Source organism: Amblyomma mixtum, chromosome 10 (assembly GCF_055824585.1).
Source record: "Amblyomma mixtum isolate Tamu chromosome 10, ASM5582458v1, whole genome shotgun sequence".
In the NCBI taxonomy this organism is placed as follows: Eukaryota; Metazoa; Arthropoda; class Arachnida; order Ixodida; family Ixodidae; genus Amblyomma; species Amblyomma mixtum.
This window is the reverse complement of record NC_143021.1, coordinates 26,072,931-26,215,242: the sequence shown is the minus strand read 5'-3', so window position 1 is coordinate 26,215,242 and position 142,312 is coordinate 26,072,931. Positions and strand designations below refer to the sequence as shown.

Genomic DNA, 142,312 nt, shown 5'->3' with positions numbered 1-142,312 from the left:
CATCAACCCTCGTTCGACATCAACCCGGCATTACCCCGGAGCAGACAAGACCAAATACGCAGTCTTCTTCAAAGGTACACCGATTGCTTCTCATCAGCATCTAATGTGCGACGAACCCGGCTTGCCAAGCACCGCATTGTCACAGACGAACACGCGCGACCACTGCGACAGAGCCCCTACCGCGTATCGCCGCTAGAACGCCAAGCTATCCGCAAGCAAGTTGAGGAAATGCTTCGTGACGACGTCATACAGCCATCGAGGAGCCCCTGGGCAGCACCGGTCGTCCTAGTGAAAAAGAAAGACGGCACCCTTCGCTTTTGCGTCGATTACCGCCGCCTGAACAACATTACGAAGAAGGATGTCTACCCCCTCCCCCGCATCGACGATACACTGGACCGGCTGTGCAACGCTAAGTACTTCTCATCGATGGACCTGAAGAGCGGCTACTGGCAAATTGAAGTCGACGAAAGAGATCGCGAGAAGACTGCGTTCATCACGCCAGACGGACTCTTCGAGTTCAAGGTGATGCCATTCGGCCTCTGCTCTGCCCCAGCGACGTTCCAGCGAGTAATGGATACGGTGCTCGCAGGCTTGAAGTGGCAGATTTGCCTAGTCTACTTAGATGACGTTGTTGTCTTCTCCTCAAACTTTGAAGACCACCTCAGAAGGCTTCGGATAGTGCTGGAAACAATCAAGTCTTCAGGCCTGACACTGAAACCAGAGAAGTGCCACTTCGCCTACGAGGAGCTGCTGTTCCTTGGTCACGTCGTAAGCAAGGATGGAGTTCGCCCAGACCCCCAGAAGACGGCTGCGATCGCAGAGTTTCCACAGCCTAATGACAAGAAGGCTATACGCAGATTCCTTGGATTGTGCGCTTATTACCGAAGATTCGTCAAGAACTTTTCGCGCATCGCTGAACCTTTGACTCAACTTACCAAGGCTGACGTGCCTTTTAAATGGGAAAGGCCACAAGAGGAAGCTTTCAACGAGCTGAAGCGCCGCTTACTGTCCCCTCCTGTGCTCGGGCACTTTGATGAAAACGCCGAAACCGAAGTTCATACCGATGCAAGCGGGGTGGGCTTAGGAGCGGTCCTCGTTCAGAAAAATGGCAGACAGGAGAAAGTTATCGCGTACGCTAGCCGTTCACTGTCGAGAGCCGAAGCCAACTATTCCACGACAGAGAAAGAATGTCTCGCCATTATTTGGGCCACGTCCAAATTTCGCCCCTACCTATACGGACGACCATTCAAAGTTGTGAGCGATCACCATGCTCTGTGCTGGCTGGCCAATTTGAAAGATCCCTCCGGCCGCCTTGCTCGTTGGAGCCTGCGTCTTCAAGAATTCGACATAACTGTAGTCTACAAATCTGGCCGCAAGCACTCCGATGCAGATTGCTTGTCACGAGCTCCTGTCGACGCAGCACCCGAAGAGGAAGACGACGACGCTTTCTTAGGACCGGTAAGCGCCAGCAGTTTCGCGCAGCAGCAGCACTCGGATCCTGACTTGCAAAGCCTAGTCGATTATCTGAAAGGCAAGACCACATCGCCTCCCCGAGGTTTCAAGCGGCAACTGTCGTCCTTCGTCCTTCACAATAATGTCCTCCTGAAGAAGAACTTCGCGCCGAACAGGACAGTGCATCTTCTTGTCGTGCCCAAAAATCTCAGGCAAGAAATTATGCAGGCATGCCATGATGAGCCGACTGCAGGACATCTCGGGATTGCTCGCACGTTGCACCGCATCCAGGAGAAGTACTATTGGCCACGGCTAGCTACCGACGTTTCCCATTACGTGAAAACGTGCCGTGAGTGTCAGCGACGCAAAACGCCTCCGACTAGACCAGCCGGACTCCTGAACCCCATACCACCGCCAACTAAGCCCTTTCAGCAAATAGGGATGGACCTCCTCGGCCCCTTTCCGACCTCTTCATCAGGAAACAAGTGGATCATCGTGGCCACCGACTACATGACCCGCTACGCCGAAGCAAAAGCGTTGCCTAGTGGTACCGCAACAGAAGTCGCAAAATTTTTTGTCGGACAAATTCTCCTGCGACACGGCGCCCCGGAAGTGCTCATCACAGACAGAGGAACGGCGTTTACAGCGGAGCTGACGCAAGCCATTTTAAACTACAGCCAGACAAGCCATCGGAGGACCACTGCCTATCATCCACAAACCAACGGACTCACAGAGCGTCTGAATAAGACCATCGCAGACATGCTCTCCATGTACATCGACGCCGAACACAAGACGTGGGACTCCATTCTGCCCTACGTGATCTTCGCTTATAATACTGCCGTCCAGGAGACAACCAGGTTTACCCCATTCCAGCTGGTATACGGCAGGAAGCCCACGACAACACTCGACGCAATGCTCCCGCACGTTCCCGACGAAGACAACCTCGACGTCGCCGCCTACCTTCATCGCGCCGAGGAAGCCCGAAGACTTGCGCGGCTTCGCATTCAAGACCAGCAGCACACCGACGCCCGACGCTACAATCTGCGCCGACGTGACACGCATTACAAGCCAGGTGATCGGGTTTGGATATGGACGCCAGTTCGCCGCCGTGGATTGAGCGAAAAGTTGCTGCGACGCTACTTTGGCCCGTACAGGGTTCTCCGTCGCATCGGTGACCTCGACTATGAAGTCATCCCCGACGGCACAACAGCATCTCAGCGACGCCGCCCACGCCCGGAAGTCGTACATGTCGTACGCCTGAAGCCATATTATGAACGCTAAAGGACTCGAAGTTTCATTCTCCGTGTTTATTTTCATTTTAAAGCATCGAGACGATGCTTCTTTGGAAGGGGGGTAATGCCACGTATCATTGTAGTGTTTGTTCGTTCACGCTCAAGGCTGCAGGAAAGGGTTGTTATCACTTTTGTTCGTGACGCGAGAAGCGACCACACTAATCTCGATTGATCGCAGCCATGAAAGGCTGCATCTAGGTTTTTCCAGATTTCTGTAGATGATCTAGTCTTGTTATCTGGAAGTTTCCTTGCCGGCTTTAAATTGAGCGATGCCGCGAGCGGCGGACATTCGTAGTTCGACGACCGAAGAGCACGCTTGCTGCTTTACGCCGCCGCCGAGTGATTCAGTTCTTTTGCGGGCGCAAGTCAGCCCAAATAAAGAGCTTCGTTTCCAAGACTGGCTGGTGTCTTCCTGACCGCTATACTGCCGTCACTACAACGTGACAATATATTCGCTTTAGCCTTACCTCCTGCTTGCCGTCGCGGCAAGCTCAGTTGGTAAGCTCAGTTTTGTTCTCTACAAATTATTTAGCTCGTACTTGTTTCTAATCTAATCATCTTATTGGCATGCATAGAAATTAGTAACTTTAGTTTGCTGTAAAAGATATCCGAGTTCTGCGATGAGGAAGGCAGCCATCAAGCTCATCAGTAGCCCTGCCGCAGGCTCATAACAAAATTTCTTCTCTTTCTGAGGGCATGCATAGGCCTAGCAGGTCTCCACAGCATCGTCCATTTGCATGAAGAGTCTCTGTTCAGGTTTTGGAAGAAACGACCGAAAAATGTCCTTCAATTTTCCCTTTCTGTTCATTATCATTTTTAACATTCAGTTCCCTATCATTTCCTACCTCTATGCACCTTCATAGCCTTAAAGTAATCTTGCAGTGAGCGCAGTGTAAACAAACAAATTTTTGCTACCCCTTGTAAAAAAAAAAGTTGTTCTATCTTCCTCTTTTCTTTGCCAATAATAAAATATTAGGACACATGAATAAAAAAATAAATACTGAAAATTGTTTTTTGAGGAAAGCAAATGGCGCACTGTCTGTCTCACATCTCGGTGAACACCTTAACCGTGCCGTAAGAGAACAATTAAAGGAGGGAGTTAGCGAAGAAAGGGAGAAAAAAGTGAAAAGTGCCCTAGTCGAGGGCTCCGGAATAATTTCGAATATCTGGCGATCTTTTCATCGCACAGCACACGGGCTCCGCAAACCCACCAAAGAGGGCTGGGACGCGGCCATGCTCGCCTGTGAGGACCTTGTTGGAGTTGAGGGTTCAGGACAGGAGTGCCGCTGAGGGAAGAGGTTCGTAAATGGCGAAAGGAGAATAGCTTTATTTACATTTTTACATTGGTGGTTAGAAGTGAGACCATTCTGCCGCATTCGTTGTCGAGTTTTATACTGTTCTCGTTCCCTCAATTCCCTAGGTTGAGGACGCCCTTGCCGTAGTGGGAGGGGCCTAGAGCTTTCAGCTGTTGGCACAAACACGACACTGCACTCATGGTCACGCCAACTTCACATGTAGAGTCTGAGGGAAAGATGGTTTTCGTCGAGGTAGCGTCGACTGCGGTAGGTGATGGCCTCCGGTAAGCCGAAGGTTTCTGCGGGTCACCGACATCTGTTGATCATCAAATGCCACCCGCCACTCGAAGCCGGACGCCAGGTCACGAAAAAGCCGAAAGTGGTTTCTCGTGCTTGGAGATGTTCGCGAGGATCGGAGAAGATGCCCGCCAGCTTGTCGCGGTGCTTGGCACGCCTAAGAACAACAGGAAACGAGGCCCTTTGTTCCCTGGCACGGTCAGGGCAAATGGGGAAGATAACGTTCGTCTCCCCGAGTCGACCGCAGCGGCGTTCTACACGTGCAGACCTTTCGGAAAGGGGGTCCGTTTTGGTCCTGCACTCCAACCGGGCAAACTCCGTAATTGAAGTCAGGTGGCACCTGGGTCCTCTCCGTGCGTGCGGTCCATGGCGGCAGGCCCGAAAGCAATCACACTCAAGTTGCTCGCAGCCATACACAGTAGAAGCAAGCGTGCTGGCGGCCACCCGGCGAGACTTGTTGTCGTTCCTAATAACTCCTCCGCGGCCAGGAAAATCTCGATCGGCCAGTGGTAGCAATCCCTTGCCGAGGCGAGATTGGCTTGACTTGGGAATGGGAAGTCCTGCTCTTTTCTGCGAGCACCAAATAAACCCCCCAAACATCTCACAATGGCAAACAGTGGCCGTTCCGGCCCCAGCAACAAAGCCCCACACGACGCGCAAGCACTCAGACTCTGCCCATGACCCACCAGGCTTATCACAACAAACATGGCTACCTAACAAATTTTTGATTCCAAGTGATTTGGCCACTTAAGTCATAGCATCATTGACCCTTGGGCAACAACCAAGTCAGAGCCGTGCATGAAATGGAAAGAGTAAACATACATAAAAAAACATACATAGGTCCGCTACTAATACCCAGATACTTATAAAAACTGGAGGACCTTCTTTTACTTTGGCACTTCAGAATAGCCTGCTTAACCCATCGGCATTGCCATTCATTTTTCCTCTCTTATACCTCACAGAGAAGTTGTATTCCTGAAGGATGAGGCTCCACCGCAGCAAGCGTAAGCTGTAAGCTTCCTCCCGCAGCGTCAGTTTCCAGCTTGCGTACAGGATGGGATGCTCTTTATTGTGTTTCCCGACCTGACTCAATACAACACCCATCCCCCTATCAGTAGCGTCGAACTGAACTACAAACTCTTTAGTGTAGTCAGGCGTCCGTACTACGGGCCGTGAAATGGGCACTTTTTTTTAGCTCCTGAAAGGCGCTCTCTTTCGGCTCATCCCAAAAAACCTTTTCGGGCTCTCCCTTCCGCAGTGCATCTGTCAGTGCGCTTGCTCGTTGAGAATAGCGAGGAATGTACCTCTGATAATACCCAACCAGCCAAAGAAAAGAGCGGATGTCTTTCTTTGTCCGAGGCGTTGGAAAGTCAGCTATGGGCTTAATCTTTAGTTCTGAAGGCTGCCGCGTTCCTCGTCCTGCAATGTGTCCAAGGTAGGTCACTTGGGAACAACAAAAGCTACTAAGGGAGTAATTACTCATTGACGTCCACCCGAGCGCAGCCATACGGCCACAAAGGAAAGCTATACAGCTTTCACAGAAATTTCGTAGTTAAAGAAAAATTCGTCCTGGTCCGGGGTTCGAACCCGGGACCACCGCTACACCGGAGCAGTCGCTCTACCAATTGAGCTAACCGGGACGGCAAGCTTATGGTAGGGCGAGAGCGAATTGATCAATAACTCGAAGTGGGAACAGTGTTGACCAAATATTTAGGGGAACCCCCAAGGTGGAGTAGATTTCTAATAAGGGAGTAATTACTCATTGACGTCCACCCGAGCGCAGCCATACGGCCACAAAGGAAAGCTATACAGCTTTCACAGAAACTTCGTAGTTAAAGAAAAATTCGTCCTGGTCCGGGGTTCGAACCCGGGACCACCGCTACACCGGAGCAGTCGCTCTACCAATTGAGCTAACCGGGACGGCAAGCTTATGGTAGGGCGAGAGCGAATTGATCAATAACTCGAAGTGGGAACAGTGTTGACCAAATATTTAGGGGAACCCCCAAGGTGGAGTAGAGTTACTCCACCTTGGGGGTTCCCCTAAATATTTGGTCAACAAAAGCTACATTTCTCAGCCTTCAGTGTAAGGCCAGCGTCCCGCAACCTGACCAACACGCTCCCCAGGTGCGAGATATGCTCCTCCCAGCTGTCAGAAAATATCGCTACATCGTCTAAGTATTGGACCGCATAGCTTTCCATGTTTTTAAGCACCATATCCATAAATTTCGAGAAGCTATACGGCGCGTTCTTGAGGCCGAAACTTAAAACGAGAGGTCTGAAAGTCCCAATCGGCGAAATGAAGGCGGCGTAGCGGCTCAAGACATCTGAGAGAGGGACCTGCCAATATCCCCTCACAAGATCCAACGTAGAGATGAACTGGGCCCCACTTACGCGCTCCACTCTCTCCTCAATATTAGGAATCGGATAGAGCTGGTCTCTGATGATTCCATTCAGTTTTCTATAGTCCACGCATGGACGAGACTCTTTACCTGGTACTTCAACGAGGATCATGGGGGAAGTGTAATCACTTTCAGTTGGTTCGATGACCCCTATCTCAAGCATTCGCTTAATTTCTGCCCCCATGATCTGACGTTGACGTGGTGACATTCGATAAAGTTTTGACCGGATTTGTTCAGTGGAGGTAAGCTCAATCTCATGAGTTATCAGGTGAGTTTTTCCTGGCCGACTGCTAAACATTGCCTTGAATTCACTTAAAAGTCCCTTAAGGTTATTTAGCTGCCCCTCTTTCAGCACATCGGTCCTCGCGGAACGCGCAAGAATCTCCTCGACGACACATTCCGCATCGCTGTCTTTCCCTATCTCAGGTAGATCAGCCTGCACTTCGTCGGGCATGTTTAACATCATATTTACAACCTCCTCCATGCCTACATAAGGTTTCATCAAATTACAGTGATAGATGGTGACCTCATTTCTCTTTCCGGGCTTTTTCAGGGCGTAGTTGGTTTCCGACAGCCTGTGCTGAACTTCCACCGGCCCCTCCCACTGGACTTCCATCTTGTTTTTCCTGGAAGTGTCGCAAAATCATGACCTTATCGCCCTCCTGAAATATTCGTTGCCTTGCGTTTCGGTCATAATATAGCTTTGCCCCCTGCTGCGTCGCTTTCAGGTTTTCTTCTACGAGAGCACGCGTAGAACTAAGTCGGTCGAGCAATTCCAACACGTAACTCACGACTGTTTGGCTTTCGCCCGTTCCCTCCCAGAATTCTCGCAAAATCCGGAGAGGAGAACGTAGGGCTCTCCCATACACAAGTTCAGCGGGTGTGAACCCGGTCGCCTCATGGGGAACTGTTCTAAGCGCGAACAGCGTTGCAGGCAAACAGCTCTCCCAGTCTATTTTCCGTTCATAGCACAACGCGCGCAGAACCCTTTTGAGCACGGAGTGCATTTTTTCGACACTGTTCGACTGGGGATGGTATACCGAACTGTGTATAAGCTTGATACCGCACCTATTTAAAAAGGTGGTCGTTAAGGCGCTGGTGAACACGGTTCCCTGATCAGCCTGAATTTCCGCGGGAAAACCGATTCGTGCAAAGGTACTGAGCAAAGCGTCCACTATTTCGGAAGAGCTTTGTTCTTTGAGGGGGACTGCTTCGGGAAATTTTGTTGCTGGACACAGCATAGTAAGGATATACTTGTATCCTGACTTCGTTTGGGGTAGGGGCCCTACCATGTCGATTACTAACCGCCGAAATGGTTCAGTGATCAGTGGAACCAATTTGAGTGGAGCTTTCCATTTGTCCCCTGGTTTTTCCGACTCGTTGACATGCGTCACACGACTTCACGCACTTCTCAACGTCTTTGAAGCACCCTGGCGAGTAGCACTCCATTAAAAGTCGCTCTTTCGTTTTTTTGATCCCCAAATGTCCCGACCAGCTGTTCCCATGACACAAACTCAGAAGGTCAGCCCGGTATTTTTCGGGAATTACTAGCTGATCAAAAGTCCTGCCTTTGCGATCTCTGTAGTGCCTGTAAAGCAGACCACCTTTCTCGAGTAACGTGATGTTACGTCTAGCCACGCCCGCTTCCGCAGTAGCATGCAGGGGCCCCAAACTAGGATCGCTCTTTTGCTCTGCCTTTAGCATCTTTTTTTTTCTATTCAAATACCCTAAAGACCCTTTACAGCCATCACATAGGGGGTTAAAGAAAAACAATAAAGCAATCGTATTACATAACACAGTGAAAAATATCACAAAGCATAAACAAACATGAGCTCAGATAAATAGGGAAGACAACAGGATAAATAAAGTATTTTAAAACACGCACACACGTGGACCACATTGTTCGAGACAATCTAAAAAGCAGCGAGGATTATGCGGAGTTTGCGTACACATTGAAAAGCTATTTAGTGGAGTGGCTTAAGAGGGCAGGCGTGCACGAAAGTAAGGACAAGGTGGTCGAGTGCGTCTGCCTGTAACAGTCTTTCCGCAGCATCCCGCCGTCCGTAAAATTCTGGGTGCAGGACAAGGAAAAGGTAGAGACTGTTTAGCGAGCAGCTCAACTCGCAGACGAATTCTCGATACGGAGAAAGGCGAGTGCGGAGGAAGGGCAGTAGGAAAAAGGAAGTACCTCGAGAAAGTATTTTTCCTCAAGAAGGCCGGCTCTAAATGGAAACGCGGGGCAGGGTGCAACTCAAAGAAAGGTGGCCGAAAAGACCCTGTCAACTTCAAGTTCTGTCAACTTTCAACAGCCGCTCAAAGCCGCGCGAAGTAGGGGACAATACCGACGCCCCGGCGGACTCTGTTTCCTGCGGTTCCCTTGGCGCTGCAGCTGCGCTTATGTTGCCCGATCTAGGGACAACCTCGTCCACTTGTTCAGCCATTAACCTTGGCTCGTGGATTTCAGGTTGTGCTCCGATTTCCGCCCCGCTCTGTCCCAGGTCCTGTGTTAACTGAGCTGCGAGCTGGCGGGTTTTCGAGCGCGTTAGTGCCTGTACTCTTCCTTCTCCAAAGAGCTGTCCTCTCTCACGCAACAGTCGGTCAGACCGATTTGAGAAGAGATAAGGATATTCCAGCGGAAGAGTACTTGAGACGGCTGCCTCCGTCACCAGTTTCCCAAACGGACCTGAAATCTCAACCCTTGCCATAGGCAAGCAAACACTGTACTCCTCCAACACCTGTTTAATCCACGTTACTTCTCCCGTGAAATCTTCAGGCGCAACATAGGATGGGTGCACTACATCCATCGTAGCTGCGCTATCCCTGAGCACCTTACATGGTTTGCCGTTTACCTCTAACTCATGAAGGTAGGGGCGATGAAGTTCAAGGTTTTCATCGCTACCGTTTATGTAGGAAAACACCACTCGCGTGTTTCTACATCTCGCGGCAATATGCCCTGGTTCTTGGCAGTTGTAGCACCGCAACGGTTGCCTGGCCTCAAACTCCCTTTTCCGCGCCTTTTCTACCCCATCGTCCTTCGTTTGACTACAGCTCTTCTCTGGGGCCTTTTCGGCCACCTTTCTTTGACTTGCACCCTGCCCCGCGTTTCCATTCAGAGCCGGCCTTCTTGAGGAAAAATACTTTCTCGAGGTAATTCCTTTTTCCTACTGCCCTTCCTCCGCACTCGCCTTTCTCCGTATCGAGAATTCGTCTGCGAGTTGAGCTGCTCGCTAAACAGTCTCTACCTTTTCCTTGTCCTGCACCCAAAATTTTACGGACGGCGGGATGCTGCGGAAAGACTGTTCCAGGCAGACGCACTCGACCACCTTGTCCTTACTTTCGTACACGCCTGCCCCCTTAAGCCACTCCACTAAATAGCTTTTCAATGTGTACGCAAACTCCGCATAGTCCTCGCTGCTTTTTTTTGTTGCTTCCCTAAAGCGCTGCCGAAACGCCTCCTCTGAAAGGCGCTATTTCTTCGGTAGAGCCGATTTCACTTTTTCATAGCTTTCCGCATCCTGTTCGCTTAGCCTGGCGATCACATTAGCCGCCTCGAAAAGGTAAAAGGCCTAGCAGGCGCTGTGACCACAAGTTCTCGGCGATTTTGCTCTTTTGGCAAGCCCTTTCATAGTTAACTAGGTACAGACCGATGTCTACGCCCATTTTGTAGGGATACATCCAATTGTCTGTACGGTGAGACTCCACCCTGTTTAATCGATCAACAATGCCTGCTCCCCCATTTTGAGCTGCTGACGCTGGCTTTCGATTTGGAGCTCCATCATTTTCAGCTGTCTCTGTTCTACGGCTTCCTTTTCTTTTCTTTCATCCTCCGATTTCTTTTTTTTCTACGGCTTCCTTTTCTTTTTTTTTTCATCCTCTGATTTCTTTTTTCTGCTTGTTGCCTTTCTAACTCTTTTTTGACCATTTCCCACGCAATTTGGATATCTTCTTCGTCCGCCTCACAATTTTTGATTGTTTTTATGATTTCTACTTTCCTCATTCCTTCCTCCACTTCCAATCCCAACAGCAGCAGCTCGTCCTTGACTACGTTCCTGAGGTCCACGATCGCTGCCCTAAATGGTGGCCCTGTCTGCTCACTAATGGTTCTGTGCAAACTACCACTGTGCTACAGACACCCGATTACCAGCAGTTCAAACTTTTAACCCAGAGTTTAAAGCCTGCTGAATCTTAGAGCAAAGACAAAGCGCTCACCCATACACGCACAGCGATGTCACCCGGTCCATCCCAAGCGCTGCCAGCCAGTTGTTGGTGTTGAGGGTTCAGGACAGGAGTGCCGCTGAGCGAAGAGGTGAGTAGATGGCGAAAGGAGAATAGGTTTATTTACATTTTTACATTGGTGGTTAGAAGTGAGACCATTCTGCCGCATTCGTTGTCGAGTTTTATACTGTTCTCGTTCCCTAAATTCCCTAGGTTGAGGACGCCCTTGCCGTAGTGGGAAGGGCCTAGAGCTTTCACCTGTGCGCACAAACACGACACTGCACTCATGGTCACGCCCCCTTCACATGTGGAGTCTGAGGGAAAGAAGGTTGTCGTCGAGGTAGCGTCGACTGCGGTAGGTGATGGCCTCCGGCCAGCCGAAGGTTTCTGCGGGTCACCGACATCTGTTGATCATCAAATGCCACCCGCCGCTCGAAGCCGGACGCGAGGTCACGAAAAGGCCGAAAGTGGTTCCTCGTGCTTGGAGATGTTCGCGAGGGTCGGAGATGATGCCTGCCAGCTTGTCGCGGTGCTTGGCACGCCTAAGAGCAACAGGAAACGAGGCCCTTTGTTCCCTGGCACGGTCACGGCAAATGGGGAAGATAACGTTCGTCTCCCCGAGGCGACGGCGGCGGCGTTCTACACGTGCAGACGTTTCGGAAAGGAGGTCCGTTTTGGTCCTGCACTCCAACCGGGCAAACTCCGTAATTGAAGTCAGCTGGCACCTGGGTCCTCTCCGTGCGTGCGGTCCATGGCGGCAGGCCCGAAAGCAATCACACTCAAGTTGCTCGCAGCCATACACAGTAGAAGCAAGCGTGCTGGCGGCCACCCGGCGAGACTTGTTGTCGTCGTTCCTAATAACCTCAAGACCCAACAGGCATTGGTTCAACGTACGCGGGTGGTGTTGCTTGCCAATGGGGCCCCGGAATAGGGGCTGCACCTTGTATTGCGAGGGGAAGGGGCCAATAGGGCCGTACCCCAATCACCTCTCTGCAAATATTTATTGGATGAACGTTTTTCACAACCAACTCTTTCATTTCGCCTCCGTCAAACTCAATTTTTAATATGCTGGACAGTGTATCTTTCTTGTAATCATTTTTTTCCTACCTGCCTATGTGTTTGTGGAAAACATTATCTGATCTTTAATTTCGGTCACTTTAAAATGATTGAAATGATATTGCCACGCGTCTAATGCGCCGCGCGGCCTCCGCGCTGAGTCGAAGACGACGACGAAGCGGCGCTGGGCTCTCGAGGCGCGCTTGTTCTGTTCGTTGTCCTGGAACCTGGCGCTGTAATTAAAAGAAGGCTCCCAGTCTTGGGTTCTTTCCGACGCCTATCTCCACGGCCCCTCTGGTCGTGACAATATTACCAAATAGATACATTGTGACTTCTGCCGCATCCGACCATGTACTGCCTCCTTTAGGGTGAAAAAGGAAATGTTCAACTGAACAAATCCGCTGAAATACTGCAAAGAATTTGGTAATATTTAGCAGGAAAATAGCAATGAAGCCTGTCTGTATCTTGCTCGCAGTTAGATTCGTGCTAAAGTTCTATTTTTGAAACACTGACGTTTAGGAGCCAAGCTCAACTAGTGGGGGTGGCTCCATCTCTCAGTTTCCAGCATTACACAGAATGCCGTGAGCGTTCCAAATTATTCGCTTTAAAATGCACGTGACCAGCCCTGTGGATGCGTTCACGGTTTATGGTGGTTTAATGTCCCAAAGCGACTCACGATATGAGGGACGACGTAGTGAAGGGTTCAGAAACTTTTCACCTCCTAGGGGTCTCTAACGTGCACTGACAACGCACAATAGACGCGCCTGTAGAATTTGACCTCCATCAAAATTCGACCACCGCGGCCGGGATCGAACCCGTGTCTTTCGGGTCAGCAGCCGAGCGCCATAACCACTAAGCCACCGCGGTAGTCTGTGGATGTGTTCAGGCAGTTCGTTTGCGTGTAGTTTTAATTTCAGGTTCTTAGAGTGTTCAACCCGTCAGATGTTTCCGGCGATCAACTCTCGGCTACTTTACAGCATCCGAGAGGTATTTCGAAGCATTGAGCGGCCTCTTGCAACTCTGCGTCCCCTCGATGACAATATTAACATTAATATTGACCTTCGCGTGCTGCGCAGGGGAAGGTCACGGGATTAAGCCTGACCTTCATGCAGCGTTGTGTATGTCGTAAGACACATACTTATGACCACTAGCGCTTGTAAAAGGCATTACAAAAGACAATGACTTACAGCCTGACACACCCCTTCGAGCGCTTAGTGCCATCTAGTCTGTGCGGTGTAATATAATTTTCAGGAATTGTGGTTTTCAAGGACATACCAGGTAGCAATAAGCTTCTTATTCGAACTACAGGAAGCAGTTATTTTCTAACAGGATGGATGAATGAAAAACTATTATAAAAAATTCAGGGGGCACTTTGACTGTCTAAAGTGGGTAGAGGCGGAAGCGCTTTCCGCACCACCTTCGCTGTTTCTCTGGCACTGGTGGTGTCACATATAATTGAGTACTAATTACTAAGTGATGGCAAATCACTAATTACTTGTTAATTATTGATTATTCTCTGAATACTAATTATCTGCTAATTAATGACGCTTAAGCTCCGCCTTTAGGAGTGGAACGCGACAGCGCGTTGTAGCGCTGCCAGGGAGTCCACGGAACGCCACCACCCGTTCGGCGCGATGTCTTGCCCTTTGAACGCAACGCTTTTTGAGGAAAGGAAATGGCGCAGTAATTCTCTGTCATCTCGGTGGACACCTGAACCACACCGTAGAGGAAGGGAGGAAGTGGGAGTGAAAGAAGATAGATAAAGAGGAGCCGTAATGAAGAAAATGAAAATTGTATTTGAGGAAAGGAAAATACGCAGTAACTGTCTCACATATCTCGGTGGACACCCGTCAAAATTCAGGGGGGGGGCGGGCACTTTTTTGAACTAAAGTGTGGTCACTGATGTGTGGTTAATTAAGCAATTATTAACTAAGCTGAGTCCCACTTACTTGGAGCATCACTATACGATCCCTTCAATTGGTTGCATGGTTACTAGCCAAAGTGCAATTGGCCCCGTTTGAAATTCGCGCACTGTGACGTCACGACCGTTTCCACCAATTGAAAAGCGTGACATTTTCTGTCGACAACTGCTGCTTACAACGATGAGACATTAAAGGCTTCCGCCTTAAAAGCAAGTTTGGACCGTGCAAGGTCTCAGGGCCACCGCACAGCCCTTACATTACGCGCATGTCTCCAGGCCAAGCAGGGCCATGACACTGGAGGCCCACAGGTTCATGCAGCGAAATTGCGTGTCCGGTTCTGCGACGCAAGGAGGGCCTCCCATGTTCTGATCGCGGGCTGTTCCTGAGGGTGAGGATAAGCAGGGCAGCCGAAGAGGATGTGGTCCGAGGTGGCGTGGTTATTCTCCACAGAGACTGCACTCTGGGGAAAGGAGGAGGAAGTAGGATAGAAGCTGAAGGGTAGGAAGAGTTCGGTTCTGCAGTCGCCTCCAGAGCATTTGTTGAGAGTGGGATAGGCGGGAATGGGAAGGGGGGCAGAGTCGACGGGCAAAGCGTGCTTGTTGAGTCAGTTCTGAGAACGCGTGTGCCCGCTTCCTCGAGAAATCCCGGCAGGGGTAGCCATTTGCCCGGCAAATGAGTCCTCGGGCGGTGTTATCAGCGGCCTCATTGCCGGGATTTCCAGAGTAAACCGGCACCCACACGAGCTCAATACGCAGATCGAAATTTAGGTAAATTGGTAAATTGGTTTTTTGAGGAAAGGAAATGGCGCAGTATCTGTCTCACATATATCGGCGGACACCTGAACCGCGCCGTAAGGGAAGGGAGGAAGGTAGGAGTGAAAGAAGAAAGAGAGGCAGAGGTGCGGTAGCGGAGGTCCCCGGAATAATTTCGACGACCTGGGGATCCTTAACGTGCACTGACATCGCAGAGTCACTGGAAAAAATTTCAGAGTACCGCATTTCTTTTCCCCGCGCCGCCGACGCGGTCATTGGCCCAACCGTACCACGTGATCTTGGGGTGCCATATACCTTCCAAGCGCCCATCGGGCCGGCTGAGAAGAGCGCAGGTTCCCGACGTTTCTCGTGTTGCAACTGTCGCTCTCGTGTTTGATACCAAAGAAATCATGCCTGCCTGCTGCGCCTTCGTATGCAGCAACCGAACCGAGTCCGGAAAGACTTTTTTCTCGATTCCTACCGGGAAAAATCACCGAGAGCGTCGTTCTGCGTAGTTGCACAGAATCGGGCGGGAGAGGTTCAAGCCTTCAAAAAACACACGCTTGTGCGAGGTAAGTGCACTTTGCTTGTGCTTTTTGGTGCTGTTTTAGAAGCTATGTAAGCGCAGTGCACGCGGTGTTAGCGATAGGATGCAAAGAAAATAGGAGTTCACAGCAAGACCGTCACGCATGTCACGCAGGGATCGTTCGCGGCTTGCCCGCTTGACGCGGATACAGGTGTACGCGCTTGTTACTCAACACACGCGGCTCTTCCGACTATTCCGTGCTTGTGGCACGCGAAGGCACAAATTTGTCGCGCGAGAATTCCGCGTCCTAACGTGCACCAAGCACTCGCACGATCTTTCCGCCCCTCGAGTCATTCGACCCATGGCACATGTTTTTCGCGGACCGTGACGATCGCAGTCAATAAAAACATGGTCGGGCATGTCTTACGTTCACATAACGGCCGCTTTCTGTTCAGTTGTGTTGGGACTATTAGAAAAATAGAAATCGGTCGAATGTTTGCAATCCTTCAAGCTGCGTGTTGGCGGCGAGATGCGCGTTTACATCCCAAATGAGCTATTTTAAGTGTCACTGCGTAAACTTTACCACTTTTATAACGTATTCTTTTTCTTCGCCTTTTTATTTGGTTGTATCAGCTTATTATTACAGCCATCTTCCATGTTTTTCTTGTTGCACATATTTGAAACAGGGCTTCACTCGAAAAGGGCCTGGGAGCCTCCTTGGGCAGCCCAGCATTCGGGTGACCAGCATCACTCTTCTAACTGTACAACAAACATTTGCAGGACCACTTTTGTGCTGAAGACTTCGAGAAGCCTAGAGTGGACGGGAAGAAGATAATATCAGGTAGTTTCGTCCTGCTTGAACGAGACGGCGGTCCCATGGCGGTCCACGATGCTCACTGCCCAAAAGCACGAGCTTGTCTCTTTGCTGCTCGGAGTGGCGAAATGTTTCCTTCGTAGCTTGCTTCGCGGAAAGGGAAAAAAGGACTGCACAAGCAGCCGATAGCAGCGCTAAGATGCTGCTCACAGTCATAGCACAGTTCCTGCAGTAAACGCAATCGCAGAGCAAAACAACCGCCGGCTGCATTACTTCGTACAAAGTAACAATATTTTTTTTCTTCTGAGTAACCATTGTCTCCGAGCACGAAGTATTTGCGCGTCAGTGAACACTCCACCCGATATGTCACCGAATATCAAGCTCTTGCAACACGGCGACCTTCCTGCGACGCAGTCGGCTTGGAAGGTAAATGGCAGTGGCCGCTCAGTGTTGCAGTCAAATTCCGACCTTTGCGGTACTCTGAAATTTTTTCCAGTGACTCTAACAACGCACAGCACACGGGCGCCTCTTGCGTTTCGCCTCCATCGAAACGCGGCCGCCGCGGTTGGGTTCGAACCAGGGTACTACGGCTCGGTAGACGGGCGCCTTACCACTGAGCCACCGCGGCGGGTCGGAATTTAGGGTGCACATTCTCCATATCTGCCACGCGGGAGGATGAACGCGTCAGCGGGCGAAGTTAAAAATTTCTGTTTTATAATCGCTAACTATATGAACCGCACTGGTTTGGGCAATGGCTATTGCTATAGCTGCTTCCTCTGCTTCTTCCGGGGTACAGGGCGGGTTACACTTGACACAACAAGAATGAAGTTTCAGACTGAATTTGAATTCTGCATGTGTCAAGCGCGTATGTTTTAAAATGAGACCGTTCAAGAGACATGCCCACTAACTCCTAGTTTTGCCTACACTTTATTCCGTTAATTTAGGAAGCATATACTAATTTTAAACTAGAATTTTAGTTTTTGAAACAGTGCCAGGCAGTTCGGAGTACTAAAGGTTAAAGACCTGCTTAGAAAGTTGACCTTCATCATGCCGCTGTTCACCGGTGTTTCTCCTGTAGGTGAAAACTCAACCATCCCTGTGTCTTGGTGCAGGAATCGACCGCTGTAAACCAGCTCCGTTTCAGTGAATCCGAGGCCGGGGCAGACGTAGAGCAAGGCTAGGACGTGCTCGCTCCTCTGGCCCTCCGGGTGCAAGCTAATCCGTGCGGCGGCGCTATTACGCTCAACACTGTTATTCCGCCGGTCGCCAACACGATCGCTCGCGTGCCTCCAAGCGCGACAGTGACGAAAGGAATGTGCGTGATCTCGGGTGAGAACGTAACCATGGACGTCAGCCGTCCCAACAATCAGTGCAAAGTCTAACTGCAGCTACTGGACGATTGGAATCGGTAAGAAAAATTATTGGCTTCGTCGGTAGGAGAAGACACAAGTATAATTGACTCCTCGATCTCGTAAATGTGTTGCCGATTTCTTCTAATTAATTTACCCCCTTTTTCAGAAGGCAACGCCAATAAAGGAACTTTCCTAGCTATCCTCGGTCCCCTATTTGACTCTTGTGCGTGGAGAGCTGAAGCAAGAATTTATAAGCAGGGAACCTTTGTCATATACTAAAACCTACCTATGGCCTCAGAAACAACAGCATTTCGACTAGTACGACCAGTTAGCTGCCAGTTAGAAGGGCATCTTCATAGCTTCCTCTAGTTTGAGTGCGGGCTAGGCAACCTAAATAATTTTTCATTCAACCTATCCGCCTTCTTTTCCACCTTAGTAAACCTCCCTCGGTAAATAGGAAGATAGGCGCCGTGCTTCTGCCAAGGAGCAAGACGCATATTTGGTTTTCCGTTTGCTTTTTTTAGCTTGAATTGATTTTTGCTCTCACAGTCGCCCATCTTATTATTACATCGTCCGATATCGTGGCAAAATTTACATTTAACTGAGATGCGAATAAAAGCGAATAATCACTATTACAGAAGATAATCCCGTCAGATTTATGCAGCTATTAACTGATCACTTCAACTCTACAATAGTTGGTTTTCCTGGTGCTCCTCTCCCAGCTATCTGAACTGCACGCAGTCTTGCATTATGTTCTATTCTTCTGAATTTCTACATGTTTTTATATTACTCTCCTCTGCAGTCTTTTTGCTTGCATCACTGCATTAACTTGGATTTTTATATACTGACACGTTTTCTGCCTTACTTTCTATATATAAAATTTGACTTGTACATGACTTTTAGTGCCCTTTTTGTCAATCTTTTCGCGCAAGTATTTATTTCTCCTTCTGTATGCATGACTGCTTGACAACCCTGTCTGCCACACCCTGTATAACGTACATGAAGGAACGTTTAAGGAACAAAAATAATGATGATGATGAAGTGTGTGCATATACGCGGAAAGGCAGTTCTCTGCATGACTGCTGAATATTTCGACTGACTTAAGTGCTTTCCTGCAATTTTTGAAGGCTGTATAGCGGGATTATTTATACTGTGCGCATTTATCACCCGACTAATATTGTGAATGTGGTCTGCTGTCGAGTATTCTTTATGGAAGTCTGCCTGCTCATTTGGTTTGTAGAGGTCATAGGTTGTCCTGAATCTATTATCGAGCCTTAGTAAATAATTTATAGGCAGCTGACAGTCAGTAAATCCGTCTGTATCTTTCAAGTCCTTGACGTCTCCTTTCTTACAGATTAAGACTATACTAGCGTTCTTTCAAGCTTGTGGCATGCTCTAGGTCATAAGGGATTGCGTTTAGAGGGTGGTTATATTTTAGCAGAATCCCCCCAGCGTCCTTGGGAAGATCTGCTGTTACCACATGATCACCAGCTCCTTTTCCCCTCCGCATTGTTCCTAATGGTGTCTTTGCCTACTCTGTGGTTACTGACGTGATGTCCCATTGCTGTGTAATACTTACAATCTCATTTATGTCACTGTTATCATGGCTTATATATAGATTTGTCCCTAATCTAGTGTTGGTTACCTTGTGTTTATTTTTAGTTTTTATAGCTGTGGCAGTTATGTAATATATGTTGTGTTAGAAGCTCTCATTTTTTGACGTTTCTTGATGGGATCTTTTGACTGCTGAGAGAACTTGCCGAACCATCTAATACCGCCTGCTTTTACTGTGCATCCGTTCATAGCGTGATAATTAAGATCGTCGCACTCAGTTAAAGCCGAATACCTATTCTGAAGCGATATCCTGAGTTCCTTCCGGAGATGAGTTCAAAAAATGCGAGAGCTCTGACGTCTAATTCTATTTAATGGAAAAATCGTCCGCACTTTTTAAATCTACAATGCTAACACTGAAAAACCTACACATTCCGTCCTTCCTTGTAAAATCCGATTGTAACAACGAATGGTTCAATAGAGACTTGAAAAGAATTCTTAATCGGAAAAAGCGTCTTTACCGTAAAGCTAACTTGCATAACCTGCCTGAAACATGGGAACGATACCATCTATGCGCAAAAGAATATAATGAAAAATTGGTCTCCGCTAAACTGAAGTTTTTTTCTTCCGACTTACATTCTATCCTTCAAACAAACCCTAATAAATTCTGGCGTATTCTCTCCCCTAAACTCCGATCCTCTAGAATTGAGCTTCTTGACGCTGACCGTGAGCCCATAGACAGCAATGAGTGCGCGGAAATTCTAAATAAATACTTCTGTTCAGTGTTCTCCTCAGCAACTAGCAGTCCAAGTTTTTTGCCAGCCACCTCAGCATTACCCATGTCCCAAATCACAATCACACCGGCAGGAATAGCAACCTTAATCAGTTCTCTCAAAACTTCATCATCGGCTGGCTGTGACAATATCAACAGCAAACTCCTGAAAAATACTAGTTCAGTCTCAAGCTTAATCCTGCATCTAATTTTTACCCAATCGTTGGAATCCGGCGAAGTCCCCGACGACTGGAAGATAGCTGAAATCATTCCGATATTCAAGAAAGGTGACCGCACAAATCCGTCCAACTATCGCCCCATTTCCTTGACCAGCATTCCTTCAAAATTACTCGAACATGTTATATCGTCTAACTTAATGAGCCATCTAGACTCAATTAACTTCTTTTATCCCCACCAACACGGTTTTCGAAAACACTATTCCTGTGAAACCCAATTGGCCGAATTCACTCATGACATCCTACACTTTATGGACAATAACCTTCAAATAGACGCCGTTTTTTTAGATTTTTCGAAAGCATTCGACCGTGTTCCTCACTCGCACCTGCTCGCAAAACTCTCCTCCCTAGGCATTCCTGGTAACCTAATAACCTGGATCGATTATTTCTTAAATGGGCGCATGCAATTCACTTCATGCAATGGTTACCGCTCACCCCTTACCGATGTATCATCAGGTGTCCCCCAGGGCGCTGGATTATCACCACTGCTATTCCTCATTTACATCAACGATCTTTCAGTAAACACAAACGCCAAATTAAGACTGTTCGCGGACGACTGCGTAATTTACAGCCCCATTCGTGATCCCACCGATTGTCACCTACTACAAAAAGATATTGACATAATAGCCACATGGTGCGACCGATGGCTCATGCCTTTAAACCTAGATAAATGCCAACTGTTGTCATTCTCTCGCAAACGCGCAGTTATTCATCATTCATACAATATTAACTCAGTCCCGATTGCCTCAACAACGTCATATAAGTATCTTGGATTACATCTGACATCTTCACTATCTTGGGTGAACCATGTCCAAAGAATATGTTCTGATGCCTCCCGTGTCTTGGGTTATCTCCGACGTAACCTCAAGTCAGCATCTCCCGAAGTAAAAAAGCTTGCTTACCTAACATTTGTTCGTCCCAAACTTGAATTTGCATCATCCATCTGGCATCCCTCTCAAGCGTACCTTAGCACCGAACTTGAGGCCATCCAAAACCGCGCGACCCGTTTTATCACCTCTGAATACTCAAAAGAAAGTAGCATCACTGCACTCAAACATTCTATCTCCCTCCCCACACTTGAATCACGCCGCATCATCTCACGCCTTTGCCTACTACACAGCTTTTTCTACCATCCGATATCAAAACATCCCCTGCTGAAACCACCGATCCGAACTTCCAGTCGCCTCAGCCACAGCCACCCCATAGCCAGCATCAAGAGTCGTACTTTAGCAATGAGCAGTTCCTTTTTTCCTGACGCAATAAACCATTGGAATGCCCTGCCCAACGACATAGTATCATGCAACGATCGCAAATCATTTCGCGCGAAACTCACCAGTCATTTTCAGAACACGTGAATCATTTGCTGGCCTTTACTTTTTTTCTGTATTTTCCCTGAGTTTTTATTGTATTTTTCTGTGCTTTCTTGGCTTCTCTTGTTTTTTTTTTATATAACCACTTGATACTTTTTATCTTTATTTTTAGTGTTTGCAGTTGCAGTGTTTCTTTTATTGTCTATGTTTTCATCATGAGTGCGTTCACACAAAACAATTTGTAACCCCCTCCTTATGTAATGCCCTCGGGCCTTTAAGGACGAAATAAATGAAATGAAATGAAACAAGACAATAATTCGAAGTTTCTGTGAATACTTGGAGCAGATCGAGTTCCCGTTGTAAAAAGATCGGCTCAGAATCCTCTTTAGTGCACCTTTAAGTCTGCTTAAAAGCAGAAATGCGAAAGCCTTTCCATTCCGTCTTTCTTCCTGCATTTTTCATTTTCGGGATTTTATTGTTATTTTATTTTTGATATTTAGCTTTTTATTTTTATTTAGTTCTTACTTTTATCTTTCATATTTTTTCCTTTTCCAACCGCTTTCATCATAACTATCATCATCAGTGCTATCACCGTCTATCACTATAGCTACCATCATCACTGCCATCATCACTATATCTCTAACAGTATCTGTCTCTAACATTTCACTATCCCTATCAGTAGCTATCATTATCACTACCACAACTATTAAACTGTTTGAATGATTAAGAGTTTTAGAGGGAAAGGAGTATTAATAGGGTATAGGCTGACAGATTGGACGACGCAACGAAAGGGGACCTGTTAGCAGGGAGATCGAAGATGGGAGGACGGCATTATGTGCAAATTTGAATGCAACATATGGAATGGTTCAATTTTGTATTGACTGAAAGAGAGACAGAAAAAAAAAAAAATAATAATAATAATAATAATAATAATAATAATAATAAATTAAAAGTTTGATAATCAGAAAAATGAAAACAAATAGAAAAAAAATAATATTAGCATGGGAGTCGCTATGTTTCTAAAAGAAATTTTTGAACTGCACAGCGCGCACTCCTGTTGCTTCGTCCAAGCGAAGTAGCGCCAAAGGAAAGAACAACCTCAGTGGACACAGGCAGACCCAGCTGGTGAAACGGATTTTCTAATAGGCGCCTCCTCAAAGAAGATAATCGGCGGCAGAACAGCAGGAAGTGATCCACTGTCTCAGGCTCGGCACAAAATGGACACAGTGGAGAAACCGCCAGACCAGATCTGTGAAGGTAGAAATTAAGCAGAGGAACTCGGCATCGCAAACGCGTGAAAGAGACCTCCAGTCTGCGCGAACTCCAGTCTTTGCTGCTCCAAGGGTGCACTCTTGGCCACTCCCCCGTAGTGGGTATGTGCCATTCTACTTGAGGCGAACCAACCAACCAACCACAACTATTACTATCACTGTCTATCTCTACCGGTACCACTATCGGCAGGTATCATCAATATCACTACCATCACTACTACTATTTATATCTAGCACTGACTGCCACTATTGGAACTATCACTATTTTTGCTAACTAGTAACTATCGCTACTATCATTACATATACGTTGGTTATCACCTCTTCCACAATGAACTTTTAGATTTTATTTTAATTACCATACAACTTATGACTGAAAATTCTTGTGGACACTTTGGAGACAACTTCCATCTACCACGTTGTGCTTTCCTGCCTAGTGTTTTGATATAGGTCTGTAGTTCGTGCGCTAATTTACTGAGCAAGGCGATGTCGTCAGCGAGTTGTAGGCTACTAAGGTACTCACCAGTAACTTATAAAACAACGTTAAGGATCCCGTTAGGCTGGGAATCCGACGTCGTCGTCGTCATCAGCGTCGTGAGAGAAAAATCCTCACACAAGGGTCCTAGGTGGACTACCAAGATCAGGAAAACCTTCTTGCGTGATCGGTACCTTTCCACCGGAATGTGAGCAAACAGACCACTGTGGAAGATTGCAGTTAAAAGAATGGTCGCGAGATGTTTCTCGCGATGACCAACTCGGGTTGCACCAGCCCAACTGGTGGGAGCAACTACCATCGCAAGACTGTAGCGCATGGCTTAACCTCTGCATGCCTGAGCCAGGATGGTACGAAGACTCCAATGATCTACGCATGTAAAGTAGAGACTGAACAATTCCTCATTTATTGGCACTAGGCCATCAGTGCTCTCCAGTCATACACTGAAATCTGAGCGTAATTGTACCCTCAAGCTTTTATCCCCATTCCTTACCCTCATTTCTTGCAATTCAGGTTCTTTCAGTGCCTCTGTAAATATTCTGTGAATAGCATCTGAGAGATAGCGTTTCCTTGCCTGATACTCTGCGTGATGTGTGTATTATCAATGTGAAGCACATTGGTCCGTGTTGCAATCGTTATCGATATTTTTCCAGAGCCTTTAATACGCTTGCATGACTGCTGGGTTCGACTGAGTCAAATTCCTTCTCATAATCTATAGTTATCACGTGCAATACACTTTCGCGCGCCTTTAACTCTAACCTTTAATAATGGTGCGAATATGGTCTGTCGTCCAGTAGCCTTTCCGAAAACCACCCTGCTTCTTTGGTTAATGAATTGTAAAGTTGATCTCACTCGATTAGCGACTGCCTTAGTAACTAGCTTCTAAACGGAGAGCAAGCTGGTCTGTCTCTAATTTTGCAAGTACCTCGCGGCCTCCTTGTTAAGAAATGCCAGCGTTCTTTCAAGAACGTCATGCAAGCTTCACCCGGGCAATGCTCCAGCTGGCGCCTTCCTACAACTAGCCCCGATTAGTTGCGTCACACTTCCGGCATGGACAGAGCAGATGGCAGTGCTCTGCGAAGGGTTGCAATGTTTCATTGAATGGTTTACCCGAGGTATCCACAACCTTCCCTCTTCTCCTACGGACCGATAGATGTGGCACTAATATACACTGCCGTCTCATTAAGAGACAACAAGGATATCGTCAGACAGCTGTGGCTGAGTCGATTCCCCTATACTACACCCCTCCCACTGGTTTTGCGCTGAAAGCATATACAGGCAAGGTTAAAAGATTATTCCCTCCTCATTAACCGCTCCATTCATTGCACACAGCGGTATGCAATCCAGCGGTACAGTACTGCTTTAATACGGTGACTCTATTCTTGCACTCTGACTTTTCAGACGTTTAAGCAGTTATGAACCACTCTGATACCCAGATTTTCAAAACCTGTATGTATCAGGCCACATTGCAAGCTTTTCTCATATATCACGAATGTTTGGTTATTCTGGTCAGGGTCACGCTGCTATCTTGAAAGCCGACCGACTCTCAGAAAAATCGGGTCCCGCTTGTAAAGCCGGCGTGGCGCAGAAGGCATATCGCCCGCGCGCGCCGTATACGAATCGAGAGCGTCAGAGAGAAACGAGCTCCGGCCACCGATGGACAGTGAGTTACGTCACGTGTTTTGAGGGGTGCTGTCTCCACTTCGCTCGCAAGAGGCGGCGTTGGTTCGGAAAGAAGCCATTCGAACTCTCAGGAACCCACTCTACACGCCTGAACAATGGAGACACGTGCTCGGCGGGATGATGAGAGAGCAGCTGTACGGTTAATACTGTGTCATGTGCCCGCCTGTTTTCGCGCGAAGAAACGAACAGTCATGGCGCCCTCTATATTGGAAGGACGTTGAGCACTGTCAGTCAGCCGGTGCCTTAGTTGAAGCTTCGGAGAAGTTAGCCCGCACGACTCGCGGGCCACACAGCTCTCGTCCAGCCATGCACTAGAGATGGAACGCGTGCCAGTCTGCGGTTGTAGGTGTGGTTGTAGTTGTAGGACTGTGTTAGTGCCCGGTGAACAAAATGAGTTCTGTTTTGTTTGACACTGTTGTATTAGGGCACTTTAGGTGCAAGACCTTTCCTATTGTAGCTTCTCTCTAGTTTTAGTTTGCATGTGTTGCATTGTTTGGTAGATAACTTTGCATGCGCTAATGCGAGTGTTTAGAAATTCCTGTGTATCTTGTCTTTGTCGTATAAAGTTTTTGTTTGTGTACGTTCGGCTCCTACCTATTCCCTGGCTTGTGATCGCCAAAAGCTGGGAACAAACGACCACACCCTTTGTGATTTGGCAGCTTGTTTTTGACTGAGCTTGTCACTCTGTGTCGAGGACATCTCCTTGGAGTCGGAAGAGCTACCCCCACACTATCTAACAGTGTCTGGGAGTGCGCTGAACAAGTGCGCATATGTGACATCGACTTCGTTTTAATTTAATGACGTTGTCTCTCTTTCATAGATGGTGTAACGAGGTGCAGGATCATGCAGTTAGTGTGATAACTTATCACAGCTTAGGGTACGGTTGTGCACTTGTTTACGACATTTATTTCAGATCAGGGGCTTAAAATGCCTCGGTAATGAGGTAAAATTTATTTGCTGAAAACTTAATGGATTTCATTAAACAAGTTATGGCCTTAGCACCTTTGTTTCATCTTCGTCCCTCTGCAAACGTATATTTTTAAATTGAGGTCTCCCATTTTTGTGACAGAAGACTTTCGTCCTCTATGTAACAGTTACCTGTCGTTTCCTTGGCCTGTGCGACAGTCGCAACCTGAAAAGAATACGATTTTGAGAAATCTGGCATTCAAATGACAGAATAGCGCCGGTGGAGACTCTTACCTTAGAGCTTTCTTCATAAGAACAGAGCTTGGTCTTCCGCCAAAACCGAAGTGCTAAGTCACTGCACAGACGATGCTGCTGCGGATTTTTGTACTTGATTTCGCCTATGAGAAGAGAACGTTTTTGGTTGTTAACTGTTACCGAAATATTCTTTCTACCTTATCGTATTGGTTAACCCCCTCCAAAACCTTTCCTTGCAAATCCTCTTACAAAGTCAAATGTTGAGGCCGGAACCCAGAAACGCTCTTCTAATTATCGCAATGTGTCTGCTTCACAAATCTGAGTAAAACGATGAGGTTAGAATTCACTTTTGCTCACTATTATCAGCACTCAATTCATAGTTTTCAACACTGCATCTAAGTTAAAAAGAATGTAGTGAAAAGGTCGGATATTTAGTACATGCCTAAGTTTTTTCAGGTTTGTCTGATTCCGCATCTTCCAATGAGTAAGGATGTTGAGACAAAGAAAACTTGCCAGAGCAGCTGTTTCACGCACTATGCGATGCAGCGGCAGACCTCTACGAAACAGCTCAGTTCCCTCGTATGCATACCAAGCACGGTTGTCCTTACAACACAATTCTGTCGCGGTCATGCCATGCAGCCTACAACCAAAGAAGGGCCTCTCCAGAGAGCCATGAAAAAAAATCCAAACTGCCACTTTCCATTTTAGAAAGGCATTGGCTGCAAAAAAAAAAAAACGAAGTTTTCTTTTCTGCGCCCAGAAGTGCTAAATGCGGGGAGAAACCTTAACGGGCAATTGTTAAGCACACGCTTTGCGTCATGTTCTAGCCGTGTATCTCGCAGTGAGGACAAATTTTCGGCAGTAGTGAATTTAGATCCTTCCTCCCAAGGGGCTGTTCATCAGAGCTATTTTAATGTGGATGAACCAATTTGAGTAAATATGCTATGTTTGCGCAAGAAAAAATCAAATACCAACGAAAGGTAAAAAAATCTTCCAGCCGTGAATGCTTGCGACATCACAGTAGTGTAAAAAAGAGATTTCACTTCTGAACAACGCACGGTTATAAGACGATGTCCAAAAGACGCTGTTGCGCCATGTTTGCCTGGTAAATTACTGAATAACTATTCGCAAATATGACCATACTACCAAGCAAACCAACCTTCTACGGCAGTAATTCTGCGGCCAGGCTCTGGCCGCGACTGCTCGACGGATCTGAAAACAACCACAGGGCGGCAATAGAAGAGAGACTAAGAGACTAAAGTAGCGCAGAAAACCCACTCCATTCCCGGTCACTGCAGTTCTCTCGCAGCTTCACTCGTAGTCTAAGCCAATATTCCGTTTAAGGCGAAAGCCAGGCGTTTTGCCTACGCTCTAAAATTTTACTGAAACTTTCACGGCACAATGTGGGGAGTTTTCTAGTCCTTTGTGCCTACTTTCGCTACGGTCCGACGTTTTGTTGAAGCGCAAAGGAATATTAAAATTTCCTGTTTCTCGACCTAAATCAGGAAGATTTCTATAGGCCTTTCGTGCGTGACGTCACTGGACGCCCGGCCGTCATTATTTTTTCTGCGTTTGCTGATTATCCAGCTTGCTTTTGGTGATTTCAAACCAGAAATGACCCAGGCTCTCCTATATAGCCGCAAGTTTACCTAATCAATGCGTACACGATAGCTTTTGCGAAATTATCCGCGACGTCTTGGGTTCTTCTGTCCCGACGTGATAGTTTTATCGAAATACAATTTCGGTTTCGGTTCCTTGGTTTTTCCTGTTTTCAAATACTCCTACTCAAGATTTAAGAACAAAACTTTTTTTCGTATCGGAGAGAAAGGACATTGAGGAATGGTATGCTATTATCAACGGAAAAAATTGAAAAAACCCCGAAGCTCCTCTTCAAGGGCACACCGTAAGCCCTATCATTCTAATCTAATTTAAGGCATATATAAACCCGCGTTCTCAGCAGCTGCAGCGGAGGACTCATTCGGGTTTGTGTTGTTTTGTTTCTCATCCTGTCCGCTTTTAGGTTAACTGAAATTGCAGTTTTCTTGCAAGTATTCACTAATTGAAAATTTTTATTTGATAATATTTTACATGTTTTCAGAAAATAAAAGAAAAATGTTACTGTGGCGGTACCTTCAATCATATAGTAGTAGCGTTAAATCTCTGCGCAAAAAGATCGGAAAATCTAACTTTTCATTCATTTTTAAATAACTTCCCCGATTTAAGAAAAAATGAGAATTTTAGTTGTCATATATGCTTCGAGATAATTGAGTTGAATAGCTTTATTTCGCTACACTATATAGAAGAGGAAGCGGCAAAAGGCTACCTTGGAGCAGCTTGAGCAGCTATATTACATAATTCAATCTTTTGACCGGAAGAACTCGCTCTGGAACACCTGAAACGGACCCTTTTCTTATAATCGGTATTAGTGTTTATTTCACGTTTTTGTGCTTGTCAAAATGTTCTGCGAGGTCCATTTTGTACTCTGTTCAAATTTCGTAGTAAAGTAATTTGGCAACTTTATACTACACATGTCTATTATGCTAACGTACCTCGAAGCAGTGCCCCGTTGTTATCCAAAATCCTATGGAATATCCCCGAGGATATCGCAGGACTTAAACTTGGACCTTACTGCAACTGCTGGCTGTGAGTGATACACCTAAAATATTGATAGGAGGAAGTTGAGAGTAAGTAAGGCATTCTCAGCCCGCGCCTGAAGATGACATGGATAACCAGTCGTTGTCGTTTTGGGTTCGAACTTAGACACACAATTTAGGAAGTTCTCGAAGAGAAAATGCAGAAAAAAAATAGACTTTGAAATATGAACAACTCAGGGCCGAATATCTGCGGATAAGAAGACTGTTCCTTACCTCGTTATTGTTCTCATCATGTATCGCAGTGTTTCGAACAGACCCCATAGCAGGTATTGCTATGGGTAGCGAACTAAGCAAATGCGTGCTTTAATCGCTTTTACACAAGTTTCCGGCCCCCAAACAAAAACGTAAGAAAAACTTTGAAGCCAACACCACAGCCGCGAAAAAATTGTCCCTCCGTCCGTCCGTCCATTCACGATGGCCGAAGACGAAAAATGCAGGGGGCACATTGGCTCTCTAATGTGCTGCAAGGCGAAAGCGTTTCCTGGCGTACTGTTTCTTCTTTTTTTGTGTGTTTCATAATTCATCTTATTTTTTTTATTTTCTTTCCTTCCTTATTTCTATTTATTTTTCATTTATTTTTGTTTTCTTATTTTTATTTGTTTATTTTATGTCATTTATGAAACCTATGCATTCACCAGATGCGCCTTTATTCATGCTCAAGCCCTGAGCCTTCGTGGCGGAGTGAAAGCGTCTCCACCTCAAATGCCAAAGGCCCTGGTTCGATTCCCAGTCTTGGTTCGTGTTCACGACACAGTGTTTTTTTAAGTAGTGACGCCGAAACGCGGACACACTTGCTAACATTCCTTGGTCACGACAGTATGAGGCATTAAAGGCTTTTGCCTAAATATATATGCACTACATTCCTCGGCCGGCGCCCAGCTTTCTTAAGCGAGTGCACTTCGAACAGGGTCTACAAACGCTGCTGCATCTTTTCACAGCCAAATCCAGTTTCGAGCACCTCGTTAGTGTAACCGTGTTCACATTGGGGTTCAAGTTCATACCTTCTAACCAGCGGGTATCAAGAGACGTACAGATAAATATACCTGCTATAGGCACCCTTTGGAAATAACTTTACTTCAAAGTATTCCTCTAGTTCTGAGTAAGTCCGGATTCATTTCAGGCTGTTTGGCCTTGCGAAAAAAAAAAAGATTATAGCGTTCTCTGGGGCCAGGAGGCAAAAAAATTGTTGACAGACATGTTCTGTTTTGTCCAGGCTTTCTTCTGTTGGTTTAACACCCTGTATAAGCGACCATGAGTCATGCTATGCAATGTGTGGCCGAAACCCACTACCTTAAAGCAAGCGGATTAGGCTTCATAATCACATGAGGTTGATACATTCCTGCCTGACTTCAGACAACACACCTTTACCCTTCATGTATATTCTGCATGGCAACTACTGAAAACGAAAGGTTCGACACTAACACAGTAATATATTCCGTCCCGAGTCGTTTCTTCGAAATGTCGAACCGATAAATCACGGATCAGCCGAGGCCTTCTGGACTTGATCAGTATTAGAGACCATTTGTATCGCTCTTACTGTACATCGCTAGAAGCTGAGCTGCATTGCAAGATACAATTATTAAAGAGGTAGAAAAAAATTCACGCAGCTGAAAGTGTGTGTCTAGATGTTCTAGGCGAAAAATTAAAAATGAACCCGAAAAAAGCTTAGAAGTCCGTCAGAAGCAACCAGAGAGGAAATGATAATATTTCTGATGTTGTATATGACAGTAATCACGGCAAAGCTGATCAGTTTATTAACTATTTCAAATCTGTATTCTCACAGTCCAATCCATAAGCTACTGCCATACAAACTGTCAAGGATTTTTCACAAATGACTGACATATCCTTTGTATAGTAGATAACAGTAACACTACCCCGGAAATTGAACTCCTTGCCCGATCACACCTCTAATTGCATGCTAAACAACTTCGCTGCATCTATTGCCCCATTTATGGTGACTCTTTTGCAGAAATCACTCGAACTCGGCGCCTTATCCGAGTAGTGGAAAACCATAAATGTGGTCCCGGTTTGCAGAAGCGGTGAAAAAACAAAAACCATCAATTATAGACCACTATTTCTCATCGGCGTTTCATGAAAAGCACCAGAGCACTCTTTATGCTCTAATTTTATCTCACACTTTAAGAAAATTCTTTCTGCCCAAAAAAGCATGCTTTCCGAGGGGGACTTTCCTGCGATACCTAATGAGTTGAGTTTTTCCACGATATAGCTGCGTAATTAATAATGGTAAATTAATTGTTTCTACCTTTTTAGATTTACGGAAGGAGTTTGACTCTCAATTAATCAATAAAGACTGCAATAACATTCTGAAGTGAACTTCTTTCGATGGCTCGCTTAGTGCAGCGATATATAAGTGTACGTCTGTTGAGACTCACTAGTTACAGAGTAAGGACTTCAACCACCGTCTGGCAACACAAATGGGGTGTTCGAAACTTAGTTAGCCCCTTAGTTAGCAGTGTTTGGGGAGTCCCTTTCAAGAGCACAGGCCTAAAAGCTGGGCGCCGGATCAGTAGATGCCTGCTCTCATCCTTGTGCGGTGTTGGGTTTCGAACGAAAAATCTACATCAGCCGAAACGGATGCCCAAGTAGCTAAGCCGCCAGAAGCGCCCTGCTCTCTTGGCTCTGACTAGCATCGCACGTGCACTGACGTGCACTGACACCGCACAGTACACGGGCCTCTAGAATTTCGTTCCAGTGGTGCAAAACTGGTTCAACGCTGTTTTGAACAAAGGATGTGATGTACGCGACGACCGTGGTGCCGCGCAGTGTAGAGACATGCGGCTAAAGTGAGGTTTAAATGGGCGTTAACGCATGCAATAACCATGTGGACTCTCTCAACCGTCAAAAAATGGCCTTACGGAGCTGGAGCATTGTTGAAAGGCGGAAAGGATAAAACAAGCGATGCTAATGCGCTCCAAAACAATTTGATATTGCGTTGACAGACTACACACTTCTCTCTTTTATTTACCCGGAAGTCATGGCCAAGGGCTCGAGTAATTACAAGTCACATTTGGCGGGATAGAAGGCTGCACGCAGACGGTGACCATGGCGAGCCCCTTTCCGGTCGAGCCGCAGATAAAGCGCCGCGTGCGTGTGACGTGTCCAGCTCTGAGTAACGTCAACACGGGGGCGTGACTATGCGGCGCTCAGTTGCCGCAAGGAGCCTGTTGCACTATTCTGGAGAGAGGAGATTCTAAGCGCTGCAGTTCTGCGCCCAATTACATTTTCGCAAATTTAAACGGGCGTACGTAATTACTAGAATTCGTCACACGACGCCCTACTTAGACATCAAAGCCAGTCAGAGCGAGAAAATAGCGGGCCTCATTCGGAAATGTCTCAAAAAGGCACTAGAGCTACCCAAGGATACCTTGAAGCAGGGACTGCTTGGGTTATGGGTACATAGCACGTGTAAACAACTAGTCGAGGTGGTGTCCCCCTCCCAAATTGAGAGACAAAACACAGCGAAACACGCAGGGTAACACTAGCAAAAGTTGGAATAAATCCCGAAATAGGGTACCAAATCAAAGTTGCAATCGAGAGGGAACAAAGGAACGCCTTGGTGGGCCCCCTTTCCTGAAAAATATGTACTCGGAATTCAACGTAGAACGCGTGGCCAAGCGAGCCGAGGCTCTAGAGCTGAGGTTCGGTAATATGGAGAAAGCAGGCGCGGTGTATGTTGACTCGGCGGGTAGCAGAACGGGAGCGGCAGTAGCTTCGGTCGTCAATAGCCGAGGGGAGCCAGTCCCTGCGGCAGCCATGCAGGGTGCGCAACGTAGCGACTGCGGAGCAAGTTGCGATAGAGCTCATCTGCGTAGGAACAAAAGTAAAATTCGTAGAAAGCGGCAGTAAGACTGCCATTCCAAATTTCGGACGTGGCAGGATCTCGCGGACGCGGCGAAGATCCTTAGCCGACAACTGCTGAATAGGAAAAAATTTGTTAATTTGGACACCCGCACACGCTGCCTTCCCCGGAACGAGGCAGCTCACGACCTAGCCCAAATTCTCTACTTCCGGGAAGCAGTACAGCGTCCCGAGCATTGGGGGAAAGAGGAGCGCCTGGGAAGTTACGGGAAAATTATATACCATTAGAAACTGGGACGTAGGTTGGTACCCCAAAGAGACCCGAAATTAAATAATAGATAAGCTTTAGCGTGGAGGCGGCTATAATTTAATGCATTTATGGATCCGGTATGGGCGTACCACGTGTACCCAGACCCAAGATCGCATGTTAGATGCGCTCACTGTCGGGCGAGAGGGACCCTATGCCACATCATTTGGGTGCGCGCAAATTGTCCCGGGGAGGGCAGGGGGGCAAAGATATTGGTTGTAGAGAAGCCTGGGAGACCCTGCTAAGAAGCCTGGACACCGAGCTCCAGCGCACCACTATCGATCTGGGGGAAGAGGCCGTACGATGTGCCAACACACGTACGATGTGCCAGAGAACAGCCGCGTGCATTTGATTATGCCAGCGCTGACCGAGCGCGTGCGGTACTTGCTTCGTGCATTAGGGACGATGAGTGCGGTGACTACGATTCAGTTAAGAAAGCCGTACTAAACGAGCTGAAACTCACCCCCGCCGACTACCTAGACCGGTTCGAGCGCGCCGCAAAGCGCAAGGATGAAACATGGGCGCAGTTTGCATCTCGCGTGAAGACTTACTTCCATTACTACCTGCGGTCGAGGGAAGCAGACACTAAGGAAGATTTCGTGGCTCTCGTCGTGGCCGACCGGAAGAAGGCTAGCCTAAGCTCCGAGGGCTTAGAATACGTGCGCCTCCGCGAGGGAGAGAAATGGGTGAAACCTGACGAGATGTCACGGATACTGCAGACATTCGAGCAGGCTAAGGGAAAGGGGCGTGCAGTGCGACAAACGGTCACACAATAGGAGAAAGAAAAGACCCCTCCACAACCTGCGAACACCGACAACAAACGACAAATGCAGTGTTATGTGTGCAGCGCAGTTGGTCATCGCGCAAAGGACTGCCCAAGAGCGGCTCAGAATGCGCACAAAACCGATAAACGTGTTCGGACGCAGAGGGTAGCAGTGGCCAGCATAGAAACAGCTGAAACCGTAGTGTCAGCCCGCCCGCACAGGACTTTGCTGGCAGAAATCAATGTTCCACGGTCGACTGAAGAAGTACGGCAATCAAAGCTACAGCAGGTAGGAATCGAATGCGCTGCAGTGCCGGCAACGGCTATCATAGACACCGGCAGTGAGATTACTGTAGTCAGAGAAAGCCTCGTGCCGAGCGTGTCCCAGCAGCCTTTCGCAAGATTAAGCTTGTGTCAGCTTTTGGCGATACAATAGAGGCAAAGCTGGTTGCCCTCACGGTAAGTCTGAAGCGGCGCCCCACACTTGTAGCGCGACCAGAGGCCGTACATATCGTCTGCGCGCTCACGGGCAAGCTCGCAGAAGGAGTAGACTGCTTGTTGTCGCGGGAGGACTGGAAGCTGCTAACGCAGACCGACAGCCATGGCGAAACGCTTGTCCCCAGCAAGAACCACGTTGCGGCTGACACAGTTAGCGTGTCCTTCTCCGCGGCCGAGAAGGCCCACGAGCCGACCCCAACGACGGGCGAGGCTCACGGGAACCAATCCCAAGCAAACGAACAGTCAGATGATGAGTCGATCCCGATGTCGGGCGAGCAGCACAAAACAGGCAGCGACGAGTATCCGACCGAAGACCAGTGCTCAATGCATGACGAGGAGGACGAGTCCTCAAAGCAGTGAGAGAAGTTCCGTTCGGCCCAGCTGTCAGATCAAAGCCTTAGGAAAGCTTGGGAGGACGCAACAACGGGAAAAGGGGGCATGTTCGTCTCGAACGGTCTTTTATACCACCGGGACTCCGTGGCAGGCACAAAAGTCAAGCAGCTCGTCCTACCCCTCAGCAGACGGGAAGAAGTGCTTTCTCTGGCCCATGAATCTCTGTGGGGAGGATATTTGGGCCCAGGAAAGACGAGGGCGAGAATTAAGTATAGTTTTTTTTTTTGGAACGGTTTAGAGACAGATGTGGCACAACGGTGGAAGACGAGTCACGCTTGCAAGATGAGGTCAGATAGGCGGCTTAAAGACAGAGTGCCTATCACGCCCCTCACCAGACCCGACCACCCGTATCAAGTAGTAAACGTCGACATTATCGGGCCGATTGACGTACCCTGAGGCCGGGGCCATAGGTACGCTCTTTGTCTGGTTGATTTGTGCAAGCGGTGGCCCGAAGTGGTTTGTCTGCGTTCCCTGACCGCGAGAGCAACATGCGACGCCCTGCTCGCAATATTTAGCCGCACCGGCATCCCGGAAGTTGTATGTTCAGACCAGGGAACCAACTTCACTGCACAGCTGACGAGAGAAATGTTGGCAAGGTTGGGATGCGCACCCCGTTTTTCAACTCCAGAACACCCCGAGAGCAACGGGACGGTAGAACGGTGGAACCGTGTCCTGAAAAACATGCTGTTCCATGTAATTGAGAAAGACCCGAGAAACTGGGACAGACTCATCCCATTCGTGCTATGGGCGTATAGGGAGGTACCCCATGACACCACAGGGGTTGCCCCATTCCGGCTCCTTTACGGCAGGAATCCTACGGGGCCACTGGCCATTTTGCAGAGCACGTGGACGGGGGAGCAGCCGCTCCCAAACACACTAAGGGACGAGCCTGCGAAATATTTGAGGCAGCTTCGCGAACAGCTAGAAATCGCCGCGGCAGTAGCAGGGTTAACTGCAAGCGCACGGCAACGGAGCTACGTGCAGGCGTACAATAGACAAGCCCGGAACAAAGTTTTCAACGTCGGAGATCAAGTTCTCGTGTTTGACACCGACCGTGACAGTAAACTAGCTCCTAAATGGCTCGGTCCATATGCCATAACCGCACAGGAAAGGCAGAACTCCTACAGGATCGATACCGGAGCGCGAGTCGCGCCACTTGTGCATGCAAAAGGCTTCGGCCTTACTACGCGCGGGTTAGCCACTTTGGAGTCGTCTCCAACGAAGACATGGATTTCGGGGAGATTGAGTGCACACCTCGCCTTACACCCGCACAGTCGGGTCCCTTTTCCATCGAGCCGGTGAAACTGGCACATTTGGACTGTCAGCAGCGCGCCGAAATCGCGAAATTTTTCACTGGTTACGCGGACCTGTTCAATGAAACACCGGGAGCGACGGAAGTGGGACTGCACAAATTCGAGTTACAAGACGGGTACCGGCCCAAACGCGCCTTCCCTTATCGAGTGCCCGAGCTCCTTAGGAGGGAGGATGGCCGCCAAGTGGACGAATTTTTAGAACTGGGTCTCATATACCCTGTTGAGAGCGACTACGCTCATCCCGTGGTGTGTGTGGGGAAGAAGGACGGCTCAGTGCGCATGTGTATCGATTACCGCGCGCTGAACACAGCCATACGCACTGATGTATTTCCGATGACACCCCCACAGGAGTTAATCATGAGGGTAGGCCGCGCGAAGTTTATTACACTAGTAGACCTACGGCGAGGTTACTGGCAAGTACCGGTGGCCCCCGAAAGCCAACATTTGACTGCCTTCGTAACCCACGAAGGGCAGTACGCTTGGCGCGTCATGCCATTTGGGCTGAAAAATGCGGCTGCCAACTTCCAGCGAATGATGAACACGTTGCTGTCCAGGCATCAGGCCTACGCCGCGGCGTATCTCGATGACATCGCCATTTTCTCGGCTTCGTGACAGCAACACCTGAACCATTTGAACATTGTGTTTTCCTTACTCCGGGAAGCAAAGCTTAAGGTGAGCCCGGAGAAGTGTCAAGTCGCGCAGGCGCAGGCCAGGTACTTAGGTCACATAGTGGGAGGTGGTACCCACGGGCCGGACCCCGAGAAGCTAGCCGCTATTCAGGACCTCGCGCCGCCTGCCACGAAAAAGCAGCTCCGAAGCCTGCTGGGGCTATGCGGCTACTACCGTGAATACGTCCAGAATTATGCTGAGGTCGCCGCGCCACTCACGTCCTTAACGAAGCGAGGGGTACCAAATGCGATTCCTTGGACTCGGGAAGCACAGCTGGCTTTTGATACGCTAAAGAATTCGCTCTGCGAAGCGGCAGTGCTAAACACCCCTGATATCAGCAAGCCATATTGGCTGTTCACGGATGCATGTGAAGTCGCGGCTGGAGCTTGCCTGGCAGAGATGGGAGATGTAGGGCGAGAGGAGCCGATCGCCTTCGCTAGCCATAGATTCACGCCAACTCAGACCCGCTGGTCAACGATCGAGCGCGAGGCATTCGCCATAATTTGGGCTCTTAAGAAATTTGACCATTGGGTGTTTGGGGCACAGATTAACGTGGTCTCCGATCACAATCCTTTGGCTTATCTGACGACGAGCACGCCTCATGGGGCAAAACTAGCAAGGAGGGCGCTGGCCTTGCAGCGCTACAATGTGGTTGTAACGCACAGGAAAGGCGTCTGCAACGGCAACGCCAACGCGTTCTCTCGCGTCCCCAGCATCAGCTGGGGAAAAGAGCAAAGCGATAATTGAGCCATGACCCCTCAGGCAGGCGTGAATGTTCCCGTTCACTCGCCGGACTTTGTGATGTGAACAGTGGTGTGCGATGGATCCCTGTGCAAGGACGCTGGAACGCCGACGCTCGTACTCTCATGAACATTTATGAACAGTTTATGACCAAGTGTGTCGTTCTTGTGTAGTGTTGCGAATCTTTTTCGTTTCGCTAGAACTGGTTATTTCTGGCTGCATGTGCACCCAAGTTTGATGTTCATGTCGCTGCGGCATTTGTTTACTAAGCTTAAATGAGCGGACTCCAAGCTCATTTCGCATCTTAGGGGGGACGTGTAAGGCCGCACTTCATTGACGCCCCCATCTTTCTTTCCCATGAGGCCGCCGCGCCTCCGGTCTACGCTAAGATTTCTCTGTAAAGCCACGCGCTTCGCACCCACGTGTCCCCTGCAAACACACACAAAAGCCCGGAAGTGACTGCACGCTTAGCAGCGTCGCCATGACTGCTGACTGCTAGCATTGTCGACCGCGGGCGGGGTGTCCACCGGTACCACCGGGGCACCAAGAAATCGTGCCAGCGGATTCCTGTACCATTCCGCAGAAACTTGCGAGGCTTTAGTTCCGCGAAGGACCCTTTAGTTTGCTGGCATTACTGCCAGCACCAAATCATGGCGGGGCTCGTTTCCTTCCTTTGGAACGAGTCACTCCCAAGATGATTCATGCAAGTGACTCGCCCTGTTGTTCACCTAGAACTCGTCATCCCTGGAAAAGCGTCATGTGGGTGCGGCGGCGAGAGTGGAAAGGGGAGAGAGTGCGGATAGTGTTAGGAGTCCCGCGTGGAGAGGGTCTCCTGAATGTTCTTTTTATGTTTTTTTTTTTGTTTTGTCAAGCCCTGGGTTCGAGGTTGTGCCCAACCTTCCAGGGCTGTGGTTACTGTATGTTAAGACTTTCATTGGTTAGGGAAGTCTAGGGCGGGCCTTGAAACTTGACCGCCCTAAGTCTTTTGTTTGTAAAGCATATAAAAATGCATGCAAAAGCACTGGAGAGCAGTCCTAGATGAGCCCTAGACTTGTGTAGTCTCGGGAAGGACTCCGTGCTTGGCACCTGCTTCTACAAGCACCTAGGCTTTAACCGGAACCCTCCGGTCAATAAGTAAGGTCAGGTAGAGAGTTTTCTCTGTGTGAGAATTTCTCATTAAGTTGCAGTGCATTTGTTACTTTGCTTCTGTAACCCAGTTTGCCTCTGTACATACTTGTAAATATAATCCTTCCTTTGACCTTCTACACCTGGCCATCTTGCTTATTGATCGCCGAATCGTCAACGATTGGAAGGGTCTGAGCCCTTCCGAAGAACTCAACGGACCATCAAGAAATTACTCCCAGCCACCGATCAGCGAAGGCGCGTGCGCCTGTCTTCGGGAAGACTCCGTCGTGATCCTCCTTTCGTCAGACTGCCGTACTGCCTGGCAAACAAATTTTGTTTTGTTTATTCGGCTCTCTCCTGTGCCCTCTATCATCTCCTGTGTTACTTTGCATATGCTCCGTTGTTTTGTGGAATCAGGTGGTATATGCTATTACAAGTGATTAGAAACTTCTTTGTATCGTCTACTTGCTGTATAAAGTTATTTTGTTTCTCTCTTTCTTGCGGCCAGCGAAAGCTTTTCACCAAACAAACACCCTTCATCCCACCCTCCTTGTCACTTGGTAACTACTGGTTTCTGGTTGAGCTTGCCACGCTGAGTCGCGGGCATCTTCTTTGAGACCGAGACTGCTACCCCCACAGGAACTAAGTGTGTCTGGAAGTACACATTACAATTGCGCGGAAAGTGACAGTAGACTTGTTTTCCTGAAGACCTTTTCTCTTCTACTAATAAGGATCATTCTCGGTGCGGCACCGACATAAGAGTCAAGAAGTTTACTCCACATGTTCGCGCGTTACGAAAGACAAGAGCTGCACTCACCTGTGAGAGTGCTCACGATAACTCCAATCAGAACACAGGCGAATATGGAAAAGAAGCTCGCCCACATGTGCGACACACGAAATATGAGGGGAGGTCCTTCCGAGCTGGAAGGAAAAATAAGAAGCAGTACAAATTTTTCCTCAATTCTGGGGTAAAATCTTGCAGGTATCGTTATCACGTTCGCACTGCAATAGTAGTTTTCATAACTTCTACCAGAGGTCTCATAAGGGGCACTCACTCCAAAGATAGGGGGATTTAGCTTGCTCTTAAGAGTTACCAGTATAACAGGGCTGCGAACGGTGGACGTAATTTTTGAAGCGCATTAGAAGAAACGGATCATTAAGCCGCCAGTGAGTGCCTAGCGTGGTAGCGATGTCAGGAGCATTGTCCCGCTACAACCAAAAATTTTCACGTCGTTTGGTCAACTTAGGAGAACCTCGTTTTACTGAGTCATCCTTCGCAGTATAAACCAGGCCATCATAATTCGAAAGATGAATATGTTGAACATCGCAGACCATGTGAAGGTAATACTCAGGATCTTTCTGAACACCCACACGTTTCCACAGGTCTTGAAATTGGTCTTGTGATTGGTCTCGGCGACAACAATGACCTGCAGGGGCATCAGCTCGCAACGAAAAAACAAATGAGTATAACCGAAATAAAATCAGTACATTAAACCGGCCCTGAACTTCGTGCTGTGCTGCTTAGAGATATCAATTTCTGATTTAGATTTCATACTTCGTAATGTTCAGCGCAGGTTATAGGCATGACGATCTGTCATTGCCATCAGTAAGACTGAACGAAGCATCATAGCCCATATATAAACTTAAAACAATATCGTTGCGTAGCAGTGACAAAGAAAGGATTCAAGGATACTGAGTCAACATTTTCAGCAGATTGGGCTCGGTGCAACGCGAAAACTTTTTTTATTTTATTATTTCTTTCCTATATTCTGTGATTGGCTAAACTTCTGCCTTATCCTCGCCATCACTGCGCTTCAGTCTTGCGTAGGAGAGCACGGAGCGTGGGGTCACTTGAGCGAGTCATAAAGGACCGAAATAAACCAAAGAGAGAAAAATGCCATTACAATTTTGGTCTAACATTTTCTCTCATAAGCAGCGTTAAAGCTTCTGCGCCATAACCACGAGGAAGGACGTCCTAATACGGCATCTTGTACCAGTGTACAAAATCTTGTTACGCCATCTTGGGAAGTGGAATTTTATAAATTTAGCCGCATAGTTCAAAGAACATCCTGCCAAAAAGCAAAGAAAGTTGGGTATGTTAAATGAAGACTGTTTTATTTTTAACTGCAACTCGCTCAGTAATTCTGTAGCAGCCGACCGCGCTGCTGTAGGCAGGTGATCCCCAAATGGAGGGACTTGCGTAGGCAGTGAACTTTCGGTATGTGCTTTTCTTGTCGCCATTGAGTCGCTTGGCTCACTTGGTTCCTGTTGTGCGGTCAAAAACTAATTTTTGTCGAGACAAAAAGCTCGTGCCGCAAAAGAAGAGAGAGAATTTACATGCCTGCTTGTGGTAGAGGCTCGGTATTTTGGTGATAAAGACTCTCTGAATCATCTCGATCAACAAGAAGCATTGCTGTTCTTCATCCATCGGAGGAACACTGAGAAGGTGCAGTTTCTATTCGTCTTTTCTAGTGATGCCTTCTTTCAGATTCGGAACTTAAGTTATAAGCAAAATTTACACTTTATGGCTTTTCAGTGCTGGATGAATCGCTCCTCAAGAATCTTGATTAGGGGCCCGTGCTTCTTTTGTCTCTAGGTTACTTTGAGAAACTCTGACCTTAATGTCTGAGCCAAATGGATACGAGAATCTCTTAGATTGCAAGAAATACCAGCCGCTGAATGCATTTTCTAATAACGAAACTCATTTCGTATGCTGATTGCAATTTAGAAGTGGTCTTACTCTGTGCGCGCGGCAGGAAGGGTGGCGTTTCCTCCAGAAATGACGATGCTTTGGTTCACAGGGCAGAACTCCAGCGTTGTTTCCATCCTTCGAGGTTTTCTTCCGTTTCGAATCGTATCTGCGATGTGTGCTAGCTGATAGGCAACCACTGCGAGCGTAGCCACACCTGCTCCCTGTGAAAGTATCCGCGTCTCTGAATACTGCCTAGCTTTTGCGAAACAATAATTCATAAAACTGAGGAAATCGTGCACACCTCAACATTTTTGTTATCCTAATAGTGTTAAGCTAAATTTCTCTTGCATACTTGACATGAACGCTAAGTTAGGTTTTTGGCGTTTTTAGTTGGCAGGTGACCAGAAATATGAGCGGAGAACGATTCGGATGAGTTCTTATGCTAGACAATACTTTTAAAATAAGCTGGCGCGCACAAAATGTGCGTTCTCTTATTAGCGTTTGCATGTACTTAACAATTGTTTAAATATTGACATATTTTAACGAAAAGGGTACAACGTCAGACTTGTTTTGATGAAAACTGTGTTATGTTATATTTTAGGGCATCAGGAGCTCAAAAACGAGCAGTGCAGCAAAATGCCGGAAAATTAAACTGAAGCAGCCATAAAGAGGCTCTCAATAGTCGATTCCTGTTCGTTAGTTTTGAATAGATGGTGTCATTGCTGCAGCTCCTACTCCTTTGAAAAAAGATGAAGTGAAAAAGTATAACACTGCCAGCACTCAATGCTTCACTAGTGAATAAGGCTTTGAATAAGTGGAAGCAAGATGGAGTGGGACAGTTAATATAGTGCATGTGCAAGAATAACCTTCAAAAAAGATGACAGAAGCCAACAGCCACAGAAACCAAGGGCACAGGGGATTTTTTTTTAATTAATTTATTTATTTTGTGGTGTTGATAAATTTAGAATATTACTGAATATGTTATCGCTTAAATGCTAATTGATTAGAAAAGCAGAAGAAAAAACAACCACATGCCGCCGGTGGGATCCGAACCCACGACCTCCGAGAAGGTCAGTCTTCGATGAGAGGTCACCTGACTTAATTTTCAAGTGACCTGTATGCCTTCGGTCTCACATACTGATTCTTACAAGGTCGTAGCAAGTGTTCAGAAGGGTTTGTTCTTTCCGGCAGCGCAATGATATCTACAGCAACCTTATGGCTAGTACAGAAGAGGGGACATGAGCAAAGAGTAAAGCAATGTCAGCCTTACTATTTTCCAATTTGAAATGTGCACGATTGCAAAGCAGCTAATACACAACATCATTTGAATCACGAAAGTGGGAAATCATCTAAGGAGATATTACAGTTGTTGTTTTCTCGTTGTGCTTTTGTTTGAATCTTTGAAATCTTCTCCCATGAATCACCTTGCCGCACTTGTATTCAAATTCAACTTAGTAGACAGCAAATTAGAGGAGGCTTTTGTTTAAAAGCAAGTTCGCTACTGCAGTTGCTAGATAGGCTTTGCAATCTTATGTTGAGAAAGAAAGAGAGCAATAGATTGCAGAGGTTGACATGCGGTTTATGGGGACTAACGTCCCAAAGCGACTCAGGCTATTAGAGACGCCGTAAAGAAGGGCTCCGGAAATTTCGACCACCTGGAGTTCTTTAACGTGTGCTGAAATCGCACAGTACACTGGCCTCTAGAGTTTCGCCTCCATCAAAATTAATTCATCGCGGCCGGGATCAAAGCCGCGTCTTTCGGGCAGCAGCCGAACGCCGTAACCACTGAGCCATTGTTGCGGCAGAGCTTGACATACCTTCGAATGGACGAAAGGGAATAATACAGCTAAAAGGCAGAGGCCTACAAATGCCGCCGTGATGCCGTTGTACACCATCATAAAGATCTGTAAAATAAATAATTGTAAAGCACTAAAAAAGAGCGCGTATGAGAGCAAAAATATCTGCAGTCCCAGAATGAGCGCCAAAAGCACAAAGTGGCAAGTAGAGAAGGCTGGAAAGCAAAGCACAGAGGTTTTCATTATGGCTTAAATCTTCTATCTCTTCTGCATGGATAAAATATAACGTGACTATGTATGGGTGGCGATGTCGTCAAATGGAAGAATCAAACATAAGCAATATAGGTCTGCACTGACACAATCGTATGCCGCTGCTTTAGGATCAGAACTTGTTACGAACTTTGTTACATCCAGACTTTGAGCGCTAGATTTTGTTTCAGAGTAGTTACAGTTTGGAGCTCTTGCTCTCGTCTTTAGTGATAGAAAGTAAGACGTGAACATTTTTTTTGACATTCTGAGCAACGGCACTCATCAGCTTTTTGACAATGCACACAATCTATTATGCTAGCATCGTGATTGGCGGTCGTTGAATGGCGTGAACAGGTGTTGCTACTCACTGCAAATTCGGGTGCGGGCCAAATGCACTAAGACACATGACGAATCTCGCAAGTTTTACTATTAGTATTGTTAAATGCTATATTTTCGTTGTCAGCTCCGATGAGCATAAGATAATCACTCTCAGCATTTTTCAGAATAGCAGAAATGTTCCGTGTACAAGACACGTTGCCTAGATCGGGAACAAATAAAGAGGAAATCGTACTCACTCTAGTCAGTGAGCCCATGTGTACGCACATTGTGCTATATACTGTCACTAAGATACCCAAAAGCAGAGCTGAAAGATGTTGGCAAAAAGAAGAACATATTATCGATCGGAAAAGTAAAGTGACTGCATGAGACTCTTTTTAACACTTTGTTACCACTGCGGTAAACATGAATACAATTAGCTTTACGGCGCAGTTTCTATGCTACGCAATCACTAGGCATATGTAGGCCAGTTACAGTAACTCATTCACCACAACCACCATCATCATCATTATATCAGACTGTCGATAGTAAGCAAAAAAAATTAGCAGCTGATATGCAACTATTGCTGTCCTGTGACAGCTGCGGCCACCACACTGAAAGAAAAATTTTATTATCATTCCCTCACTCGACTTTCTCGCTCACGCGACAATCCCCACCAATTGCAATCAACTATTTGATTTCTAAACGTTTCCGAAAGTTAGTTTTCGTGAAATGCCCTACCCAAGTACATTTCCTCGTATTTCTCTCCACTAAGCCATAATTAAGCCACAACAAGGCGCACTTCCCGTCGGCGGGACGAACCCGTCTTTTAACCCTTCTCCAAGGTTGCGCCGCGCGACCGTCAAGGCTGCCCCGGTCACTGCTCCGAGGTTCCTGTCAGAACATACCTGTCGTGAGGGTGGCTCTCCCGTGAATTTTGTTATTTAGGAGGCGGCCTGTAACACTCATATTGTGCGGATTTCTCTTATGACGTGATTATTAATGTAAATATGTTCTATTCTCCAGTAGCCTTTACGAAAGACTATCTGGCGCTTTGTTATCTTGAAGTTTAAGGTTCTGATTCCGATCGGTCTGTAATTTTTCATGTCCTCGACGTCTGCTTCTTTATAAATTATAATATTATTGGTGTTTTTCCATGATTACGGCATGATCGAGGTCTTGAGGCATTGTGCACGCAGGGAGGTGAGTCCATGGCAATTTCAACACCGTCCTTCAACAGATCTGCTCATACCTGATCATCACCAGCTGCTTTTCCACCTGCATCGCTTGTAAGGTTTTTTTTTTACTTCATATTACATTACACCAGCATTATGTCCGATTGCTCTGGACTGCTGGCTCTCATCGTTTCCTCACTGTTTTGATGACTCTATAGATCTGTTCAGAAAACACCAGCTTCTTTGAGCATCTTACCACACAAGTACTGACATTGCTCTCTTTTTCTCTTAGGGCATATATCTGATTTTTGCGCATGTCTAATTTCCCCTTCACCTCTCCTAGTTAACCTCTCTATATTATATGAATGTCGATTCTCTTCATATTAAACATCTTTATATCGGTTACGTTACGCTTGCTGACTTTTATGTTTGATACGTTCAATTCCCTGAGTTGAGTTAGTGCACCCTCCAAGACGACACGTGCACCCTCCAAGAAGACCTAAACGCTCTCTCCCGTTGGTGTGAAACATGGCTCATGCCTTTAAACGCGATCAAATGTAAAGTCATGACATTTTCTCGCCTTCGCAACCAGATTAAGACCACCTACTACCTCAACTCTACACCCGTTGCCTACACATCATCATACAAATACCTTGGCCTGCACATGACACCATCACTGTCATGGATTACACATATTGACACCATTTGCTCCGAAGCCTCACGCGTTCTCGGCTACATGCGGCGTAGTCTCCCCGACTCATCCTCACACATTAAAAAACTAGCATATCTCACATTCGTCAGACCAAAGCTTGAATACGCATCAGCCATCTGGAACCCATCACAATCATACCTCGCCGCAAACCTCGAAGCCATTCAAAACCGCGCCGCACGATCTATCACCTCGGACCATTCCAGAAATTCCAGCGTCACCTCAATGAAAAAAGATCTCGACTTGCCGTCCCTTGCATCACGCCGCATCATATCTCGTTTGTGCCTTCTTCACACATTCTATTATCACCCAGGGTCCAGGCATGAGCTACTAACAACACCACTAAGATCTTCCCGATTAAGCCAGAGCTAGTCTCTGGCACGAATTTCCACCCGCACCTTTGCAATGGGTAGCTCATTTTCCCCTCATGCAATAGTCTTATGCAAATCGTTACCCGAAAACATAGCCGAATGCACAGACAGAAAACAATTCCGTAATAAGCTAAAACTTCCGCTATCCTGAATAGACTGTCCCCTTTGTACTCTTTTGTTACTTAGTTTAGTTGCATTTCTGCACCTTAGTGTAATTTTGTTTCTCTTGCGCTTGCTTGTTTGCTGTTATTTCACTTAGATGTATGTCTGCATTCTTTACTGTATTTTTCTTGCTTTTGTTTTTGCTTGCCTTCGTTGTATTTTGTATCTTGCTCTTTACATTTTTCCACGTTCAAGATATGTACATTATGTTAATTCGCCCCCCCCCTTATGTAATGCCCTCGGGTCCTTGAGGAGAAAAAAATGAAAAAATGAAATTTCATGCTACGGTGTTTCTTCAGTTGCAGTTTGTAATGGAATTTCACACGTAAATACACTATGTAAGATTTTTCGAGCCCTGAGATAACTTACGGGTAAGCAGTATAATTTATTACCTACTTCTTAAGCGCAGTCCGCAATAATTGCAAGTAAGTGTTGAGAGATGACGTCGAGGAAAAGCATCCTCCTTCCGTGCAAGATGACCACGGTTCGATTCCGGTGCCGCACAATTCAGCACCAGATAAAAAAAAAATTCCGATTGTGAATGTAATTGAATAACCAGTTCAGGGGTGACGGCTTATCCCAATGACCGCCAACCACAACGCACTACCTCACCGCCTCACCAGAACACGATAGGGCCACTCCGGAGTAATGCTTGGCCGCAACCTCTTGTATGGCTACACTAATTAACTCCCGGCACTTGCACAGCGACTGACCAAGGTGGCTGTCAGACCTGTTATTCAGCGGAGGACGCCAAGAAACTGTGACTCCGATCAGGCCGCCATTGCTAACATAGTCCTCGCAATGTTTAACGCTAGAAGCTTATTAAGTCTTACTAACGTAACAGTGCTCATCACGGAACTAGCGGGCAATAAATTGGTTCGTAGGACGGATGAAGAACAGGTCTGGTACGCACTACGATCTCATGATTTAGTGCACAGACGAAAAATACGCTTGCGATTCCTGATTAATAAAGATATAGCTGGCAACATGGACACAATGAATACCATTATTGGGATGGTGGATGTTATCGTAATTAAGAATACAAACGGGTAAACATCTTGGTTAGTACAGTCCAATATACCTATATCGAACTATGATGACCAAATAGTCGAAAGCTTCTATGAACACGCGAATCGGTAATGATTAAAGGGAAACGCGCTACAGTGTGCTGATCGGAAATTCAGTACTAAAGTACGCAAAAAGCAGGCTGTAGACCATGCATATGGAGACTTGGCATTCGTTATAGGAATGGCAGGGAGAAATCAGTAGAGTAGGCGAGACTACCTTACGGATTACAGAACCTTATTATTAATTATTAAATAACTTACGGATTCGAGACCATAACTTATGGATTGAGCACGCATTCTTCCAAATACGGGAGTGCTGGAAACTGACGCTGACCAACCCAAAAGTTGAGACTCAAAATAGAGTGGACCCTTTTTTTTAGCTAAGCTAACCCTGGCATCGTGCAGGATGTGGATGTGCTTGGCGAGGGGCGATTCAGTGATCCTAGGATATAGCAGTCTCGAATTAAAGACAGAACGCCGGTTAACGCCATTGAAGGAGCCCAGCAACCAGTTAGCGATAGGAAGGAAAGGCGAGGAATCCAGAATCTTTCTCCAGAACAGGCATTCCGCTTTAACCGAGGACGATTACCTTAGTGTGCCTATCTTAGGTTGTCACCAGGTGTATCAAAGGACGCCAACTAGGGTCACGCTATGAAAGGACGCCAACTCGGGTCAACCGCATATCAACCGGTCATGCAGACGCCTTTCCTTCTACTGCAGGCTATCTTATCCTGGACCATCCCCACCACACCTTTCAACGTTTTCCGTTTGCGGCCCTCGGCTGTGCGCGGCGCCGAAGAATCCGCCTGGCTGCCAGTTGAGACTTCGAGCTACCACGCATACGACGAATTTCACCTGCATCCGTTGCTTCCGGCGGTGAACAGGACCATCATCTGGCAACGTGGTGCCAGTACCAGCGCGGAAGTTCCCCGACTACAAAAGCCGCTGCGCCGCTGGAGCCATTTGGGGCACGACACCGCATATCAACCGGTCATGCAGACGCCTTTCCTTCTACTGCAGGTTAGTTACCTACCCTGTGCCACATGTTTTCGCACTAGTGATCGCTTCCTGCTAGCGGTGTCGTGCCCCAAAGACGCCATTCTCTTTTGCCATAGATTGTTATTGCCTCCTCCTTTTGTCTTAACGCCCATTTTGCTTCTCTTTTGCTCATTTTATCTGGAGATATCGAACTAAACCCAGGCCCTACCGAAAACGATGCCCCTCCAACCCTCGAATCTATCTCACAGGCCATATTACGCATAGAATCGAGCCAGAACACTATACGTTCAGAGCTCGCCTTGATCAGGTCGACACAAACAACCATTGAAGACTCTGTGCGTCGACTTTCATCACGCGTCGAAGTACTTGAAAAAATTGTTGAAAACAACCCTGAAAATGATGCCGCATCTAAAGCTACCCCGGACTTGACTAAACTTTCTTCTGACGTCAAACTGCTGACGACCAAGTACGATGACGCCGAAAATCGCTTACGCCGCTCGAACTTTTTGTTCTTTGGAATTACAGACGAACTCGGTGAAACTTGGGCACAATCTGAAGAACGCGTTGTTTCTTTTTGCTCGGACAAGCTTGACATTTCAATTTAAAATCATCAGATCGAACGTGCGTATCGATTGGGTCGATTCGAGGTAGGAAAAAACCGCCCAATCATTGTAAAGCTAATGCATTTCAAAGACAAATCATGGACATTGCTTGCTGGTCCGAAGCTGAAGGATACATCGTTTTCTATCCGCGAGGATTATTCAGCCAAGGTACGCGTGGCTAGAAAGAAACTTTTCACTTATGGTCAACAGAACAACGCCTCTTTCAAGATTCATTTTGACAAGCTGCTGATTGGCAAAAAGGTTTTCACTTATAATGCAGATACGGATTCTGTTGTCGAACTAAAACCATAGCGATTACAGAAAACACCGAGACCCCCACAATCGCCTCATTCCAATCCTTCACAGAGCAGCCGCTCAATCGATACCTACAATAATGTTTCGCTTTTGCTGACAAATATTAGGAGTTACCTGCCCAAAAAAGAATCTGTTGAGGCGCTTCTCGACGACCACAGCACTGACATCGCATTATTCACTGAATCCTGGCTCGCATCCGATATAGATGATATCGAACTTTTGCGCGACAATCAATCTTTCACTCCTACCGACGAGACAGAGTTGGTCGTCGGGGAGGCGGCATTCTTGCTCTGGTGAAAACAAGCCTTTCAGGTCATCCACCGGAAAGTCATCAAGCGGGCTCTCGACCTCCCGGTCACCACGTCCAACCAGCGACTTCTGGCCTTGGGCGTGGTAAACACATTCCGGGAGCTTCGAGAAGCCCACTTAGTCAACCAATACACGCGTTTTGCACAGACCACGTCCGGTCGCCGCCTCTTGGACCGGCTACACATCAAACATGACTACCATATTGAGGACAGGGAGAGAGTGCCAGAACCCTGGAGACGCGCCCTCCGGGTCCGACCCCTTCCCCGCAACATGTCCAGAGAAGACCATAGCGGTCGTCGCCAGGCGCGCGAGGAAGCGTTGGCGCGATACTATGGTAACCAAGAACATGTGTATTACGTGGACGTTGCCGGCCCACACCACGGGGTGTGGTACACGGCCGCAGTCGTACACAACACAAGCACAGTTAACGGGCTCACTTTCAAAGCCTACAGCGCAACACACGCGGATGAGATTGCCATTGCTCTGGCTCTCACTACTCCCAAGTCGAAACACATCATCACCGACTCGCGAGGGGCTTGTCGGAACTATGAGTTGGGCTGGGCTCCCCCGCTTGCCTGGCGCATATTCGAATATAGCTGCCGATGCGAAGATCCAACTCCACGCAACCTGATTTGGGCCCCCGGTCACCAGGGCCTCCAGGGAAAAGAACAGGCCGATCAGGCCGCCCGCGCACTCTCTCCCCGGGCTATCTCCCTGTCCTTGGACGCCTACTCCCAATCAGACAATCTGGCCCTTACATTCAAACACATCACCGATTACTACAAGGAGGAGCACCGGCGCTACCCGGACCCTTGTAAGGGACTGGATCGCGCTGACGAGCGCCTCCTCATCAAAATTCTTACTAACACTGTACTGTCCCCGGCGGTACTTAAACATTTCAACGCATCCTTTGATGGCTCGTGCCAGTTCCGTGGGGAGGTGGCTGACACCTTCCACATGGTTTGGGCGTGTCAATCAAACCCATCTATCCCCCCCCAACCTCAACCCCACCAGAGAGGACTGGGAGGCGGCCCTGCTCGGCTGTCAGGACCTAAAGACCCAAAAGGCCTTGATTCACCGGACGCGGGCGGCGTTGCTTGCCAATGGGGCCCCGGAATAGGGGCTCCACCTGGTATTGTTAGGGGAAAGGGCCAATAGGGCCTACCCCAATCACCTGTCTGTAAATATTTATTGCACTATAAATGTTTTTCACCACCACCACCCCAGTTGATATCAATTGCCATAGCGAAATGCTGTGCATCAAATTGAATTTTCCCTCTTGCACCAACAATCTAATTGCATGCTATCGAGCCCCCGACACGGATCCTTCTTTCATTAGCGACCTTCACTCTGTTCTTGAAGACTTTCAGTCTCGATTCTCTCATGCCAACTTCATACTCTGCGGCGACTTCAATTTCCCATACATCGATTGGGATGACTTGACTGCGTTATCTCGTCCATCAAAACATTTCTTAGATCTGGTCCTTACATTTAACCTTACCCAAACAGTGTGTGCACCAACTCGAGGCTCAAACATACTAGACCTCGTCCTTGTATCCAATCCAGAATTACTTCAATCGCTTTCGTGTACTAGTGGTCTAAGTGATCACTGTATCATAACTTTCAACCTGTCAACTGAAATTCCTATACGGCAACCGTCTGTTAAATACATCCGTGATTATTCTAAGACCGATTTCCCAAGCATTAACTCCCACCCTGAAGAATTTCTTCATACGTTTCAAATTTCCATACATAGCAGATCCGTGAATAACAACTGGTGTCTTTTTAAAGAGAAAATGTTATCGCTTAGAAGCTTACGTCCCGCTCATCTGCATTCGAGGGGATGCCAATAAACCATGGTACTCAAATGCGCTGAGGAAGTTGTTGCGAAAGAAAAAACGCCTATTCCGTAACGCAAAGAAATCAGGATGCGCTAGGAAGTGGGACAAATACTTTGCAAGTCTGCACGAATACACACAGTTATTACGATCTTCAAAACGAAACTTCTACTGTCACGATCTCATAGAGATAATGCGGGTAAACCCCAAGGAGTTTTGGAACTTGCTCACGCCCAATAAAAACACTTCGCACAATATTTCCCTGAAGCCACGTGACGGCTCCGATGTTCCAATTTCCGAGCGCTCCGACGTCATGAATTCCTATTTCACGTCTGTATTTACCCAGGAGCCAACAGCAAGCATTGTTTCCGTGCCAAGTCTAAATTATGCACCTATGCCACCTGTTACCATTACAGCAGAGGGAATTTTAAATCTCATAGATAATCTAAATATATCCACTTCCCCTGGACCAGACAACCTCCCTGCTATGATTTTTAAAGCAACTAAATATTTCACGAGCCAAATCTTGCAACTCATTTTTTCCCAGTCTCGTAGCACTAGTCAGATTCCAGACGACTGGAAATTAAGCAAAGTTGTCCCAGTGTTCAAAGCTGCAGATCGCTCCGACCCCTCAAATTATCGACGAATTTCACTGACATGTATCTCTTGTAAACTCTTCGAACATATAATATACTCGCACATCGCATCTCACCTTGACCACAACCGTTTCTTCTTTCCCAATCAGCATGGTTTCAGGGCAGGTTTTCCGTGCGAAACTCAGCTGTTCGAACTTACAACTGATCTTCACTTAAATCTAGACTCTGCCTTCCAAACCGATATAATTTATTTAGATTTCCCCAAGGCATTCGATCGCGTCCCTCACCAGCGTCTCTTTTCCAAACTCTCAGCTCTGTCACTTGACCCGCTTGTCTTAGCCTGGATCCACTGTTTCTTAACCAACCGCTTGCAATTCACCGTCATCGCCAGTCATGCATCATCTCAAACTACTAGAGTAATCTCCGGGGTTCCCCAAGGATCGGTTCTTGCTCCATTACTCTTTTTAATCTTCATCAACGATTTGCCATGTGGTATTTTATCATCTGTCCGTCTCTTTGCTGATGACTGCGTCATTTATCGCCGCATCAACAATAGCAGTGATCAGGAATTATTACAGGATGACCTAAGCCGAATTCAGAAGTGGTGTTCCGACTGGCTAATGCAGCTCAACGTTTCTAAATGTAAGTTCATGCACATCTCACGTAAACGTTCGATTCTTCATTTTTCGTACTCCCTGAACTCCGTAGCGCTGTCTCAAACTAATTCATACCGGTACCTCGGCATCGAGATAACAACCAACCTAACCTGGGCTAATCACATCACGACACTATGTGCTAATGCCTCCAGATCACTCGGATTCATCAGGCGATCACTTTCCATGTCCACCGCAGCCACCAGACAACTAGCATATGAAACGTACATTCGAACTAAACTAGAATACGCCTCAACAATATGAAATCTTCACCAAGCCTACTTCATAGATTCACTTGAAGCCATCCAGAATCGGGCAGCACGCTTCATCACCTCACAGTATAAATCTCAGCTCAGCATCACAGCGTTGAAATCATCTCTCGGCATCAAGTCATTAGCCTTTCGCAGGAAAACTTCAATTCTTTGTCTTTTTCACAAAGTGTACTTTAACTTTCCAGCGCTTCGAGAAAACCTTCTACGAGCTCCGGTACGATCATCTCGTCGTTTATATAACTCCTTAAGCATACAGCGTTTGCACGGCTCCACCAATTATTTCAATAAATCTTTCCTTCCCAGTGCGATAGAAAGCTGGAATAACCTCCCCGAACACATTGTCATTGAGACTAATCCTTCCAGATTCAGACAGCTCCTAATCGACCATCTCAACGACAAATAATTTTTTCCTGCACCCTATGCCAGCTTCCAAGCCCTGCAAACTGACCAGCCTGTTCTACCTCGAAAGTTGTAATTTGTTTTTGTTTATATTTCTGCTACACTCTGTCATGACGTGATTATTTGAATTTGTTACTTCTGTCTTTTTTTCGTCTTGTTCTACTTTTTTTCTATTCTATATTTTATATTTTCTATATTTTTCTGTATTTCTATATTCCTTCTATATTTATATTCATGTATGACTGCTGAACACCCCTGTACCTACCCTCCCCCCCTTATGTAATGTCCCTAACGGGACCCTTAAGGGTTAATAAATGATGATGATGATGAGTGAACGCTGGACAGCAATCCTCAGATCAGTATTCGGGGGAAGGCATTCATTGGCGCCACCTCTTAGGCAACACGAGGAAATAATTCGTGCGAAGTTTTAGTCCGCAAGTTGACGACTCCTTCTGAGAAGTTCTGGCGGAGCTAGGTACTAAAAAAAAAACATTATGACAACGAGAACGAATCTGGGCAGGCAATTTTGCACAAAAGGCTAGCTCGTCAACCCGCTCTTGCTGCACAAAGCCGAGGTCTTTGAGCAGGCATTGCTGTTGGATGAAAACCTCACGAATTTTTTGTAAGTCTCCTGCCAAAAGTAACATAAAACTTCTCGTATAACGACACAGAAGTGTATAAATCCCCAGCCTCAGGCGAGGTAAAAAGCGCGCTGTCAAAAAAAAGCGTCAATGCGAAGCAAACATGCCGTGCACCTTCCTTACGTTCCCTGACTTCTGTTGAACAATCAGCTGAGCTCAAAAAAATTTCCATTTGTGCTTTCGACATCACTTTTGATGGCAGAAATTGTAGTGAGAACAAGTTCCAAAAAAGAAGGGACGTTCCAGCTCGCCACTTGGTTTCAACAACTGGGATGTCCTGGCTCAAATAAGCGGCGGAAAGGCGCATGAATAGGTTAACAATGTTCACGAAATGTTTGGCATTTGTGACGGGGTGCAAAACCAAAAATCCAATATTTTTCACATTTGTGAAGACCGTAATCGTAGAGGCACTCTCTGATCGCTCCAGTTGCAAGGGGCCATTATCGTTGCGTATATTCCTTCGAACTCAGTATTGTTATCTGGGCCTTGGTTATGAAATTTGTACTTGACAATTGATTTTTCAACTTAATCAAATGTATTTTCCTAACCTATGAAGAATGAATACTGAACTATTTTTATAATCTGCATATTTATGCATAACCTTAGTGATGGTATGAATACAGGTATTGTAGAGCAATGTCTTGTTCAAAACCGCGCACTTTGCCTCTTCCACTGGAATCACCCAGTCAAAACGGCTACAGATTTTGAGTTATTTTCGCTTACAATGAACAACCGGCGGCAAAATAAGTCAGGGTATGAGGCAGGCGGCCAGAATCAGATAAAACTGCATCACCGCGCCGTCTGACGTTCACTTCTGAGGTCGAGACATGGCAAGGGTTTAGCGAACTGCGAGCGTCACGCTGTGAATAAAGAAGGCGACGCCTAACACCGAAAGGTAGATGTAATCGGATAGTCCGCTGCAGGCGAGAAAAAAGACATGGCTGCGAGCACGAAAGGGCGCGCACGGGCACTGCGATGTCTGGACACCAGAGGTGCAGCGACAGATGGTGCGGCGATGATTTTGGCGGCCTTTCGCGTGCCCCAAGTTATTTTTCCGCCGGTTGTACTTGTAAAGATCGCACGCGGAAGTCTCTAAATGAAATGTTGGTTAATTGCTACGTCGGCGGTGAAAACTCTAGTTCAGTGAGGCAGCCCTCTCTCTCGTTCATTCATTACACCTTTGTCGAGCCCTAGTATAAAATCATAAAGACTTTTTAATTATCCACCAATTATTGGCGTTGACATGGGGATTTCCACGCAGTACCTCCAGCATGCAAGGCGGAGGCTGTACTTTTCGGCAGCAGTAGTAGGTGGGCTTAATATTGTCACCGACAAACGCAGCAGAAAAGCGGGAAGCACAGCGTTTCCTAGGACGAAGCCCGCCGAACCGCCGAGCTCATGCAGAACGAAGACGACGCGGCAGTGTGGCAATATGTACACGCCGCCTGAAAAAGGGCAACCTTAGCAGGAGAAGAGTCGGGGCCAATCTGGGGCATGCTTTTACGAATTTTATGGGAACGCATTGGCCGCAGTTGTCACAGTAGAGAAATAATTGTACCCGGAGTTGTTTCTTTTCTAGTGAACAGAGTTGGGCTGATGATGATAATAGCGATGACCTAAAGGAATGCGCGTGTAAAATAATGCAAGAATAAATAGTATCGCCTTCGGAAAAAGGCATATCATTTTCTGCGAGTCACATTTTGTCCTACTTTGATTTAAGTTTGTTTAGTGACTTTTGCTTCCGCTTTTTCTTTCTCGTTATTCCTGCTGCATTTAACTTTGCACAGGAAGTCTGCGGGGATACAGTGGCCGCAGCTGGCGCAGAACCGGGTTAATTGGAGAGATACGGGAGAGGACGTTGTCCTGCAGTGGTCGCAGTTGGGCTGACGATGAAGATAATTGTTTTCTATTCCACAAGATTTTGTTTTTGCTGTGACTCGAGCTCCTTCTCCTCGCACTTTCATGATTATCCTTTTAGTCTGCTTATAGTATCTTGAATATAGTGGCAAATATAATTAGAACGATAACAATATAGCTATTTCGTGATGCCCCACCATATATTTCAAACCCTGATACCCAGATCCAGGATCTCAATGTTTTTACTCTTCGGATGAGGAAAGATAAAAGTTACGCGAACTTCACAGATTTAAAAAAGGGGAGAAACACATTTAAGATTGTTAACGAAGCCAAACTTCTTATAAGAACATGGTGGCATGACCAAGATAGATGCGCAGAATCTAAGAAAATGTATATTCGAGGTAAAGTAGGACACTAAAATAAAAAGGACCAGTATTATTGGAGCAGTTTGGTTTTACCTGTGCCACGTGTCATCCACAACACATGATGTTCAGCCCTTTTGAACCGGGGAACAATGACGTCCACATATAAGATCGCAGCCTGTGAGTTGATCGTTGACGACACTGTGCTGCGCAAAAACAGAAAAAAACGTGCACCCAAAGCTCTTGGAAATGAAAAGCACGTGGAAAGTATCATCTGATGCAAAGCACTTCCGACGCTGCAAGCGCTATGTTCGAAGACATTTTTCCTCTGGCCGCATGAATATAGTTTGTCAGTTTTACTCAAATATGTAAACGCCTCAACCCTACGAAGCGAGGGATCAAATAAGAAGGGAAATAGCTAGGGATGTAAATAAACGAATAATGTTGATGCTATCTACTACTGAACTTCAGGATTAGCGCGCCACATCTAAATAACGTCAGATTTTCTCCCCCATTGCCTGGCGCCGGCTTTTCGGGACCTTCAAACATCCCTTCTAACCACATGGTGGTGGTGGTCATGATTTTGCACTACTATTGCGATCTACAGCCGCCTTCTCTATATGCGGTATATTTCCTCGTTATATCACTTAGTAAGTTTAATAAACGTGTGCATCAAAACAAAACGAACCGTTTGACACCATCCGGAAGCCCATGCTACAAACTGTTCGACGGCAGTGGCTGTCGCAAGGCCCTAAGAACGCGCGGTTTGGTGGAGGAAAGGTCGCCGTTGCGAATTCTACACTTATTTCTGGCTTCAGCTCAATTAGTTTTTTCATCCTCAGGAACATGCCATGTCACATGACACTTGGAAGATTCTACGTCAAAGGGTGGCCCAAAAATATTGTGGAAATTTTGGTCCCGGGGAGGTCCCACTTTTATGGTCGTTATATTGGCGCATATATAACGAATAGAAAGTTTAGTAAATTATAGCTATAAGTTGAGGCGCGGCGCTGCCACTGTTCGCATATGATATAAATTTGTTTATTGGGGTTTAACGTCCTACAGTGACTCAGGCTATGAGGGATGCCGTAGTGAAGGGCTCCGGAAATTTCAAGCACCGTAGATTCGGTAACGTGCACTGACATCGCGTAGTAGACGGGCATCTGGAATTTCGCCTCCATCGAAATTCGGCCGGAGCGGCCGGGATCGAACCCGCGTCCTTTGGGTCAGCAGCCAAACGCTCTAATTACTGAGCCACTGTGGCGGGTATGTGATATGATATAGTCTGGTTACGTGGTTGCTGTTTTGGTCAATTTGACCTTCATTACAGACAGACGCGTCCTTGACAAATGGAAGTAGTAATTGCTAAGGCTTCCCAACTTTTTATAACTTTTATTCATGCCCATTTTTAAAATGTCTTTGCTTTCGCATTACTGGTTTGGTTTATTTGGGTTTAACGTCCCGAAGCAACTCAGGCTATGAGGGATGCCATAGTGAAGGGCTCCGGAAATTACGACCATCTGGGGTTCTTTAACGTGCACTGACAGCGCACACTACACGGACATCTCTAATTTCGTCTCCATCGAAATTCAGCCGCTGCGGCTGTGATCGATCCCGCTTCATTTGTGTCAGCAGCCAAGCGCCCTATTGACTGAGCCACCGTAGCGGGTATGTGATATGATATAGTGTGGTTACGTGGTTACTGTTTTGGTAAATTCGATCATTGCAGACAGACACGTCTTTGACAGATGGAAGTAGTAAGGACCAACGCTCTTAAAACAGCAGATTCTAGGACGTCTCATAGATGGCGTTGGTCATCCATAAACTGCGCATTGTAAACACTGATTCCTCTAAACGAACGGCGCTGTGCTGACTTGTGCATGTCGTCGCACCGACCATTGGTGGCGGTGTTCCTTCGCAGGCGCTCCTAGTAACTGCGCAGGAAGGCCTCGACACGGCCACACTGACACAGATAGGCGAGATCTTTAATCATTATCATTGACATTAGCCATCATATATGCCAGGGGCGATCACTCTGCACGTCCACAAGCTACGAGGACTAGCGCTGCCGTCCAGTTTGTCACTAACCTTGGTTTTAGGTGTCTCTACAATCTGGAACATAATGCAGGCTTTACGCTGGAGTGCAGTAGCGTTCGGGTTATTGCCAACGGATACTTTTTGCTAGCGGCCGTGAACATAACAAGGAAGCCCAACGCATTGCGAAAGAAAAACAAGAAAAGCATGCCAAAAACTAGGCAAATACCTATACACCCTGGCCAAGAATTCATGTAGAGGGGTCGATCACACTTAGAGAGAACACGGCTTCGCGTGTCCTCCTACCAATACTATAAGAGGGCCTGAGTCTCCGTTCTTCCTAAATATTAGAAACTACGAGTTGGTGGCTGCGCATTGGAGTCCACAGCTATTAGCGCATTATTGCACTGTATACGCTCCACAGTTCAGTTTCAGTTTATTTCCCACATCAAGTACAGGGCATGTACGAGATGTGGTGAGGGTGACGGGATAAAAGCTGCGTCAAGGGCAGCTTGACTGGCACCGTCTTCCCAGACAACATAGCAGCAGGCACGACCGTTCGGAAGTACAGCAAATATATATATGACGAAAAGAATAACAAGGAACAATCATTTCATATTGAAAAAAAAATATACAGAATAAGATAAGTGCAGAAACAGTGAATCAGTCCATTAGTTAAAAATACAATCAGATCATGCCGTACGGGTTAGCTAATAATGTCGAATAATTTTTTCATGGTGAGAACCCGGAGGTGCTCTTCTGTAGCTTATATTTGTTTAGTGTAGTTGGCAGCCTGTTTCGAAGCATCTGGAGACCCTAGTTAGTACGTGATCGCGGAACGTGCCAATGTTCATGGTGGAGGGTGGAGCGAGATGACATGTTAATTAGCAAGTTTGCAACGGCTCGTAATGTTGTTATATTTTTATGGATATCAGATTTCAAGGATTCCAGCAACTGCAGCTCATAAAGCGTAGAAAGTTTAGCAATTCTGTATTTAAAAAATAGATCGGAAGTGTGGGCATTATATGGAGAGTCTGAAATGGGGTCGAACTGCATTTTTTCGTAAAATAATCAACCTATTCGCTTATTTCTTGGTGTCGTTACCCCAAACCAGACGTCAGTATAATAGATGAGGTGCAAAAAGCGTGTTATAGAGCATTAGTTTTTGGGGAACAGGTAAAAAATGCTGCACTTTTCTCAATATACCTACTGCTTTGCGCAGTTTAGTTTGTATGTTTTCGGCTTGAAAATCCCATAGCATATTTTCATGGAAAACGACACCCAGTGATTTTGCTGAAGAAGAAAATTCTATTTCAGTAATATTGAACTTCAGTGGATTAATGCGAACATTTGTTTGTTTAGCTTGAAAGAGAACTGCTTTTGATTTGAAACAGTTTATTTTTAGGTTATTAGTGCTTGACCACTTACATATTTTGTCCCAGAATAGGTTGGCGCATTTGATTAGGTCAGTTGCATTGTTTTCTGTAAAAACTGTACTGGTGTCGTCGGCGTATATAAAATAATTTATGGTGTATCTAGAGATGCAAGGTAATTGATGTAAGCAATGAAATACAGTGGGAAAACAGTGCAAAAACAGTCTTTCTTGCATGCTGCCAATTGACCTTCTGGATGTCCAAATCGTAATGTTGTCAGCATAGAGTGCCTGCTGTCCAGCCTACTCAGTAGTCCTAATAGGACAGCGCTGAAGAGCAAAAAGGACAGCACTACCCCCTGCGGTGCGCCACTACTTCCAGGTCGAGTGAACTCCGACTTTACTTCTTCGACGTTGAGACTAGCTCTTCAGTTCTAAAGAAGTTATTCGATATAATTATACATCCTTAAAGCGCAATTGCAGTCACGTAATTTTTTTAGTATGATATTATGTTTGACATCATCAAATACACTTTTGAGGTCTAATGTTAGAGTTGCCTTGGTCTGATAGCCTCTAGGTTTGTCGATGATTTGTTCTTTTGGCCGTAAAAGTACACCTTGAGTTGAAAGATTCGATTTGAAGCCGGACATCGTGTTTGGAAGAGGCCCGTTTTATCTAAATGTCTGTAAGTTATTTTATATATAACTTTTTTCCATCAACTTGCCGGTGCCCGATGTTAGCAATATTGGCCTCAGATACTCAGTACTGATCTTTTTGCCGGTTTTCAGACGAAGCGGACCTTCTGCCGTCTTCCATTCGTCAGAAAGTTTTCCTTCCGACCAGCATTTGTTAAACAATTCCGCATTACCCTCCTAGCGACTTGTTGTACATGTTCGCTAGCATTTTGGTGGTAACCCAATCTCCGCCAGGGCACGCGTCGCTCCTCATGCCCGCGAGGTGAAATGGGGTGAAATAAATATCCAGGACTGGGAGTCGAACCCGCGGCGGCGTGAACAGATGTGCTTCGCAGTACCCTGCACGCAAGAGCACTTGGCTATCGCCGTATTGTGTTAAACTCGAACGAACACGTCTTGTGTTAAACTACAACACACGCTGGCACTTTACATTGCGCATCGCCGTCGTAATCAACTTTCCACTTCACCGCGAACAGATCACATCAGCTTAACCTCGATCAGAGCGTAACCTGAGTCTAATATCATCACCAGGCGTTCCATAATTGCCAGATGTGCGGACAACCCATCAAGGCAAAACCATGAGGCAATCAGGTTGAACTGCTGTTTTCGCACGGCCACTCGGTTTGACTACATTAAAACGCTACGAATTTTCACCAGCGAGTTCATGATCGCAGCATCGAGTGTTGTCATCTGTGTGGCACATGAGCGCTAATCTTTTTTGCTCACGTCTGTACGCAAGATCCCAAAAACTTCAGTCAGCTCGCAGAAAAGATTGTGGGTTAGTGGCTGGTATGTCGCCTGCTGTTAGAGCGCTTGTGGCATTCTATCGATCGCAACATATGGAGTAGGAACTGCATCAGTGCTCTTTCTGGGCGCGCGAATTGTGGATGTACTGCGCCCGTACCTTCTACGTCAAATAGCGCGGAAACAAAGAAATAAAGCCTGAAAACAATTGAACCATTAATTACACAGTGTACGAACAAGTGCTCTGCTTTTGTACTTCCTAATCGTCCGCGTATCGATAGCCGATTACAGTAGTATAAACTATAAGATGGCCACGCCAACTGTTTAAGCCGCGAAAAATTTCGACAGCAGGGGCGTTGCGCAGTGTAATAAATACCTCGTGGCGGCGCTTACGATGCCTGCGAGAAAGAGGCCAGTAAATCCGGGCACATGTACGAGGTGGGTGTTGATGTAGTGCGGTAAAATCTGAAATGAAGCGGAGACGCCCAATAAGCGTTTTGGAATCAAGTTCGCTCAAGAAGGAAAAGACAATGGTCCGCTTTCCGGTCTACCGAGTAAGTAAAGAAACGATGATAGTTTACACAAAACGTTTACAACTAGCCCGTCAAAAAGCATTACTAATACACGAAACGAAAGACGTGAAGAGCTGGGTAATCACTCGATATGCAATTTACTTTAGCGTGTTCACTGCACTGGGCGTTTACGCGCAGTTTTAGAGGAGCTCTCCTACCCCTTTACATTTGTTGCTGATGTTGCCCCAGGCCACTATTAAATGTCCCGCCGATACGCCAAGCCAAAAGCTGTATTGTTGCACACAGTCACTTTCCTTTACGGCTCCCCTTGTATGATGGCGATCATCGTTGCACCATGATCACACTTATCACTACGCGCACGCGAAACAAAGTAAAGTGTTGATTGATTAATCACTATTAGAGTTTTCATTATCATAAATCTACTCGGATGTTGTTCTTCGAAAGCCACCATGATAACCCAGTATGGTGTGTTCTAATTCTGTAAAAAAAAAGGTGAGGGTCGTGAAATGCTTGAAAATTATTATTTTATTAGGAAAATCTATATAGGGGTTTCTGTGCAGCACGGTGGATCGGATTTCTGCGCCGTACGCCTGCCACCAATTGTGAAAACTTCCAGCATTTTGCCTTTTCTTAAAACAGACTTCAGCTGAATTCAGTGACAATAAATATACTATTGTACTTGGTGGCTGTTTAATTATGAATTTGCTTAGTATTTCTTGTGTTCAAACTGAGCTGTATGGAGTGCTGGAATGCAATGCTTTCCCCAACTTCAATCACTGACACATGTATTAAGGTTACAAGCGCACATTAAACGGTGCATTCAGCAAAAATATTTGGGATGAATTGCAAGAGGGATTAACGGTAACTGCAGCTTATATGAACGTTTATTTGCCTATATACTTTATGTATAATTGCTTGTAGCCTCAGAAAGCGTCTAGTAAAATAATTTTCTGTAAGGTGCCCCCGTATCACCAAAGTAACCTAGTTACATTTTTCAAATGCACTAGCACAAGTGATCTGGGATGCCGTATACTCTAGGTCTAATCCTAGTGAACCATATAGTATGATTATATAGTGTTCTAACCCATTCATGCTGAATGTTTTCCATATGCATAGAACGAGGTCTGAAGCCGCAAAAGCATGAAAGCTGTGGTTAACCAAGAAATATCTAAGAGAAATTACTTTGAAAAATTCGTTTCACCAGCGCTTTGCGAAATCTAAAGCCATAAAGGAAAAAAAATTTAATCCCTCCTGAAATAAAGTAAACAGCATTATGCGGACCACTTGGAGACGCTATATAAAGAAGCCATTTTCTAAATAAATAAAACTGAATACGGAGGTTCTTGGAAATGTTTCAACAATGTAGTACCTACGAACAGAAAGCAGACTAAAATTAAGGTAACAGTGAAAGGTGGAGTGTTGTTTGAATCTGAGTGGGCACATTCTTTTAATCATTATTTTGAACTTATCCCTTCTACCAGTCTTTTTCAAGACTGTATATAAGAACGCGGACAAGGCTATGAGACAGGGAATTGCTAGCCGTCCTCACAAGAGGCGAGGTTGTTAAGACAGTTCAGTAGGTAAAAAATAGTTACAGCTTTTACGTAGTTTGTCTTCAGGTCTAAACAGTGGGAGATTGTCACGAATGGAGCTGATCACACAGGGCCCTATCCTGTCGAGGCCACTCTCTTGGCAGCACTGTCGTTCTAGTAGCACAGTGAACAGAGGTCCTGAACGAGAACTGAACCATGACTGGTGCTGCAGAGTGCATTTTCAAACAAAGGTACCAGTTCCACGCAACCAGAGTCCTATAAGAGTCTACACGTTTGTCCATTGTCCTCAATACAGCGTCTGTCAAACCTTGCTGTATTGATAATTGTGTTATGTTTAATTTCTGGCAAGCAGTTGCCCTCATGAACCTAAAATCTGCCTTTTAAAGGATAGTAGTTGTTAACGCATGTATATGTTCGTATATTAAGAAGGTCGCCGTACCATAAAAGAGATCTACCTCGAGCTCCGCCTAGAAAAACGCATTTACCTTCCCCCTTATCATTCACTCACGGTGCCAGAGGTTCGCCTTCTTCGCACATCCAAATGAATGCAGTTATCACCCCGTCTCGCGTCTTTCTCTACCGCTACCGATCGGACCCTTCCTGTCCCAACTGCCCTGTATCTATGGGGACCTGGCCCCTTGCCTCTCCTATTGCATCGTGGTGGAGCAGCGCAAAGGACGGGACACAAGAAACAAGGAAGGACGTACACAGGCGCTGACTATCAACTGAATTTTCATTGCGAAATACAGAGAATATATAGCAATCATGAGGGGGTGGAACATAGATAAAAGGTTGCTCGGTCACCGGAATCCAGAAGACAGTCACGTCACGTGGCCCTATACACCCTCCGCTTCTCTTTATCGTCTTTCACCGCCACCACATTCACCAACATACTTTATCTACTGACGTGACTGTCTTCTGGATTCCGGTGACCGAGCAACCTTTTATCTATGTTCCACCCCCTCATGATTGCTATATATTCTCTGTATTTCGCAATAAAAATTCAGTTGATAGTCAGCGCCTGTGTACGTCCTTCCTTGTTTCTTGTGTCCCGTCCTTTGCGCTGCTCCACCACGATGCAACAGCCCCAACTAGCCCAGCAACTTGCTCTTCTGAGCTCTCCTATTGCCCGGCTGCTCAGCAGTCGGGTTCCTACCCCCAATCTTCTTTATCCATCACCACCTGGCTCAACTGGCTTGGCGCTGAAGGGGAGGAAGAACAGCGACTTCTGGTCACAAAGGCGGTCGACATGCTCGGCCTGTAAATTACGGCCGAATAAAGGTGTTGTACTACTACTACTACTACTATTAAGAAGGCTGCATGAAAGCGTTCGTGGCTTCCAGTCATCTTTCGTGCCTTGCCTCTCTTTGCGTCTATCTTGCTTCGCTGCGACAGCACAAGCAGATTAGCTCAACTGCGCTCTCTTACCACGAACAAAAAGCAGCGCATTGTGACATCTGGCTTACTTGGTCGATGCTCTGAATAGCTCCTGTTAATGCTGGGTCACAGCCACGGAACCACACGGTTAGTGCCATGCCAAGGAACAATCCAGTTAAATAGACCACGAAAAGTAGCACTGCGCTTGTGCGGGCAGTTCTGGAAGAGAAAATGGACAAGTGAAAACAGTGTACTTTACATGCTGCATTTACCGCAGCTAAGCATTTCATCGTTAATTGCTGAATAAACGCCTGGTGCAGCGGCTTGATATTTTCACCCGTATTCTACCGCGTCCCCGTTCAAGGCACGAAATTCGTCACTGAAGTCACCATGCTCTCGTGTGAGCAGCCGACCTTCATATAGTGACGTCTACATCCAAGAATAAAAATAAAATTTCTTAAGGGGAGGGTACGCGATACCTGAGTACTAATCTGATTTTTTTAAGGGTGGTATTTATTACACTCAAAATCTCTGCTTTTTACACGAATTGTTTAGAAATGTTTTATGAAACGCCACAAAGGCATCCCAATAAGACTGAGCAACCCAGCACTAGACGGGAGGAAAGGTTCAGCACACCACCAAAAGGAAGCGCCACTCCGGTTTAAAGATCGTACACTTCCCTCAGTTGAACAATAGTTTGGCAGAAATGAGGTTTCGTCGAAAGAACAAATTCAGAGTGCCGGTCCGTACTTATAGTTTTTCATAAGCTGTGCAGTTCAATCAGAAACAACATATCAAGAAATTCATCAACATAATGCACTCCCGGAGCCACTGAATGCTGTGAGCAGTAAGTCGCATATACCCGCTTTTTATAGGCCCTTCGCAAGACGCCCGAGAACAGAATTGCGTCCTTTCAATTCATGGTGCTATGTTTTGTGTTTCATGAAACTCAGAGAAGCTGCAATAACAGGTGACAAAAAATTTGGCAGCCCATTATTTAATAAAGGTGGACCTAGTGTATGCGTTTTCTTATGGCTGGGACACATTGCGGCTTATGCGGAGTGGGACACATTTTTCTTGTTATTTTAGTGCCAATGTAATCAATGTATGAGTAGGTGTGTCATTAGAAAACAAGGACTACTTAATGAACCTCACAACAGAGCTTACTATGAGACAATGCTTTCTCATTCAAAGCACGTAAGCAGTGTTGTGTTCCGTCCGAAATTTTATTAATCCCTTGCGGAAAATAAAGTACTTGCATAAAGAGTTTCGGATAGTCTTATGCATGATAGCAGACTGACGTTTTACTTATTGGCACTAATACGACTAAACCTAAGATGAAACTTTGCTCATACCATTTTCACTTATCAATGAACAGAAATCGTGCATTTCAGTATTCAGCGCTTGAAGGTCTTGCACTGGCGACAAACTAACGGCAGCAATGCATCGCATCTGCAGCGCTGTTAAAAACCGGTCTGCCGATAAAAAGGTCTGTCGTGGAGTAATACATTCATATCGACCTCTATTTCGAAAGGTGCCTCCTAAAAAGTACTTTCTATTTCTAATAAGGGAGTAATTACTCATTGGCATCCACCCAAGCGCAGCCATAAAGCTACAAAGGAAAGCTATACAGCTTTCTCGGAAACTTCGTAGTTCAAGAAAAATTCGTCCTGGTCCGGGGTTCGAACCCGGGACCACCGCTACACCGGAGCAGGGATTCCCCTAAACATTTGATCAACACATACTTTCTATTTCAATCGTTAATTAATAGATGTCTGAATAGGCGCATATATGGGGAGTTGAATTTTTATTCAAGTTACGTTATAAAAAAAGGAGGGAAACCGAGGCTAGTTTAAACCATTGACGTAATGTTTGCTCTCATGCTGAGCTTGTAAAAGTATTCGAACGCTTGATCTTTAGTATCCCCATGTCGGAAAAAATTGCCTGGATTCGGAGACCGTTTGATACTCACAACCGGAGCTGCGTGAGCAACCGGCCACTCCTGCAACTTAGCTGGACCATCTATGTATCATAACCTTGTGGCGTCATCACAACGTGTTCATCGAATTGTGAGCAAAGTGACCACCGTGGCAGTTCAATTAATGATTGGTCGCGAGGGATTGTTCGGGAAGAGCAACCTGGGTTTCATAAGCCTACCGCTGCATCACTGCACCTGAAGTGGTTTGATGACTTCCTGGGATCTATGAATGTAACGTAGAGCATAAGCAATTTCGCAAATATCCCTTACAAAAAGTTTTAGATAGTCTATAGAGTGTCTATCGATTTCTGTCTATAAAGTGTATAGACCGCCCATGGACAAATCCTAGAGGACAGTCTATAGAAAAATACAAATGCCTATAGACGACCTAAAGATTTATGGCCATACACTTCTAGTAGACTTTTGCCTATACACAGTCTATAGACTATGAATAGGCAAAAAGCAATATCTATAGGAAGTCAATAAAGTCAATAAGAAGTATATAGACTGTCTATGGAGCATTTTTATTTGGGATGAATAGGCAAAGAGCAATATGTATAGGAAGTCAATAAAGTCACTAAGAAGTCTATAGACTGTCTATGGACCATTTTTATTTGGGGTGAGCCGCTAACTCCGTCGCGTGATACCCTTCAGTCGAAGCTTAAGTGTCCCCTCCAAGTTTTCATATTCTTCCTAATCGGGTAACTATTCGAGCTGAGTTATGCAAAATTTTTAGTAGTATACTTCAGGGTGATCTAAGTTTTATAAAAATTTAGACGGTTAAAATTTAGATGCAGTTTTTTTTATGTCAGGCCTTACCAAGTGGCCCTTTCTTCCGGCATTGAAAGCAAGCCCTTGAAAATTGGTAAAAAAAAAAAAAGCCACGTGACAGCGCTAGTGCACCCTGCATTTCACGCTCCCAACTGTGTTTTGAACGAACGAAGCATGTGTTCTGGTTATCCACACGTGTGCAGCCACCCCTCAGTTTGAAGGACTGCACAATGCTGAAAGACAACGTAGGCTACCTCCAATTACGTGACTTAACTGGATTCCCTTCATTTTAGTCCGCTTTCATGGCACAGTCAAAGCTCCGTATGAACTGGCTATCGGTGGTGTGCCCATATGACTTATCGCAGATCCCGTCGCGCGCTTCCCATGATCAGAAATATGTGCTGACGCGCTTCTAAGACTATGCCGACAGCAGCGTCTACCGCTAACTTCACTCCCTTTATTCCTTCAAATGGCCCTACGTGGCCTGGACGCATGCGCGTAATGTGAGGGCTGTGCGGTGGCCCTGAGACCTTGCACGGTCCAAACTCGCTTGCTTAATAAAGTTTTCCATCCATCCATTCATCCATCCATCAAAATGGACATGGCAGCACTGCAATAGAAAGGCCATGAAATATGAGCAAAGATACAGGTGATTACGCTCTCGCCCCAGGAATCTCTAGCTCAAAAGCGCAACCAGGTTTGTTTGTTTTGGTATTTTACGGCCGTTCTTTAAGTCCCGCAAAATGGGTCACATAGGAGACACGTAATTTGCTACAAGAAACTGGATCGGTTGTTTCTGAGCCCCCTTTAGAGCATAATGAAACAAACTTGACCCTAAATTAAATATTTAAAAAATTACATGATTAATCTTACTGACTTGGGTAATTACGCGCAAAGTAAACTATTCTGACGGGCGCAGAATAACGGTTGATTTCAGCCGGCTGTAGTACACCACGTTTTTTTTTAATCTTTGGTTGAATATGGTGAAACGCTGCGTCCAAGTAGAACTTTGTGGCAGGTGTGTACGTATAAGCACATTATAGACAACTCTTTATGCTCCAGTCAAACTCGCTCATCAACTACCATTCCTCTCCCAGGATTTCGATGTCACAAAGGAAGCCTTGAGATCCGCTAAGTAGTGGCTTTCAAACTTTTGGTCAAAATCCTCCCAAGCAGCACAGTTAATCGGCCCAATATTGGAAACGGATCGTTTCATTGTGGCCCTATGCAGGACTGGCCCTTGCCAATACATTTCCAATATTGGGTACATTAGCTGTGCTTCTGGGGCTTATCCTCAAAGATTAGGTTTAGGCCTGTGTTTAGGGAGGCTGTCACGACAGCGGCAGTAGTTGCGAGCGGGACCAACGGGACCAACGGATCTTGACGCCGGTAGCTCTGAGCCTCTGCTCGGGCCATGGTGTAGCAGCAGCGGCAGACGCAGCACGTATACCGGTTGTTTCTATCACTGTGCAGAAGGAATTACCTTAGACCATTTTAATTCGAAAGCGTCGCATGGCTCATCAGCCAGAAAGCCCGCGGGACCCTCCCCCGCGGGGCCTAGAGGACCCCAAGACGTGGGATGACTGGGTCCCCTGCTGCGCTCGGAGGACCCGGCCGTGCAGACCATCGCCACCTGCCGGGCTGCGAGTGTTATGGACCTTAGGAACATAAACACTTGAGTGCAGTGGGGTCGTTCGGGGACCCTGGGGCGTGCCCCGAATTCGTTGTACAATAAAGTGTTTTCTCTCTCTCTCTTCGCTGGCGACTTCACTGCGGCACTACGCCATCCCCGCAGCACAAAACACCGCGCGCTAAATTGCTAGTGAGAGTGACACGCTGGGTTTGGGTGTCGTCGTGTTCTTCAACTTCCATGCGGGCGAGGAAAACAGAACAGCTACGCAAGCCACTGCATTAGAGTAGTACACCATCACCACCGCCGAACGCCCCGCCTGGATGCTGTCCCATTCATAGCACGCGAGCAGTCATAAGTGCCCTTCATAATTGTAGAGCGCAGCTCTTTGGCGCTCGTTTCTGCGCTTCGCAACGTCGCCATTGTCCCTCGTAACTAGCACTAGACACCTTAGTCGCGCAATAAGCAGCCAAACAAGTGGAGCGGGAGCATGGAAAGCGAAGGAAAGGCGCATAACTGCCGTCTAGGAACAATGGACACCTCAGTCGCGCTTTAAGCTACGTGGCGATAGTGACATAATGTGCGCTGCATGCGTTGGCATTGACAACGTTGTGTCAGAAACGCGGCACTGAAGCCATAGGCCTTCGGTGTTCATTATGTTCATTGGCACTGGCGTTGACGTTTTACACTCCGATCATTTTTAGGAAAAGAAGTGCCCATAACTGGCTCCCTGGGTCAGTGGACGCCTGAATCGCGCTTATAGGTACGTGGGGTGATGAGAGAAAGATGTGGGCTAGCGGAATGCGTTAGCGTTGACAATAGTGAGCGAACTCTCGCGATCAACCATTAACTGCCACCTGTCAGGATGGTAGAGCGGGTGGTGACCTTAATGTTTATATAAAGACGAACGAACAGGAGTTCATTACCACTCATGTGGGAGAACATCCTGTTGCTCTCGCTCGCAACGCCTCTCACGACTGTGACAGCCTCGCGAAATACTTGCATTGACCTCTTGTTTGAGAACCAGGTATTGGTGCATCAAATAGAGCATATATTTATGACTCCGACCACAAAGCTTCCTTAATGACAGCGAAGAATTGTTGCGGAGTGTTTCTTGAAAAATGAATATGTGGGAAAAACAAGAATTTTTCTGTAATTGAACACACATGTTTTGCTCAAATTCTTTGCCTCAGTCTATTGAAAAGGTGAAACAACCGATGTGCTGCGCTAAAATTTCGCATTAGGGAGTAATTAACCGTCGGTAATTTTTTGTTCGACCGACTTCCATTCCAGCCACCGCGCCGAGCGCGACTGGAGAGAGCGTGCATGCTGCGTTCTCGTTATCTTTGCTCGAGTGGCTGGCAATGCACACCATGCATACTTACAGGAGGGCCCCATACCCTTCCCAATCTACGGTAACTCTCGTCGTAAGACTGGCACAGCGATCACAGATCGCATAGAAGAGCCCTAAAGCTGATGGACACATCAAAGAGTGGACGTTTGACAGCTGTGTTTCGGAAGCGGAGAACAGCTTTCACCGACGCATCCCTGGTTTCTAGCACCGCCATTGTCAAAGTAGGGCCAACAGAGGTTTCTCTGGCCATCACCATTTTGAGCGTGCCTAGTGTTCTCCTAGATAGAGCCTACATGCCCTCAAGAACCTCAAGAGCTTGACTGTTTCTACTTCTCAGTAGCACCGCACTCGATAAAGGAGCAACAGCTATTTTCTTAGGGCCGACCAATTGCGCTTGTGAAGGTTACTCCAGCATAGAGCCCACATTTACATCCACTCAGCCCTGAAATACACACCATATACCGACGTTGTCCGGATTTCCTGACCGTATTTCAGCCCACCACGGCTGAGGAATGACCAGAGAAGTTGTGCACGGGCAGTTTCATAGGAGAGGAAAGACTTTGTTCAGCGCTCACAGCAGACACCTAAGGACACGGGAGCCCTTAACTAACAGCCCCTCCCAGTTACGGAGGCAGAAAGCTCTTTACTGCATGAAATGTCGATCCCCACGACCACCATTCCATTTCGGCTCGCAGAGTTTTTTCCCGCGCAGAGACCACATTCGCGCGGCATCTACCCTCAAGTGCCCGGAAAAGGCGCGGTGCGCACAATATGCACGCATGCCAGCTTTCCAGCCCCGGAAGGGACAACGCTGAGCACGCCTGGCGAAGAATGACGGCTGCTTCGAGGGCTAGTTGAGAAGTGAGAACGCTTGAGTCGGCGTCATCACCAAGAGGCACAGCTGACCGGGAGCCGTCCAGTTGGCGAAATTACAAAATCGCCGACTCTATCTATGCCTCTGGAGAAAAGAAAGGAGTATTGCAGAGCTCATTTTCGGTCCTCGCACACGGAGGGTGCATGGCTAATGTCATGTTCCTGACAAAAGAGAATAACGCCTGACGTTCGTGTCAAAACCACAAAGGCGAATGCATCTGGCTGCAGAATGCTTCCTTTTCTCGATTAAAGCAAAGTAATAAAGTTTTGAAATAGCGATGTGGCATTCGCTTTTTCATTTTTCTGAAGTGCTGTATTTTCCTCAAAAAGTGACATTCCTGTTTGGTGTACTTGCTGCGGCTATCATAAATAGACGTGCTTATTCCAGTTGCGTAGGATAGCATGCTACCACGTAGACAGCGTAGTTTAGCGTTTCCGCTTAACCACTCGCATTACATAGAGAAAACTTGACAACAGTGAGTTCAGTGCAGGTATAAAAGAGCAAAATGAGAGCAGTGTTTATTCTTTCAGCATTTGCAGGTCATCAGCCTCAAAAACTGCTGCGAGGTCATATACACATTCAGTGCACAGGAAGCCATCAAGCCAGGTACGTAAAAAAAAAGAAAAAGTACATTACATAAATCGCGCTGTTCCGACTTTCATGTTGCACAACGATGACGTCAACCGTCCAGCCCTCGACCGCAAACATACGTTCGCAGCAAAATTGTTTCAACCGTCCAGCCCTCGGCCGCAAACATATGTTGGCAGCAAAATTGCTTCAACCGTCCAACCTTCGACCGCAAACATATTTTCGCAGCAAAATTGTTTTCGCGCGCCATTGTCCTTGAAAACGGAATACTTCCTGCCATGACAAAGAACAGGTGTGATATAAGTGGACGCTGCCCAACATACTAGAAGCGCAGCTGGGTCCATGTCGAAAAGCACTCGAGTACTGGTGTCTCCTCCCTGCGACTGCCGAGCTAAACGTGAATGAGCTTGAACTAAAGAAGAGTTTAGTCATCAATCATTGGAAGTAACCTTAGATGAAAGGAAGTAATTCATTTCGAACTCCCAAAGCGCAGCCTTAGTGCAATAAAGCGAAGTTGAACGTTCAACATACCAAGCAACTTCTCAGTTCAAAAGAACGTTCGACCCCAGGATGACTGTCTGTCCGCGGTGGTCCCTAATTAGGACTACGTTAACAAGACGGATGGCAGACGGACACGCTAGGTCGAAGTGAGGAGCAAGAATATGGGCATTTCTCATCTGCTTTGAAGAAATACCCCTCCGTTCTGCCATGGTGCTCCAGCCAATGTTATATAGTGTTACTGACCACTGCGTGGCGGGCTCGATTGCCATAGACATGCCTAGATTTTAATAGAGGCGAAATTCCAACCCGATACTATGCTGTCAATCGGAAAAATCTCGATGAACCTTAGTTAGGTGAAACTTGGTGAAAGGGTTCGAATACTGAATGCCGTATAGTCGCACTTTATACATTTGCAGATGAGTACCAGTTATCAACGACTTTATTGCATGCGTGTAATTGAGATTTAATGCTTAATTTAAGCATCAGCCGCTGCTCCTTACGAGCAGACGCCCAAAAGTGTGGATCTTCCGGCGCGCGATGAACGATGTCGGAACTCTTTGGAGCTGCGAATTAAAATCTTTCAGTTGTACCAGAGCACAGCTCAACGCCTTATCGAAGACTATAAAATATCGAAAATGTCCATACAAAGACAAATTTGAAGGACACAAAATTGTAAATAAAATACTTATCTGGACAAGCCTTACCTTGTTTCAAGCCTTAAAAACCTGCAGAAACGATCCTAGTTTTCCCGAGTGCTACCACGTGCAGCTACCACGTGCGGACCGTCAAAATTGACCTCAAAGAATTTGAAGGTTTGGTTCTGAGCGCTTGCTGCCAGCGCAGGGAGCACTCAACACATGAAATTCTTCAGTGGGTAAAGCTCGCCGGCCATAAGTTCTAGCTTTTTGTGCCATCTCGTCACGCTCTGATTTTTCTCACAGATGGAAATATCCCTAGAGTGTGTGTCGGAGTGTTTGCTCCCGGTGGCCGACAAATAGCGCTAGTTGCTGATGTTCAGTAAAGCTGACCTTGCCTTTGAATATGGTGTTGACTGAGAAGATGAGTCTAGAATACAGCCGAGAACCGCAGTACTGTGAGTTTCATGCAGCGGTTTTGTATGCCGTATTAAAACCATTGATGGAAGAGAGAGGCTCAATAACTAATTTCACTCTACCTAGCCCTTGCCAGAAAATTTTTCGTTAGCCCCCCTGTTTTGTGCGTGTCACATTGTAGAGGCGGCTACCGAGAACATCAAGAACCATGCGGATGCGCCTAGTCGGGGCCTAAAATCGCCGGTGCAGCTGAGACATCCATGTTCAGAAACGTTAAGTTGAAACATACGGGAGAAATTCTGAACCAGAAGCTTAATCCAAGCTCCTGTTTAGTGCGTTGACTATAAGGGAAGCGTATTGTCTGTAAAAATATCCTTCCACTGCTTTTGACTAAGGTTTTACAGTCAGACACTTCTATTGTACGGCCTAATTCGAGTAGTGAAATAATGTCTGGCGAGCGCGCATGCTGTTTCTGACGGCTACGGGGCTCGAAAACTTACAACGCAAAGCCATACAGACGCAATCTCATTGATAATATTCCTTTTCTCCACACACTCAAGGGGTGATTAACTACCGAGGGAGGAAATTTCTAGACATCTCGGCATAATCTGAGGGGAAGATTTAATGGCGACATGAGTGGACGTCTCTATCCCCTGGCACCACCTGTCCCGCTCCCCAACTCCAGCATCATGCGAGTCTTCTGTGCTAATTTTTTTCGGGCTAGCTGCGCGCAGACTACGTTATAATGCAGGTAGGTCGCTTTACAAAAGGCACCAACGTTCCTTCTGATGTAAATAACTGTCTACGTAGCAGGCTGGTACATTGAGAGATGATAACGAGATGCACCCCACTAGGGACATTTTCTCAGCACAGGTCGTGTGGAGAGTCGCTGCTGCTTCAAAATGAGAAACCGCGATTGAGTTGTTTGCTGAGAGCACGTACGAAATTCTTCCGACAAATTGCGTGTTTTCCACGAACAGGCCTTGCCCTTTTTTTTTTGCGCACAGTTACAAGTTCAGAGAAATTCAACGGGTTCTTGTCCCGGTTTCGACATGATGAGCGACCCACGCCGTTGGAAATTTACCATCTGGACAGCTGTTGTTTACCACAGGCTGGCTTACGAGCGGCGCAAACACCGTGCGAAGAAAAAAAACAATTCTGAAAATGCGATTTAGTGTGCTGATGTGGTGCTCAAAATAATCAAAAGAAAACGGTCAGCAGCTGGTACGTGCTAGCGTGACGACGAAACAATCGGCTTCTAAATTCAGCACAGTGCAGACTGCACGCGCTAATGTAACCTATACTGTGGAAAGAAGAAATGTAAATCTTAATTTTAGTAGATTGCCAGATTTTAAAACGTTCTTTAGAGATCAAGCCTGTTTCGCGCACCGGTATGGCAGCAGTTCAGACACTTCTGTTTTCCCTGACTGCTATGCTCGTGGCAATGGATTGAAGCCGCCCATATAGTAATTTAATCCACCTTTTCAATAAGCTTTCTTTTCGCGGATCTGCGGGAAACCGGAAAGAAGAAATGTAATTTCTAAATTTTAATCAGAGTGCCAGATCTCAAAACATTCCGCGGAAGTCAAACACGTTTCGTGCACCAGTATGGCGGCAGCTTCAGACCCTTCTTCTTTCCGTGTCTGCTATGCTCGTTGCAATGCAGTGAAGCCGCCCAAATACAACTTAATTGGCCACTTTGTCATTAAGCTACCTTTTCGAGGCTCCCCGGGGGGCGGGCGCGAAGCAGGTATTACTGCCTAACTCATCCGCCGCTTCAAGCACCCTTCGACAGAGCGAACTATCCGGTAAGGCCAAGCATTTTTATGTCAGTGACTATAAGAGCATCTTACAGCTATAACACTCTGCAGATGACAAATATTAAACTTCCATGCACACAAACGGCACGTCCACTTTCGAAGCCCACATCGACAACTAATTTCTTCATGTGCTTAGCCCATAACCTAACGGTAGAAATGAACGGCTAGAAACCGAGATCAATTCCACACTTTTCGCAGCCGTGCATCCAACATCGGTTGCGGTTGTTCTGTGTAATTTTCTACGGAAGCACGAAGGCTGCTTGAATTTGTGCATGAGCTCGCCAGCGCGACGTGCTACGTACATTTCCTATAATTCCCCATTTTCCCTAGATAACGCATGAGGAGTGTGATCTGGAAAGTTTGTTACTTATTAGTATGGCCGCCGCTGCACACCCGCAGCCGTATATTGAGCGCCAATCTAGCCCAGTAGTATATTCTTTGCATCTCTGCCGCAAACCTTGTTATCTAAAACAGCATAGTTTAATTCGTGGACTCTTAATTAAGTCCTATATAATTAATTTCGGCAGAATGCAAACTTAATGGCCTAATGATTTGCTTTCTCCCATGTGTCACCACACAAGATATTAAGTTACTTATGCATGAACTCTTGCATCGTTTCTATAATTCTGAGCGCTGTTCACAGCTCTTTTGCATTGAGGACTGTTTGTGGGCCATTTCAGCACCTGAGGAGCGTCGCCCCGTCTAAATCCTGAGCGGCCAATCTAATGTGACATCACCCACGATGGTATGCGTCATGCTAGATTTGTGTGTTTATTGAGAGTTTCCTTGGATGGCACAGAGTTGCTCCGATTTAATCCTGTGACCGAGGAAGCGATGCGTAACGTAGCGTTTGTTTCACCAATGCTTGTTTCAAGCCAATATGCCCCTAAAAGCTGCTTGGTATGCGCACTCTGCTGACCTGGCTTGACCACACAGGGGAAATTGGCCATGCACGGGAAAGGAAAAAGAGAGACTCGTGAGCAACACATGACAGAAATGAAGTCACCGAAACCAAGGAGCGCAGGGTATGTTATTTCTTATTTTTTTGTGCTCGTCATCATTGGTACAACAATGAGGTAAATATCTGAATGATACTTGATAGTAAAGCAGAGGAAAAATAAATCGCATGCCGCTAGTGGGATCCAAAGTCACGACCCTCGTTCATAGCGGCGGACGTCCGCCGATATGTTTTACTCTGTCAGATGCAGTCAGTAATATTGGACCAAAAATGAAAGTCGCTGAAGCGAACTTTATTTTTGGGAAACTTATTACTTTCTCAAACTTCGTGGAAAAAAAAAGGTACGAAGGTAATGAGTCCTGAAAAAAACAAATCCGGCGGCAACTAACTCATCAGTTTCAGTCGATCTTCAATACCGATCACAGAAATCTACCGCATATAACAATTCGCAACACGTGCCTTGAGCCCCTCGCAGTTCACTAGGCTGGTGTACTCAACCTCTGGCCAAAATTAGATTCTAAAAAGGGATCTAGACCCAAAAATGTACCTAACACATTTATGACAAGGTATGATGATGGATGACGAAATACTTATCTTTTATTTTTAACCAATCTTTACCTTGATCTTCCCTTAGAGCAGATTAAAAATTGGCAAAAATGATTGCGATCAACAAATCTTGAGATGATGATCACGTCTCTTACTGCGCCAATTTCAAAACAAGCATGGTGAAACACATAATACCAAAACATGTAACAACCTTCCTGGAATGTAAACCAGTTAAATTGGCGTTTGAGAACAAATTTCACAACAAACTACCTGCCGCCATTCAACTAGTTGGACTAATACATGATGTTTCACTAAGCATCGACCACCAAATGCAAATTTACCTTATGTTACTAGACTTCTGAAAAGCAATTCATCGTTTATCACATAAACTAAATCTAAAATTGGAAACTACGCTAGGCGAAGGACCAGTAATGAACTCTGTCAAGAGCCAATTAAACAGTCGAGCACAATTCGTAGAATTTAACCGTGAAGAGTCAAGTAGCTGAAGTCTTTCCGGTGTACCTCAGGTCAGCGTTTTCGGTCCTATTTTATCGGCAAACTGCATCAATGATTTACCCGTTAGTATTTCTAATAATATGACGCTTTTGCTGATGGTTGTGTACTGCACCATGAAATTGTTTTTGCAGACGCCCATGTAAGACTTAACAATGCATTACAGTCAGTGTCTAAATGGTGCGCTAAATCGAAGTCTTAATATCTCAATATCGAAAAATAACCTCCGTTATGAATTACCAGGAAACGTAATTTGCCTGACTTTTCGTACGCACTAAACAATAACCAACTTCCCGCATTTACGCAGCATAAATACATTGGTTTAATTTTATGATTTGATGTGAAGTGGGGCACTCACGTGAACTTAATTACGTCATCAGCAGTAAAACAACTTTCCTTTCTGAAGAGGCGCCTCCTAGACGCGTCGTCAAACATTAAACTACTTTCCCACAATAGTTTTGTTAGACCTGTGCGTGAATATGCGACTCTATCCTTGTTTCGTTTAGAGATAAACTAATAAATAAAAAGAAGGGAATCCAAAGGAAAGCTGTAAGATTTATCTATAACAAATACACACAATCTGCCTCATCCACATAACTGATAAACAATGCTAGAATATTCAAGTTACAAAACCGTGCCAAAAAATACTTCATAAGCTAATGCATAATATGATGAGCATAGATACTACAACGTATATTTCAAAATCAGAAGCATGAGCAACGGGACATATGCACTCACAATCACTGAAAGAGTATCGACTCAACAGAGACTGTTTTAGACATCCATTTGTCAGTTAGCCATTAGACAACGGAATAACCTACCATCATGTGTAACTAGCTGTTTATAAAAATTTTTAGAGACATATGAAGCGTCCCTACTAGTTCTAGAACGTAAATTTAAACACCATTCCGTATGCTCCAATGCTGTATATCAAAAATTGTGCTTTCTACTGTATAGTGCATGATGTTGCTTTTGTTCCGTGACATGTTTTACTTGCTGCTGCCATGTTATTCGTCATCGGTTATTAGTATTGCTATTAACTGGACAGCCTCTGCACACGTACTGCTGCACTGCTGTATATTATGTACTTGCTTTCCCGTGTTCGGTATATTTACAGATCATGCAATGATCCCGATCCGGATTGGTAGTATTTATAAATGAATGAATAAAATGAAATGCGATGAGCATTAACGCCAAAGCCCTAATGGGTTTGTTTCATAGGGCGTGCTTCAGTGACACCCATTGGAAAGCTTACAGTTACAATGGCTAGGATGAAATAATTTCATTTTTGGGCCACCTTCTACTAGTCAGAGTTCTTTCATTCCTCTACCACAAAAAAAGAATCAAATAACGTTGCTGGAGCAGTGATTCTAAGTATATGCTGTCTTGCCCTTACGATACAAACAAACGACCATATTATGCAGAGCTCATACCTTTGAGCTTGTTCCAGTGTTCTACACGCCAGGAGCCTTTGGGCAACGACTTGGTCCAAGCACAGCCGATATGTTGCCAAAGCGCAGGACCCAAAAAAGGCGGCCCATATGGTTTCGTCATTCGTCAGATCGAAGCTGTAGCTGTTGAAGAAACGTTGAAAATTTCGTAGAATACCAGTTTTTGCTTCGACGTAAGCACCTTGCGCACTGTTTCCTGTTGGTGTTTACGTTCTACTTCCAGATCACGTAAAGAAATGGAATGATATCGCAGGAGGAAGTCCTTGGGTACATGCGTGTTTTCTGTTAAATAACTATTCATATCAAACTATGTATTTATTGCTGTGGTCCACGGGCTTGGTTCCTACTTGAAAGTAAGCCTTCCGTAAGTGTCTGTCCTGGCCACGAGAAAGCATAAAATAAATTATTTTAGTGCGAAAGCTGTACTTCACGAGGTCTAACAGTCTCTCCGAGTTTCAGTGAAGCTTCCTTGGCAAATTGTAGCTTAGCAACAGCACATGCGGAAATGAAATACAAATTTCCGCGGCTGAATTTTAACCCTCGGCGGCGCGAAGAGATTAGGTTTGCCGGCCACTGCGTGAGTGCGCTATGCTATCGCAGCAACCAATCACGCCTCGTGTTGAACTTCAACACGCTCTCGCGCTCTGCGCTGCACATCGTGGTCTTCATCAACTGCATCCGCGGATAAACAGATCAGATCAGCTAAACCTCGATCAGTGCTTACCTGAGTCGCCAAACGTCGTCGCCAGACGTGCCGATGATCCAGGAAACCAAAACCATGAGTCATCCAGGCTAAACACATTCTTTCGCACGTTTACTTGGTCTAGCTAAGTTACAACTCTGCCACTTTTTAAACTACTGTTATACAATATTCGGAGTTCTCAGCAACGAACAAAATATTGGATTGTGCGTGGCACTACAATAATAAGAGACTTTTTATCACTGCAGGGTGCATTTTGCATTACAATCAAACAGAAAGCGCTTCCCATACTACCCTAATTCATCTGTACTAAAAGCATTGTTCGCGCTATGGCTTGATGCGAATGCTTTGATTATTCAATTATGCCGTCTAACTGAAGCAGACTTCCATGAGGTGCCTGCTGCAGTGCCATGTGGGCGGTCATCAAAGAACACAAAAAGAGGAATACTTACTTCACCATGTGGTGCTCGGCTGCTAACCCGGAAAACGCGGGTTCGATCCCGGCCGTATTTCTATGGAGGCAAAATTCTAGAGGCCCGTTTACTGTGCGATGTCAGTGCACGTTAAAGAGAACCCCAGGTGGTCGAAATTTCCGGAGCCCTTCTCTATGGCGTCCCTCATACCCTGAGTCGCTTTGGGACGTTAAAACCCCATAAAGCGATGTAAAGCAAACTTACTTCCCCATGTATTTCCTCCAGTCTGCACTGCTCAGGGGAGGCACTGTCGAGTTCGCCGACAAAGAATCAATCATGATCTTTGAGACTACTGTGACTGGTGCAAAGAGAATGAAGAAGAACTGCATGCAGTCTGTCCATACCACGCCTCGGAGACCACCCTGCGATGAAGGAAAATGAAGACATTAAAAAAAGCTTACAAAATCCGTTGGCCGTATTGCGGCATTCAACAGAGTATTTACAGTATTCGGCCGCGCGTGTTGCATGCAGGTACTCTTGGCGCGTTGTGGCTCTTCCTATGCACAGGCAACACAGTCGGCCAATAATACTCCAACTATAAAGCGCTATTTGCAGCCATTTACAGAATCAAAGATTTTGAATTTTTTCGAGCAGTATTCAAAGCTGGTCGATGTGCTATAAATTTCTTGAAAACTGACGCACTACAAAAACGAAGTGGAAAGATTCTTGCAGTTTCAAGGAAACAATTCTCAAAGTGGCAGAATGCTATGCGTCTAAATGATGAAAGAAAAACTGGTATGGCGCAATGGTTTCTTACGCCATACCAGTTTTTCTTTCATCATGAACCAACTCTCCCAAACTAGAGTTTTACTTGACCATATTTCTCCTACAATGGGCGCTTTCCTCTTTCGAAGCTTCCGCACCAAACCTGTCATTACGTGTCTCAACCTGATTGCCGTCTCAACGTGCCAGTCTCGAGTGGTCTCCTACTGCTTGAAACGGAAAATAGTTCCCTTGGAGGTTCAGTCATTTTTCGGTGTTCTGCAGCCATCTTGGGGGCACGTCAGGCGCGTCTGCAAGATACCCAAGTCTGAGTTGGCGTCAGTCCTGTATTTTGTGTGCCTTCTGTGTCCTTGTTTCTTGCGACATACCAGTTTTTCTTTCATCATGAACCAACTCGCCCAAACTAGAGTTTTACTTGTCTAAATGATCGCGATCAGTTATGCTCGGTTGTTTCCAAGCAGTCTTATATACCTTTCGCTCGTTTCCTAATCCCTGTTCCTCTGGTAAAGAATAGAACAGCATGTGAGTAAAAAGGGTGAAGGTGTATAAAAAAACCTTTTCAAAATACATAGGCCAGTTTCGGGAGAAAGAAAACCGCTAGAAAACTAGGAAAACTATAAAATGGAAGCCTGGATTTTGCACCAGTAATAAACGTCGGACAATTGATTGTGCAGGTTACAGATCATTCCTGAATAATTCAGCCATGTGGTTTCAACCTAGAGTAGATAGCTCATCTTCAATACGTGAAACACTCATTCCGAAAAAAATAAAGCACGGCAGTGTGTCGAAGAGAACCCAGATGAACACCTGTCAATTCACAAGTACTGCAATTTTGGTTGCAGCTGATTCCACGCGAGAAAAGCGCATGCCATTTGTGACAAAAAAAAAGCGCGCTGGTTGAAACAAAGAAAGCATGCTTAGCTTCATGGCGGTATTAAGAACGTGTTGCATATCTTCTGCGAAACACTGAAGACTGGGTATTTGCGAGCCTTTCAAAAACGTACAGCAACTTCTACAGGTGAAACTTTGCAACATGTCCCCAGGTTTGTTCAGTCGGCCGCTACAGCTGCGCAGATGCCCGACCGTCGCCGTCGAACAAGAGCAAGCGACGCGCAGCTGTGCCCTGCATACTTGGTATCGCTGCGTAGCTTGGTTTCTATACAACATACAGGCGGCCTTGGAGGCTACACCCTGTTATGTTTTTCACTTTATTACGCGTCACAGTATCGCGCCCCATTTCCTCTTCTCTGGAATAGTAACTAATGCGCTTTTGAAGAGAGGTGGTAAATAATAGCCTTAATCAGCGTAATATACATTGAAAAATCCCCGATTACTTTAAAAAATCGCAATTTTCACCACAAATCCTGCGAAAATGGGAAAGGCCCTAGTCATGCGGAACTTTGACCCAGTAGTCCGTCGTTCTCTTTTTGTTTTACATAGAAAACAGATGATATAACTTCGATTCATTGCAGACTGGACGAAAAAAAGCGCGAAAAAATGATCACTTCAAACGTGCAGCTGATCAGGTAACAAAAAATGGACATTTGGCCGCGAAATGAACACTTCAACCGCAAGTGCTAACTTCTAAGAGGCAGCAAGTTGAACCTCCACCAACATACCGGGTCAGTACGATAGAGATGTGCCATCGACCGCTTTAACAATTGTGACTCGAACAAGCATCAAGAAAGTGCCTACAGCTGATTGCATTTTAAATCATTCATCGGAATCGGAGCGCTGAATAGAAGTAGAGAAGTGTGCTGCAGACACGCAGAGCAATTTGTTTCTCTTCAGCCATGCGTGTTCTCTAGACTGTTATTTATTTACAGCGCAAAAAGATCAGCTGGTTATTAGCGTTACACACAATGACAAGTTTTTTGTTATGTGCTAACATGCTCTCTAGTGAAATGAACAGAAGTTTGGAAATAGGTTTTATGCCATATGTACCTGCAGTACAGCAGTACACCCGTTTCATGATGTGTTTTTAATAATTGCCAAATGCAGTACCTCCTCCTCCAAGCATTCAGTATTCAGGCCAGATTAGCAATTCCAGGCTTGGTTTGACCAAAACACATCGTTGCCATCAAGGGGGCCGGCAACTGGTCGGTGAAGGAAACGGCCTCAGTGCGATTCTGTGAAATTAGTTTCAGGTATAGAGAGCCTACATTTTAATGAATTCCATTGAGGCACGTTGAGCATGTGCTCTGGGAACTTTAAAGTGACCGTCGTGTTGCAGTATTTCCACTTCGTTAGTTCCAACACAGGTTTCTGCAAAGTAACTAAACGGTACTTCAGTGATTAGCAGCAGCGCACAGCAACAACGCGATCTCATCGCTGTCATTGGGCATGCATTGCGTGTGTGCGATGGCTATTACTGCGGAATTCCTGAGGGGCTCACCGATGCGCTTAAGAATAAGGCAGCGCTGACACTAGGCTTGATCAGAAGCCCCATTCGGGCTAGTAGGAGATCAATCATGCCCGGCGCGAAACATAACGAGAAGAGATAGACTAAATGACAGTGACAGGTATGCCACCCGTACCTCTCGGTCCGGTTGCTCGCGTAATCGTGTTTCGCGCCGCGTAAGCAACGTAGGCTGCAGTCAACTCGCGCAGTGTGGTGTCATGCAAGTTCCCATTGTCGCGCGTGCTTTAGCACGCTTAGCAAGAATTCCCTTAAGTAAGCGCTATAAAAAGAAGTAGCCAAACTGTTTGAATGATAAACGTCACAAATTTGTCACCATAATTTTCTTCGATTCGAAAAGCTCATTTGGTTACAAGCGTGTTCGCATCTCATTTCTTCCTCTTGATTTCAACTAAGATGTCATTAACCCGCGTTTGTTCCCTCACCCACTCCGCCCTCTTCCGATCTCTTAAGAAATGGGCTTGGGCAGGGCATGTAATGCGAAGGCAAGATAACCGCTGGTCCTTAAGGGTAACGGAGTGGATTCCAAGAGAAAGCAAACGTAGCAGGGGACGGCAGAAAGTTAGGTGGGCGGATGAGATTAAGAAGTTTGCAGGGATACAGTGGCGGCAACTGACAAAGGACAGGGTTAATTGGAGAGACATGGGAGAGGCCTTTGCCCTGCAGTGGGTGTAGTCAGGCTGATGATGATGATGATGATGATGATGTGTTCGCATCAAGATGAGACGCAGAACGTCATTCTTTCAGCCCATTATCTCTGCTATTCTTAAACTTGACCAAGTTAGCTCGCAGTTTGAGTGAAGATAGGGGCTAATACACTTTTGCCGGAAGCCACGGCGATATGATACTGAATTCGTCAAAAACGTGTATTCAGACGTTCAGGTTCCTTCATCGCAAAATCGTCTGTTTGTACATATCTCGGCTACTGTGGCCTCAAAAGAGTAACACGTCTGACTTAATCGTGCACATGTGCGCATAAAATCAGCCTCGCCATATCTCTCAGGAGTTATGCAACGTTAGTATTTGTTTTGCGAGAAACACTTACCAGTGCTGTGTAGAGAGTTCCCGAGAGTCCGATAAACACGTTGCACCAGAAAAGCGGAGCTTTGAAAGCTGAAAAGCCAGGAGATCTCGGCATAAGGAAGACATATAACCTGTACAAACACCACGCTTCCTCATCTCTCGTGAATGTTCCCTGTAGACTATGAAGAGTAATTTGCTTTTAGGATGGCACCTAGAGTGCATTCAACCAGAAAATAACCATACATTGCAAGTCCCTTAACAGCCCTCGCGAGGCCTTAAGGAAGACCTCTTACTGTTAAGCGTGAAAAGAGAATTGCGGTCTAGCCAAATTAATGCTCAGGTGTCTAATGTATTCTGAGAAAACTCTGGTCATTATCTTTATTGTCGTTTACATGCCGACTATGTACTGCGAAGTATGAAGTAAAGCTGAGTGTCTGACAATAATGCCCGTTGCGCTGACGTGTTGCGGAAAACGAAAGGGAAGGAGATGGCTTCTATATTGGCGTAACGCGCCTGACGGGCAGGAGTGTCGTAATTTACAGCGAAGTCTCTTTTAGGCTTGAACAGCGTCCGAAAAAAGCGTATTGATTCACGGTTCTATTTGTTTAGAGTTCTAAGAAAAATCTAGGACAAAATCTAGCAAAAAACACCTACATAAAAGAAAGTGAGTGCACGGGCAGTTCGTTTTCTTCACATCTGCCGAAGAAACCTTAATAGAGAAACTTCGTCAGAAATTCTATCTGGTAAGCTGTGAGTTCCATTAGTGAAGCGATAACATTTTTCGTGTTTCTAATGACGTATTTATACTTTCATTTATGGCTATACGTATAGTTAAATCACCTGAACAGCAACGCAGTTTAATACATTTCGTTGGTTGGTTTATGGGGTTTAACGTCCCAAAGCGACTAAGGCTATGAGAGACGCCGTAGTGGAGGGCTCCGGAAATTTCGACCACCTGGGGTTCTTTAACTTGCACTGAAATCGCACAGTACACGGGCCTCGGATTTCTCCTCCAAAGAAATTCAGCGCGGCCAGGATTGAACCCGCGTCCTTCGGGCGAGCAGCCGAGCACCATAGCCACTGAGCCACCGCGGCGGCTAGATTAATACATATAGCAATAAAGAATTATAGTGACAATAATAATAATAATGATAAGGTTCTACTTCAATCCAATTCAAAATTACTGTCATAAGTAGTCCGCATGTAATCTATGGGTCTGATATTGACAGAAGCAATTGCTAAAGAATGAAACTGACGGTACCTGTGACAAGAGTGAGTGATGCTGCGAAAATGGAGATTGCGCCCACACTTTGCTGGAAGAAAGAAGAAACCAGAAAAACAGTTCAGTAATTGTGCTTGTCTTCTGCGACATTTGGCCTGATTTCGCCTTTTTTCAAAGGCCATTAAGTGTATGCATAGAATATTGGTTGAGAGACTATGTGCAGCTTGACGCAGGAGAACTATTGGGATGATTATGGTGGTTTTTGTTAACTGACAAATAAAATATTGAAAGCAGAGGGAACGGAGAGGTGATGCGCAATCTTAAAAGCATTCAAAATTTTCGAAGATGCATACCCGACTAACGATCCTCCATCATTTTTTTCCTACTATTGGCCTGTCTTAACAGCAGGAAATCCCAAAAATAAAGCTTTGGTCTCAATCCTAGGTTAGCCGCCGCGGTGGCTCAGTGGCTATGGTACTCGGCTGCTGACCCAAAAGACGCGGGTTCGATCCCGGCCGCGGCGGCTGGAGTTTCTTTGGAGGAGAAATTCTAGAGGCCCGTGTACTGTGCGATGTCAGTGCACGTTAAAGAACCCCAGGTGGTCGAAATTTCCGGAGCCCTTCAATACGGCGTCTCTCATAGCCTTAGTCGCTTTGGGACGTTAAACCCCAGAAACCAACCAACCAATCAATCCTAGGTTAAGCATTTTCCATGCATTTCTTCATAAATACACCCCCCGTAAGCCCCTTCTCGTTTGCAAGAATGCTGGTGTGGTCATTGCTTCACTCAAGGACATTGGTACGCTACGTCTACAGAGGAGTTTTTACGAAGTCTGTTTAGAACAGATCAACTTTTTTTCTTTTTGTAAAGAAGTAGCTTCAGCATTTTTCAGTGTGTTTTTCTTGGGATACGGTCTGTAACTGAGAATAGAACTCGCTTGTCCTCTGCAATGCTGTAAATCTTATTTTAGAACAGCCTCCAGCTGCATTGTGACGCCTCACACGTCTGTATGTGCTGTCTCTGATGTCTGTTGGCAGCCTCCAGACTGGGAAGTAAAATGAGATATTTACGTGGTCGGGGAGGTGGGTACACTTCGGAGATGCCGTCATTCCCCCGAAACATTCCGCTTGAAGCGTGAATATTAGGACGTGCATGTGGGGTAAAACCACTAGTCATCGTATCTTGGGGCTTCCGTAGTTTGCCCCACGCAGAAACACACGCAGAACCTGTTATTTTCGAGCCTGAATGAAGTTACTAATCCGTACAAATCCCTCTGCATTTCTCTTACCCCGATGTGCTTTTTGTATGGTCGAGAGCACTACTGCGTGCTCTCAGTTTTGCTGAAACAGCTCTGTTATATCCACAGTCACGACTGTTTACAAGCAGTACGGCTCTTGGTTGCAGCTTATAGCAAATGTTTTGCACCTTAAACAGTAAGTTAATTCCATTCTACTGGAAGCGAAGACAGAAATTTATTCCCTTCGCGTGGCATATCTAAGTCGGGCACAAAGATTTATTTATTTGCCATTCACTAACAAAATGTTTTTGCTTCTCTTCTAGCTCTCAGCTGATCACTTTTATGCTATGAATATTGATAAACTTGCCATAACCTTCCGAGTGATGTCACTCCGCCATTTTGGTACCGATGTGCATGAAACCGGCATTTGCTCTCATTCAATGGGGAATAAAACGGCAGTGGATATTAAAATGCTTGAAGTCACGTTTACAAATGCTCATATTGCTGCGAATGCCCTGCGAGAGGCTAATTATTCTGTTGGGCCGATCACTAGATAGATCTCGCACACCTCCTAATCATTACAAACCTTCCAAAGTGTGGCAGCACATCCACTGATCTTTATTGTTCAGACGTTTGGCGTAATTCCTTTACTTCCTTATTTTCACCGTCTTTGATGCACACCAGTCCCGCTGTCGCTTAAGATCGTAGGTACGCTACGTTAAAGCTATCGAATTGAGGTAGTGCTGAGAAGACACAAATTTACTGTTTTTTTTTTACTAACTTACCGTGAGGAAAAGGTAGATAACGCATGCTGTCAAGGAAATGTTGGCGTTGAAACGCAGCGGGATGTACTGCGAAAAGAGAGATAAGCTTTATACATATATATAGAAAAATCACCACAATTTCAAAAAAAAAACATAACACAATTTAATTCATGTCGTTTCGGCTGGAGGACCAGCCTGTTTTCCAGTTTACTAAAGAATTCAAAACACGCTGCTTTTAAAGAGCGCTTGAGGTACAGGAATAGCGAAAAGCACCTGTGCAAGCTTTGCGGGGTGGAAGAAGGCGTAGGAAAACAATGACAAAGGAAACAAAGAATCGATGGCACATGCAAATGTGATCCTCTAACAAGGACGCAGTTATTGGGAAGGGGTGAACGACATATAATAAAAAGGAAGCGAGAAGATCATTTTCCCCACTACCTCATGACAGCAGCGTTGGGAGAAGCAACAGCCACCGAAGCGAACGGGAATAGGGTTTTTTTTTATTGCACTCATAAATGGCGATCATTAGTCAATATTTTATCTTTCTCAAAGATATCTCATGGGAGATGCAGAAGAAAAAACACATGCTACCGATGGGAACCGAACCGACGACCTCCGAATTACGCGTGCGTAGCTCTACCAACTAATCAGTGATCTTTAAAAAAAGGTAAGATATTTCCTAATAATCTTCATTGATCAACACGACAAAGTTCAAAATACCTTATGGTATTTGGTTGCTGTGGTTGTTGGCTTCTCTCATATGCATAACGAGCCCCTCATTTTGCTTCCCTTTTCTGCTACACACGCGCGCGCGCACACGCACACACGCACAGAAACACACACACACACACACATACACATTCACACGCGCGCGCGCGCGGGCGCACACAGATGTCATCAGAAATTGAAAAACATAGGACTTAATTCATGATGTTTCGGCGGGAGAGGCTGGACCTCCAGCCGGAACGTCGGGAATTAAATCCTGTTGTTTTTCAATGTCTGAGCAATAACTTGTATTCATCAATTAGCTGCAAAGAGAAATCCATATATATATCGAAGTATACGCTTTGTTAAAGGAAACATTTATTTGACTCCACGTTTCGATCGGAAGACCGATCGGAAAGATCGATCTTTCAGTCGAAAATAATTTTTTTTCCGTACAGAAAACGCCCACGGCAGAAGCGAAATCTTTGCTCTATAGTAATCGCTCTGTAGCCTGACATGTGGGAATCCTGTTTTGGAGACATACATTGTTCCAAAATTTTGTTGTTTTTGTGGACATAGTAACATGGAGTTCAAGAGCAAAAAGCGAAGGCTGTTTTAGCACAAGACGCAAGAAAAAACAATCAGTTACGTGGATACTCTCTCTGTTTCAGGTACCGAAAAACGGCTCCAATTTTCATTGTTTTTTAGACACATTCAGTTCAAATTTTAGATTGGTCTGGCGGGAACGTTAGGCTGAATTCGATCTGCCCCTGCCTTCGATGTGTGCGAGAAATGACCAAGGATCTCAATCATGTGGAAAAGCTTAGTACGTTATCTCTACGACTAGCTATGCCAGAAAACGCGACATCTTCATTCAAAGTGACATAGGCCGTAAAGCATATCATCACTGCCTAAAAGCGGTCCCAAGTGCCTTACAACCAATAGTTAAGTATAAAAAATGTAGATAACCCTAAAGTAGCGAATTAAGGACTCAAGCAGCATATTTTTTTTTTTGGCCTGTAAATTTATCTCTGCTCTTGAAACAAAAAGCGAATAGCACCGTGCTTCTCTACACTTTAACACAACGGAGGCGACTCAACGCAGATGCGGAATCATCTGCGTTCAAAGATGAATCAAAATAATCCTATTCTGGCACCTGTCAACAATAATACTTGATAGTAAATGCACTTAGAGCATCCCGGTTTCCAGGATCTTTGTTCAAGTTCGTTTCTTTGCGCAGATGCAATACTTGCTTGACATTTTTTAATAAAATTAGCGGGAAGAACTGCTGGAATCCGCTAAACCGTAACTAAACTCTAAACTAAAGCTAAAACTTCTGGCACCGCCTTATACTACGCGGTCTTCGCTGACGCGTTTTGATCCATATTCCTCACGATGCCGTGAAAAATGTTGCCATAGCAGTTGTAGGCTGTCCAGCACGCGACATCCAGTACAGCCTTCACTTCTGTATGACGGGAAGCCAACACTTCGTCTTCAACCAGCGAGAAGCTGGCCTGTAACTGCAATAGAACCTCACAAGAACCTAGTCAGACCTTGCGACCATACGGCGCCGTTCATCTGAGTTGACGGCTTCGCTCAGGCAGGCTATGTGACCTGGCCCGAAGTATCCGATGGACCAGTTAGTAGACGATTCACCCAGAAATCATATGTGATTGAAAAACGCGGTCTGCTGACGAACGATTTGTGCAAACTTCGGAACTTCACGCACGTTACGGAACGCGGACATTTTCCATTTCATGACCGCTCGGAGTCCAGAGCGCATCAATTTACCGGGCAGCCTGAGAACACAGCTCCTTCTGCCCACATCCTAACGTATCAGAACAAAACATACATCTCCGGCTAAAAGAGAAGTTGGTCGAGTTGTTCATGCACTGAGTAGAACGCAACTCTATCTGAAACTGGGACAAAGGAAGACGCACAAGAGTGAGCGCTGACTTTCGAGCGCTGTCGTATATGCTTATTTCCGTGGTAGGAGCAATAAACTTCAGCGGAAAGTCAGCGCCAGCGCTAGTCTTTCTGTGCTTTCTTCGTCCCAGTTTCAAATCGCGCTGTTTTCAACTCAGTGCACGCCTACCCGTGAGAGCTTGTCGGGTGAGGTTTCAGTCTCCTCTCGTGGAATTCGCCGCGGTGTCTTCACGCCCTTTCGGCGGCACATGATGGCTGAAACAGCTTTGAATTAAAACAAATCCACGAATCGCGCCAGGTGAAGAATGAAGAAGACTGGACGCAGCGGCGGAAATTCATCCGGCTCTTCGGTACATTTTTTTTTTTTGGTACCGGGTTTGTGAAATCTCTGGTAGAGGTAGAAGTGGACCACCGCCTATGAAATGTATCAGTAGAATACCTTTTTGATGTGGATTAATTTAGTGCCTTCTTTTAGTGGCACTCTATGGTGTACCAAAATGTAAGTTCTCAAACTTTAAAATTTCAGACGAAAAACAAATCTGATAAAGCTATGAATCGCATGGAAAACTTGTGTACTATATTTTCTACGTTGAAGCACATGCAAAAGTAGCTTAATATAGTGTTACACTTTTGGTTAAGTTGTTTGGCTAAAGGCGCAGCCCAGCTGCAGGAAGACCGACCACATAGGCAACCGTCTAGAAAAAAAAAAAAACATCGAGTGAGCTGTTATCAACAGAGAACGCCCCAAATAAACTCAAGGTCCAAAGGCGTCGACAGAGCAGGGCAGCATGTGCGACCCAGAAAACGGTCGCGTTAGTTCATTCCTGGAACCTGCCTAAGGTCAGGAGAGTTTTCCCTTACCACTTTTACCCGCACCGGCTTGTCGGAAAACGTGCATCACAGGGACGCCATGCAGGTGCACGCAGGAGGCTTTGGCCTGAAAGCTTTTGTGGCTTACGGTACCTACTTTGAAAAGTAGCTAATGTTGGCGTAGTAATTGTACGATATTTTCGCTTCAAACATATGAAGGATATGCAGAAACGCTGTCGCACCTATTCGGCACTATATCTCAGGGCTTCAGAATCTATGCAACATGCAGTGAGGCTTCAGGACATCAACGCATAATATTGGCTGTCAAAAAAAAAAATCTGCCCTACCGCCGACTCTTTATGATTGCAAGGGACCTTGTGTTTTATAAAGTGTCAAAGAAAAAGTAAACAAATGCGTCAGCGGGTGCTACATGGTTTGAGTGCTATGTTTGAGCCACACGAAGGAGGGATTATTGATGAAAGCAAAGAATCAAATAGAATGCGTATCAGTAATGAATCTGAACGTGGTGGGATTGTTATGACAGTGAGTACAGATACCTGTAATTTTTTTTTGTGCCGACACTCTAAACACGCTATAGGCACTAGCTGTTCTGTCGATCGAGTATTCGCTTAAATATTACAATACATATGAGGCGTTGCTTTGCTTTGGTTTATGGGGTTTAACGTCCCAAAGCGACTCAGGCTATGAGAGACGCCGTAGCGAAGCGCTCCGAAAATTTCGACCACCGGGAGTTCTTTATCGTGCACTCACATCGCACAGAACACGGGCCTCTAGAATGTCGCCTCCATCTAGATTCGGCCACCGCGGCCGGGATCGCATCGACGTTTTTCGGGTCAGCAGCCGAGCACCATAACCACTGAGCCACCGCGACGGCTTTCAGGAGGAAGAAGAAATATCTTCACCTTCAAGGTCTGTTTAAAAATTCTCAAGAAGAAAATTAGGAGCCTTAAACTGAATCTCGGAACACGTGGTCATACAACGTTATATTTCGGACGCGTATACAATATAAAACTTTTTGCTACAGAACGGATTTTGACATATCTATACTGGAGTACGGTTATATCAAGGGATCTCACCTTCATGCTGCATGAAGGGTCTGCTAGACCAAGAGATTATGTGCTCAGGGATTTTATGTTCATCCGCCCCAGGTGACTCATGGGCGGTTGTCAACAAGAACTGTATGAACTCATTTCTTATTTCTATGCGGCACTTTTTATGTTTCCTGTAGACTGTAAAAAAGCCTACACACGTCACAGTTCGACGTCCGTTTTAGTTACAACACGTTTGTTTATCACTCTGACAGAACTGTTTATATTGGCAGCTTCTACGAAAGCTTCTAAGCATCCGCAAATGTTATTTCAGGTGACTAAAGAAGTCCCAGTGAACTTTGTTTATCTAATGCTTTGCTGCCGTTAATAAACCGCCGAACATTGTGAATGCTTCTGTTCATATTCTCTGATGTAAGAGGTCGGCTTACCGCTCTGTAAATGAAAGCCTGCCATATAAAGTCTAAGGCGTTGTATGATTGGATGAAAACACGCCACGTGAAGAGCGTTGCAAGGTTCTCGATGTGCTAGTTGCGAAAAAGTAATATGGATAAGAAAAATACTTATTTTTAATGTTTCTGAGCATTTATTTTCAAAAAATGCGCCTTGCAATGCGGTAACCTGCAAGGATCTGGACATTTTTCACCGGATGACGAAAATAAGGTTCATTTAGAACAATCAAAGCTGTCGCCGCTATCGTGGTATAAACGCAAACTGTTTCATTTCACGTCGAGAAGCAGACTTATCGGGGGAACAGGCTTTCTCTGCAGGTTGTTCACCCCGAGAGTTTATTCAACTTTCATTTATAGTTCACGAGGGAGTTGTGTAGAACTAAACGTGACACATTGTCTGCCGAGCTTTACGTCACTGTCATTTGTAATCAGAGGATGACAAAACTGCATGAAAAGTTATACTGAAACCGCCCGTCATACCCACCCGAGCGGTCACGCGGATCAGTTAATAGCGGTCCGAGTGTTCAAGCCTGGAACCCGGAAAGCAATGATTGTTTTCCTGGACATTTTTGTCTGCATTGCAGCTTTGCTGGAACCAAATGTTTGACGCGCTTGATTGCTTTTTTACAAAACTTTCCTCGAGAGGCGCGCTATCATGAGCTATCAGAAATGCATAGAAATTCTTAGTGATAAAGATCAGCTCATGGTGTGCCACAGAATAAGCAACACGTAACGCTCCTGTACGCGCATGCGCACCTGTCTCGTAATGAAACTGCTTTTGCAGGCTTGTTTTCGTGCACACTATAAAAATGTCGAAATATTTGAACCAAAAATGGAAAGCATGAAGGAAGAATCTCTGCAAGTACGAAAAGAAGAAGGGTGGAGGATATACATTTTACAGAATAAGCAACGTTCTCTTGTACTTTTTTCGTTGGAACACAATCTTAGCGGAATTATCATTCACACTGTCTGCCGTTCTTCTTTAAGAAACACATACGAGAATTAACAGAAGTTATGTAGTTACCTCCAGATTGAGAGACAATACGTGTGAGGCTATCCTTGGCAATTAACTGCTGGTATTTTCGATAGCCTCTTACAAAGCATGAAGAATGTGGACCGTCACGAAAGCAACGAAGAGCGAAAATCAGTATTTGCCATGTTGTACGTACACTACGTGTCACACATTGTGAAGAGAGTAGAAGCACGGAGTCCAACTCATGTTTCCGGCGCCATGCAAGCTCGCTACAGTGTGGCCAGTGATGAACAACCATGAAGGACAAGGATGCACTTCAAACCACATCCTGAAATATACAGAATGCGCTACGGAAATCACCTATCAGGATTCGGTATCCGGTGGAAGGATGTACATCGGCCAAACTGACCGATACTTCATTAAGAGGAAGAATGATTGTGAACTTAATCTGTTCACCAATTCAAACGGCAAGTAAATTACACACCGCAATGAATGCCAGAAATCTGACAGTCATCCGCGCAAGGAAAGCACAAAATTCCTCACTACAGCAAGCAGCAAAACTGAAATTGAAATAATTAAAGTCTTTCTAATCACCAAGAATGTGTAAACGTGTCAGCGCACCATTCCTTGCAATTTCAGATAATGAATAGCTGTTTTTAAGAAGGCCACCCTTCTAGCCATCAGTTTTGGTGACGTGCATCTCTGCCGTAACCTTTACGCTTGTTATTTGTTTCCATCCTTCGCGCCCATTCTATTTTACCTTTTTCAGCTTAGTTATAATGAATTGTAGCAACCTTGTTTTATACCACTGTTACTTGTGCGTACCCTTTCTCCTATCCCCCTTTTAGCATGTTTAACGTGCTTTCCCTCTCTTCTCTGCTTTTGATATTCTGCAATGTCATCCTCTGGTATACAATTAGTTCGAAGTCACGTTATCATGCCGACTACATCACCTGAAATAATTCTTTAATTTTGGCCTTGTCTTGTGTAGTAAATGGTTCAGCAAAAGCATCCTACCTGAAAAGATTAGACAGTGTTCATAATCTTGGTCTGCCCTTATCATCTGGAGCATACGCGTTCCTTGTAGAGCCTGTACGATATAGAGTAGTGAACTGTATTATCTCCAGATCATACCCCCTGATTTGGTTAGCTCGTGTGGTGGTTATCGAGCATTAACAGGGAGTGCATGCAATTCTTCGAAGAATAGTTTAAAGCATTGAGCTTCGCGTGTGTGCCTTCCTTAGTCTGTTATCGATGTTAGGCGCTGTTTGAAAATGAACGAATGGCTGAAGTAGCCCGCCGGAAGACACTTCTTCAATAGATCACAAAAAATCTAAAATATACATTAAAACGCGACAAAAAGAGGCAGTTAAGTTGAGGCTCATAAATTCGTTTTCAATGGTAATGATCACAAAGACATGCTTGCAAGGGCAGACAGCCATCAGTGATATCCGACAAAAAATGACGCAAAACGGGCAGGACAGTTGGTTCTGTTTACCATGTGCGTTTTTGAAACACTATCGGTATTTTTCGGGCAAAAATATCAAGGATTGTCTCCCTGACGCTGCTTTCATTGCCACATGCGCTTTCACTGACATACGAGGTCTGTTAGAAAAGTATCCGACCTTTGGCCGAAGAAAAAAAACTGGCATAACTGGAGCGCTGGAAACCTAATCACCTTCAAAGTAGTCTCCTTGGGACTCCACACACTTCTCCCAGATGTGCTGCCACTGTTTGAAGTATTCCGAAAAGGCCTTTTTCGGAATGGAGTTTAGCTCAGCTGTCGTTGCAGCCATAATGTCCTCTCTTGTCTGAAATCGCGCTGCTTTCAATGGCCTCTTGATTTTGGGAAACAACCAGAAGTCGCAGGGGGCCATATCAGGAGAGTGACGAGCCGGTTGAACTACAGGAGTCTGGTTTTTCGCCAAAAAAGTTCGAATCAAGTGCGAAGAATGTTCAGGAACATTGTCGTGATGAATACGCCAATTTCCTGTTGACCACAACTCCGGTCTCTTGCGCCGCACAGCATCACGTAGGCGACCGAGTGCGAAGTTGTTGTGCTGTTGTACTCTTTGGTCATTGTTTGACCCTGGGGCGTGCGTACTCGCGGTGTGCCACACAGCGAGAGTCCAAGAAAGCAGTCAGCATCACTTTGACTTTGCTGAGCATTTGGCAGGCCTTCTTTGGTCTTGGGGACGTGAAATGCTTCTACTGTGACGACTGGGATTTGGTTTCCGGGTCGTACCCGTACACCCAAGACTCGTTACCAGTGATTATGGTGTTGATGAAGTCGGGGTCACTGTTTGTGGAATCGAGCGTGTCCTGTGAAACTTCAACCCGAAGCTGCTTTTGCTCCACCGTGAGCAGCTTCCGCGCGAATTTCGCCGCAACTCTCTTCATGGCCAAATCTTCGGTGATAATAGAATGTGCAGAAAAACTACTGATGTTCACCTCTTCCGCAATTTCTCGGTTAGACACACGACGGTCCCGCATCACCAGAGCGTTCACTTCGGCAATGACGTGGCCATTTCGGCATGTTGATGGCCGACCGGAGCGTGGCTCGCTCTCCACCAATGTGCGGCCATCTTTAAACCAGTTGTACTATTGCTTAATTTGTGTGCTGCTCTAAGCATCATCACCGAAAACCGTCTGAATATTCCGAATGGTTTCCACTTGGCTGTCCCCCCGTTTCTGCCAAAATTTGATGCATTAGCGCTGCTCCTGTCGCACCGCCATTTTGCTTGCACTAAAAAACCGACGAGAGCACTGTGCACTACCTTACTCAAACGCTGCCTCCCAGCGACTGACGCTATCGGCAGGCAGGAAAAAATTCGTGCATGCGCACGACGGTTCGAGGTCTGCTGGTGCAAGCGCGCTTGTCTCATATCCATCAGGTGTCCGGAAAAAAAAATAAGGTCGGATACTTTTCTAACCGACCTCGTATGTTCACATGTCCCACCTTGAAACATTAGCTTCACTTGGAAATCTCCTGCTGAGGTTGCGCCTGCTGCCCACTTTTTGATCAGACAGCAGTGGTGCTAACACATATTGATCATATGGTAGAGGAGCATCCCATCTAAAGTAGCTCTGTGCTTTGTGTGAGCCGAAGGTACAGACGCGCGCATGCGAGCGAAATTTCGTACTTTCGTCACTAGGGCAAGTGCTCCTGTTCTCTTGCATCTCTTTTGTTCTTTACTTTCACCTGATTTTCTCCAGTGCGCATATGTGGGTTTCAATGCATATATTTTGCGTTCCAGAACAAACTGCAATTCTTACTGCTATATTAGCGCTTCTGTTCTCTATAGCGACTTGTTTGCTTCAGAGTGAATCATATTGTTTTCAAATCTTATGGAGCACTGAAAGCCTAGCCCCGCATGTTTCGTCTTGATGTCTTGGGCATTCAACTATTTGGACAGAACATTAGAAGTAAACCACAAGGGAGAAAAAACGGAGGAAGATAGACGGAAGTAAGTTACCATCACTTTTTTGTCGCGAGTAGTACGTGAACGGTCGACATCGTACACCTTGCGTAGGTGCTGTACAAATTAACTTGCTACTATAAGCGAAATTTCGCAGGGGGAGAGTACGTGCAATAAAATTTATTTCGGTGCTGTCGAGCAACGCAAGTCAATGAAAAGCTTTCAAATATAAGGGAACATGCATGTTATACCGTGTAGAAGAATACTGCCTGGCAAGGCAGAGCAGAAATAACTTTTTTTTTCTGTGAATAACATACCACAACCTTGTCTATAACTACAGATAGGAACAGGTGGTCCCTATTGAATAGATCGAATACATCTGCAGGACGTGACATGTAAAAAGCGACGCGCTTGGGAGTACTGCACCTCTAACGGGCAAACAATGGCGGGATGTTATTACCGGTCGCCACATTCTTCAATGTTTATTTGTCCAAAATAATATACTTTGACTTCAAGCGCTCGACGAGTCAGAGATTTGAGAAATTTCTGACTGGCAGAAGCCTTTCCTCTTGCGTCAGAACCAAGCTCTAGAGGATACGTTAGCTGTGTAACGAAAAGCGCTGCTTTTTCTGTCATCAAGAACTCCTTAGAGTACTGGCCCATTGTTTCCATACGGCTCCTAAGCGTCATCAGCATCCGACGTGGTGAATTTCTTGTCAGACAAATTGTGCTCGCAATCGCTGGCAAATATTAAGGCGTAAGCTTTTAATGCCTCATCGTTGTAAGCAGGAGTTGTCGACAGAAATGTCACGCTTTTCAATTGGTCGAAACGGTCGTGACGTCAGAGTGCGCGAATTTCAAACGCGGCCAATGGTACTTTGGCTAGTAACCATGCAACCAATTAAAGGGATCGTATAGTGATGCTCCAAGTAAGTGGGAATGAGTTTAGTTCATTGCTTAATTGCCCAATTAGCCTAATTAACCCTTCTAGTCAGGCGAGATAAATAAATAAAACCGAGTAGGAAATTGGTCAAGTTGGGGAATCGAACCCCGGTCTCCGGAGTGCGAGACGAGCACGCTACCACTCCGCCATGCCTACTCGATGGTTTGTAATGTGCAAAGGCGCGTCTAGTGAATGCGATGCCTTCGTTCACTCCCGTCTTCCTCCCTTCCTGTTACGGCGAGGTTTAGGTGTCCACCCAGATATGCGAGACAGATACATTTCCTTTCCTGAAAAACCAATTTACCGACGAGCAAGGGGTAGAACCGAACGGGCGATGGCGTTCTGTGGACTCCCTGGCAGCGTGGTAAGATGCCGTCGCGTTTCACTTTTAGAGGCGAAGCTTAACATCTTAACAACGCATCAGTGACACAAGCAGCAACACCGCGCTTAAGGCTTACGCCTCAACGCACTTTAGGTCGACAAAGTGCCCTCCTGAATTTTTTCTTTTTCAGCGCAAGCCACGGGCATGTGTTTGAAACAAATTTCTAAAGTGCCTGACTAGATTGCTATAGGCCACATTTGGCTATACCGGCCGCTTTGTTGTGCCTACATTCTGTCTCTTCCCTATACCACCGGTTTCCAGCTGAGCCTTTTATGTGCATGCAATTTCCATATTCCACGCTGCACACCTCAGACAATCTGAGCTAAAAATACTTTCACTTAATTCTTGAAAATGGAACAAATTTTATCTTTTTCTTTTTCAGTGCTGTTCTGCAGAGAAATAGTTTAGTTCCTCGTCCGTGAATGTCCGTACTTCATACCTACTTTATTCGTACATGAGTGCTGTGCCCTTCCCCAGGATCATAACAGGGTGAGCACATGCACTTGCATACGCATATATGAAGGCAAAAGTGTACGAACAAATAATTTTATGAGCTCTTTAAATGATGGTATCGACTTTTGTTCAACTCCATCGCTAGAAAGGTTATTTCATTCTACTGCATTAAGCCTGAAATAGGAGCATTAAAAAAATGGCTGAGGCTTAGCTTAGGTTAAGCCTAGTCAGATGCGAAGCATATTGTCGCCGAGTTGCATATCGAGCACGCCGCTTGGCTAGACGTTCTTCACGCTCTTCATCAGTCTCTGTAGCACGCCGCAACTTTTGCTTCTCATTCCAACGAGGAGCCCTGTCTCCAGGAGGCATCTCTATCCCGTGTACGCCTAGCAGAGGCAGGCGCACCCCCTTGTATACCGCCACTCCAGCATCACGTATTCACTACAGCGCACCTAGCGGCAGAAGCAGGAAACACATTGGTCGCGACGCCTCGCGCTACGGCGCGAGCTGGGGCCCCGTTTCTCCTATGTCGTTACGTCACGCATCACGTGGCCCTCCTTGGTCGCGACGCCTCGCGCGACGGCGCGAGCTGGGCCCCCGTTTTTCATCTGCTGTGACGTCACGCATCACGTGATATGACATGGAGGTCACGAAAGGTCAATGGTAACGACACCGCCGCGCTCGAGGAGCTGGGTTGGGCTATTTTAGTATGCTTCGCATAAAATTTTCAGTCGAAGATAGCCTAACCAGAATGGGAAAACTCCAGATGTGTGAATGTTGTAATCTCCTGTTATCGAGCGCAAACAGAAATTTATTCTCAATAGGCAATTTATACAGGTTACAGACGGAAAGCAATTTTACCGAAGTAATTCACTGTCAGACTGTAGGCTACGATTCTTGAAAATAAATGTTGCTGCTTTTGGTTGGATGCGCCCAAATTTGTTGGTGCGGTAAACAGGTTCCAAATTAGTACAGCTTATTCAAGTGCTGGGCGAATTAGGATGTTCTATGAACGAGATCATACAGCTTGTGCTGCAGATAATAATGGCTCCCTGAGATAAAACCATCTAGGAAAGCGTTAGATCTGACAATGTTAACTGATATGTTCTGTCCTCGATAAATTATTATCAATCGAAAGAGCGACATATTTACAATGTATTACTTATTTCAGAGAGAGAGAGATAACTTTTATTTTTCAGCTCAAGTCCGAGCCTTCTTAGTTGCCCGTTTGGTGGGCGCTATTTATCGGCGGTGGCAGAGTAGGGCCACGTGTCCCTTGGATGCGTCGGATGTGGGCGGCGAGGAGCGGCCAGAGGGTGGGCTGCAGAGAGGTTGGTGGAGCGGTCCATCGGGCCCACGTGAGGTGAAAGGGGGGAGGCAAGGTATGCGAGGAAGGTATGGTGGGAGAGTTAGTTGCGCGGGGGCATAACCAATATGTATGAATGTTGGAGGGATGCTCTCCGCACACGAGACAGGCGGGTTTGCCCTGTTTATGAAGGATATAGTGGGAATACAGTTCGCAGGGAAGGGAGTTAGTCTGTGCCTGTCGAATTAGAGTGGCGTCAGCACGGCAAAGGAAATGGGAGGGTGACGGAAGGGTTCGTCGCATGTGCCGCAAATTGCGAAGGTGTTCGCGGCGGTCCTGTCGGTGTGTAGCGCGGTCTGCCTTGGGATTATAATGGGCTGGCCAGGCAGTCGGAGGGCCCGGTGGTATTTTTTCACGGGCCAGAGCATGAGCAAGCTCATTCTCCGGTATACCTTGATGACCAGGAATCCATTCAAGGCGGACATGGAGCGTAGGGTGGGCTGTTAGGTATTGCAGCAAAGTGTCTAGGATATGGGGAGGGAGTTTTTGAGATTCGAATGAGCGTATGGCAGCCTGAGAGTCTGCACGTATGTTGATGGTGGAGGACAGGTGGTCGTGAAGCGTAATCGCCTCTGCTATGGCCAGAGTTTCTGCGTCGGTTGAGGAGGGCACTCCTGCGTGGAGATGTGTGGAGGTGCTTCGAGGGCCGACTACTGCAGTAACTACTTGGTGCTCGAGGATATGGGCATCGGTATAGTAAGTGTCGTGGCCCAGTACGGGTAAATGGTTCGCCAGTGCTTCACGCCGCCCGGGATTTATCGTTGGAGACATGTGGCGTGGAATGGGTTTTACAGTAAGACGCGGGAGGCTTTTCCACGGGGGAGCAGATGGTTGAAGCGGGGGTAGTTGGGAAATGGTGTGTCCGAAAAGGCTGAGGAGGTCTCTGCCTTGCTCGGAGGTAGAGAGACGGTGTATCTGGGCTCGGTGGTGCGCTGCTGCGCGTTCTTCGAGGGAGTTGAAAATGGCGGCGTCTGCGATCAGAGCATTTGCGGCGTAGATGGGACCTCCCATGGCTAATCGAGTGAAGCGACGCAGAGAGGCTTCCAGTTTGCTTACTTGAGAGGATGTGAGGCGTTGATAGGGGTAGGCGTACATGACCCTCGAATAAACGAGTGCTTCTATAACTCGACGGAGTTCATGTTCTCTGAGTCCATGCTTTTGACGAGATATTCGGGACAGCATGTGGCGAATTTGGTTCAGTTGTTGCAGGAGTTGGCTAAGCCACACGTTGCACTTGCCATCTTGTTGAAAAGTGAAGCCAAGGATCTTGATGTGGCTCCGTCGGGGAATAGGGGTTTGCGCGAGAGAGAGTTGAATGAGTTCGCGGTAGGAAGAAGTGCTTTTTTGAGGAGCGTTAGAAACCACGATGTATTCCGACTTTTCGGCGGAACAACTCATACCTATGCGGCGTGCATGCTCCTGAACGACGTCGAGGCCTTGCTGCAAAGTGGATTCTAGTTCCCCGGCGTTTCCTGTGGTAGACCAGAGAGAGATATCATCCGCATATATAGCGTGGCGTAGGCCAGGAATTTCAGCGAGTTTTCGGGGCAGTTCTTTCATTGCCAAGTTGAAAAGCATAGGTGAAAGAATGGATCCCTGTGGTGTACCTGCGGTGAGGGGAATGGGGGCGGAAGGTGTGCCGTCGGGGCCAATGATTCGGAGTGTACTGTCTGTAAGAAAGTCTTTGATGTAGTTGAACATGCGGACCCCAGGGCGAGTGTCTGCCAGGTTGGTGAGAATTGCGGAGTGGGCGACATTATCAAAAGCCTTTTTGATATCCACGCCGGTCAAAACTCGAAGCTGTGCGCTGCTTGGGAAGGCGTACAAATCCTCATAGATTTGCCGTCCAATGTCCTGTGTGCATACGTGGGCGCGGAATCCGACCATAGTGGGAGCAAGACAGCGATTGGTATGCAGGTGCCATTCGAGGCGGGTAAGGGCCATCTTCTCCATCAGCTTTCCTAGGCAAGAAGTCATGGATATAGGTCGGAGGTTAGAGATGAGCGCAGAGGATTTTCCTGGTTTCGGAATCATAATTACGTGTGCCTCTTTCCATGCAGCGGGAATTTTCCCGGAGCGCCAAACAGTATTAATAATCTGAATAAGTTCGTCTAGTTTTGAATCGGGGAGATTACGGAGTATACCATAGGTAATTTTATCTGGGCCGGGTGCTGTGTTTCGCTTAAGGGAGCGTAGAGCAGCCTGAAGTTCGGCGAATGTAAAGTCGGAATTCATTCCTTGCTCGTCTGCTTCTTCTTCGGTGTAAGGGTATGACGGGGAGCTGGCAGGAGAAGTAGAGGATGGGTAAAATTGATTTCGGATTTGCTCAACCAGCTCTTCTTGTGAGACGGAGAGGGCCAACTGTAGCTTTTGAAGTGTGTTACGAGGTTTACCCTGTCCAAGTAGGGTGCGCATAATGTGCCAGACTTTTGGAGTGTGGAGTCTCGACCATGTCATCACAGAGCTGAAGCCAGTTGTTCGTGGCTAGTTGGTCAGCGTATTCTTGGGCTGCTTGCGTTAGTTCAGCAACTTTTCTTTTCAATGCGTGGCTAGATCTACAGTTGCGCCAAGCTTTTATGGCCCGGCGACGTTGTTTCCATAGCCCAAGTAGGTGTGTGTCAATGTATGGATAGTAGGGAGATCGGTGGATATGTTTGGTGTGTTGGGAGACGGTCTCCATAATGGCGCTACACCATTTTTCGGGGTCCTCGAGTGAGACTGATAAGGAGTCGAGGGCCGGCCGAGCCTTTGGCCAGTCTACGAGCATAGTGGGAGGTAGATGTGTTCCGGGTGGTCTGGAGGGTCGCTGGGACGTGAGCGTTATCTGAAGAATACAGTGATCACTCCCCATCGTGTCACCCGTATTACTCCAAGAAGCGCGGAGATCGCTGCGAATCCATGCGAGGTCGGGGTTTGTGTCGGATTGTGCTCCACATCCTAGACGTGTAGGCATGAACGTGTCATTCAGGAGGGTGAGGTGATGAATACTGGCGAAGCGGTCGAGTTTTCGTCCGGAGGCTGAAGTACGGTCGTATCCCCATGCAGGGTGTGGGCAGTTGAAGTCACCAAGAAGGACGAAAGTAGTAGGGACATTAGAGGCAGGAAGGGCCGTATGCAAAGGTGGGATGCTGGTTTTGGAGTCGGAGGGAGTCCAGTAGCAGTTTAAAATCGTGATACGGTGACCCTGATAGGTGGAGTGTGTCAGGACATGCTCTTTCGTCCCGGAGTTGAGGTGGGATGTATCTTCCTGAATGGTGGGTATCGTGAGCCGTATGTATGTAACCGTCAAAATCGGCGGAGGAGGGGGCGTTTGATGTCCTTTTCTCTTCATGACTATACTTGGCTGAGTAAAATGGTCGTAACCTGGCAGAGAAAAGGCACCATGCGTTTCCTGCAGTGCGATGACGTCTGGGTTAACGCCAGTAATCCGCATGTGTTGCAAGAGGGCATTTTTCTTGCGACGAAAACCGCGGCAGTTCCACTGCCAAATAATTAGAGGGTTATGGGGTGGGGATGTGTGTCGCATGATATCACTCATCATGCCGGTCTTCCTCCATTGTGTCGAGGTTAGGTACTAGAGGGGCGCTTGCGCGCTTTCGAGGGGGAGCATTGGAGTCTGCGTCGGGAGAGGGTGGGGCAGAGGACGCGAGGGAGAGGAGATGGTGCTCTAGTTGCTCGACGCGAGCCGTCAGTTGTTGTAAGGCCAATAGGACGGGAGCAAGGGATTGCTGTATGAGAGCAATAGCGTTGTCGGTAGGGAAGGGTGAAAGTGGAGTAGGTGTGGAGGGACGTGAGTAAAACCGGTTTTGGAAGGACGGGGGAGGGGGTGCGATGGATGTGGGAGATGGACCGCTCACCTGGTGACTTGGTGGAGTCTGTGACTGCATCACGGAAGCTTGCGGTTTAGTAGAGGAGGTGGAGGTGCTGGTTGCCGCACCAGAAGTGGTGGACGGTGGCCGCTTGGCAGAGGGCTTGGTTCGAGATTGACTTCTTTGCGCGGTCTCGTGCCCCGGGCTGTTGCTGCTGCTGCCGCAGGAGAGCTGAAGGGCCTCGTAGCGGTTCGAGGTAGGCAGGGGCGGCCAGTTGGTCGCGTCGGCTTTAGGGGGTGGAGGGGCGGCGCGGGCGCGATGGCGTCGTTGGGCGCGGTGCCACTTTACGACTGCAGCGTCGGCGTCTTTCCTTGCGGGGCATTCAGGGTGAGACGGTGTGTGGTCGCCCTTGCAGTTCCAGCAGTGTGGTTCACATTCGTGTGGGGTAGTCGTTGGGTCTTGGTCAGGAGGAAACGGTTGGCTGCAAATCGAGCACCGAACAAGGCTAGGCTTGTTAGGACAGACGTCGGCACGGTGTCCTATGGCGTGACAATGCGTGCATTGTTTGCTGTGCGGCTTTTGCGGGTAGATGCGGTACACTCCGCTGTAGAAGACGGCATAGCGTGGTAGACGGGGCCCTTCGACGGTGAGCAGAAGTGTGTTGGTACGTCCGAGACGGCGGGCGCTTAGGAGTCGGGTGCCGTCAACACGAAGGTTAGCGGCAAAGTCGTCTTCGGTAAAGTCCATGGTGATGCCGTGTATAACACCACGGGCGTTAAGGGGGTCGTTAGCTACGTACGAGGTGACTTCGTACTGTGTGTTGTTCAGTGAAACTTGCTTGAGTTGGAGCAGCTTGTCAGCAGCGGCTGGGCGGTGGGTATCGATGGCCAGGATGTTTTGCGAGGTGCGGAGTTTGATGTAGGTATTGTCACGTTCAGTCTTGGTTAGGCGGGCGGAATCCATGACGGACCGACAGAGCACAGGGAATAAAGTGTTGCCGAGGTTGAGGTGGTTCGCAAATTTCATGACGATCGTGGCTGCGGTGGCTTGCCGGGGCGCCGCGGGAGCACAGTGCTTGTGATTCAGCGCCTGGGCTGCTGACTGGCTAGGCGAGCTCCCCGCCGTTCCGGCTGCGAGCATGCTGGCGAGCGCGGGGGGCGTTGCCCCGGCGGTGCAGATGTAGGCTTGGCTTAGCGCGCCCGGCGTGGGCGGCCAGCCAGATGCTGATGTGCCAAAAAACGGCGCAGAACGCTTGGAATTTTGATTACCAGGCGTACAGGCGATGAAGTAGCGCTGCTGTAGACCGGTTGGTGGCGATCCGAGGTCAGGAACCTGGACGTAGACGTGATTTTGCTGGAGCTCGGTGTGCGCACAGCCGATCACGGTGGCGCTGGTGGCGCCCTCTCACTTATTTCAGGGGACCTTTCTTCAGGGCGGTTGTCATTTTGCCATTTTCCACTCCTCACGTCATGGTATTGCTTTCAGCAGCTGACTATTCATTGTAATTTGGAACTGGATAACATTAACAACGTTGTAAGGTACCCAGTCTTCTTCATAATATTTATCAAGAACGAAAAGATTGTCAACGATAGAGTTTATGAAGAGCAAGAAAACGAGGAGACCACTAAGGACTTTGGAAAACCATTTTACACGCGTATGGAATTGAAAGATGTGTTGGTTATTGCAACTAACTTATGTCTGCCTCTTTAAAGCGACCATGAAAAGAATTAAAAGCCTCTTGTAAATGTTAGAAGTTATGCTCAGAAGCACTGGCACCAAGTATGAGTCTTCGGAACTGAGCCGGCAATTTATTATGGCTTTTTAAAAATCGCGTTTTTTTAAATTCGCGGGCCGTTTGGTGTCTTCGTAGGGAGCGATTTTGAAACCAAAACCGGGAAAACAGACGTCACTAGTCCCATGACGTCGGTAGGCCACCACACGCTGTCATTCGCTCAAGCCGCGGCAGCTACGACGTCACGGGCACACTTCCGGTAGCGGTGAAAATCGTCTGCTCGAGGCGCCGCGCGACCCCCTCGGGCAAGCGCGGGCCAGGGCATTGCCTTCACACATATGTTTTCAATTTACCTCTGCCGCCTCTTTCTGCCGGGAGTTCGAGAGCAAAGAAAGCGCCGAGACCGGAGAGACGCTGCCGACGCACGCTGCTACTCGGGAGTGCGACAACCGGAAGTCGTAAACCGAACGTCAGCGAATGACGTATTCATGGGCGGAGCCCAGTCCCGGAGCTGTTTTCTTTATTTTTTCTTGGTGCTCCGCGTGTATGAGTTGAGGGGGGAGAGGATGAGCGTGATTTTTAATCGTCTATAACTTCGTTGTTATTCATGCTAGCTCGAAAATTCTTTCGCTGGGGTGACGAGTGATGGATTGCCTATCTTTACGTAATCTCAATTAATTTGTTTCATAGTCCCTTTAAGAAGCTAGGGTTCCAGCATCAAGGGAGCACAGTGCACTTGATGCCACGTAGCGTTCAACAACTACAACTTTCAGTACCTGCCCAATAGTACATTACGCGCGGAAACTTCACCCTTCTAAAAACCAAAATTATAGTGCATATATGATGGTTCCGAGGATTTTTAAACTAGCGCTTGCAGAACACCGTTCTGCGATGATTCTGTACTGAGTCGCTTTTTGTTCACCGAAGGGTTAGATTAGGAATGTGTTTCAAAGGGAAGGGCGTGTATTTTTTTTAATCACGTATTATAGAGCACGTCGGGGCCATACTCTAGGTTGCACTCACACACACAGACGACAGCGGCGGGTGACTGCACGACACCTTGTGCCGCTGTACTCACTTCGAATATCGATGTGATGCCCAGGCGGTACAGCACTGGCACGAATACATATGTGGTCACAGGAATCAGCACGAAAGAGGTGAGGTATCCCCAGGACAGGTGCCAGCCGTAGGCGTAGTAGTGCGCTGGAAAGCCCACGAGTCCGGTCGACGAGAAGAGCGACGCCACGGAGGACGCCGCCAGGGGGAGTGTCTTCAGCATCCGGCCAGCGAGAAACACTTCATCTGCTGTGTCCCTACTTCCGGCACTGACGTTCTTCCGCCGGAAGGAGAAGTACAAGCCGAGAGAAAGGTTCGCAGCAACCAGGATGGCAAACAAAACATACTCGAGCACCCGGACCATTCTTGACGACTTTCAGGACAGTTGTGCTCCTAGGGGTGTCCTTGTTGTTCACACTAAAGACAAATAAAATGAAAAAGCAAATATGTATAGTTTGCCACCATATACCTGAAAGGCCTGTGCTTTTTTTGCCAGTGCAAAAGTTTAAGTGCCCAGTAACATAGGCGAATTACAACAATTTTATCAGGAATCGCGGTTCATGGAAGTGTTAGATTGAAGATGTTATCGAAAGAAGAAAGTAGCTGAATTCGTCTCACTTTAAAACAATGCTTCATTTTTTCCGAGCGGAATAGTAGGACTGGTGCAACTACATATCTGGGCGCGTACTACCCTCTTGTGTTGTGGATCTTGCTTTCGCTAAGTATTATAAGCGTGCAAATGGGAGACAAACTTTCTGCTTCATTAAATCATGTTTATAGCTCTCCTTGTGAGAAACATCATTAGCGTCTCTGAATATTCATGTGGCCCACAGTGTGCGTACATTTTCAGATACGCAATGCGCTGTACTGTCGAGAGAAACCTGAAAAGTTTCGTATTGCTTGAAGCCCTCATTTCACGACAAAATAACACGAATGCAAAAACTTTATGAATTTACGCTTCGCCGTATCGATCACGCATAGAGATTAAGAGCCTAATTCTTTTAACAAACACATTCATACTATATCAATTTTTTAGCTTATCATCCGAAGTTACCGCATCGAAATATTAGGTATAGTGTCGTTTAGTAAAGCACTCTACATCATCAGAAAAAAAGAAGTGAAAGCCCAAGACAGCACTTGCTAGTGATGCCGTACACATTCTCAACGCCCATCTCTATTTCTTGGTTGAGAAGATCACTTCATTTCCTAAACACGAAACGACCATATTGTTTGGCCCAGCAGGGATTTTTAATTGTAGCCAGCATTACGGACTTAAAAAAAAGTGCGCTAGAGGCCCCAAAAAAAACTTTCCAGACGTTTCGTGCACAAATGTAGACGCTATGCTGCAAAGGAGTAAGGCAGAATTCTGAATCGTCATACAACACCTCTCAAACGTCCTGCTCATACTTGCAGATGCAAGTAATATTAAGAGTCATATTTCAATAAAACGATTAATGTTGGAATATACATGGTAGAACTCACCTCATTCGAGTGAAATGCACTTCAACTCGCCTTGACTTCGCTTAGTGCAGCTGACGTCAAAATGCAGAATGCAAGGATGCTAGTTTCGTTGAGAGCAGGCCGACCATAGGTCGTTTTGCAGTGGGTATCACCTTCGCATTTAGTCTTTTCTGTTTTGTTGGCACAAAGGCAGACGGTGAAAAAAACAAGCCGCCGCAATGCAAGCACCCACGCATAGCAGTAAACTAGACTGAGTCGCAGCTGGTAGGAAGCGGTTGTGGATGCGTCTGCTGGATGTGACAGAAGTGATAAGACCGGTGCGTGTGATGCAGCAGGAAGTACATATTCATTTTTTATTCGGGCATCGTAGTGCACGTGCCCTTTCTAGTTGGAACAATGAAGCCTGCCAACCATGAAGTACTGCAGCAAGTGCAGACAATTCAGTGCCCCCACTTTATTGTATGATGGCATGAACCCTTAACTCAGGAGCGGCGGGAATAACCCGGAGCGCGGTCATTTTCAGCCCTGTTAAGTTTTTCAACACCGAGGTGTAGCAAACGACAGTGATGGCGGTATGTGTGCCGCTGCTATGTGACTGCTAAGCAAATATTTTCATTAGTGCAAACAAGAATATTATATACGAACCAGATTTGCGGCTGGATGAAAACATCGTAGAACGTGAAGTATTTCCTGGCGCATTTGCCTCAGACAGAAAGTAAAGCGTTTCCACGGCGGGGAGATGTTCATTTGAATATATGGCACTATCTCGCGTGCGCTCACCATCATCATCATCAACCCTACTGCGCCAAATGCAGGGTAAAGGCTCCTTCCATCTTTATCCAATTAACCCAATCCTATGTGAGCTGTGGCCGCCGTAACCACACAAACTTCTTAATTTCATCCACCCTCCTAACTTTCTGCAGCCCGCTGCTACGCTTCCCTTCTCTTGGAATCCACTACGTTAGCCTTAAGGATCAGCGGTTATCTTCCCTTCGCATTACATGCCTCGCCCAAGCCCATTCTTTCCTCTTGATTTAGTCTATAGGATGTCATTAGCCCGTGCCTGTTCGTTCACCCACTCTGCCCGCTACTGAAGGTAACTTGGTAGGCAGTGTCCTACCAGATAACACTAGCTGATAACTAACTCCTGATGGGACGAAATTTTGACATCCCGGCCGGTTCTGCTGCCAGCTCATTGTTCCAGATTAATAGGAGGCTTGGCTTTATTTTGTTATTTCTTCATGTTGTTGGTGTTTTTATTTTTCTTGCATGACCCGTTTTAAATATAATATAAAATAATATTGACTACTCTCGTAAACATTCATTTCCCCTGAAAACTATTTTCTAGTATATGCCGTGTAACGTGATATAAAGGCCGCACCCGTGTAAGGGCCACACCCCCTGTTTTGGACTGGATAATTGAGAAAAAATACTGTTATACTTTTCTTTCTAATAACTCGTGTTTGCAGCGCACCTTCTACATTCACATGCGAATAAAAAAATTTAATGGGGTAGTTGCACAAGTTTAAACGGTATTCCTAATTTCAATGCTGAGAAAAGGTTGTACTGTTAAGATAACATGGCAGAAGTGCGGCCCAAAATTATTGAATTTCTACTGGCGGGCTACAGGTGAAGATGTTGTTAAGATTTTTATTTAGCGAAGCTCAAACTTTACTAAATTTTCGCGATACAGTGCGATGTCTGCCGACGTAAAGTGTCCACAGAAGTTTATACACGAAATTTAAAATTTCCTTATTTTAAAAACAAAGTCAGTCTTGACCATCACTATAACTCTAGGCTTGAATATAGGCCATATAGACACTATTAATCAGGTGATAGAGAAATGCGCCAAGTATAGCCAACCCCTATCTGTAGTCTTTATAGATTACGACAATCCGTTTTACAAGGTCCAAACTTTAGCAGTGGTGCAGGCATTGCGGAATCAGTGCGTAGAAGTGCTTTGTGTAAAAGCACTGGAAGATATCTATAATGGGCGCCCAGCTACTTTAGTTCTCCGTAATTTAAGCACTAAAACTGCAGTAAGAAAGGGTGTTAGGCGAGGTGACAAAATCTCGTCAATCCTAGTCACCGCCTGTTTAGAGGAGGGAGAGAGCTTCCATATCTGCAGCACTAAAAACGAAACAGAAGGAACACACACAAGAAACACAACAGAGCGCTATTGTTTGACTACATCTTGTGTGAACTCGCCCAGTATAATGTATTGTGGCATTAAAAGGCCTGGATTAGGAATTAAAATTCCCCTAGGCCCCTAGGTTTCTGTGGCTGTTGGCTTCTCTCATATTTATAACGAGCCCCTCATTCGCCTTTCCTTGTCTGCTTAATTGCTTAACGAGGGCCTCGGTTCTGGCAGCCTTGATGCCTTAGGAAGCATAAGAGGGTTCTCACACAGCTTCCACCCTCGCCGTTCGATGACGTTCTACGTCACATCAGCGGTAACTCAGGACGTGCTACGTCCGCCGCTTAAGAACGTGGGTGGCGCTGGTGAACACTCCCAAGGTTCGACAGAAGCCAACAGCCACGGAAACCAAGGGGCACAGGGGATTTTTTTAATTAATTTATTTATTTTGTGGTGTTGATCAATTTAGAATATTACTGAATATGTTATCGCTTAAAGATAATTGATTAGAAAAGCAGAAGAAAAAACAACCACATGCCACCGGTGGGATCCGAACCCACGACCTCCGAATTACGCGTCCGGTGCTCTACCTCTGAGCTACGGCGACGGCTGTCAATTCTTCTGCTTTCGGGGGTATTTATGTTTTACAAGTAACCTAACCTTGAGAGTGTTCACCAGCGCCACCCACGTTCATAAGCGGCGGACGTAGAACGTCCTGAGTTACCGCAGGTGTGACGTAGAACGACATCGAACGGAGAGGGTGGAAGCTGCGTGAGAACCCTCTTATGCTTCCTATGGCGTCAAGGCTGCCAGAATCGAGGCCCTCGCTAAGCAATTAAGCAAACAAGGGAAGGGTAATGAGGGGCTTGTTATCAATATGACAGAAGCCAACAGCCACAGAAACCAAGGGGCACAGGGGAGTTTTTTTAAATTAATTTATTTATTTTGTGGTGTTGATCAACTTAGAATATTACTGAAAATGTTATCGCTTAAAGATAATTGATTAGAAAAGCAGAACAAAAACAACCACATGCCGCCGGTGGGATCCGAACCCACGACCTCCGAATTACGCGTCCGGTGCTCTACCTCTGAGCTACGGCGACGGCTGTCAATTCTTCTGCTTTCGGGGGTATTTATGTTTTACAAGTAACCTAACCTTGAGAGTGTTCACCAGCGCCACCCACGTTCATGAGCGGCGGACGTAGAACGTCCTGAGCTACCGCAGGTGTGACGTAGAACGTCATCGAACGGAGAGGGTGGAAGCTACGTGAGAACCCTCTTATGCTTCCTATGGCGTCAAGGCTGCCAGAATCGAGGCCCTCGCTAAGCAATTAAGCAAACAAGGGAAGGGTAATGAGGGGCTCGTTATAAATATGACAGAAGCCAACAGCCACACAAACCGAGGGGCACAGGGGATTTTTTTAAAATCATTTATTTATTTTGTGGTGTTGATCAGTTTAGAATATTACTGAATATGTTATCGCTTAAAGATAATTGATTAGAAAAGCAGAACAAAAAACAACCACATGCCGCCGGTGGGATCCGAACCCACGACCTCCGAATTACGCGTCCGGTGCTCTACCTCTGAGCTACGGCGACGGCTGTCAATTCTTCTGCTTTCGGGGGTATTTATGTTTTACAAGTAACCTAACCTTGAGAGTGTTCACCAGCGCCACCCACGTTCATAAGCGGCGGACGTAGAACGTCCTGAGTTACCGCAGGTGTGACGTCGAACGTCATCGAACGGAGAGGGTGGAAGCTGCGTGAGAACCCTCTTATGCTTCCTATGGCGTCAAGGCTGCCAGAATCGAGGCCCTCGCTAAGCAATTAAGCAAACAAGGGAAGGGTAATGAGGGGCTCGTTATAAATATGACAGAAGCCAACAGCCACAGAAACCAAGGGGCACAGGGGATTTTTTTTAAAATTCATTTACTTATTTTGTGGTGTTGATCAATTTAGAATATTACTGAATGTGTTATCGCTTAAACATAATTGATTAGAAAAGCAGAAGAAAAAACAACCACATGCTCCGGTGGGATCCGAACCCACGACCTCCGAATTACGCGTCCGGTGCTCTACCTCTGAGCTACGGCGACGGCTGTCAATTCTTCTGCTTTCGGGGGTATTTATGTTTTACAAGTAACCTAACCTTGAGAGTGTTCACCAGCGCCACCCACGTTCATAAGCGGCGGACGTAGAACGTCCTGAGTTACCGCAGATGTGACGTAGAACGTCATCGAACGGAGTGGGTGGAAGCTGCGTGAGAACCCTCTTATGCTTCCTATGGCGTCAAGGCTGCCAGAATCGAGGCCCTCGCTAAGCAATTAAGCAAACAAGGGAAGGGTAATGAGGGGCTTGTTATAGATATGACAGAAGCCAACAGCCACAGAAACCAAGGGGCACAGGGGATTTTTTTTTAATTAATTTATTTATTTTGTGGTGTTGATCAATTTAGAATATTACTGAATATGTTATCGCTTAAAGATAATTGATTAGAAAAGCAGTACAAAAAACAACCACATGCCGCCGGTGGGATCCGAACCCACGACCTCCGAATTACGCGTCCGGTGCTCTACCTCTGAGCTACGGTGACGGCTGTCAATTCTTCTGCTTTCGGGGGTATTTATGTTTTACAATTAACCTAACCTTGAGAGTGTTCACCAGCGCCACCCACGTTCATGAGCGGCGGACGTAGAACGTCCTGAGTTACCGCAGGTGTGACGTAGAACGTCATCGAACGGGGAGGGTGGAAGCTGCGTGAGAACCCTCTTATGCTTCCTATGGCGTCAAGGCTGCCAGAATCGAGGCCCTCGCTAAGCAATTAAGCAAACAAGGGAAGGGTAATGAGGGGCTCGTTATAAATATGACAGAAGCCAACAGCCACACAAACCAAGGGGCACAGGGGATTTTTTTTTAAAATTCATTTACTTATTTTGTGGTGTTGATCTATTTAGAATATTACTGAATATGTTATCGCTTAAACATAATTGATTAGAAAAGCAGAAGAAAAAACAACCACATGCTCCGGTGGGATCCGAACCCACGACCTCCGAATTACGCGTCCGGTGCTCTACCTCTGAGCTACGGCGACGGCTGTCAATTCTTCTGCTTTCGGGGGTATTTATGTTTTACAAGTAACCTAACCTTGAGAGTGTTCACCAGCGCCACCCACGTTCATAAGCGGCGGACGTAGAACGTCCTGAGTTACCGCAGGTGTGACGTAGAACGTCATCGAACGGAGTGGGTGGAAGCTGCGTGAGAACCCTCTTATGCTTCCTATGGCGTCAAGGCTGCCAGAATCGAGGCCCTCGCTAAGCAATTAAGCAAACAAGGGAAGGGTAATGAGGGGCTTGTTATAGATATGACAGAAGCCAACAGCCACAGAAACCAAGGGGCACAGGGGATTTTTTTTAAATTAATTTATTTATTTTGTGGTGTTGATCAATTTAGAATATTACTGAATATGTTATCGCTTAAAGATAATTGATTAGAAAAGCAGAACAAAAAACAACCACATGCCGCCGGTGGGATCCGAACCCACGACCTCCGAATTACGCGTCCGGTGCTCTACCTCTGAGCTATGGCGACGGCTGTCAATTCTTCTGCTTTCGGGGGTATTTATGTTTTACAATTAACCTAACCTTGAGAGTGTTCACCAGCGCCACCCACGTTCATGAGCGGCGGACGTAGAACGTCCTGAGTTACCGCAGGTGTGACGTAGAACGTCATCGAACGGAGAGGGTGGAAGCTGCGTGAGAACCCTCTTATGCTTCCTATGGCGTCAAGGCTGCCAGAATCGAGGCCCTCGCTAAGCAATTAAGCAAACAAGGGAAGGGTAATGAGGGGCTCGTTATAAATATGACAGAAGCCAACAGCCACACAAACCGAGGGGCACAGGGGATTTTTTTAAAATCATTTATTTATTTTGTGGTGTTGATCAATTTAGAATATTACTGAATATGTTATCGCTTAAAGATAATTGATTAGAAAAGCAGAACAAAAAACAACCACATGCCGCCGGTGGGATCCGAACCCACGACCTCCGAATTACGCGTCCGGTGCTCTACCTCTGAGCTACGGCGACGGCTGTCAATTCTTCTGCTTTCGGGGGTATTTATGTTTTACAAGTAACCTAACCTTGAGAGTGTTCACCAGCGCCACCCACGTTCATAAGCGGCGGACGTAGAACGTCCTGAGTTACCGCAGGTGTGACGTCGAACGTCATCGAACGGAGAGGGTGGAAGCTGCGTGAGAACCCTCTTATGCTTCCTATGGCGTCAAGGCTGCCAGAATCGAGGCCCTCGCTAAGCAATTAAGCAAACAAGGGAAGGGTAATGAGGGGCTCGTTATAAATATGACAGAAGCCAACAGCCACAGAAACCAAGGGGCACAGGGGATTTTTTTAAAATTCATTTACTTATTTTGTGGTGTTGATCAATTTAGAATATTACTGAATATGTTATCGCTTAAACATAATTGATTAGAAAAGCAGAAGAAAAAACAACCACATGCTCCGGTGGGATCCGAACCCACGACCTCCGAATTACGCGTCCGGTGCTCTACCTCTGAGCTACGGCGACGGCTGTCAATTCTTCTGCTTTCGGGGGTATTTATGTTTTACAAGTAACCTAACCTTGAGAGTGTTCACCAGCGCCACCCACGTTCATAAGCGGCGGACGTAGAACGTCCTGAGTTACCGCAGATGTGACGTAGAACGTCATCGAACGGAGTGGGTGGAAGCTGCGTGAGAACCCTCTTATGCTTCCTATGGCGTCAAGGCTGCCAGAATCGAGGCCCTCGCTAAGCAATTAAGCAAACAAGGGAAGGGTAATGAGGGGCTTGTTATAGATATGACAGAAGCCAACAGCCACAGAAACCAAGGGGCACAGGGGATTTTTTTAAAATTAATTTATTTATTTTGTGGTGTTGATCAATTTAGAATATTACTGAATATGTTATCGCTTAAAGATAATTGATTAGAAAAGCAGAACAAAAAACAACCACATGCCGCCGGTGGGATCCGAACCCACGACCTCCGAATTACGCGTCCAGTGCTCTACCTCTGAGCTACGGCGACGGCTGTCAATTCTTCTGCTTTCGGGGGTATTTATGTTTTACAATAAACCTAACCTTGAGAGTGTTCACCAGCGCCACCCACGTTCATGAGCGGCGGACGTAGAACGTCCTGAGTTACCGCAGGTGTGACGTAGAACGTCATCGAACGGAGAGGGTGGAAGCTGCGTGAGAACCCTCTTATGCTTCCTATGGCGTCAAGGCTGCCAGAATCGAGGCCCTCGCTAAGCAATTAAGCAAACAAGGGAAGGGTAATGAGGGGCTCGTTATAAATATGACAGAAGCCAACAGCCACAGAAACCAAGGGGCACAGGGGATTTTTTTTAAAATTCATTTACTTATTTTGTGGTGTTGATCAATTTAGAATATTACTGAATATGTTATCGCTTAAACATAATTGATTAGAAAAGCAGAAGAAAAAACAACCACATGCTCCGGTGGGATCCGAACCCACGACCTCCGAATTACGCGTCCGGTGCTCTACCTCTGAGCTACGGCGACGGCTGTCAATTCTTCTGCTTTCGGGGGTATTTATGTTTTACAAGTAACCTAACCTTGAGAGTGTTCACCAGCGCCACCCACGTTCATAAGCGGCGGACGTAGAACGTCCTGAGTTACCGCAGGTGTGACGTAGAACGTCATCGAACGGAGAGGGTGGAAGCGGCGTGAGAACCCTCTTATGCTTCCTATGGCGTCAAGGCTGCCAGAATCGAGGCCCTCGCTAAGCAATTAAGCAAACAAGGGAAGGGTAATGAGGGACTCGTTATGACAGCCACTAATATGAGCCACTTCAGATGAAGGCTTTTGCTATGCACCAAACATCTTGAGTGTATTGGCAGCCTGGTAATATGAAAACGCATTTGCTATAAATGTACATCATCGAAAATGAAACAGAGCCGCCGCGTTGGAGGCTGGAAAGGCTGGAAACTTATATTGGTCCGTGTATTTTTCTTCTGTGAAAATGGACAGCATCGAAAATGAAACAGAGCCGCCGCGTTGTCTCAGTGCTTATGGTGCTCGGCTGTTACCCCGAAAGACGCGGGTTCAAGCCTGGCCGCGGGGGTCAAATTTTGATGGAGGTGTAATATTAGAGGACGTGCACTGTGCGATATCAGTGTATGTGTATCAGTGTAAGAACCCGAGATGGTCCAAATTTCCGGAGCCCTCCAGATGCCCTTGTGCCTTTCAAATTTCCGGAGCCCGGAGCCCTTCCGGGCGTCTCTCATTACTTCAGTCATTTTGGACGTTAAACCTCACTGAAAAAACCAAACCGAAAATGCAACACTGCTCTTCCAGCTATGAAATTTCTGTTTTCCGCTCATAACAGCAGTAAAATTCAGTGCTAAAGTGCAAATGAAGGATCCTTTTTTGTTTTATGCTGATGAGTGGAAAGCTACTCCTGACAGGCCTTTCCATTCACCTTTTGCATGGGCGGCTCTGCAGCTACTACTATACGGAAAGCCATAGTTAATAACTCTCTGTGCAATTTGCACAGATATGTAGTAGTGGTTAGTAGAGTGGGAATATTTGCTGTGCGAGAGACGTTATCTTGCCAGAAAATGCCATTGTGCCTTTCAATTACTAATAGGCACATGGCATGATGTACCAAAAAAGGACAAGTTATGTCGATCAAGCATGTTACATGAAAATGTCGCTTACCTTAAGTGATCAATTTGTAGTCTGCAAGGCTGTCAAAATAACTTTAGAGTCCTGTCCTGCGACACTCAGGCATGTTCGGAGCATTCTTATTATACAACAGCGACATCACCGCCATCGCTACCCCAATAGCACAAACGGTGCGCCTAATTGCGGGCCCTTGTGGGCCCGGCACGTGATGCCCGTGGGGACCTGACCTGGGATATGTGCGGAATTTGCAACTCGGCATCACGCGGGACCCACAGGGGCAGCCCAGTGGGCTTGATTCATAGCACCAGCAGGGGATCCCTATAGTCTGCATGCACCGAAACGATAAAGGGGACTTTCCTCCGTCCGCTGTGGGGCCCAGATTGGCAGTAATGGGCTTCTCAGAGGGAACCCCCACGGGGGCTTATGTGGCAGTACAGCGGGGACCCACATGGGCTACCCGTTTCCAGGCGCACATCGGCTAGCCCATGCCAGCTCACATTGGCTAATCCATGCCAGGCCCACATTCCAAACCCTCAGCTTTCGCTTCCCAACCGATTTTGCTGGGGGCAATCTCTCCCCCGTGCCATTTGTTCTCTCTATTAGAGACCCGATTAGTGAGCGTAGCAGTCATTTTTTTCCCATTATAGCCCCCTCGGTGTGCGCGATCATTTGTCCATAGGACCAGAAACGCGAGCTCTGATGCAGGCCTGGAGAGGTCTATTGGACATGGATGGATGGAAAACTCAGAGGTGGGCTCGGTGGCTGTGCCACAACACGGTCTAAACCACCCGTCTTCGCCATGCAGGTTTTCTCGCCGATGATCATCTGCGTCATGCTCCCTGCAGCCTTTTGCGGTTCCTGGATGACAGCAAACGAAAGTGCACCCATGCGCAGTGCAAATAGTGGGACATTCTGCGCTGCACCTACTGACGCCCCCGCACCTGTGCTACTGACTCAAGCAAACTGGACCCTCGGACTCGACTGGAAAGCCCCATCGTCAGCGACATTCTACGGACAGTCTATAAAAGAGCAGCAACCGTCGCCAGCACTCTGTGGGCTCGGTGGCTGTGCCACAACACGGTCTAAACCACCCGTCTTCGCCATGCAGGCTGGTAACCATCTGAGTTTATTCTCAAAGAAAACTAGCAATTACTTTTTGGTACAGCTCCCGAGCCCCCAGTGTTGCCTTGTTATCAGTGTCGAGTGCTTTAGTTTTGTTCGGTCTCTTCTGCTGCTGTGCGGTGACATTGAGAGCAACCCTGGCCCCGATAAGCTCGACACTATCCTTAGCGAACTAAAGAAGGTGTCTTCTAGCCAGGCACAGTTAGTGAATGAAGTGCAGGGGCTTAAGGGTCAATTGCTCTCAATGGACCAGAAAATGTCTAATTTGACCGTACGCCTCAGTGCTCTAGAAACCCACTGTAAAATCTACCCACACTTCGTTCAGATCTAGAGGCAATGCAGACCACAGCAACCGAGTCTGCTCGCCTAGTTGGTGTACTAGAGGATCGCCTTGACGACGCGGAAAATCGCTCCCGACGCAACAACTTAATCTTCTATGGTTTGCCTGACACTAACCCTTCTGAAACATACTCGCAGTCCGAGGACCTAATAATTCGTCACTGCTCTGAACACCTCGACACCCAGCTAAGTGCAAATGATATAGAACGTGCCCATCGCCTCGGACGCCACTCTGAAGACCGGCAACGCCCGGTCATCGTTAAATTTATATCCTTCAAAACTAAGGAATCAGTTCTTTCAAAAGGTCCGAAATTCAAGGATACCGGTTATAGCGTCGGTGAGGACTTTTCACGTCGTGTCCAAAATTGCCGAAAACACCTTGTGGCTTTTGCCAAGGCAAAGTCTGCGTCTTTTTCCCTGAGATTCAAAACAATGCATATTGGCCCAAAACGCTATATTTTTGATGAATCATATCAGTCCGTACAAGAGATATCGTAACAATCAACTAATCTTTCCCGGTCATCACGATCTTCCCGGCCTACTCCTCGTGTAAACTTTCCATTATCGGTAATCTTTACTAACATTCGCAGCTTCCTGCCGAAACGTGATGTCGTGTCAAATCTTGTAGCATCATCAGGCAGCAATCTGCTCGTTCTAACTGAAACATTGTTGAATAACGACATCACAGATTCCGAGATATTGTTCGACCTGCCTCATTTTCATCTTTTTCGCGCTGATCGAAAAGATGCTCGGGGGGAGGAGTTCTGATTGCAGTCCATGAGCAGTTTTCTTGTTCTAGCATTGACGTCACTTCAGACTTAGAAATTCTATGGATCATGTGCCGGGCATCCCCATTGACAATATTAATTGGTGTGTGTTATAGACCACCTCGCAGCAGTCCTGACTTTCCTCGCAAACTTCACAATATTTTAAATAACATGGTTTCCAAGCACCCTAAAGCACACATCCTCCTGTTTGGGGATTTCAACTACCCCAATATCGACTGGCATAACCAGTCTCGGCCTATAGCCAGTCAAGAAGAGTCAAAAGAATTTATAGACGTTTGCCTTAAATTTAATTTAACCCAACTAATCTCCGAACCAACACGTGTCGCAGGGGAAACGGCTAACACACTCGACCTTATACTGACCACCAATCCAGACAGCCTAGAATTCATTACGTGTCTCAGGGAAATCAGCGATCATAAAGTAATCCATGCCAGTTTTAATTTCTCACCTGTAATATGACAAACTACTCAGAAAACTATTAACCTCTACAATAAGGGAAACTATGACGCAATTAACACCGAACTAACTAACTTTCTATCGACGTTTCAAACGGATTTTCATAGTAGAAGTGTAAACGACAACTGGGTGCTATTGAAACATAAGTTTTCTGAATTGATCAATAAATATATTCCGACACGAAGTTTTCGAAAAAATAATCAAAAACCCTGGTTTACAAAAGCTCTTAAAAAGCTTGAAAATAAGAAAAAACGCGCATTTCGTACAGCTAAGCGTCAAGCAAGCCAGCAGGCTTGGGATAAATACTACGAAACCGAACACATGTACTTGGCGCCGATTAGAAGTGCGAAGCGTTCATTTTACGAAGTTGATCTGCCAAAAATGATAACCGAAAACCCCAAGAAGTTCTGGAAATTGATAAACCCGAAGGAAGAACGTCTTCCAACCCTCACTAACAATTCTGGTGAAAGTATGACTGATATCGAATGTGCAAACGCGTTTAACACTGCGTTTTCTTCCGTTTTTACTAACGAATCCGAAGCACCGTGTTTTAGATTGCCTCTTATAATCACCACAGGCATGGACGCGATAACCTTCAACAGTAATGTAATTTCGTGCATAAACGACAAAATTAACAATTCCTCGGCCTCCGGCATAGATTAAATCAATTAAAAGGTCCTGAAAAACACTAAATCAGTCTGTTGCAGCATTTTTTGTTCATTGTTCTCGCAATCACTCTCCGAAGGTACCATTCCAGACGACTGGGAAGTGGGGAAGGTCGTTCCCGTCCACAAATCAGGTAGTACTGATTCACCTCTTAATTATCGCCCCATTTCATTAACAAGTGTACCGTGCAAAATCATGGAACATGTCATTTACTCTCAAATCATGCAATTTTTGGATTCAAATAATTTCTTCCATCCATCACAGCATGGATTTCGCAAGGGGTTCTCCTGCGAAACTCAACTAGCCATTTTTCTACATGATATTCACGCCAACCTTGATACTAACCTACAAATGGACTCCATTTTCCTAGATTTCTCTAAGGCATTCGACAAAGTACCTCATCAACGCTTGCTTCTTAAACTCTCCCAGTTGAACCTACATACGAACATAATTGCATGGATTAAAGCTTTCCTCACGCATCGCTCTCAGTCCGTCGTCATTAATAACCAACTTTCCAACCCGCTTCCAGTAACCTCTGGCGTCCCACAGGGTTCTGTTCTCGGTCCTTTGTTATTCCTCATATACATTAATGATTTACCCCAGCATGTTTCTTGTCACATCCGCTTGTTCGCCGATGATTGCGTCATTTATCGCTCAGTGACTAACCATTCTGACCAAGAATCCCTTCAGGCAGACCTGCGCCATGTGCAAGACTGGTGCTCCCAGTGGATGATGATGCTGAACTCTAACAAATGCAAGTGCATGTCCTTTCACCGCCGTCGAAATCCTCTTGTTTTCAAATACACAGTCTGCATTTCCCCAGTTGACCTCGTCCAGTCATATAAATACTTAGGAGTCACCATTTCTAATGATTTATCTTGGCGTCTGCACGTGACTAACCTGATATAATCTGCTAATGAAACACTAGGTTTCTTAAAACGTCACCTACGGGAAGCCCCACAACACGTAAGACTACAAGCGTACATCTCATTCGTTAGAACTTAACTTGAATACGCATCACCCATCTGGAGCCCTCATCAAGAATATTTAACACACGCTAACGAAGCTGTTCAAAACAGGGCTATCAGATTCATTCACTCCTCATACTCGTACGACGTGAGCATATCATCCCTCAAATCTCAGTCAGGTCTAGCTAATCTTTCTAGTCGCCGTCGCATAGCCAGTCTTGTCCTGATTTATTCACAAATGAAAATTGGGTCACTGACCAAGTCGAAAGATCTTGTCCTGTTTCACAAGTTATTTTATTCACCACTAAAACAAGAACCATACATTTGCGCACTTCCACAACGCAGGTCCCATCGCATCGATCATTCTCTTCAAGTTTTGCGTCCACGTGGCCGTACCACTGTTTTTGCCAACTCATTTTTTTCTCGTGCAGCAGCTGACTGGAACGGCCTTCCCCATAATATTGCTGCCATAACATGTTCATCATCATTTTCAAGCACTGTTGATTCCTGCATTTTGTAAACCCCACCCCTTATGTAACACCCTGGAAAAGGGTCTTTAAGGAAAATAAACTGAAGTGAAGTGAAGTGAAGAGTTTGGACTGTGCAAGGTTTCAGGGCCACCGCACAGCCCTCACATTACGCGCATGTGTCCATGCTACGTAGGGCCATGGCACGGGCAACCCGGTTCACACAGCGAAGTTGCGTGTCCGGGTCCCGCGACGCAAGGAGGACCTCCCATTCCTCCCATGTACCGATGGCGGGAAATCCCTGCTGGAGAGGATCGGCAGGGCAGCCGAAGAGGATATGGTCGAGGGTGGTGTGCGATTCTCCGCAGAGAGTGCACTCTGGGGAAACAGGGCGGAAGTGGTATAGAAGGTGAGAGGTAGGAAGAGTTCGGGCCTGGAGTCGCCTCCAGAGGATTTGTTGGGAGTGGGATAGGCGTGGGTGGGGAGGGTGATAGAGTCGACGGGCAAGGCGTGCTTGTTGAGTCAGTTCGTCACGGAGTTCACGGAGGAGTTATCACGAAAACAAGCAATGTTCTCAGTGGTGGCTGTTCGAAATATAGTAAAACGTTTCTTGTTACTTCTAGCTTCAATTTGTAAGCTCAGAAAAGTCGGCATTGTCCACTGATATGATACAAAATAAATGAAGGGGCGAAATAAGGAACGCTTTGTCGATAACCACTAGGAGCAGGGCTTTCAGACTCTTTTGAGACTGTCCTTAGATTAGGGCCGCGTCGTAATTTGGCCCTATATTTGATATCAACCTGATCATGACTCGTAATGAACACTTCAAAGCATGCCGAAGTGTCATCAACAACTCCTGTCAAGATATGTGTGAAGGTTAAGCAGTTGCAATAGTCCAAAGCCAGCTCAAACACTTTATCATTTTAGTGTCCAGAAAAGCTATAATTAATGAAATGTATTCATTTCTCGGCAGTTTTCAGTAACATTCAGTCCTGGGTAGTCCGACTCAATGTCTGATATCGACTTTCTTGTATAGCCCTTAATTATTTCTTGATAGGCGATGAAATCGGATAATTATAATGGGTGTTTTGTTATTTATTGATTTTAATCTAGGAGCAGCGGAGCTAGCTTGCTCAGTTAGGGGTGCAAGTTTCAATTTTGACGTGGCGTTATTTAGTATGTCTATGAGCAATTCGTCTTTTTCTTTCTCGATGCCAAATATCTTCAATGCTCACCCTTCTAGTAAGGCATTAGAGGTCATCAACCATAAAGTGGATTGTCTTCCTTTCATTGCCAGAGCAGGATGCTTCATTTTCAGCCACCTCAGTGGTGATCGTCTACATTTCCCCAGCCGCTTGCCGAGGTTCACAAGAACATCACCATATTAGGCTGACGGCAGCTTTACCGATTCCTATATGTGATTAACAGTTTTCTTAAGTGGTAAGATCTCGTAAAGCATTTTATTATGCAGAAACATAGTGACTTCTGAAGCATCCGGTTCCATGGGCGTGGCGGTGCTAAGTTTTGTACTGCGGCACGAACAGCAGCGCCAGGAGTGCTTATAGGTGTCAACTTTGCAATGAAAATTTGAGCAAAAAACCAAAATGCTGGGAGGCGCTAAATGTGGGAGGCGCTAAGAGTGGGCAAGGCAGCACCCTTGGGATGCAGTCGCAGCTAAATCCGTTCCTCTTTTTTATGCAGGTCGTTGCTTCGTGCATCGACCCTGTCTCTGTTCAGATCGGCGGCGGCGAATGTGCTGCTTCTTGTAGTGAACAATACCAGCATGTGCCAGTGACAGTGCTTTTCTCCGCCAACACTGGAATTTTCAACGACACCGACGACCGCTGTTCTGAACTTTTTAGACGTCTACAGTGGCTATCCCAAGGAACATCGCCATCATCGCATCTTTCGGGAACCGCCCCTAAGGTTTTCTTCACCAGTGGGCAGGGCAGCACCCGTGGGATGCAGTCGCAGCTAAACCCGTTCGTCTTTTTTATGCAGGTTAGTAGATATCGCTACTCCTATGAATTTAAAAGCGATTCTCTTTGTTCGGTCGTGCTGCCTTGCCCAGGCGTCTTGCTTGAAGCATTTGCAGAGTGTTTTGTTCATTTCTGTTTACGTGCACTTTCGCTTAGCGGTGACGTTGAGCTTAATCCAGGCCCAGAGATAGCAAAGAAACTCGATGAAATTATAGAGAATCGAAAGGTGTCTTCATGCCAACTACAGTCTCTAGGGGCAAAACTTGATTTGCATATATTAGAAACAAATCAAAGACTTGCTTCAATTGAAAGCAAACTGGAAGTACTATCGCAAACAGTCCAAAGGGTGGAAGCATGCGAGCACTCGTTGGCAGGATTGAACAGAGAAAGAGTTTCGCTAAGAACAAAGGTGAACTATCTTGAAAACTACTCTCGTCGAAACAACCTGCTCATTTATGGCATTGAAGAGTCAGAAACTGAAACAGTAGATGACCTTAAGAAGCATGTTCTGACGGAAATATTTGAAAGCAAACTTGAAGTCAAAGTAGGGAGTTTGGAGAGGGTGCACCACTTGGGGAAAAAAGCTGAAAAGCGTCCCGTGATTATGAGGTTTTTTGATTTCGCTAAAAAGGAAGAGGTTCTCCGGAATGCTTCAAAATTGAAGGGTTCCCCAACGTCCATCTCAGAGGACTTTTCACCTAGGCTACGGAAAACGAGAAAGCTACTCTGGGCTACTTTTAAGGATGTTAAGAAGCCCGAGGATAAAGTGTACATGAAATATGACAAATTAGTTGTCAATACAGAGGTGTACGCGTGGGACGAAAAGAAGAACCAAAAGTATAAAGTGAGTCGTGCAGTTTTAGGTGATATCGGTCAAAATGTTCCGAGTAATGACGCAACTTCCTCTGAATCAGTGAAAAATGCCGGGCGTCCGCGAAGGAAATGTGCTCCCGCTTCTTCTACTTGACAGGCCACAAGTTCAACTCGGTCTTCCTTCAACGCCCTTATTAGTGATCATCAAATTAAACAGATACCGTCATCTGTAGAGAATATCGTTAGCAATTCTTTTGGCAGTCCGACGAAACCACCACCTGAAATTTGCCAACTACGAGTGATATCTTTGAATGCCAGAAGCATTGTTAATAAAACAGACAGCCTTGAGGTAGTGCTCTGCTCTTATGATCCCCATGTACTGGTGATAAGCGAGACATGGTTACACAGTGGTATTTTTGATGAAGAAATTGTGCCACCGGGCTACGTCATTTACAGACGTGATCGCGGTTCACGTGGTCGAGGGGTTGCTGTGATTGCTAGGCGTGAAGTGAACGTAACGTTCCTTGACCAAATTGATCAGCATGAAAGCTTGTTTTTGCGCCTAGTAACGCATGGCTTCACCTTTTACCTTTGCGCTGTGTATCGTCCACCTGATCCAACGGATTCTTTAATGTCTAGACTTTTCGATCATTTAATACATTACCAGAATCGGAATCTAATCCTTACCGGTGACTTAAATCTTCGTGCCATCGACTGGGACAAACCGTCGTATGGTCTATGTGCCTCATGTGATATTGTTTTAGATCTGATCTTTTCTTTGAACCTTAAGCAAGCTGTTCGTGAATACACCAAGCAGTCATCTGTGCTAGACCTATTCTTTGTTAGCCAAACCTTTTTTGATGGAGTGCTTGACGTTGAAGCGGGAATATCAGATCATTGTCTTTTATACTTTTGTTGTGCTTCGCCTGGTGCTTCGGGGGTGCGTCCAGCTAAAATGATAAAGGACTTCGTTCGTGCTGATGATAATGCAGTCATCGACGCCTTACAGTGGCTGACGTTCATAGTTTGTGGCATCACTTTAAGAATGCAGTGCAGTACTGTACCGAACATTTTATTCCACTTAGAAAAGTTCATATCAACCGTCGTAATCCTTGGATAAGTCGAGAAATTCTTTAACTGAAACGCAAAGTCAAGCGATTTAGGAAGAAAAAGATATCTTCATTACAACAGTTCCATCTACTCAAACAGAAACTTGCCTTAAAGTTAAAATCAGCAAAGTTTCATTATTTTACCATGACGCTCCACGAATTCATCAGAAGTAATCCCCAATAGTTTTGGAATTTTTTAGGTCGAAAGAATGAGCAGCTGAGTAAGGTTCGAATTAATGACGACATTGTGACCGACTGCACAGTGATTGCAGAAGGTTTTAACTCTTATTTTCAAAGCGCATTTCTGACGGAGAGGGCAACCGCAGCTAGAATTCGAGGTGAAGATCTTGGTAACGTAACGGCTATTTCTGTGAATGGTGTTCTGTCGATGCCGCCTAAACTTGATAATAAGAAATGTTCGGGTCCTTATGGGCTTGCAAATTCTTTTCTTAAACGTTTTGCAACACAATTATCCGAGTTTTTAACACAGATATTTCAAATCTCTTTAATTTCTGGTGATGTGCCGGAGGACTGGAAAATGGCCCGCGTTGAACCAATCCATAAAAAAAGGAGATAAGCTAAGTATTTCTAACTACAGACCGATTTCAATTATTTCTTCTTGTTGTAAGTTAATAGAACACATGGTCTCTGGGTACCTTAATTCGTTTCGAGCTGAAAATAACATTTTATCCCCTTTGCAACACGGCTTCAGAAAGGGTATGTCCACCGTGACGCAGTTGGTTTCTACGGTTAATGAATTCCAAGTTGTTCTTGATAAATCCGGGCAGGTTAATGTTCTTTTTTTAGACTTCCGCAAAGCTTTTCACACTGTTTCTCATGGCAAACTCATTTCTAAATTAGATAGTATTGGCGTCCCTACTTATCTTGTCAACTGGATTCATGCTTATCTTAAACATAAGAAACAATACGTAGACGTTAATGGCTGCAGATCTAACGATCTTCCAATTACTTCAGGTGTACCTCAAGGCAGCGTCTTAGGGCCACTGCTTTTCCTAATCTATATAAATGATCTGTCTTCTTCCATCCCCGTAAATGTCTCTTTAAAGCTTTTTGCAGATGATTGCATACTTTTTAAGACCATAAATATCCAGAACGATCACTACATCTTACAAAATGCGCTTCTAGCTGTTCATCAGTGGTGTGTAAAATGGGATATGCAACTAAACCTCGATAAAACTGTTCTCTTACGCATTTCGCGCAAAAAAAACATTTTAGTTATTTCTCTTACGCCCTCCAAAATCTTGTAATCCACGACGGTACACAATATAAATATTTAGGGGTAACGTTAACTCATGACTTAACATGGACTTCACACATTGCAGACATTTGCTCCTGGTCTTTTTCTAAGCTTTGCTTCTTAAGGCGGAAGCTTAAAGATGCCCCTAGTAAAGTTAAACTCCTTGCATACTCAACATTGATCAGGTCCAAATTAGAGTACGCTTCGGTATTATGGGATCCATTCATAAAGAAAGACATATACAAGATAGAGATGGTGCAAAGGAAAGCGGTTAGGTTTATTTATAACAAATACAGGAGGTTAGACTCACCTACAATCAATCAATCAATCAATCAATCAATCAATCAATCAATCAATCAAACGTTTTTATTTTCATCACAAATTGATGAGGGTTGGTTCAGACAAAAAGTGGAAACAACTTCCACTTGAAACAGCCTGAACCCCCCGTATACATGATTTTGGAGGGCGTAAGAGAAAGAACTAAAATGTTTTTTTGCGCGAAATGCGTAAGAGAACAGTTTTATCAAGGTTTAGTTGCATATCCCATTTTACAACACTAATGAAAACCAACCATAATCCATTACTTGAAAATTTCACCAGCGCTGCGACTAGGAACAAGAACAGAGAAGGAAGACAAGGATTCTGTTCTTGTTCCTAGTCGCAGCGCTGGTGAAATTTTGAAGATGTACCAACTAGCTCAAACCACCATTTTGCTCCATTACTTGAAGTACGCAGAAAAATTTCCCGTCTGTTGTTTATGCATAACATTTTAACACATAAACTAAACATACCCCACCCTGTAATTCTCAAACAATTGTCGCGCCGAACACACCATTCACGAATTTATTTGGTGGAACCCATTTTTGCAAGACTGACTCATTCAAGTACAGTTTTTTTCCACGGACTCTTTCCGACTGGAACTCTCTTCCCGAGGCCATTTTCCAGTCCTCAAATTTTAGTAAGGCTCTTGAGAAGCATTTTCTCGAGTGAATGAGCGTTGTATCTCGTTATTCAGCTCATTGTTTGTAACCCTATGTATTTTCTTAGTATTTATCATTTTCAATGCCTGTATAGCCCCTCCTGCATGGGCCAATCTATTGGCCTGCAGTATTTTGAAATAAATAAATAAATAATACAAGAGTGGAACGCTTTAGTACTTGGTTTCGCATGCTTAAAGCATGCGAAACCAATAGCTGATTTTAATGTATTTTTCTGCGATTTTGTCCTGCTACTCATTCTTGTCCTTCTTGCTATTTCTACCTTCAATTTGATTATTTTCTGTCTTCCGTGGGCAGGTTGTGACAGCGTCGCCAGTTCACCCGACCTCGCGCTATTAATAGTTAATTTAATTACCCCCTGCCATGGTGGGCTGGTTGCTCACAACCCGGTGGTCATGTAGGCATCATGTCACAAAGTCTCGTGACCTCTCTTGACCAATCAGTGAATTTTATTATATGCTGTCATTTTTCTTAATGTTGACTCTAATTCCCTCACATTATTTTGCATCTTTAAAGATTACGGCGGCCAGCACCACGAAAGGAAATGCTTGGCCGGAACAAGTTTTACATGCCGAAAAGACACTGAGGAAGTGACTGCGGTCGTATCTCGGTCACAGTCAAGATTATTTTTGTCCCCTTGGCATTCAGAACGGAATGATACAGTTTAATTCCATTTTACGCAGAACGCAACTACAGCCGCAATAGGTTAGCGTCCAGATAATTTTTCAGTTAAGCATTGGTTATGAGCTCGATATCCGCCGCTGCATGAGCGTTTATATGAAACCGGGAGGCAAAAACCCCGCTAACAGACACTATACGCTATCCTCTTCCCCATACTGTCTGTTTTTGTGAGCGAAGCCTGATGGTATTGTAACTCTTCTAACAACGGCAGGGTTAGAATGGCGCCCAGTTTAGGCTGCATTCGCGGAGTGCCACTTCATGCATAGTGGCATTCGCTATGGGACGCGGCCAGTGCGTAGTCAGTCCGGCAGGCTCGCTTCACTCGTCTTACACGCACAAGCTTCCCACGTGCGCACACGGGTTCCCTATGCTTCGAAACTCCTGTACAATGCCAGAGTGGCTATAGTTAGGCAAAGTAGTTCGCAGCAGAGCCGGCGTTGCATGGTCTGAGCAGGTGTGCGCTCTCCATCTGGGTCACATCTTTTTTATTTATTTCGTTTTCTACTTATTTATGCAGTGCCTGCAGCACCACAACATTTATTGGTGAGGGGTGGGGGAGAACGTTGTAAAAAAATATCTCATTAAAAAGAGCTGGTTCTGAAACAGAAAGCGTGCTCAAACACTTGGGAAAAGACAAACAAATACGCGGCATTGAAACGGAAGCGCGGCAACAACTCGTTCACAGACATCGCAGTATAAAATTTCAAACTCAAAAAGATGAAATGGCAAAATATAGCACGAAGTGTAATGCTGGCTGAAAGTGAGAGAAGAAGAGAGGAAGAAGTAGGGTAATATGATCCTACGAGAAATTGACCGCAATGAAACTAAAACTAAGAACACGATTTCCATAGAACAATGTTCTTGGAGAGTCACTTACAGCGTGTGGAAGCATGCGGAAAAAATTGGCTGCGAGCGACACAGGTGTGACAGCGTGTTTCAAGAAGTTTCAAGTCGTTGTGGTGTGGTTTTGAAATGAATACGGAGGAAAACATATAAATTTTTGTTTCTTAATGTGCAAACAGAATAGTTCGGATAAAAAGCTGTACTTCTGCTGGCAACGGGTCTCGTCTTACAGGTTCTGACCTAGGTTTTTGTTAATTTAATGTAATACTCTTGCGGAAGTTGTAATCACCCGAAATAAACTTGGGAGCCCAATTTTGGATACGTTAAACTTTTTCTGTCACAGGTTTAATGGTCCGATGCCGCCCAAGACTACTTGACGGTTCGGCGAACATTCGACATGCAAAGCAGGCCTTTCGCTCGTTTTGCAACTTTATAAAAATTACATCTGGTGATTAAGCAATGTAGTGAACTTTTGAGCTGAAATATCTAATGTGTATATGCTTTTCAAGTTTTCAAGTTAGACAGCTCTATATTTGTAGCATTCAAACATTTATGCATTGCTCCGATCCAAATCATACACTGATCTAATCGGCTGATGTTTACGGCTGAAAGACACAAGTTGACAGTTCTCCCTGTTCAAATACAACCGCACTTTCGGGACGAACCAAAATTATGTTCAAGTCACTTCTGAAGGCTGTTGGCATGGTCATAACTTTTTACATGACTGCAAATGACAGTCTAATACACGCAATCATACTTTGCACTCAAGACATTGTGCAATATCATTTAAATAGACTAACAACAAAGAGCCCAGAATGCACCGTTGGGGCAAGCAAGAAGTTAGGGCGACATCGGTTCAATTAGCTTAGTTCACCATAGCATGATCTGTTCTCCCATACCCGTGATATCAAATCCAAAAGACTTTAGAAGTGTATATTTAGAGTTATCAAAACTTAGCTCATAACAAGAAATATGAAAGGTACCCAAATCTTTCCGTAAAAAAAGTTCACAGTCTACCTAAAATCCCACATCAAAAATTTAAAAAAAGTCATGCAGGAATTGTACCACTTGAGAAGTGCAAAAGAGGCCAGGCCTCAGTGTGGGCACAAACGAGAAAGTTTAGTGTATAGCACGTTGCCGCACTTCAATCATAATTACGGACACAGGGCAGCACAGCTAACGTTTTGAGATCAACGACTCATAGCTAGCGAAAAAGAAATCCAAAGTGCTCTCAGAAAAATGGTTTGTCTGCTGCTCGTAGACACGAATTGAGTGAGATCGTTAGATTTAATGAACTCTGAAAAACACGTGGGAAAGGGCTGCAGGGTCTGACAACACAGGTTTTTCACTTCTGCAATGAAAAACAGCTCGGCTTCGCATGTATTTTAATGGAAAATCCGGCGAGTGCCAAATTGACATACTCGTTAGTGGAAATCAAGTCACTGCACCGTCCATGACTATATTCAATCATGCAGGTATGAGTGCTCGAGATAGCATTTTAAACGTGGTAGTCCACATTGAACTCAGAGAGCTTTTGACCTTTGAGCGCTGGTAATTTTTCTTCACGTTATTAAAGCTTACGATAGTGTTCTTCAAGGCTCTATACAAAAAAGTTTGCAATTCACGGGTACATAGAGCTATCGTCTACAATTTATTCACTCGTTCATCTGTGATGGCTCGATATGACTTCGGTAAGGCAGCACTTAAAGCCTTGAAAAGCGTTTAGAGTGAGGCGCGCCTCAGCGAAGTGTTTCCGGAGAAGAACCGACATAAATCGATGTCCCGTCACCTAAAATATATTTTTTAGGATGCACTCAGTCAGACGGGAGCGGTACAGTGCGCCGCCGCCATTCCGTTAGGCAGCTCCGAAAATCCTATCTGCTCGCGCTTGGCAGTTGTGCTGGGACGCGTAGTCATCCTCCGCGGCCAGCCGTGCTACTATGGCAAGCTACAGGGCCCCCCTCTGGCGACGAAGCTATGAGTGAGGGATGAATGGCGAAGAGCGGATGGTGTTGCGTGAACGGGCTGGCACAATAGGGAGGGGAGAGCTGCACAGGTGGCTATGATATCGGAGTCAAAGTGCGAAGGTTTCGCACGGTCTACGGAGACGGTATCTTCCCTGCCAGTGATGGGGAGAAGTGCTTAGGAACACGCTGGAGCGCCTGGAACGGACCATCCTATGGTGACCATGAGGATGGGCGCACAGCTTCGTTTCGAACGAAGACGTGCGCGCAGTGCTCATGGTTGGGGGCTTACGTGAACACGACGAGAATATTGTCGTTGACGTTGGGGAACGAAAGTGCTCATAGCGCTACGTAGACAGCACGCGTAGTTGGAACCGTCGACAGGTGCGTGCGGCGAATGCTCGAAGAATTGGCCAGGCACGCTAAGAGTAGTACCAAATGTTAGCCGTGCGGGACAGGTGGAAGAGTGGACAGTGCGAAGTGCACTGCGGAGCACACGCAGGGCAAAGTGTACCTCAATCCAGGGTGAAGGAAAAACCGGCGCCATAGGTAAGGTGCTCTTTGTCGATAAAAGGTTCGATGAGACCGTTGGAAATCACATGGTATGAGGTCGTCTTGATGTGATTCACCAAGCCAATATAGGTTGGTGAATAATGTAAAGTCCAATTGACAACCACCGTCAGTGGCAATGGTGGAACAGACACTGCAGCGGCTTATCCAGAGAATTAGAGGTTCGGTTGAAGGACATAAGGGCCACTGCTTCAGGCCATCCGGTGAACCTGTCAATGACGGTAAGTAAGTAGTGTTGGTTCTGGCAGGGAGTAAGGGAACCGACAATATCGATCTACAGATCGCTCAAGCGGGTGTCGGGGGACGAGGAGGTGTCAAGGGTATTCGCAGTGCGTCGATGCACTTTGAAATGCCGACAGGGTACGCACGCTCACGACTAATGGCGAACGTCAACGTTGGCGCGAGCCCAGACGTAACAAGATATGACAAAGTGCTGGTTTGCGTGAATGCCAGGATGCTCGAAAGAATGGAAGGCGTCAAAGACAGATCGCCGGTGTGTTCGAGAAGCGTAGGGGCATAGGCGACCGGTTGTTGTATCGCAAGCGAGAAGAACGGCAGAGTCAGGGAGTAAGAGGTACTAACTCCTGCACCAGAGACGTCTCCCGCGTGCGAAGCCATTGCAGCTGGTCATCGCCTCTCGGAGCAGCAGCCACAGGCGTGAAGTCGATGATTGGTCGACCATGGTCCACCAAATTCACCTCAGCAGGAGAAAGAACGTCGGCGACTGCTTTAAACATCCTGCTCATGTGACGAATGTCGCTGATAATTCGGAAATGTAGGCGAGCTGTCTGATTTCGCGAGGAGCATAGAGGCGCTACCACTTTACGCACGTGCGGAGTCAGAGGCTTGTGGCCAGTAAGGATGTGAAAGGCGCATCCCTCGAGGAAATGGTGCAAGTGTTTCATGGCCCAATATTTTGCTAGCAGTACTCTTTCAAAGGTGCTGTAGCGGCACTCAGAGGGAGCAAGCTTTTGGAAAAGAAGGCAGTCGGCTGCCAAGCACCTGCAACGAACTGTTGCAGGACAGCGCCGACAGCACTGTCCCATGCATCAGTCATCGGTAATAGCTGGCAAGGAAAAGAAATTCGCGCACTTGCCGTGTGGTGGTGCGTCAAGGAAATGGTGCGATGGCGGTAACACAGGCCGGCAGCGGGCGAATGTCATGGGCGTTGACGCGGTGACCGAGAAAATCCATCTCTGTGACGCAGAACTCGCTTTTGGGGCTGTTGACCCCGAGGCCAAAGCGGCTAAGTCTTGCGAGCACTTGACGCAGGTTGAGCTTGTGGCCCTTGCTTGGGGCTGAAGACGAGGATGTCGTCAAGATAGACGAAGCAGTATGTCAAATCGCGTAAAACTGGGTAAATAAAGCGCTGAAAAGTCTGGGCCGTATAGCGAACTCCAGAAGGCATCCCCAGATCCTCAAACTTGCAAAAAGGCGTAATGAAGGTGTTCCTCCGTATATCCGACGCCTCAAAAGGGATCTGGCGAAATGCCTTGACAAGGTCGACCTTTCCGAAGATGCTACAGCCGTGAAGTGCCGATGTAAAGTCCTTGTATGTGGGGAATCGGACAGCGGTCATCGACTGTGGCCTTGTTAAGCGCCCTTTAATTGCCGCATGGCCTCTAGTCACCATTCTTTTTGGGCACCATATGGAGGGTTGATGCCCAAGGAGCGGAGGAGGAATGGATTAATTTAAGGTCTACCATGCGCTCAGTCTTGCCTGGCAACAGCGAGGCGACAAGCGCAAGGAAACATGCGACCCCAGTGGTCACAATACGATGGGTCACGCCGTTAGGAACAAGTGCTTTAAGTGACGGTGGTCGGAAGACATCCAGATACTCGGCAAGGACGCCGGACCAAGGGGAGAATAGTGCTGTGTGCCTGAAGGAGGCGTGGGGGGGGGGGGGGGGGAGTGGAGCGCGGCATGAAACACCTTGGACTGGATAGCTTATCACAGAACCCAGGACGCGCTTTGCTGCATGTCATCTAGGAGGCTGTAGTGCCATAAAAGTAGACGCTGATGATTGGCGAGCGCACGCCTGCGATGACAAAGACCAAGCGAAAAGTACGTCGGCGGCAGATGCCAGAGTTCCCGAATTCTGACTATATGTCCGTATGGGCGACCCTTGACTGCGGTCCAAGGGCGCGAGTCTGAAGGACGGCGTCGCTGGGCCAACGTAGCAGGAAGGACACAGAGCTCGGCGCCAGTGTCAATGAGCCAGCGAATTTTGCTAACACAATCAGTAAAGTGGAAGCGGCGACTCTATCTTGGGCCGAGAACACCGGTCGCCTTCAGTGGTCGGCCCGACCGCTTTCCACGTAGGCGCAGGGCTGGCGACATAGAACTGCGCGAGAGCCGTAGCGACTTTGGTACTAAGCAAAGGTTCTCTGGAGAAGGTGAACGGTTGTTAGGAAAACGGGGGGTTGTACGGCTAGGTCAAGACGAGAAACGCGGCCGGCGCGCCTGAGTGGCGGCAGCATCAGTTGTAAGTCATGCAATTTGTCGGGTGAGTTCCTCGTTAGCCGCCATGAGCCGCCCATAGTAATCGTCTGCAGGTGCCCATGGGAACTGAGGGGCAGGAGAGCAATTGTGGCCACGGAATGAAAACCGATGTCCAAAGCCTTATCGGCTAGCTGAGCCAGAATTTCCAGGTTGAAAGTCGAAGACGCGCTCAGGATCTCGCGCACCATCTGAAGCAGGCGCTGCAGGAAAAGCTCCAGAAAGAGTGTGGTCTGGAGTGAAGTAGCAGATTTCCAGCCAGAGCGTTCATTCGACGCAACAGGTCGGTAGGCTTGCGACCTCCAAGCTCTTCCGGAGTAAGACGCTGCTGCAGGTGGCGGGGCTTCGTTTCAGAAGTGCGCAGGGTTAGTGTCACCTTAAGTTGATCATAACGGTGATCAGCAGGCCGAAAACGTTGGACGTCGCGAACAACCGCAGCAGTTCTAGGTGTGAGCGCACCAATGACATGGTAGAACACGGTCATCAGCGAAGTGATACGGTGCCGACGGAACAAGGCCTCAATGGGCATTAACCAACGTTCCGTTTCTGATGACCAGAAGTCGGGGAGCTTGAGGGCGGAGATGGCGGGCGGACGAGTTGGTGGCAAAAGAGGCGGCGGAGTCGATACATGAGGGAGGAGTCCATGGCCATGGATTACACAAGAGAAGGCAGGCGGGTGAGGGCAGCCGGGATCTCGAGCTCCGGCGGCGGCAGATCTTGGGAAGTGGCTGTCGTAAGCGCAGGTCATGAGCAGAGAGCGAAAAAGCGAAGTCTGGAGTGGCTACATTTGTGGCGAAGAACCTACATAAGTCGCTGTCGGAACTCCACAAATTTATTTTACAGGACAGCCTCGGTCAGATGGGAGCGGGATAGCACGCTGCCGCCATTCCGTTGTGCATCTGCGAAAACACAATCTTATGGCGCTTTCCAAGCGTGCTAGGGCGCGTCAGTCCTCCGCGGCCGGACCGTCATGGTAAGCTACATTTCCTTTCCCCCACGCTCTAAATGCTACAATGGCGGGTATTCCTGAGGCCTTGAAGAACAGGCATTATATACAGCTGACATTTTTACTTGGTTGACCGGATACCAACACTAGCGGCTACTAGCCTTGATATCTCATGAGGCCCTTATTTAGGTACAATATTACTTTCGCGGTGTGGGATTCACAATATCAGCGAGAAAGTCCAGCATAGGAAGCCTATATGCTCGGTTACAGACAGATGTTGGTAGCTCCGTCAATCGTCAGTCTCAATTGTATACGCATTTATTTATTTATTTATTTATTTACAGAATACTGCAGACCGAATCGGCCCAAGCAGGAGAGGGTACATACATTTGTTAGTAAATACTATGCCTTAGGATCAGAAACAATGGTGAAGTTAGAAATCACGGCAAGAAAATATAATAAAAAAGATAGACAAGGTTACAAAGCAAATACACTGTGTGAATGTACATGCCCCAAACACAGGCACATAGACAACGAAGCACACTATGTACTGCTAATGAATAATCATCATTTCCAACCATACACTCAGATATGTAGGCTCTCAAATGGTTGAAGGCAGGAGAGGTGAACATGAGGCAAAGGATTCCATTCGGATATTGTTTTCGAAAAAAAAAATGAATATTTGTAGAGATTCGTCCGGGCAAATATTGGCCTGATGCTATGACTATGTTTATGTCTCGAAGGTCTGGTTGTGTCCCTTTCGAAGTAGTCCTGTGGCTGAATACCTAGGTTCTGAAGATACAAAGAGTGAAAAAAACGCAGCCGCGCAGCCTTTCTTCTTCCGGCTAATGGCTCAAGGGCTGCCTGATGTAACATGATGGATGGAGAGTCCCTTCGCTTATACCGGTTATATATGAACCTTACTGCTAATCTCTGGATTTTCTTTAATTTTTCTATGTTGGCTGTAGTGTGTGGGTCCCATACTATGCTGGCGTTGTTCTTGACGATTAGCGTTGTTCTTGACGCTTGTCTCCGGACGTGGCGAGCAGTGGACTCAATTTTCCTTCAATGTGATCTACAGAACTGCACTTGAGAGGTACAGAATTCATCCTTGCTGGATGGTGGGACTCGACGATGGCCTCGAGTTTAGCCACATAATGCACCAACTACCTTTAATTCTCTGCTGCGAATCCAGAGTACGACTGGCTGGAAGTTTTGCACCCAAAGAGCCTTAGGACGGCTCTTGGAGAACCCGATACGGCTACGAATAATCGAGTTCTTACCAATGTATATCGAAAATTGTAAACCTTTTGACTTCACAAAGATTACTGATGCCGTGTGATCACCTTGGAGAGATTGTGATCGGACGAGCTTTTCTACAACGTCGTCGTTAACCTTCGGAGACTCATGCTGCGGTAAACAAACGTCGGTTATTTGAGTCTAGCTGTACTTTGAGTATACCTCTCGATCACACTAAGCTGCCTACTATTTTTGCGTAAACTCACATGTTGCAACTCGAACATTTTGAAAGAGAATTGGAGCGCCATTTCTAAATTTTCATCGATGGCTTCGTAGGCAAGATAAGCAGAGCTAGCTGAGAAGCGTTCCATATTTCATTTTTGAATGCTGCCTGGTCCGTCCACTCGAGCTGGGTCGTTTCCTGTACAAGGCTGAAATCGTAAACTCTTTTCCGGTTCAACCTGTCACCGCTGTCACCGGCTGAACGTCGCCGCTGCGCTGCGGTGGGCGCGGGGATGTACATCATTGCCTTATGTGCTGCCAAGAGCATAGTGCGGAGAGGTGCCACGGGATCGTCGGAGTCCAAACGACTTTCTTCAGGACATTATTTACCCGCGAGGAAATCGAATATATAGGAAGGAGACTTCCCACCTTCTTTTAAAAGTCATTGAGGGCACTGATATTGATATAAAAAATCGTGGGCGTTCCTGGGTTGATCGCTTGAATGAGTTTGCGTCAAGTGTTATATATATATATATATATATATATATATATATATATATATACATGGGACTGGCACTCTAAAGAGTTCTTTAAATAGGTTTGGTATATTCTGCTCTGTCGCTGTAGAACAGTTCACTACTTGCCACTAAACAATCTTCATCTTTGCACATATTCAAAAACAGCTAACAAGTACATTAACCGAAGCTTAAAAAATCTCTACTAGCTTTGATCTTACAGTTACACTTGCTCTGTTTAATAATTTTTCCTTTTTTTGCACAAGATGTGGTCAGTGATACAACTGCTGTTCTATTTATCGAGTGTATTTTTAATATTCTTTATTGCTTTTATATCTGCATTATCAACATATAGTATTGTATAACTTTTTCAAGCATCAATCACTCTTTGTGTGCATGACAGCAAGCATTTTAGGAACATCATTCGACGCACTAATTTACTACGGATGCATTAAACTGCTGCTGTAGGACTGTTTGAATTTATTTTTTCCACGTTTTTAGTACCAGGAGGTCTTCGTGCACTTATGACCTAAGGGACCTCCTGTATTTTCACTTATGCAGCAAGTCGCTATGTAATCATCAATATGTCGCTTGGAAAAAGAAACACTGAGTTCGTTGCAACCGTGGCCCAAACCCTAAAGTTAGTAATATCATAGGTTGTTTATTTTGATTCTTCATATCCGCGTAACACAGGGAATATAGTTTAATCGGATGTGGCATAGTTAGGTTAGGCATATGCCTGATCTGCAGTGTAAAGTTTTCTATGCCCGAGGTATTATAACAAGCTTCGTTATATTCGAAGCTAACACTCGAAAGCCGTTAGGTATAAGCTGGCATAGTACCACCTCAGTCTCCAATTTCTTCACCCGTCATGACTGGAGAAAAGCAGCTAACGCAGCTTGGCTATGCCCAGAAAACCAAGTACAAGGCATAGCGTACAGAATGTGATAGCTCATCAGAAACCATAAGTGACTGCAGTAGATGTTAAAAATAATAAATGGTAAAATACAAAATCACAGAAAAAGAGCCAGTGATGAGAAATAAAAGTCAAGAAATCGCAAGTTTGATGGAAAAGTAAATTAATATTATCACTGGATTCATACAACAAGAGAGAACGCAGACAGTTAAGACGCCGAGGTCAGGAACGCAGAAAATAACAGTGATAAAATGGTATTAACAGTACATCAGTATTCACAACCCTACAAAGCAGTGCGGCAGCTCCATTCTTTTACAGCCATTATGGTTTTGACATGCAGTTTATGTACGGATAAGGTTTTGAGCTAAAGTATAATTTATAGTTGCAACGAAAAAAATGTATGGTCTATACATCATGACTGCATGTCTCAGTCGAAGCGTGGTGTAATTATAAACATGGCAAAGTTGATAATTTTTATTACGGGTGAATCAAATGTACATTAGTTGCAAAAAGAATTCATGTAGGCTATCTATGTGGTTGATGGATTGTGCTTGGAAGGCGGTTGCTTTTTTTCTTGATCTTTCGAGGCTTGGGATGTAATGAGCAATTTTTTTTATACAAGTTAAAAGACGAGCTGCTTGGTATTGGTAGGTAGATTGCACGTTTTCAGCGGAAAAAACACAGACGAATGGAGATACACGCAGGACAAACGTTGACAGCAATTGATTATTTATTGGCACGAATAAATATATATACGAAGCAAGGTTTGATACCCCGACTCACAAGCGCATGCCCCGCACATGCGCATCCGCGTTAACAAGTTTACCTACTCAGCAGTTTCACCAAGGCACACGTGTCAATCAAGTGTTTAGATATCGCAACTCCTTCGGCGATAACATAGCAGATGCAGTACTTACGCATTATTACTACATCTTACCAGTTTCCTTCTGCTAAATACAGATGCGGAATGGTTGATCTCGCGCCGAATACCTTTCATATTGGTTCGCCCACATGGGAAGTGTGGCCAGTACGGGTTCAGGCGGCCGAATATCAATGTTCCTCTAGAGAAAGAGACTGTGCTCAAGACTATGCCGTGTAAAATCGAGTTCTTCGTAGCCTGACAGGGCTTCGCAGAGGCGGCGAGCTGCTATGGCACATATAGCGAATTTACAAACAGGGTTAGATCTTCAATATTTTTTCTTATTGCATCTAACGACAATGACAAGGTTTCTAAACGCATGCAAGCCGACATGAGTGCCTTGAAATGTCCTCGTTGCCGAGGGGGGAGGATAGGAAGCAGATAATTTTTTCTTCCGAAGTTTCAGGTGAGTTATATTCACAAGAAAGTTGCTATCCATGCCGAACCACAATCAAAATTAAACAGCCGTGTTAAATAATCATGAAGGCAACACTATTGTCCCAAAAGTTTTTCACGTTTTTGCTCTTGCCCACCTTGCTGCTTCTCCATACAAGCTTGTCCAAAGCAATTTCCATTCTGGTATCATTTTACCATCAGCAGACTTTCAACGGGTTTGTCACAGAATGTTGAGCGAAACTCGGTTCGACTTTCGTTAACAGTACTTCATAGACGCTTGCAATAAACATTACTGCGTAGAATAAGTGGCGCCCCAGAACCACTGAAATTCTGTAGGACCTTAGCTTTCCGACGGCGTCTTGCATGTTTCAGATTTCTGCCCATTGCGTGTCACACCTAGGCTTACTGAATATTTCTGATGGAAGTTTACATTCCTGTAAGTAGCCAAACTGAACTTTGAGGGCATTTATTGCTTTTTTTGATTAACCGCTCGGTTGGGGCTGACTTGCGTATAGCGCTGTAGTGATATTGTCACGAATATTACACGGCACACCGTTAGATACACAAGAACTGTTCCAGTCTGCCAAGCGGTCACCAGCAAGCAGGCGAAAACACTTCTTCTTCCTCGTCACAAGCGAGATGGCGGAGCACTTCTTCTTCGTCCACTTCTAAGCTGTATCATTGCTCCCTCCTCTGCAGCATCGCCTCAATGCGGGCCGCTTTCATAGAGGGGAAAATGGGTTGGACACGGAAAGTTAAACACAGCTATCACGACACAGAACCGGTGGCACTCAAAGTACAATCAGCAGGACGGTCGTAGTACGGCTTCATACGAACGACGTGCACAACATCCGGATGCGGTGGTCTGCGCGATGGGCGGCCTGGGGTTGTCGGTGAAACTTCGTACGTCACGTCGCTAATGCGGCGAAGAACTCGGTAAGGTCCGAAGTATCGGCGCAGTAATTTTTCGGACAACCCACGGCGACGAACTGGTGTCCAAATCCACACCTGGTCGCCTGGTTCGTACGTAACAAATCGCCGTCCGAGATTGTAGCGGTCAGCGTCGACGTGCTGTTGACGGTGTATTCGCTGCCTGGCCAGTTGACGTGCTTCTTCAGCCCGCTGAACGAAAGTGGCGACGTCAAGATCTGGCTCTAGGTCACACTGAGGGTCGACGGGCAACATGGCATCCAAAGAAGTAACAACTGGACGACCGAAGACAAGCTGGAAGGGCGTGAGCCGCGTTGTCTCCTGCAGGCCCGTATTGTAAGCCAACGTTACGTATGGGAGAATTTGGTCCCACGTTTTATGCTCCACATCCACATACATGGAGAGCATGTCGGCCAGGGTTCTGTTAAGGCGCTCCACCAAACCATTTGTCTGTGGGTGGTACGCTGTAGTACGCCTATGGCTGGTGTGGGTCAGATCTAGGACTGCCTGAGTCAAGCGGGCCGTGAAAGCAGCTCCACGGTCAGTAATGATAACCGCCGGAGCCCCATGACACAGCACGATGTTGTATACAAAAAACGTAGCTACTTCGACAGCAGTTCCGTTTGCAAGCGCCGTTGTCTCAGCGTACCGCGTCAAATAATCCGTCGCGACAGCAATCCAACGTTTTCCAGTGGATGACTTCGGGAAAGGGCCGAGTAGGTCCATTCCCACTTGTTGGAAAGGCGTCTTCGGAGGCGCTAAGGGATGAAGAAATCCTGCGGGTTTTAAGGGAGGAGACTTACGGCGCTGGCAGTCGCGACAGGTTTTGACGTATGTCCGCACTCGTGGAAGTAATCTGGGCCAGTAGTACCTCTGCCGAATCCTCGCTAAGGTACGACTGACCCCCAGGTGGCCGGCAGATGGTTCGTCGTGGCAAGCGCTCAAGATATCAGGTCGCAACTGGGACGGGACTACGAGCAGAAATGTTGCGGTGCTGCTCTCAAAGTTGCGCTTGTAGAGGACGCCGTTCTGCAGAGTGAAAGATTTGAGCCCACGACGAAAAACACGAGGAACGCGGGGACCATCACAGCCTTCCAGGTACGCGATGAGCGGCGCTAACTCTGGGTCCTCCCTTTGAAGCTGCGCCATATCGGTTGCGCTAACAGCACCAAGGAAAGAGAAGTCTTCAGTGATTTCCGGGGAAGCCAGGTCCACTGGCGCGCGTGATAAACAATCCGCATCTTGGTGCTTCCGCCCCGACCTGTACACGACCGTTACGTCGTACTCCTGCAAACGGAGGCTCCAACTCGCCAACCGCCCAGATGGATCTTTTAGGCTGGCCAGCCAGCATAACGAGTGGTGATCGCTGACAACGCGAAAGGGTCTTCCGTAAAGGTATGGGCGGAACTTACTGATGGCCCAGACTACCGCAAGACATTCTTTCTCAGTCGTTGAATAGTTGCATTCCGAGCGCGAAAGTGTACGGCTTGCGTAAGCGATGACTCGTTCGGCGCCATCCTGCCACTGTACCAGGACCGCCCCAAGGCCTACGTTGCTAGCATCAGTGTGTACGTCGGTTGCTGCGGCGTCATCGAAATGGGCGAGTATCGGTGGACGTTGCAGGCGTTGTCGGAGCTCAACGAAAGCAACCTCTTGGTCGCTTCCCGACAAGAAGGGTGTGTCGTCTCTGGTCAGCGCTGTTAAGGGTTCAGCTATTTTGGAAAAATCTTGGACGAATCGTCGATAGTAAGAGCACAGTCCCAAAAAAACGTCGAAGAGTCTTTTTGTCAGTGGGACGCGGGAAACTGGAGACAGCAGCAGTCTTGTCGGGATCTGGGAGAACACCGCGCGCGCTGACAACATGCCGATGAAACGAAGCTCCTCAAAACCGAAATAGCATTTCTCAGGCTTGATCGTAAGTTGGGCACATTGGAGCGCCCGGAGCACTGTGCGCAGCCGCTCCAAGTGTTGCTCGAAGGTGGGCGAGAAAATGACGACATCGTCCAGGTATACGAGGCACGTCTGCCACTTGAGCCCAGATAAGACAGTGTCCATCATGCGCCGGCAAGTACGGCGCTGAGCACAGTCCAAACCGGAGCACCTTAAATTCGTATAGACCATCAGGCGTCACAAAAGCAGTTTTCTCGCGGTCTCGCTCGTCCACCTCTATCTGCCAGTAGCCGCGTTTGAGATCTAAAGAGGAAAAGAACCTGGCATCACGTAGTCTGTCGAGTGCATCATCAATCCTGGGGAGCGGGTAAACGTCCTTTTTGGTCACGTTGTTCAGTTTGCGGCAATCAACACAAAATCTCAAGGTGTTGTTTTTCTTTTTCACGAGGACCACCGGTGATGCCCATGGGCTTGTCGACGGTTGAATGACATCGTCGGCGAGCATTTCGTCCACTTGCCTTTTAATGGCTTCGCGTTCCGCCGAAGAAACGCGGTATGGGCGCTGGCATACGGGTGGTGTAGTCTCGTCGGTGATGATGCGATGCTTTACGACAGGTGTACGACCGACCCTGGAGCTTGTGGCAAAACAATCCGCGAAGTCGGTTATAAGCGCCGAGAGGAGAGCCTTCTGCTCAGGCGCCAAATCCGGATTGATTCTGACGGACGGAAGGACAGGACATGGTGGAGCCTGGTCTTGAGGGCTTGTCTCCAGGGCGCACACTTGAGGCACCACGCCGAGGTCATGCAGGAAGGCGACAGCCGCGCCCTTGGCGAGGTGCTGCAACTCGTTGGCAAAATTTGTAAGGAGCACACTAGCACAACCGTCTTGTAGTTGGACGAGCCCGCGAGCGACGGCTACTCCCTTCTCGAGCAGCAGGGGTACGTGGCTATCAGCGACACCTTCGTAGTCGTGGAATAAATCGTTCCTTACGAGAACTAGCACACTGGACCGGGGT

At 46.4% G+C, this 142,312-nt stretch overlaps 1 protein-coding gene and 2 pseudogenes across 2 annotated transcripts; 2 read left to right on the top strand and 1 right to left on the bottom strand.

Annotated features, from left to right (window-relative positions):
* Positions 1-25,683: 25,683 nt before the first annotated feature.
* On the bottom strand, positions 25,684-107,149 carry LOC149325426 (sodium-coupled monocarboxylate transporter 1-like). Its single transcript, XM_089563549.1, has 16 exons — positions 106,988-107,149; positions 105,528-105,922; positions 86,434-86,499; positions 84,451-84,502; positions 83,212-83,279; positions 79,229-79,386; positions 77,834-77,974; positions 63,905-64,034; positions 60,729-60,817; positions 55,604-55,713; positions 43,441-43,508; positions 42,638-42,724; positions 40,869-41,041; positions 38,946-39,049; positions 25,886-25,989; positions 25,684-25,817 (listed from the first exon to the last, which is right to left on the bottom strand). The coding sequence occupies exons 2-16, from the start codon at positions 105,867-105,869 to the stop codon at positions 25,725-25,727; spliced, it is 1,785 nt and encodes a 594-aa protein (XP_089419675.1). The 5' UTR covers positions 105,870-105,922; positions 106,988-107,149; the 3' UTR covers positions 25,684-25,724.
* Positions 32,930-37,009, top strand: LOC149325427 (uncharacterized; annotated as a pseudogene).
* LOC149325425 (uncharacterized) lies at positions 75,320-117,761 on the top strand (annotated as a pseudogene). The gene is made up of 2 exons (XR_016286302.1): positions 75,320-75,408; positions 116,608-117,761. The product of XR_016286302.1 is annotated as an uncharacterized LOC149325425 (transcript).
* The last annotated feature ends 24,551 nt before the right edge of the window (positions 117,762-142,312 follow it).

Coding starts and splice junctions, on each gene's coding strand:
- LOC149325426 (XM_089563549.1), bottom strand. CDS start 105,869: ATGGTCCGGGTGCTCGAGTATGTTTTGTTTGCCATCCTGGTTGCTGCG. Junction 39,050..40,868: donor CTTCCTGCCGCGCGCACAGA/GTAAGACCACTT, acceptor TTTTCCTTCCAG/CTCGGAAGGACCTCCCCTCA. Junction 25,990..38,945: donor TATCGTGAGCACTCTCACAG/GTGAGTGCAGCT, acceptor CTCTTCTCATAG/GCGAAATCAAGTACAAAAAT.